The sequence below is a fragment of the Vigna unguiculata genome, chromosome 6 (assembly GCF_004118075.2).
Source record: "Vigna unguiculata cultivar IT97K-499-35 chromosome 6, ASM411807v1, whole genome shotgun sequence".
NCBI lineage: Eukaryota > Viridiplantae > Streptophyta > Magnoliopsida > Fabales > Fabaceae > Vigna > Vigna unguiculata.
In genome coordinates this window covers 13718198-13862376 of record NC_040284.1, presented here as the reverse complement: position 1 = coordinate 13862376, position 144179 = coordinate 13718198, and the positions used below count along the sequence as shown (strand labels likewise).

Here is a 144179-nt window from a genome sequence, read left to right as displayed (position 1 = left end):
GGGTGCACACTCATGACTAGATCAAAGGTTGCTTTTCCTTTCTTAATTCTAATGGTTTGGGGAAGGAAGGGTGACAAACAAAAGGTTTGGTCGTCTATAGATGATGGAGTGTTGCCTTGTATGTTGTAGTTGTCCTGTTATGCCTTAGTATTTTGTGTCTGGTGTTTGTAGCGATGAAGGAATGCAGATTCAAGGTCAACTTGACCTACTCACCCTTACAAGGATTGGTAGGGCCTACGAGACAATCTCTTGTCTCCAAGATGTGAAGATGTAGAGGGTTGTATATCAATGGATGATGAAAGTTGAGTCTTGATTTAGAAGGCTGAGAAATGATGTTGGAAGTTAAGAAGCAACACTTTAGGCCGAGGGAGCTACAAGTTTTAAGATTGTATACCACAAGTTTTAAATGAAGATTTGAGTTCAGAGATTAGTATAAAAAGATAACGGTGCGTGCTCGTGAAGCAAGGTTTGAGGAATCAACTTGGCTTTACATCGTGACAATGTCTGAGGTTTGAAGTGGAACAATGTGGAAGGTTTGAGGTTAAGGGTGGAGGCCATTAAGTGTATAGGAAAGCAGACGTGTAGTTGGAAGCTTATGGGAGGCAGAGCTTTGAAGATCAGCCAAGTATGATGATGTTATAGGAGAACGAAGTATATTTGGAATTACATAGCAGATCAATTCAGTAAGGAGTGGTTGCGTCTTCTCAGCGATAGTAGTTACCCAAGTTAAGAGTAGAAGAGATGTTCTAAGTAAAGTGACCCACAAAGGAGGAAGGTTTGACATTGGATATGAGATGGACGATTTCAAGTATCATAAGGAGAAGCACATAGTTAAGTTTGTTCTTGTAGGGAATGACAGTTAGTAATGTCACAACATAGGGAAAGAGGAAAGGAAGACAAAAGTTTTGAGTAGCTATGAGAGTGTTTGCGATGATTGGTACTAAAGTGGTCAGCACAGGTGATCTAATTTAAAAGATACATGTTACAAAGGTGGTGATTGGATTATGGGTTTTGGCTCCGCTTAGGGTCGTACACTCTTTGATGTTGTTAGTATGGTAAAGGAGTCATGGTTGTCTACAATAAGGAGTTGAGTTTGAGTTGTGGGTTTGCTACAGTAGCGGCCAAGTGAAGATTCGCTCGGGTGTGTGGTGCTTTCGTGGTGATCAAGTATTTAAATTCAAACCCGATTTGAATTGTTTTCTTTGCAAGGTTGGGACATAGTCTCAAGGGTGAATTGGTTGTTTTCTCAATCTCATTCTAATGAGCTGGAACGACCAACGAGGTGGTGTACTATGATTAAAAAGGGATAAGTCAGTGATTGGATATGAAGTATGGATCAAGCTAAATAGTGGCGGCAGAGTGTCACGTGAATCAGAGTCACCTAACAAAGGAAAATGAATAATGGACGCAAAGGATCTCAGTAGTAGAAGAGTTTATAGACGTGTTCTGAAGCAAGTACTAGAATTTTAACCTTTGGTGTGGTGAAGTTCACTTTTGCATTGGTGTCTGAAGGAGGACTTGTGCCAATAGTTCCTAATTGGATGGTTCCTACTGAGAATTTGAAGTAAATACGGAAGTGGGGGAGATGTTGGAGAAGTAGTGGCTTATACTAAGTATAACCACAAGGATGACTGCAAGTTTGGTGAATCTTAAAGGAGAGGTAGTGGGAGGATATACTGTTCAAGGTTAAACGTTGGATAAGGGAGGATAGAATTTTCGGGCCTATGGTTTTAAAGGGTGGAAACATGATGAAGGTAAGAAATTTCAAATAAGTTAGCGGTATCATCAAAGTTTAGCAGCGAGTTTTCCAAGTGTGAAGAGAGTCTTTAGAATGTTCAAGATGAGTATTGACAAAGGTTGGAGTGACTAGTAGGACATATGGTTTAAAAAGGGTGGATACAGTGTTGAGAAAATAGGATGTTAAAACTATAAAAAGGGGAGTCCAAAGGGTTTTGCAAGTTCTATAGAAGTTTTGGAGAAAGGTTTCTCAGCGATGATTGCTTCCTTGTCACGGCAGACATGAAAGGAGCATCATTTTGAGTAAACAAATAAGTGATCTTGTGTGGTGATCAGAGTAGTGCAACAAGATGATGGCAAGTAATACTTATAAAGGGTAAAAGGTGCATGACAATAACTATCTTATTTATGACCTAGTGGTTACTACGACAACCAGTTCTTTATAGATAACAAATGTGTCGTTCTTATGAGTATCAGTTAAGGATGTTCAACGACCAGTTAGAGTTGGAATTATGGAGTTGCTCAAAGAAAGTTGTGCAAGAGAAGTAATAGATGGTTTGAGTTATGATTTCATGTTAGGGTGCCGACTTGGAGGTGAGAAAGTGAGAGTAGATGTTTAGCCAGAGAAAGGAATTCAAGATCCTTGATTTGACGAGGTAAGAGTGAGAGTTGGTTGAGAAACATAAGTGTTTGGGTTGGGAAAAGAATGTGTTAGGAGATTTCATTAGTCTAGTCATTTGACTAGCACTAGTGAGTCTCTCAACAAGGTTGAGAAAAGGCAAATTAGAAAATCTTAGTTTGAGGTGTATCGTGGAGTCGCGTGGTACGAACCAGACTAGAAATTTGAAGTCAATGGAAGTTATGGTTCTGAGGTTTTGTGGAATGTTGCCTATGAGTTAGGGGATTAAAGATGAAGATAGGATGCCAAGACGATATGGTGAAGGAAGCAGTTGAAGGTTTAAATGGGAAATGGAACAACTCGGTAGTGAACTTTGTTGCCTTGGTTGAAGCCAACAAAGGAAGCAAGATGTAGGAGTCTCGTTATACATAAAAGTGGTCAAATGTGTTGATGGTGTGGTAGTAGGACAACACTCAAGAGTGATCAAGTCAGTGGAGTGATGCATAAAAGAGTGAACAAGGTGATGTGAAGTGATAACGAACATGCTTTAGTTTGAGACTTGAGGTCATATGAGATGTTGAAAAAAAAAACCTACAGGAGGTAGTGGAAAGCATATGGTAAGTGAGTCAATATATCAGATACAAGTTAGTGGGGCATGTATGGAGGAGCATTCCAATTTTAAGGCTGGAGGATTAGGAGTGCTTCGAGAGTAGTGACTAAACTAATCTACATAGTTGAACACATATCGCTTAGCACAAAGGCAAAGTTTCCAGTGACTATAGGTGTTGGAGTCGTTATATCAGTCGTGTTTGGGTGGTGGTTCTCAGAGGAGATAAGGAGAACATAGCTCCTTCATATCTCATCGATGAATTTTCGAGGACGAAAATTTTTGTTGTTGGGGAGAATGTAAAACCCTATTTTTCTGCCCTAAAAATTTAAAGGGGCCTAGCCCCATCTGTTGGGCCTAAGTACTGGCCCATTGGGTGTCCAAAACCCCTAAGGCAGCCTAAACCCCTTTCATTTCTGCCTTTCTTGCAAAACAGTAACTTACCTACTCTCTTTTCCCTTTCCCAGAGCTCTACTAGGGTTTGAAGTTCAATCAGATTCAAGTTTAGCTCGACCTCGTTTCTGCTCACATAAGTGGTTCGTCAACTCATACTCTTCTTCGCTGGTTTGGTTCTTCGTAATTACTGTTAGGGTTCCTTGTAGTAATCTCGTACCCCTTTTGTGTTAGGGTTTTCAGCTCTTAAATCTGCTTTGGAAACTTTTGTGCTCATTCGCTTAAGTGTCGAGGTCGTTTGGCTAGCATTTTTCAGGTAAGGGAAGCTAGAATCCTTTCTCTTTAATGTGCTCGTCGTTTGTCTTGCCTGTGTTTCATGATTCTTGAACTAGTATGCTACTGTGGATGCATGGGATGGTTGGTACTATCGTTTGTGTGTGAAATACAACTGATACAGGTACGAACAGTGGCGAGGAATGATAATCTCGCCCAAGCGAGCTTGTCTCGCCTAGGCGAGACTAACAGGGGTTCGCCCAAGATTTTTGTGCGAGAGGATGCTTAAGCGATGAGTCCCCGTTTTGAGCGAGATGTATTCTCGCTTGGGCGAGGAGGGCTCGCCTAAGGGAGATCTCGCAGGAAGTCATTATTCCTATTCCTCGACTTCTCGCCTAAGCGAGGGGAGTCCACCTAAGCGAGGGAAACCTCTCGCCTGAGCGAGCACCCTTAGCCTGAGCGAGACTTGGGCGACGATGCGCCTTGTTATGATTTCTTCTGTATTATTAGACGAATGTCACATGTATGGCTGGATTATTGTATTAAAGTGTGTTATGATTGTTTATGCATGAGTGATGTGGTTCATGGGTTACGAATTGAGTGACTTTGTACGCATGAGATGGTAATGATTTTGATTCATGAATTTTAACATGATGTGAGTATGATGTTTGTACGGGATGATTCATGACATTAAAAGGATGAGTTGGTTAATGGATATGGCATGATGTTGGTATGAAATACACTTATACCTTCGTGGTTTGGGAAGGATGAATGAGATGGATTCAACCTGGAATACAAATGAGGATGGATGGTAAAGTTCGGCATGAGATGTTTATATGTGCATGTTAAATATTATTTGTTTGATTATGATTGGTCCATGGTCAGTGCATAATTCCTTAAAATCTCTAGGTGAGGTTTCAGGGTCGTGCTTCAGTGGTCGGGACGTAATTTCATGGCCCTTGTTTGTGGGTGTCTATGGTGGTGCCCCATCTATATAACTTGGTAATGATTCAAGGTAAGGTCGCATCCTAACACTCTAAGGAGTCAGTTAGTCTCACTTAGAGCGGACTGACTCCTGTGATGAGAGTAGCAGGAGGTCTGTTATATTATCTCTATGTGACGTTTCCTTTAATTTCGTTTATTGAATTAAATGGGGTGTTACAATATGCATCTTATATTTACACCGTTTAGTACATCTTATATTTCCTATACTATAAGGGGAAAAATTATTATTTATTTATAGTTTTTCCCTCATATACTGGCTTTCAAACAGGTGGAGGGAAAAGGTTATGGATAGGGTTCACTTGGACTGTTGGGGGTAAATAAAAGGTAACTCCGATTTGTCCTTCGATGACAATCGACGCATTCGGAGTAGAGAGAAAAGTAATGGTAGAGTTTCCCGTTCCCTGAAATGTTACAGAATTGTTTACTGCATTGGTTTGCCATGCATTCCCAGGGAAAACAGCTACAATGTCGGCGAAGAAGGGATCGGGCATGTTTGGAGCAACCATCTATGATAATGTTATAAAATTTTGTTTTTCACACACGATAAAAAAAAAGGGAAGTGAGACAAATATCACAAAAAAATAGCATATCATAATAAAATAAAATGAATTGAAAGTTCTCCCAAATCCATAAAACTGGATTTTTATTATACTTTTATAAAGATATTGATTAATTTTGTAGTGACTAGTCAGGATAAATGAGCTCATGGCCAACAAGGTAGCTCAAGAACATCTCATCTTGAGTAATACTAACTCGTTTAAATCCCCAAGGTCATACCTCCAACTACAATAATCAAATCTTCATTTATCGTAAATTTTATTTCAATATTAACCATTTAATTATATAATTAAAAAAAAGAATATATTTAAATAAATAAAAAGGACCAGGACATAACTGGAGATATAAATAAGTAAATAAGAGTAAATATAAATAGGATCAGTGCTCAACTAGAGATGAATATAAATAAATAAATAGGAATGGGAACTAAATATAAATTAGAATGAGGTTAGGGACACCTCACTTAAGGTAAATATAGAGATAAAAATAATTATGAACAGATAAAAAAAATAATTAAAGTAAAAAGATAAAATGATAGATGTCTCATTCCCTTACCTTAGCTATGAAAGATATACTTTTGAAGATGATCTTTGTATTTTATTTTTCTTCTCTTTCTTTTCTCACGCTTGCAAAGACTCTCTGCTTCTCCTCCCTCCCCTTTTTTTTTCTTCACTGTCTCTCTTTCTTTCCCCCCTTTGAATTCACTTCATCCATATTTATACTACATTTTGTAATGATTACACTTAGTTTAAATTGCACTATCTTGTTTCTGTTTCAATGCTTCCTTGGTTTAGTTTAGTTTGTTAAAGATTGGCCCATCCATATTTTTTTTTATTTATCCAATCTGACGTTAATATTAACTTATCATGGCATTAATTGTGATTTGCCATTTTGACAGTTCATGTGCATGAACTGTGACGTGGTGGTGGAGATCCAATCTAAAAAAATTCTTTTGTTTACCTTATTATAATATATAAAGTGTCTATACATATATCATTAAGGTTTAATTTGGAGAAGATTATAAATTATTATTATTATTATTGTTATTATTATAATAATAATAATAAAGGCAAAACATATGTTTTTCTGAAACTGAAATGTAGTTATAATGTTATAAGTATTATAACTTATTTTATTATTGAAGTATATTATTTTGTAGTAATATTTTTATTATTTTAATTATAAACACTTAAATTTTGATTCCTTGAATAATTATAATTTTTATATCATATGTTCAAAATTTATTATACTAGTCACAATACCTAAAAAAAATAATGCATCATAAACTTTTAGGTATTGACACACTGAAATGATTGTATTCTTGTAATGGAATATTTAAAAATATTATTTTCTATTAGCGTAGTTCGTCTTGTGCACAATTTAAATGTTGTAGAATCGCATAGCCAACACTAGCGTTATATTTTAAATTATTTTATTTTTTTACTCATCTATATTAGTTGAACGACTATATGCCATCAAAAGTAATGTCCCATAAAACTAACCTCTGTGATTTTTTCATGGATTGCCTTGTTGACACTGAACCGACGATATATATGAATTACTGTCGCTTTGGCCTCTTGGCATCGCCTTTTGACTAACATTATTCACCCGATTTCTTGTTTTTATTTTATTTTAAATTTCATCTTAAAATATTAGCAAAAGATTAATTAATATTTCTATTATAGTTTTGTATCTTTCCTCAATATATATTTTATGTAGATACAATATCTTGCTAAAAAATTTTGTTGAACCCCAAATTAAAAAAGTAGTAAATGAATACATAAACGATTTAAAGATGCAACAAAATGAGAAAATAAACTTAATAAGTTTGTCTTCTTCATATCTTCTTCATTGTTTGTCTCAATATGATACCCATTTAGACAAATATCCTTGAAACTTAATAAGTTTCTATTAAACTTCTTGGTAGAAGTATAGTAGTTCTTCTAGAGCCTTCAAATAGATTTGTCGTACTAGAAATAATGTTAACATTGACTTCTCACATTACCAAACAATAGAAAAATTTATTACTCTTGAGAATTGTATGAGTTTTTGCGCTATCAATAAGACACATATCCTCATCATTGGTGTTAGTGTCAATATTCATTCTTCATATAAATATAAATATCAATATTAGATATTATTATGTAAGAGGAGAAAAAGAATAAAATATTTAGAGGTTTTTATTAACCAAGAAAAAAACTTATATATAAGCAACATGAAACATGAAACAAATATAAAACATTGTCTTAAAATTAAAAACATAATACGAGAAAATATATTTTTTAACACTCTTATCACCAATGAGGTAATCAATGATTCCATTTGGTTTAACAAAGAAAATAACAATTTCAAGATAAGTAGAATCCATATGGTCATAATCAGAATCACCATCTTCATAAGCAAAGTGTGTTTCTACGTTCTTTTTCTCGTTATTTTTTAAGATGTTTTGGTGTACGACAAGCACAACTCAAATGGTCTCTACCACCATAATGATAACTTATATTCTCATCTTATTTGTCATTATTTTCACATTTTTCTTTTCCTATGATAAAATGTGTCTTTCAAATTTTCTTTATGACCATGCCCATAATCACTATCACGACCATGAAAATATAAATCAAATGTTGTTGCATTCACTTCTGGAATGGAGCAAAACCAATTGGGCGAGTTTCATGACTTTTTTATAAAAAAACTCAATGTTTTGTTCAGCCACAAGAATGCATCAAATAAATTTAGAATATTTGTGAAATCCCTTTTCACAATATTGTTGTTGGAGGAGCAAATTAGTTCTTAAATGCTTTATTTATTTCTTTAATTGCATCACCAAGATCCATTGCATCTAAATATATTTCAACATTCAATATCCAATATAAGTAATTCTTTCTGGTAAGATCAAGGGTCACAAATTCAAAATTTGCAAATTTGACATGTTTAGAACTAGTACATAAAATAGTAGTAATAATAATCATCATCATAACAATAATAATCTGTTAAAAACAGATCTGTCTAATTATCTTAACCACAAAGGGATCTGAATTGATTAACAAGCTTTTATATGGTTTAAGATGAATCTTGAATAAATCTTTAGGTTTTAAAGCTCAATTAATCAATTTCGCAGTTCTGGGTTAATGGATTGTTTAAATCAATCAAGAAAGATTATGAGAGAGAAGAAAGAAGCAAGACACACAATTTATACTGGTTCGATTCAAAAAGAATCTACATCCAGTCTTCTCCTAAGTAACACACTTAGGAGGATTCCACTAAACAGAAAGGTTCCAAGAATTACAAGCACACCTATGTAATTCTAACCCCCAAAACCCAAGAACTTGATTCAACAATCAAGAACTCCCCCTAGGAGCAATGCATCCACACAATTGCACCTAGGTCCACACTTCAAACGCTGAAGCTACTGTAATCAGAAATACAAAAAACAAAACAAGAAACAAAAACACCTAAGTTGTACAGATTTGACTTGATGCTCCTTGAATCAAGCAAGATCCATCATGGTAGAATCAACCATCAATTCTTCTTGGATCTGTACTTGAGTTATCTTGCAGAATCTTCTGAAACTTTGTGTCTCTCAGATGGCTCTATCTCAGATGAAAACTGCGTGATCTTTCTAATTTTTTTCTGTCCCAAAACAGATTCCAAAACAGCTTTTATACAAAAGTTTTTGCTGTCACTAATTCAATTAGCAATTTACCTAATCGATTATCGTGAGTATGTTTTCACTTACTTTGTACAATACTCACAGCTAATCCATTAGTTAAAGAACTAATCATATGCAAAATTACACAGCAGACCTGAAATACAATTGATAAAGAGAAGCTAATTGCCTAATGCATATCCTAACTGGACCAAGCTATGTTTTATCCTAGATCAGTAGGCATCATCAAAATTGTTCTTCATTTATGGATGAAAGGCTTCCCCTTCCAACAATCTCCCCCTTTTTGATGATGTCCAAAACATGGACTGAGATAAGCCTACCTTTGTTATTATCACCTCTTGTAACATGACCAATAATTGGCTTTGTAAGATATCCTGCAGAAGTTCTTCACATCTCCTTTCATGTGTCTTGAGCATCCATTATATAAAAGTTACATTGTTTTCCTTGCATCAAGACACATCTGAAACAAAGATTAAAGAGAAGATGCAGGTACCCAATTGAACTTGGGTCCTTTCATGTTAGTGGTTTGAGGTGTTCCTTTAGGTACCCATTTGTACTCTCCTTTAGGAACCCCACAATTTTTAAAATAGCAGGAATTTGATGCATGACCAAGTTCAGAACAGTAGGAGCAAATGACAGATGTTGGTTTACTCATATCTAGAAAACTTCTGGTGCCTAATGGATTAGATTTGCCACTGTAACCTATTCCCTCTTTATTAAGCACACTCCTTTGAGATCCTAACACTGCATCAAGGTTTGATCTTCCCAAAGTGAATTTTGAGAGAGTTTTCATTAGGTAATCTATCTTTTCTAGCTGTCCTGGGCATTTTTCACATTGGGGAGAGCTTGTGTCATCTTTGGACCTAGAGTGTTTCTTAGATTTCTCTAGTTTTTCAAGACTTGTTATCAGATTTTCATTTTCCTCTTCTAGTTGCTTTACTCTACCTTGAAGCCATTTAATTTCTCCTCTACGCTTATTATTTGACTTTTGCAATTTTGTGGCTTCCTTATGCAATTCATTAAAAGCATCAAGTAATTCATAATAGTTATTTTCATCATCATTGGAGTTAAAACTACTCACATTGCTCTTAGAAGAGCTTGTTCCAGCCATAAGACAGAGGTTGGTTTCTTCCTCAATGCTTCCGTCAAATTCACTGGATGAGCTAGAGTCACTGTTGTAAGCTTTCCTTTTCTTCTTGTGCTTGTCTGCCTCACCTTTCTCTTCTAGTTTTTGCTTCAGCTTGAGGGTAGGGCATTCAGGTTTGATGTGTCCCATTTTTCCACACTCATAGCAGGTTGGAACATGTTTTTCTTGTTTCCTAGAAGATCTTTTAATTTCTGCAGAATTACTGTTAGATTTGTTCTTGTGCTTTAGAAATTTTGAGAACCCCTTTACCATTAGTCTCAAAGCTTCACTGTCAAAGTTATAATCATCATTAGAGTCATCTACAGATTCTGCTTTCTTCAGTTTTGCTGCAGATTTTACAGCACTCTTCAAGGCTATTGTGTGCCTCTTTTCTCCATCCTCTTCTTCCTTGAGTCTTCCAAGCTCTAGTTCATGTTCCCTTAGTTTCCCAAAGAGTGTGGCCATGTTCATGCTAGTGAGATCTCTGGATTCTGAAATTGCAGTGACTTTGGGCTGCCATATCCTATTTAAGCTCTTCAAAATTTTGATATTGAGTTCCTCTTTGTCAAAAGTCTTGCCAAGAGCTAGGAGGTGATTTACTATATGTGTAAATCTTTTCTGCACATCACAAATGCTTTCTCCAGACTTCATCCTGAACATCTCATACTCTTGAATGAGAGTGTTCTTCCTTGCTCTTTTTACCTCATCCGTGCCCTCATGGGTGACCTCCAAAACATCCCACATCTCTTTGGCGGATTCACACATAGATACCCTGTAAAATTCATCCAAAGTTAGTGCAGAGGATATAATATTTTTGGCTCTAACATCATAGTGTGCCCTTTTATTTTCATCAAGAGTCCACTGTGAGAACTCTTTAAGAACAGTTTTGCCTTCCACAACTTTAATGGGTTGAAAAGGTCCATTAACTACAGCATCCCAGACCCCTTTGTCCACTGATTCAAGAAAAATTTTCATTCTAATTTTCCAAAAAGGGTAGTTTTCACCAGCAAACAGAGGTGGCCTGTTGATGGATGCCCCTTCAGCAAATGTTTGAGATGTATTAGACATATCAGGATCTTTCTAATCGATTATCGTGCGATTAGCCAGCTCTGGTGCCAATTGTTAAGAACAGATATGTCTAATTATCTTAACCACAAAGGGATCTGAATTGATTAACAAGCTTTTATATGGTTTAAGATGAATCTTGAATAAATCTTTAGGTTTTAAAGCTCAATTAATCAATTTCGCAGTTCTGGGTTAATGGATTGTTTAAATCAATCAAGAAAGATTATGAGAGAGAAGAAAGAAGCAAGACACACAATTTATACTGGTTCGATTCAAAAAGAATCTACATCCAGTCTTCTCCTAAGTAACACACTTAGGAGGATTCCACTAAACAGAAAGGTTCCAAGAATTACAAGCACACCTATGTAATTCTAACCCCCAAAACCCAAGAACTTGATTCAACAATCAAGAACTCCCCCTAGGAGCAATGCATCCACACAATTGCACCTAGGTCCACACTTCAAATACTGAAGCTACTGTAATCAGAAATACAGAAAACAAAACAAGAAACAAAAACACCTAAGTTGTGCAGATTTGACTTGATGCTCCTTGAATCAAGCAAGATCCATCATGGTAGAATCAACCATCAATTCTTCTTGGATCTGTACTTGAGTTATCTTGCAGAATCTTCTGAAACTTTGTGTCTCTCAGATGGCTCTATCTCAGATGAAAACTGCGTGATCTTTCTAATTTTTTTCTGTCCCAAAACAGATTCCAAAACAGCTTTTATACAAAGGTTTTTGCTGTCACTAATTCAATTAGCAATTTACCTAATCGATTATCGTGAGTATGTTTTCACTTACTTTGTACAATACTCACAGCTAATCCATTAGTTAAAGAACTAATCATATGCAGAATTACACAGCAGACCTGAAATACAATTGATAAAGAGAAGCTAATTGCCTAATGCATATCCTAACTGGACCAAGCTATGTTTTATCCTAGATCAGTAGACATCATCAAAATTGTTCTTCATTTATGGATGAAAGGCTCCCCCTTCCAACATAATCATCATCATAATAAAAATAATAAATAATAAGACAAAGATGAAAATTGATAAAGTGAAACCATTTGTATGACAAACATAAGAATATAAGAAAAAATTATAATTGAAGAAATGATTAAGAAGAGTCTGAATTAAGACACGCAGAACATTGTTCTGAAAGAGAAAACGCTTTTCACTTTATTAGAACATCATGCTAATAACGTGTTATGAATTAAAGTTAATAATAAAGAACAAAAGAAAAGGAAAAACTTAATTTATATATATGGCTAGAATTTAATTTATTAATATTTATTGTAATTATTTTTGTAAATAATAACTATATGGAGTATTTAGCATATAAAGAATATGAAAACGAAAATGAAAAATGTAATTAAGGAAATGAAAGTATTCGAAAAGTGAGTGGGAAGTGTCTGTGTGTGTATATGAAGTTATGAAGTTCCTGAAGCCTGCAGCATTCGACTTTCCTTTTCCATTGATCGTTACGTTCAATTGTTTTCTTTTTTTTCATTTTTTTAACTCTCAATTGTTTTCATTCCTAAAAACCCTTTGGATCGTTACGTTCTTAAAATAAATAAAAAATTACATACTGAATATCTAATTATTGAGTATAATTTTTAACATAGTTATAAGTATTACATTCAACCCTGATTTGATTTTATTTCTTTTCAATTTTATGTTATTTATTAATTTTAAATAATAATATCAAATAGGTAATAAAGAAATACGTAATATTATGATGATAAATATTCATTATTTAATGATGATAAATTATGAACTTTATACGTTTGATTTCTAAATTTTACAGTAGAAGCCAAAAGTTGGTTTATAATTTTATAGAAATTGATTTCTCGAAAATCAATATCAGAATTTGGATACAGTAACTAAAAATTCAACTCTCTAGTGGTATTATAATTAGAAAAAAAAATAATTTATTTTTTATTAGCAAAAATTTGTCTCTAAAATAGACTAATAGTGTGACGAAAATTATTTTTAAATATATCTTAATTAGAAACTAAAATATTTTATTGTAATTCTTGGTCATTAAAAATTAAAAATATAATATCTAATTATATTATAAATTTTTATTAATAATAGAAATTATTTTAGATTCTATTATATTTTAATTTATAAATATTTATGAATTTAACTGATATAATTTACTAGTTATCTTATCTTCCTAAATTAGTTTATCTTTAATAAAACTTTTGTAGTTTAAACATCCATTTTGTGAATGGTTGTTAAGAAACTCCATCTATGAAAGCTAAAGCTATCCATGGTATTTAATTATATTTTATTCTATTCAGTTTGAAAGTGGAGGCAGTGGTCGTTTTTAGTTAATCTACATTCAGTAGAAGTGTTCTTTTCTTTCTTTTCATCAATTTTTGTACTCATTTTTTCTAGTATATAATAAACTGAGAACTATGTCCGTCTGTATTTATTGTTTCTTGGAAAAGAAATAATTGTAGACTTTTATAAGTTTTTCAGTAAATAAGGATTTCAAATCAAATCATGTTGAAATTTGATCACCTCAAAAACTCAAATTAAACAAAATATAATAATACATACAAAAAATTACCACAAGTTTTTATTGTGATTTTTTTTTCAAGAGATTATATATATATATATATATATATATATATATATATATATATATATATATATATATATATATATATATTATATGCGTAAACTGGTAAATATTTCGAATTGTTGATAAAAGAAAAGTAAGCCAAATTTTTTTTCAAGTACTTTTATACTATTTAAGGATAAAGATATTTTCAAGTACTTTAAAATAAGTTTGTGATGGGGTTACTGTAAACGTGTTTATTTAATTTAATTTATTTAAAACCTAAAGTTAATATTTTATGTACATACAATATATTGCTCAAAAATTTTGCTGAACCCTAAATTAACAAGTAGTAAATGAATACATAAACGATTCTAAGATGCAACAAAATGGAAAAATAAAAAATAAACCAAAGGAAAAAAAATATGGAAATTGAAAAGATATTTAAGTGTAATATTTAAAGTATGTTTTATTATGAATGAAGTAACGGTTAGTTACAATAAGGATATATGTATCAGGGACCAGATACACATAAGTCCATACTAAATGAAAGTTGAATGTGACATGCAGTAGGAAGGCTTACAAGTTTATCTGGATGAAAGTGGAGATTTGATCCTGCAACCCTAAGACAGTTACAAATATCTCTTATACCTTGTCCATTAGGAACAGCCATGGCTCTTTTGAATGCATCTGATGCTCCATTGCAACAATCAGAAGATGGATTAGCTACATTATTTATCAAATACAATCCACAATAGCTCAATAGCTTTTCATCCCCATTGCATGTTGCAGGAATTTGACCATAACTCAATCTTGTTACTGCCAAACCATACACCATAACAAACATCAAAACACCAACAACTTTTTTCTCTCTCATCTTCTCTTCAAATCTCTATGTCAATGCCACTTTTCTTTTCAATCTTATTCTGATTTCATTTACCATTTCTACCATACCATTGCTTATATATACACTTCTAGTATTTATTTCTAGAATAACTTTCAATCCCTGTGCAATCTTTTTCAATCTTTTCCATATAAAGTATTAAATATGAATATCAAAAATAACTTATGCAAAATATAATATTAAATAGAAATTATTATGACATATTTAATTCCTAAAAATACAGACACGCTTACACTAATGTTAAATGGGATTTTGATCCTATGTTTTCTACTTTTACTTCAATGTGTTTTTCTTTTGTATTTTTATTAAACGTGAGAAAACATGCATCATATTCTTTTATAATAATAAAAAGTAATTTTTTAATTTAATTATAATATTTTTTCTTTATTTCGTCAACCATGTTGCATTCAAATATTTAGAAATATTATTTTTTATTAGGGTATGTTCTAATATTTTAGAATGCCATAATCCACACTTACGTTATATATTTGTTTGGTCTCTTGACATTGACTATTTTGACTAACATTGACTTTATGATTGATGCTATTTGTTTGATTTCTTATTTTTTATTTTATTTTTAATGTTATCTTAAAATAATAATGAAATATTAATTATTATTTCTATTATATTTTTGTGTATTTCCTCATTATATTTGTATTGTATCTCTCACAATTGAGAAGTGAGAAAACGAAAATAACTTGAGAAATAAAAAATGAAAGACAAGATTTATATTAGGAAATTGCTTAATAAATTATATGAAATATAAAATTTTAATTACATTTCTTAATTTGCGATTTAAAAATTTAAACATCAAACATATTGAAACATGAAACGGTTATCTTATATTTATCCAAATTAACTTTCAAAACACATTATTAGAAGGAAACAAAAAAACAACTCCGTTAAAAGTAGTTAAAATATATATGTGAAACGCATTTTTGTGCCTACTTTTATTTTATAATTATAAAATATAACAAATTAATAATAAAAAATTGGATACTAAAGGATAATATAATTCAATAGAATAATTTATATTAATAAGAGCATGTAATGAGATGTATACACTACAAAAATAAAAAATCGGTAATCAAATAATTATCAAAAAAATTATCTTTATACATAGATATAGATTAATCATGGATAATCCAGTGGATATCTTGAACTAGACATGTCAAAGTGAGTCAACCCGGCTCACACGGGTTGACTCACCATGAGCCGGGTTGAAAATGAGTGAACCCAACCCAGCTCACTTTCTGGTGAGCCAGAAATTTTGTAACCCGGCTCAACCCACCACGGGTTGGTGGGTTAAGTGGGTTGGTTCACCAACCCACCTAATTTTTATTTTGTTTAGTATTCAAATATTTAAATAAATTTTTAAGTAACCCATGAGATGACAATCATAGTAAAATCAAGAACCAATGTTTTGATCATGCTCACCACCAATATATGAAGAATTATTTCCAAGAAAGTATCCATTATTCTAAGAAAGCAAGGCTAATATTACAAATTTTCTGTCATGCTATTCAACAAAATACAAATAAAAAAGCTATACATTTTTTTCATGCTAATTTAGAAAAAATTGTTTATAAGACGGTTACTTGAGTAATTTACTATAAAGATTATAGTTACAGATTAAACTATCAACATATATATAACTTGACAATCAAATTAATTAAACATTCAAACTATTCAAATATAATTAAGCAACATTCTAGCATTTAAAAATATGAAATTGTGAACAAATATAATAGGAATAGTAAATAATTATTAAAAAAAATTAAAAAAATTAAGAGAAAATTATAAAAAAAATGTTGGTGGGTTAAGTGGGTCAATCCATCTTCAACCTGGATCGAACCCGTTTAACCCGTGGGTTAAGTGAGTCGGGTTGAGTTCAACCCACTTTTAAAAAAGTTAAATTTTTCTCAACCCAACCCGGCTCAAACCCTTGGTGAGCCGGGTTGACTCACGGGTTGAAACCCATTTTGACATCTGTATCTTGAACTCTTGATAAACTAACAAGTAGGCCAATTTTTTTTCCATAGATTTGTGTCAAATTCTTATTTCTTATATGGTTGTTGAGAAGTTTCTTTCTTTGATTTAATGCAGTTAATTCGATATTAAATTCTCTTAAACAAATTTCTTATAATGTAGTACTTTAACCAAAATTCTTATACTATTTATAATGTTACTCACACTTGACTCATTCCAACATTTACAATGAAGTGTGTGGTTTATAACTCACAAGTTACAACGTTTATTCCTCTAAAGTAAAAATTATCAGTAAATTAATAAGAATTCTAGTTAAAGACATTATCTTGAATTATACACAAAGACTAATAAGAATTTATTCTAGAATAACTTTGAATCCTTGTGCAATCTTTTTCAATCTTTTCTATAAAAAGCATTAATAAGTTGGCAAAAATTAATTAATACAAAATATAATATTAAATAGAAATTATTATTATATATTTAATTCCTAAAAATACAGACAAACTTATAATAATGTTAATGGGATTTTGTTCCTATGTTTTATTTTTGTTTCAACGTGTTTTACTTCTTGTACTTCTATTAAACGTAAAAATATATTCTTTTATAATAATAAAAAGTAATTTTTTAATTTTACTATGAATAATTTTTATTTATTTTATAAAAAACTTTATAATTAAAAATGTAATTAAATTTAAAAAGTGATTAAATTAAAAAAATGATTAAACTTAAAATTAACTATTTAAAGAGTAAGATTAATAAAAATGATTATTTTAATTAAAAAAATATTTAAAAATAAAATTGGAAAAGAAATATGAATATCAAATATAGATTATTGTATTATTTAGAGTTGATGTGAATATCAATCATTATCGAAGCATAATCTACCAAAATTTATTATCTTGTTGTTATTATTTCAAAAAGTTATAGAACGTCTTTATAAATGGAAATTTCAAATAGTTAAATATTTTCAATACTTTAATTCAAATATCAATTCAGTTAAATATTTATTAAAATATTAAATGAGACAATACTGTTTATTTAATCAATTATTTTTTTATATTAATTTATTCAGTTATTATCAATCCTTAAACTCAAATATCATTATCCAATCATTCATTCAAATGAAATAACTATTAATTTAGTAAAATTTTAAATTCAATGTTGATTTAGTCAAACATTTTTAGAAGCTATTAATTTATTTAAATTTTAATAAAAACATTAATTAAAATATATGTAACATATAATTTGTTTTCATAGCAAACTTTTATTTAAATACGCAATAAAAATATTTTACTATTGTGCATTAATTTTCATAATTTAAAATGTATTTTTCATTGACAAAAATACTTAATACAAAATATAATATTATGTGAAAGTTATTATTATATACTTAATTCCTAAGGATACAGACACTCTCAATCTAATGTTAGATGGGATTTTGATCATCTTGTACAATGAAATTTCCTTCTTGTGATTTTTATTAAACAATATTAAGAAAAACGCATGCGCTATATATTTTTTATAGTAATAAAAAGTGATTTTTATAGTTTTACTAAAAGTAATTTTTATTTATCTTATTATAGGAAGTTTTATAATTAAAAATTAAATAAATTTAAAAAAACATTATATTGAAAGAAGTTCCAAAAAAAATAACATACTAAATGTTCAACTTTTAAACCAAATTAAAGGATAATGAACTTTGATATGAATGCTTGGTTTTTCGCTTTCAACTTCAAAAAAGAGTTCATTGTGATCCTCTGCAGATAGTTCATGAAGAGCACAAAAATTCTTCCAGCCAGCTCCTATCTTTACAGACCTACGTCTTATGATCAATTTACATTCCACTTTGCCCCTTGGTCCGTGTAGAACAACAGATGAAAGTCCACTGTTTTGAAAATAACTCGCAAATTCTTTTTTCAAATACTGGAAACATAATCTGATGTCATATTACTTATTAAGAAGGAATGTAAATAAATAATAAACCAAAAAAGGACTAACCAAGTGGTTGGCTTTACAGTAGTATCTGGATAGTTGAACTTGAAAATGAATTAACTTTGACATAAGGACGACGGATGGAAATATTGTTTAGGAAAATCGCTCAAAGTCGTGAGTTTGTCGAACGGTTAGAGACGTGGAGTTGGAAAGAAGAATTTCCGACATATTTGAACAAAACCAATTTGTCAGACTTATCTGCATAAAAAGATCTTAAATCATTCCAGCCTTCGGTAATCAGTGGAGTGTGAATATTCATGTTGTAGGTAACATTGTGAACATTACTTTCGTAATCAACAATGGTCCATTGTGAACCAATGTCCTTCCCATATCGTATTTTGAAAAATCGATCGACGTGTCCAAAAGCCTTCACAGATTAGCAAGTTCAGAATAAAGAAATAAAAATAAAGATAAGAAATAAATGTGAAGGAATAAAAAAATAAACCTGGTCCTTCAGAAACATAGTAAGAAATCCGCCAATAAGTTTTGCAAAAAGTATAGATTGTGGGGTGGTGATGGATGCCATTGCACGATAATAGATTGATGATGAAGAAAATTAGTAAGAGAAGATAATGGGTAACAGAAGAAAAAGAAGATTTGTCACTCATTAGTTGGTAATGCGTAACAGAGGTGCAAACATTGGGAATATATATAAAGAGAATAGGATAAGTCATCCCTGTTCGAAGCCTCCGTACTTACTAGACAGACTGCTTCATAATTAATGCAAACGCTTGGGAATAAAAAACTTAAAATGAAGTACGAATTAAAAAAAACGTTAAAACAAAATTTTAAAATATAAGAAAATATTAATTATAAAATGATGACTCGTAAAATAATCATTAAATTTTAAGAAGATAATAAGAATAAATAAAATTTCACCTCTTGAATAAAAACATTTACACAAAAAAAAATCAAAGCTTTAAAAAAAGAAATCTAGGTAAAGATAGAAGAAGAAGATAAAAAAAAAAAAAAGAAATCTGGGTAAAGATAGAAGAATAAGATAAAAAAACATTGAGAAAGATTAATTGTTTCCTTCGAAAACCTGAAATCTCGCTGTGACCAATGTTATTTGGTTAGAGATGTGAAAATGTTAGAGAAACACATTGAGATGAAGAATCGAAAAAAAGCAAAAATACAAAGAGATCTGCAAAGCAAAAGGCTGGCCGTTTTTTGGTCTTTAAGACTCTTGCATGTTTTGGAACTCTTCATTTCAAGCCTATAAGTTCTAAAAAATAGCATCAACGAAATCTGGGTAAAAATATAAGAAGAATATGAACTTTTTTCTTGAGAAAATTGAACAAAAAACGAAATTTGGGTAATCACATGAAATCTGGCCGCGACCAAAAGTTCTACTCAGTTCATTCATGTGAAAAAAATTCCAAAACAGAGAAAGGGTGAGAAAAATCGGATGACAGAAAAGAAGCTGAAAAAATACAACGAAATCTGGGCAAAAATAAAAGAAAAGATCAACTGCAAAGTTAAAAAGCCTGAAATTTGGCCGTGACCAAAGTTGTACCCAGATTTCATTCATCTGAAAAAAATTCCAAAACAAAGAAAGGGTGAGAAAAATCGGCAAAAAGAGAAGAAGTTGAAACCTTACAACGAAACCTGAGTAAAAATAAAAGTAAAGATCAAATGTTTCCTTCAATCACCTGAAATTTGGTCGTGACCAATATTCTACTCAGTTGATTCATGTGAAAAAAATACCAAAACAGAGAAAGGGTGAGAAAAATCAGATGACGGAGAAGAAGCTGAAAAAATACAACGAAATCTAGGTAAAAATAAAAGAAAAGATCAACTGTAAAGTTAAACAACCTAAAATCTGGTTGTGACCAATGTTCTACCCAGATTTCATTCATCTGAAAAAAACTTCCAAAACAAAGAAAGGGTGAGAAAAATTGGAAGAGAGAGAAGAAACTGAAACAATACAACGAAACCTGGGTAAAAATAAAAGAAAACATCAAATGTTTCATTCAATCACCTGAAATTTGGCCATGACCAATATTCTACTCTGTTCATTCATCTGAAAAAAATTTCAAAATAGATAAAAGGTTAGAAAAATAGGAAGACAGAGAAGAAGTTGAAACAATACAACGAAACCTAGGTAAAAAAAAGATCAATTGTTTCCTTCAAAAACCTGAAAAAAAAATGAAAGAACAAAAATAAAACAAAGTAAATAAAAAATTTGAAGATGTTAGAGAAACACATTGAGATGAAGATGAAAATTATGTGGAGGCCATGGTGTTTCAATGGCCTGAGAAAGAGAGAGAAAAATCAAAAATCTGAAAAGAAGATGAAGAGTTTGAATGGGTGAGAGTGAGAAAGAGAGAGAAAAACTGAAGAATTTGAGAAGAAGATGAAGAGTTTGAACATGTGAAAGTGAGAATGAGAGAGGAAAAGTGAGAAAGAGAGAGAAGAAGTTTAAGAGTCTCGATGAAAGAGGAAAAAGTTGGCGATGGGATACGTGGAGAAAGTGGAAAAGAGAGAGAAATGTATTTCTTTTAGCTTTTTTTTTTCGAAGTGTCAAAATTAGGAGAGTGTGACACGTTAGCTTTCTTTCTTTTTGTAGATAAATTTTTTTGAATTGAAGTGTGTCATATATATTATTTAATTGAAAAACTTGGTATTTATTAGTTCCCATTTGTATTAAGATTAGATTTTATATTTGTCTTCCACTATCTATTTTGTTTTATCAAATATTTAATATTTTGTTTAGTAGTTTAAACTATTAAACGGGATGTTACAATTGCTCTCGAGAATTGTCTAAAAAATTTAACTACCAAGATTTTGACTACCAAAAAAGTTAGTTTATAAATTAGACACTAAACATTAACTACCAAAGTTTTGACTACCAAAAGATTTAGTTTCTAAATTAGTCTCTAAATAATCAATGACCAATACCAATTATATTTTTTTTTATTCGCAATAGTGACTATTTTAGTAACCAATAATTTTTAATTTTGTTAATTTATATCTAAATCAGTTACTATGTAACTATAATTTAAGAATTTTCTTATAATGATAATAATTGAAGGAGACCGACAGGATAAATTTAAATCTTGACTAGGATAGATTTTTATAATTTTGATATTATATCAAGAGAGAAAGAAATAAAATAATGATATACTTTCGGTGTGATTTTGTTTTTCAAATAATCATAAAAATAAAAATCTCCTTTAGAATTCAGTGTGTGTACGTATGTTGATGACAAGTATTAAATTTAGTAAAAGTTAATTTTTATTTTAATTGTTTTTATAGATAAGAAATATATTTAAGTATTTAACATATAAAGAATATGAGAAGGAAAATAAAAAATTTAATTAAAGAAATGAAATCATTCCAAAAGTGAATAGGAAGTGTGGGTGTGTGTGTGTGTAAGTGATGTTATATATAGTAGCAAGAGTTGAACAAAAATAATTGATAAGAGTGAAGAAGGTGTTTGGTATTATGGTGCTTGTTATGATGACTTATGGTTTGGCAATAACAAAACTGAGCCATTTTTGGTGATTGGTTCATCAAATCCTCCAACTTCTCTTTGTTCAACTTATAAACCATATATATATATAACAAATAAATATTTATCTTATATCTTATCAATTGTTTGTATTATCTCTTAACCAGTGACAAGAATATTGTGTCTAAACATGTAAATATTTTTTATAGTTGTTGATCACTAAAAATTAAAAATGTAATATGTAATTATATTATAATTTTTTATTAATAATAGAGTTTATTTTAGATTCTTTTATATTTTCGTTTATAATTTTTTTTAATTTAATTGATATAATGACTAATTATCTTTCTAAATTTGTTTATCTTTAATGAAATTTTTGTAGTTTAATTTTACACAACCAACATCCATTTTGTAAATGGTTACTAAAAAACACCATCTATGTAATATGTAAGTTATCAATAATATTTAATTATAATTATATATATATATAAATATATATATATATATATATATATATATATATATATATATATATATATATATATATATAAAGTTGTGAAAATATAGATGTGAAGCTCATAAAGTGTGGCTACTTTTATTTTATTATTATAAAAATTAAAAAATTATTAAAATAAAAATGTTATTAAATTTATAAAAATATATTCTTAAAAGATAATTATAAAAAATTGGATACAAAAATTAAAAAAAATTATAATTAATAGAATATTTTATATTAATAAGAATATGTAATGATATATATATATATATATATATATATATATATATATATATATATATATATATAGATTAATTAAAAAGTAAACCAAGATTTGTGTTCTTATTTCTCGTACTATTTAAAGCTTAAGAGATTTTTAATTAGTTTAAAATGTATAAGTTTGTGTTTGTGTTTTATAAATTTTTCTATTTAATTTAATTTCTCTAAAATTTGTTCATATCTTATTATAATCTCTGATGCTGCAATGCAGCTATCATAAGATGGATTAGGTTTGTTATTCACCAAATACTCTCTCCAAAAATCCAATAGCTTTTGTTAATTGCATGTTACTTAGGCAATGTGTGCCATTTTTGGTGATCGGTTTATCAAATCCTCCAACCTCTCTTCGTTCAACTTATAAACCACATATATATATATATATATATATATATATATATATATATATATATATATATATATATAACAAATAAATACTTATCTTATAACTTATCAATTGTTTCTGGCCTCACCCCAATATCTCTCGGTTCTAAAACCGAGACAGAATGACAAAAATAACCGGAGTCAAAAGTCCTTATTACACTGGTGTAAAATATTGTGTTTAAACATGTAAATATTTTTTTATAATTGTTGGTCATTAAGAATTAAAAATGTAATATCTAATTATATTATAAATTTTTATTAATAATAGAGTTTATTTTAGATTTTATTATATTTTAGTTTATAAACTTTTGTGAATTTAATTGATATAATGAATAATTATCTTATGTTTCAAAATTTGTTTATCTTTAATGAAAGTTTTGTAGTTTAATTTTACACAACCAACATCCATTTTGTAAATGTTATTAAAAAACACCATCTATGTAAGTTATCAATAATATTAATATTAATATATATATATTAATTAATTAATTAAAAAAAGAATTGTGTTCTTATTTCTTATACTATTTAAAGCTAAAGAGATTTTTATTTAGTTTAAAATGTATAAGTTTGTGTATGGGTTTTATAAACTTTTCTATTTAATTTAATTTCTCTAAAATCTAAAGTTCGTATCTTATATCTATATAATCTGATGCTGCATTGCAGTTATCATAAGATGGATTAGGTTTTGCTATCCACCAAATACTCTTTACAAAAATCCAACAGCTTTTCATCTCATTGCATGGTGCAGGGATTTGAGAGTAACTTAATCTTATTACTGTCAAACCATAGACCATAATAAACATAAAAACAACACAAATTTTCTTCTCTTCAATATCTATGTCAATGCCAACTTTCTTTACAATGTTATTCTGATTTCATTTACCATTTCTACCATACCATTGTTTATATAGACACTTGCAGTATTTATTTCTAGAATAACCTTGTGCAATCTTTTTCAATCTTTTTATAAAAAAGTATTAAATATCAATATCAAATATAGATTATTGTATCATTTGGAGTTAATGTGAATATCAATCATGATCAAAGCATAATATACCAAAATTTATTATCTTGTTATTATTTCAAAAGTTATAGAAAGAATCTATAAATGAAAATTTGAAATAGTTAAATATTTTCAATACCTTAATTCAAATACCAATTTAGTTAAATATTTATTTAAATATCGGATGAACATTATAATTAGACAAATATAACGATACACATTAGACGATATTCATACATTGATAAGACAAGTCTATTCGTATACATATTAGACAAGTCTATTAATACACATTATTTAATTAGACAGTCTTACAATACACATCAGATGAACCTATTCATACATTGATTAGATTGGTCTAACAATACACATTAGACAAATGTGTCCATATATATTGATTAGATGAGTCTAGCAACACCAACACATACCACATAAGTCAAAGAAGAACGTGGAACAAAGATAGATATGGAGATACCACAATCTAGAAGATTGATGAGTCAACGAAGATTCCCACAAAGATATCAATCTTCGATAAAAACCATTGTTATATGACAAGAATTAAGTAAATTTTCTCTAAATGAATTCAAAATTCAATATTGATTATCAAAAGTGTTTACATTTGTATGTGGTGGCCTATGTATCTCAAAACAAGGCCCAAAGATGTTGGGCCCGTAATAAATGTGAAGATTCTGCAACAATCTCTCCCTGAGCAATTGTCCTCCAGAAATCAAACTCATGACCTTGACTCTGATACCAATTGTTAGGATCGAGCGCTTACCACAAGGCCAAAAGCTATAGCTAATAGTTAGGGTGTAACTCTTTTTTACTTAAAAGTATAACGGCCCAAGCATCAAGATTCGTTTGTGATCCGGCCCACTTAACCCTTGCCATGGGACAATTGATGTCACCTGCAACAAAGCGCACAAAAAATAAAACTTTACAAAAATATTTTTTAAAAGTAAAAAATTATTTTATGAGTGTGCTCCAAGCCACGATCTTCATTTTCTTTAAGTTCCAAACTTCATGGAGCAAGAAAAGCTTCAAGGAAATTTGATCTTTGAAGTTTTTAGGCCTTGACCTTGTCAAAGGTAATTTGAATTCAATGACTCTCCTTAAGTTCTTCTTGTATTGAATCTAAGAGATAGTCCTCTATCATTAACTTTTTGCCATGTTTATTTTGCTGACAAATGTTTCATATGTTGGTTTTCCAGTCATTTAATATTGTTAATTCACTCTTTTACCCATTTTGTTGTCACATTTATCTGACTAATCAATTTATTCTTTTATTTTTTTCTATACCAATTTTAATTTTAATGATTTATAATTATTTTCTAAATTTATAAGTAATTGTTCAAGTTAATTATATTCAAAACTTAATTATACACTTAAAAATATTTTTATTTATTTGCTCATATGTATTTCTTTTAATATAATATATATTTACAAAGACAACAAAACAAATAAGCTAACATTAACAATGCATAGTCATAGGTTTAATAAAACTAGGAAATTCTTTTAAAACAAATACAAAGAGTTTGCTAAAATCATTTTAAAAAGTAATAGTTAGAGAGGGTTAGGTCCTCATTAAGCTAATTTTAAAAAGTAATATAAAGGGAGGTCAAAGTTTTCAAGAATAATTTCTAACATATAATAAATAGAGAGGGCTAGACCCTAGACCCTAAATCCTAAACTAAGTTAATGTTAAAAATATATAGAGAGGGTCAGACTGTCGTTAACGGATGAAATTTTATTTTTTTAAATTGTTATATACGCTTCAAAGTGTTTAATTTAAAAAAAAAACTATAAAATGTTTGCTAAGGTAGAATATTATTTTAAAGAATTATATATAGAGAGGGTTAGACCCTTTCTAAACTAAAATTAATTCATAAAATAATTTAAAGACGGATAAAAAACTCTTGATAAGATAAAATTAATTTTTACAACATAGAATTATTTTAAAAATAAAATAGATAGAGAAGGTTATACCCTCACAAAGCCAAAAACTAATTTTAAAAAATGATATGAAGAATCGACTAAGCCCTATCTAAGAGAAAATTAATTTTTAAAATATCTAGAAAGAGGGTGAGACCCTCGCTAATGGATTGAACTTTTGTTTCTTGAAATTATTAAATTTTGTATGCAATAAGGTGGTTGCTATCTTTGTGTTGAGATAAAAAAAAAAAAAAACGACACTATTTGCTTTCAATTTTTGGCCTGTACTATTTTCTCCTTGCTAAATGAATGTATTCTTGTAGTGGAATATTTAAAAATATTATTTTCTATTAGAGTCATTTATCTTTAATCTTTTAGAATCGCATAGCTCACACTAGCATTCTATTTTAAATTATTTATTCAATTATCATCAGTTAGCCCACTCTATTTATACAAATATTTTTTTTTACTCGTCTACATAGTTGTTAGACGACGCTATATGACATCAGAAGTAACATCCCTTAAAACTAACCTGCATAATTTTCTCATGCGCCTTGCCGACACTAGAACGATAATATATATATATATATATATATATATATATATATATATATATATATATATATATATATATATATATGCATGAAATGAATTAATGTCGTTTTGATTTCTTAGACATCGAATTTTGAGTGATGTTATTCACGTGATTTCTTGTTTTTAATTCTATTTTGGTTTCTATTATATTTTTGTATATTTCCTAAATATATTTTTATTATATCTTTAACAATTGAGGAGTGAGGAAACGAAAATAACGTGAGAAATAAAAAATGGAAAAATAAAAAATAAACCAAAGGTAAAAAATATGGAAATTGAAAAAATATTGAAATGTAATATTTAAAGTATGTTTTATTATGAGTGAAGTAAATGTTAGTTACAATAAGGATATGTATCAGGGACCAGATACACATAAGTCCATACTAAATGAAAGTTGAATGTGGCATGCAGTAGGAAGGCTTACAAGTTTATTTGGATGAAAGTGGAGATTTGATCCTGCAACCCTAAGACAGTTACAAATATCTCTGATACCTTGTCCATTAGGAACAGCCATGGCTCTTTTGAATGCATCTGATGCTCCATTGCAGCAATCAGAAGATGGATTAGCTACATTATTTATCAAATACAATCCACAATAGCTCAATAGCTTTTCATCCCCATTGCATGTTGCAGGAATTTGACCATAACTCAATCTTGTTACTGCCAAACCATACACCATAACAAACATCAAAACACCAAAAACTTTTTTCTCTCCCATCTTCTCTTCAATCTCTATGTCAATGCCACTTTTCTTTTCAATCTTATTCTGATTTCATTTACCATTTCTACCGTACCATTGCTTATATATACACTTCTAGTATTTATTTCTAGAATAACTTTCGATCTTTGTACAATCTTTTTCAATCTTTTCCATAAAAAGTATTAAATATGAATATCAAAAATAACCGATGCAAAATATAATATTAAATTGAAATTATTATTACATATTTAATTCCTAAAAATACAGACACGCTTACAATAATGTTAAATGGGATTTTGATCCTATGTTTTCTATTTTTATTTCAACTAGGAGATTGGCCCGTGTGTACGTACGAGTTGTATTTTTTTTTATTTTATATATTAAGTAGTAAAATATTATGTAATGAAATATCATGAAAATTATGTTATATTGTTGTAAATGTTGTTATTAAAGTAATGAAGTAGTAAGTAGTAAATCTAAATGATGTAATAATAATGTCAGTTTTAAGTATAATAAATAAAATTGATATTAAATATAATGCAGTTAATTAATTTTATGAAATAATTATAATATTTTGTGACCCAAGTAGGGATGACAAATAAACTCGTTTCTCGTGGGTATTGCCTCGTATCCGTTTTGACGGGAATCCCGGCATTGACTGGGTATAAGTATGGATATGAGGATGTACATATTTGTCCCGTCCTCATCCTCATACCCGTCAAAATACTACATAATATAAAAAATTTATCTTTTTTACTCTATTATTATTATTATTATTATTATTATTATTATTTCATTTGAAGAACTATTTTGTTTCGCTAAAACAATTTTCGTTATTTCTAAAACATTGGTTATGTTGATATTTAAAAAGTTTTTTTAGATCTCTAAAGTATTTTTCATTTTATCATAACCTTGATTATATAGTTGTTTTCCTTCGTGTGATTTCATTCAATGGTCTCTCAAATTGTTTCTAAGACACACATTTGATAATTTTTTAATATTTTTATTTTCATAATGTAAAATATTATTTTGATATATTTTATATAATTATCTTTTATATTTTAACTAATTATCATACTTTGATTTTGTCACTATAATTGTATAAATAAATTTTATTTACTATAATATAAAATTTTAATGTAATTGTCATGAATTTTCTTTTACCACACCTGAACATATATTGAAGTTCAAAAGATACAATATTTATGTTAAAAATTTATTATTATTAGTTTAATATTTGTTCTTTGCATTATTTGGGTCAAGTAATTTATTATAACTTTTATTAGTATATAAAAAAGAGATTCATTAGAATTAAAAAATAAAATTGAAGTAAAGATACATTTAACATATATTTTAATCTGAATATTTGTTTTCGTTTTATATTTTTTTACAAATTAAATTTTATCAGCTACAATTAATTAATGTTTGCAAATTTAACAGAACACTACAAAAAATATTAATTTGACATGGGGTTATTTAAGAGAGGTTATAATAACCTCAAGAAAAAACCATGCTTACGGAGGTTTTCTACTCCCCTGATAATTACCAAGGTATTTTTGTCAAATCCATGTTAAAATATTGTTCGCCTTCTTTATTTCATCTTTTCAGACCTTTTGAAATTTCTTCCTTCCTCTGTTTCTTTGCTTTGAATGCCTAGAAAAATATTTTCATAACTAACATGCATCTTGCTTTCGATAGTGCATCTTCCTCCTCTCGATGGTGCACCTTCTTCGTTTCGGTGTGCTGTAGGTCTTCCAGAATTAGGATACAGTCCATTCTCTTCTCTTGCTCGCATAGTCCACACCCTAATATGTTTACCCTCAATCTCTCAATCTCTACTTCTTTTCTCTTCATCTCTGCTTCATCTCTCAATCTCAGTTAAAAACCTTTCATTTGCCTTCCCTTGTAGATTCCAATTTTTCTGCATTTCTCTTTTCCAATCTTCATCCTTCCATTGAAACTTCGAATTGGTAATGGTTTTCTATTCATTCTCTTTGGCTTTCGATTTTTTTTTTCACTGTCATGTTAATTTCTCACTTTCCCTCTTTCATTCAAATTTGTTCTATGTCTTGACCGTCTGTGTTCGTGTTGTTTCACAGCTACTTCACGTGTTCACAATTACAGCGCACAGGTATTTTTGTTTTTGCCTCTCATAAAAAATTAAACGGTCTTTTCTTGGAAGCTAAGACAAAGGGACTGTTTTGTTGTTTTTCTTCTGACTCTGTTCTATTTTATGCAATGCATGGATTCACTTCATAGTAAATGCATAAATCTCATAAATTAGAGAGTGGTGACAGTGACAAAGGTGATTTAGTATTCTTTTTTTTTTTTGTTATCTTGGGAACCAATTGAATTGGCTCTGTTGGCAGTGTCCTAGCATCAATCTTGGTGAACTCAAAAAAAGATTATTAGGTTGCTTCTCTTTGGTCAATACATCTGAATTTTGATGCATATATTTGTGTGAACAATCGAATTTTACTTTTTTTTAGATTTGGATTTCGGAACACGCACGCAAAAGCCAAACACGCATCAACCATCTACCAAGTTCCTATCTATGTGCAAGTACATGATACCTATGCATATATATTAACTATTTAATTGTTTGCAAAAGATTAATTAAAGAGTTTAATGTTTCTGCTATTATACACTTACATAACCAATTATAGTGAAAGTGTTAGTTCTTTAGAAGAAACGTTTGGGAAGAAGATAACAGTGACTATCAAATGGATAGAAGGTAATTGCTATTTCAGATTTAGTAAACTTCAGTTATTATGCCTTGTGATCTACACTAAAATGGACAAAAGACAAACTTTGAACTTTTTTTAAATATCAAATGCATAGTAATTGTAAAAAGTGTAAGAACTATCTATCTATGCAAACACTTTGAATAATAATTGACATGAGAGAGTCTGCCACATGCCACCAACGTGGAAAGATAGTAATTTAAAAGAAGTTCTTTCTTTTATGCTTATTTCATATTGACAAGTTTCTAATTTAGATTTGGAATCAGATTTCCAATTCTGAGGTGCTTATACAAGACTTGCTTAATGTTTATACTTATTAAGGTTGTTTTTCTCTGCTATTAAGGTTATTTCCATTGAATTCAGAGAATGGTCGTTATTCGGTACCTTGTTGAATGTTCTCCTGATCATACATAGAAGAGTTTATTTTTTACAAGGACTGAATTTGATAAAAACGCAATGAGATATGTTTAGAGTGAAAAGTCATTTCCATTTTCTTGTTCTCGTGACTAAATTAATCTCATAATTATTGATGGTGATTGACACTACTGCTTATATATATATATATATATATATATATATATATATATATATATATATATATATATATATATATATATATATAAGTATGTTACTCTGCTACTATTAAGGTTCTGACGCAAGAAAAATTATTGTGTAATGGGGGCAACAGAAGCTGAGGTGTAGAAATATAACTTCACAATATGTTGCTATTTTTTTTTTTGAAAATTTATGGTATAATCACTTGTCCAAAATGAAATGTTGGAAGTTAAATATATAATTTTTATGGTATATTTTGTGTAACCACATGTCACTGTATGTACCTTGGTGGGTTCTACACGTCATTATCCTTGCATATTGAATTATTCCTGTCAAATAGTGAAGGCTTTTGCACATGGAGAAAAAAAGGGGAATAAATATGAGAGTTGCTAGTAATTGTTGCTGTTATTTTGCCTCCCTTTTTCTGAAATAATTTCTTTCCATCCTTGAATAAAACAGAAAATAACTTAGTGATTTTAATGTCTTTCTCTCTCTGTTGCTAGCATTGTTTTGTTTACAACACTAAATTCCCTGTGTTTAGTCTGAATGTACTCCTCATGAATCAAGGGAACCTTCTGAAGATGATCAAGAGAGTGATGAGAAAGCTAATAGTAAGGTAATGGATTTAATCACTGTATATTTCTTTTCTGCTTATTTTACAAGTTTCAATTTAATCATTGTAAAGAATTATAAGAAGAATACATGGTTTATTTCACACATTTGAATGTTCACAAGAAACCAAATTTAATGCTTTGGAGATCTTGATATCAAACATGATTGATTTTTTATTGATGTTTTTAAAGAATATTTATGTTTAGGTGCTAAGACATCAAACTTAAAATGTCGGCTGCAAAAGAAGATGGGAACTGAATTTATGGAAGTTAGCTAGTGTTCAGAATCTGATTCTTGTTTAGGCTTATGTTCAACAATTAGAAACAAGTCGTGTGAAGCTCATGCAATTGGAGTTGGAGATTGAGAACGCAAAAAAGCAGGTGATCTTAACTAAAAACTCATCGTTATTGTTTATGACTTTTATTCCAATGTATCAGTGCATATTTGAAATAATAGTTGTAGATGTACTTAGCTATTAATATTATTAAGTTGCTAAATAATTAAAGTAGTATTTTACCTCAATTAGGTAAAGCTTTAGTTTATTATAAAAGGTTTTAGGTACAACTATAAATTGTAATACATTTTAATTGATTTATTAATTTTAGCATGCTAATGGAACGGTTAATTGGAAGTCGGGTGAATAAAAGTTTCATTGGAAGTTTAACTTGGGACATTGGTGTTACTTATGACTTAATTGCACTTAGTGCATATTTTTGAACGTTGGATTTCTGGCCAAATGCATTTACGTGTACATTTAATTAGAGGAAAACTAAGGATTTATGGTGAATCAATTAAGTGAGAATGAATTTGGACAAGCAATTTGAATTGGTGCATCAAATTAACGTAGTAAGAGGGGGCAGTGTAGTGACTGTAAATAATTTACTGTTCTTTTTTACAGGAGAATATTATTTTTTAATCAATATTTAAATCTTTAGTATATTAATATATATTTTGTATTGTAAAGAATGTTATTAATTATGATTATATTTTATGTTAGGTACCTGAGCAAGGGAGTGTTGCTAATGAAGAAACAAATGATTCAAAACAAGATTGAAAGTTGAAGAATTTTATTAGATTTTCATTATGTTTGACTTTATAGATATCGTAATATTTCACTAGTTTGAACATTTAAAATTTATTATTTACCTTGAACTTATTGATAGTGTCGTTTGTTTTTTTGAATGTTATATCTAGTTATAATCAAATGTCAAAATGTTAGAATTTTTGTTTTTAATACCATATGTTTTAGGAATTATATGCATTAAAAAATGTAACAAATAAAATTAAGAGAATTTGAAACATAAGTAAAAACATCAATAAATAATGAATTGCATGGCAGAGGTAGAAAACACTGAAAATGGGCTTTCAATACTATCATACAGTACAAATTACCAGGGATTCCAGAACTGTTGGTAAATAATAGGGATTCCAAAACTGCTAGTAAATACCAGGAGTTCCAAACTGCCGGCAAATACCAGGGGTTCCAAACCGCCAGTAAATACCAGGGGTTCAAAACTGCAGGTAAATACCAGAGGTTTCAAAATCGCTGGTAAATACCAGGGGTTTCAAAACCGCCAGTAAATACCAGGGGTTTCAAAACCGCCAGTAAGTACTGATTTACCAGGGGTTAGTCAAAACCGCCGGTAATTCGTTAACGACGTTGGTTTTTCTAGGGAAAAATCAAATCGCGGGTAACTCCTTTAGCGGAGGTTTTAACCTCCGGTTATGCCAAAAATAACCCCTGATAAAAATTATTTTTCTTGTAGTGGAAGTTTTGGTTCTCATGAAATTTTATTTGGTTTTCTAATTTAAAATATATACAATTATAACATAATTTCTTTATAAATATTTGATATTGGAGAAACAACCCTCCTCTTAATATTGAATATTTGATAATATTATGTTTCTTTTGTCATAATTTTTTATTATTTTACAATAATTAATTAATATTAAAACAGTAAGAAAGTTGTTATGGGTATGAGTACAAGTATATACCTGTTACCCTGAGAGGATGGGGATTAGACAAAAGTTTGATACCCATTGGGTTGGGTATGAGGATGATGATGAATTTTTTCGATGGGGATCAGTATGGGATAGTGAAACTTGTCTCTGCCCCGTCGTGTTGTCATCCCTATATTAAAATAATAAAATATTGAAAGTATTATGTAATGAAATATTATGAAAATTAAGTTATATTGCTATAAATGTTGTTATTAAAGTAATTAGTAAATCTAAGTGATGCAATAATAATTTCAGTTTTAAATATAATAAATAGAATTGATATCACAATATAATATAATTAATTGATTTTACGAAATAATTATAATAGCCTATGATCTGTGCATATATTTTTTTTATTTTAATTTTTTTAAATAATAATATAATTGTTATTATATTTATTTAACCATTAAAAATACTAATAATAATATTATATAAATTGTAAATTATAAATTATAAAAATTTTAAAAGATTAAAATTCTATTTAGCAAAATTATTTAGTATAACAACATTTTTTATAATTAAAAAAAACACATTTATAATAATAACACAATTATGAATAGTAATAATAATAATAGTAATAAAATAATGATACTAATAATAATAATAATAATATTTATGCTATAAATATTAATATTAATGCTAACACTAAGAATAATGTCAACTATAATAATCTATAATTATATATAAAGATATACATTAACAACAAAACAAATAAAAATGACAAGTAATTGAAATACGATTCTGTAATAAATTCATTTAAAATGTGTGTCTAACTATAATAATAATAATAATAATAATAATAATAATAATATCATTATAATAATATATCGTAGTGATAAAATAATAATAATACCATAACTACATATGTAAGAGATATACATTTGTTATGTCCTCTTTTGTTTATACAATTTTATCCTCTTAATTATTATTTGTTAAATTAAAATAATTATTCATAATAAAAATTATTTGTCCATTTTATCATTTTAATAATTTTAGTAACTATATTTTTAATTCAAATAATTATACAGATATAAAAATAAAATGAACAACAAAACAAAGAAAAAGTACAAGTAATTGAGATATGATCCCGTAGTAAATAAATGTAAAATGTATGTTTAACTATAATAATAATAATAATAATAATAATAATAATAATAATAATAACACTAAAATAATATCTCGTAGTTATAAAAAAAATAATACTAATAATAATAATAATAATACAACTACATATATAAAGAGATAAACAACTTTGGTCTCCTTTTTTGTTTTTTCAATTTTATCCACTTAATTATTTCACTATTTTTAGTAACTATTTTTTTAATTGAAATAATTATTCAAATGTAAAGATGCATGTCGTTGTCTGTCGCTGCATCGATGCCTCATGTTGTTGCATCATCGTAGTACTCTGCTGCGTCATAGCCGCTACCATGGCGTCTATAGCTCTTGCGATGTCCGGTGCATCGCCCTAGGAGGATTGAGCATTCCTACGATGAGGTGCCATAGTTCACTGGCACACAGAAAATCAGTTGGTTAGGCTTGATAAGACAGGATTTTAACTAAACACTCAGCGAAACACAAAGAGAGCTAAGCGGACAGTCCAAGTACATAGACCTAAGGAATGACCGCTCTGATACCATAAATGTAACGTCCCATTTAATTAATAAACGTAATTAAAAGAAACGCCACACATAAATAGTACAACAGCGCAGTCTTGGGGTCCTTAACCCAACCCTTACAAAACTACGCACACCACGATGCTAAAAGAAAAACAGTTGAAAAGTCTAACAAATATAGGTAGAGTAATAAAGCATATCGCAATACATGGGATAAAGCCCTAAAGAAAGCCCAAAGAAACTAAGATCCAGCCCATGCAGATTATGCAGCGGAACCATCATCTCCCTGTTGCCCGCGGGTGTTCCTCGCATCTACTCACATCAACAAGTTGATGATCATCGCAAGAGAGAGTACCACACAGTAGAACACACAACAATAAAAGCAGGGTAAGCTAGAGCACAAAAGACTTCATCCATACAATCAGATATATTTTCACAATCTCATATACACATATCAATCAAGCATGTTATGACTCCTTAGACAATACACTAAGACACGACTCGACTCATCCGGATACGTATAACCTGGTCGGATTCAGCGGATGCTTGCACTTGTAACACCTCTATTTTTTATTAATTATATTTAACTTTCTTGTTTAAATATATAGAGTGAAGTAGTTTTATGATTTCATAAGTAAATTGACAAAGGGTTTTATACAATGTAAAAGATGATTTGTTTTTTTTGTGCTAACTACTTATTTTGAGTTGTGTAAGTAAAATTTTGATTAAGGCTTCATTAACCATTGGATTAGGTTGAAATTTTTATAGAACATTCTTAAAACATAGTTCTCCAATATGAACGGTGAGATTTTTAATTGGAGGTGTATGCAAGGAGCAATTACTTTCACACTTTAGAGTAAAAGTAAGGTCTCCAGTTGTTGTCTAGTTCTGAGTTACCTTAGTAAATATTTTATTCCCACTTCGTTAACCATTTGATCAAGATGAAATTTTTATACAGCGTTACTAAGACATAGCAATAAAGTTGGACCGTTTGGATTTGGATTTAAAGATATGTGGTTAGAGAAATAATGTTTGCAATTTGAAATAGCGTCAGTTACGTCCTGTTTTGGGTTATTTTAGTAAAAAATTGATTCTAGTTTTATTAACCGTTGGATTGATCTCCAATTTGTTCGACCTATTATAGAAACATATTTGTTTAGTTTAACCGTTGGGATTTACAAATAGAGCTTTGTGTTAAGAGATATAAATTTTACACTTTGGAGTGAAACAAGTCTTCTAGAAAGTCAACAAGTCTTCTTGCAACTACTATGAAGTCTCCTACAATTGGAATTTAGAACAAGCTTCTCTCTATGGTCAAAATAAACTTATCCTCACTAAGGAATCTCATAAATTTACCATCAATACATCCTTATCCCTTTGTCCAAGATTTTTCCTATAAATAGGACTTCACTTTACACATCTTCTTCACAAAATCCAAAACAATAGAGAAGGAGAGGTCTAAACTCTTGTGAAAAAAAATTGAAGTTGGAGAGGGAAATCCAGAATCTTGAGGTCTTCATTTTCATCTTAGAGTATAATTAGCATCTCCAAGGTATGGGAGGGGGGGGGGGGGGTCTATCTCAAATCTCTAAGTCTTTATCTTAGCAAGTTTTCTTTAAGTATACAATCTATCTTCTTGCTTCTAAAATTTTTATACATTATCTTGAAATTTTGAGTTGAAAAATGGATTCCTTGGGTATGAAAACCTAGGGTTAGGTTCAAGAATCATCTTATTTGGAGTTTTACACAAAAAGTTATAAATAAAACAAGTTTGCTATTTTACTTATAAAATTTTATACGAAAATTATGTTTTAATTATGATTACTGTTTTGATTAATTTTCTGTAAAGTTATTGTGAAAGAATGATTTATGCTTGGTTGTTAATTTTAAATTCTTTTTAACTTGGTTGTTTTTACTATTTTGAAAATGGTGACAAATTAAAAACGCAGTTGTTTTGCTGTCAAAATTTTGTGAAAGTCTCAAGAATTATAAAGATAATGCGAAAGGATGATTGTAAATTAAAGTACAGAAATAAAGAATAAAAAGGACTGTATGGATAGTACAGAGATACACTGGGTATAAAGTCCAGAGAAAGGTCTAATAGACCTAGGAGAATCGAGGGTGGTGATATAGATACCCTGGATTGACGTATACAATTAGCCGGGTATTCGAAAATTCATAGGCCTCACACTCTATTCTCGACCGTCCTCTTGACTATACTTTAAGACCAGGAAGGTGGAATAACGTACACGTTGTATCCGTGAGAACGTTTAGCCTGCTGGCACTATGCATATTGGCGTAAGACCATTATGATTCGGAAAAGTCTAATGGCAGCGTTTGGGACCCAAAGTATATAAAGAAAGAATATGAGATGAATATACTGATGAGTTGAAACTCGGAATTATACGAATATGATTATTAAAAGATTGATAATGAGGATTTTGATATCCTAAATTTAAAATATACGAAAATGATTATTTTATTGATTAATTTGATTTTGATATTTTTGGCATGGTTGGTTATGACATTATGAAGATTTAAACTTTTGTGAAAATGTTTCATTCAATTGAAAGTTTATTCAAATGACCATACTTTGAAATGTTATGATGAAGTTTTGGAGTTAAGGGAAAGACTCACCCTTACTTTCTTTATTTTTCAGAGGAAGAAATTGGAGACCTAACATGTAACAATGAGATTGTTTAGCCTAACTTTTCTTGTAACCTTGGATTATGTTAAAGCTACAACTGATATGATGTAACTTGTTTGTGATGTATTTCAAACTAAAAGTACCTTTAGTTGGTTGTAAAAGTATAAACAAACTTCTGTTACAAACACTTATATGTATGTTAACATTTTATTCGCATAAATATCATGTATATCTAACAGATGATACATTTGAGTGATGTATTATTATATTTTTTTTGTTTGGTATTTGTTAAATGAATACAAATAAATTTTCCTTACATAAGTAAATGATACATTAGACAAGTAAAGAACATCTAGTAGCACCGAGTTTTAGTTGGGGTGTTACATTAGTGGTATCAGAGCAGTTAATTTCAAGAGGACTGGGTAGGGACTAAGTTTGCTTGTGATGTGTGTTTGTAGATTCTTTAGGAAATAAGAATGTAGAATATTGTAGTAAAACCTACTTGTTAATCTAAGTAGGAACTATATGATTTATTTATTGAAAATATGTTTTCTTATAAAATGGTAAGTAAGTATGGTATTAGGTTTGTCTGAAGAACGTAAAGTTACATAAGCAACATATATGCCGATCGGGGAGATAGAGGATTGGTGAAGGTGTTATCCAAACAAAACTTACCACATGGACAAAGAATAATACCGTATATTGTACAACAAGTATGGAGATAATTTTAAGTTAAGGTAAGTAGTTTCATGTTTTTGTTAGAAGTAGAGGTTGGTAATGAGAGCTAGGTAAATGGTATGTTAATAAGTAGAAATTTACAAATGGCTTTTCAAAGAAAAATTCAAGGTTACATCCCAAGATAGAAGTAAAAGTTCTCTTTGGATGTGGTGTTTGGAAGGGAATTAGAATTAGTGACACTTATGGAGTAGTTTTAGTTGAGAAGTAAAGTTTAAAGTTGGTGGTTTAACATAAGAAACATGATCAAGGATTAAGTTGGTTCATTTTATATTTTTGAATATGGTGATAAGATTCCCACTAGACATTAAGATAGCAAGTTATCTAAATGTGAAGGTGCACTTCAAAAGGCTAAAAGAGAATGAGAGTGATGGATTGGTTCAAGAAAACAAACAAAATGGACAATGTAACTTCAAAATCGAAGTAAAAAAAAAAAAAGGAGATCAAAGGTACAATGTGATTTTGCTTTATACTTTTTACTTTATGTTTTCCCTCTCTCCTCCACCTAGGCTCTACATCATTTTCATTCCACCACTACAATTGCGTCACATATCCATGCTTCCTTTCGCCTAATTAAACATACAAAACATATAAACATGGATTAGCATGTTGGCTTAAGTCATGTCAACTCAAGTCAAATATAGTCAAAGGTCAATAAGTTAATTAAGGTTAATTCAACTAAGTCAACTTATGAAAATTCAAAAAAAATAATGAAAAACAATGAAAGGGATGAAGTATTGGTGAACTTCCTTTCTAAGCGTGCTTAGTCTTCTTAAGCATCATCCTAGGTTGGGCTCAATCCTTTATCAGAACAAATTTATGTTAGGTAAGTAAAATTGAGAAACAACGATGTATTTGGTAAAGAAGAAAGATGTGAACTTAGCTTATGTGTAAAGTGTTGAGACTTAAACAAGATTGTTAGGAATGATAGCTTGATGGGTTAAGTTGCATGAGGTCGTTATAAGTATGTAGTGATATTGTTTTAAGAGATGAACGTTGTAGGCCATATTCATAGAAAAGTGTATTGTAGTTTATAAATGACATGTTTATATATATATATCCTATGCTTAAGAGGTGCATGAGGGTTACCTAAGATTAGTAATAGAATTCTTGAGGAAAAATAGTAGAAATTACGAGTCTAGTTTGAAAGAAGAAGAAGAAGTGGATACAAGAGTCGGTGGACCAACAAGAATTGACATGAAATATTAAGGTTATGTCAATAAAAGCCATATCAGAGACTTGATCTTTTTCTAGTTGGGAGAGAAACACAAATCATAATGGCAACAACAATATTAACTAGGACATAAAAGCTTTTCGATGTGGAGGACCACATTTTAAGAAGGATAACAATCAAAATTTTCTCTCTTACAGTTATTATGGAAAGACATGTCATCTTGCTAGAAATTGTTGGTTTGTACAACAAAATACGGACAATACGAAAAGAACAATAAAATATACACCACAAAACAATAATGGCACTAAGCAAAGAATTTGGGAAAACTTTTTGTCATGAGTGGAGCTGAAGTAGCAACATAGGATAATCTCATTCGAGGTAAGTGCATCATAGTTAATATAGTTAGACATCCATTCATTCATATCTTTAGTCGTTGTGAAAAATAAAATTCTTGACTTGGCTATCACATCCATGCCTTATATGATAGTATCTGTTCCTACTAATAAATTGGTTACTACTTCTAATTGATGTTTGGGAACTTTGATTAGAGATTTTTGGTTAGAGTAGTTAGTCGTGCACAATTATTCTATTCTAGATTTCTCTTTCAAGGTTTTTCAATTTTTAAGAACACTATTACTTTGATGTGTTGGAGGTGGTTAGACACTCATTTGTGTTTACTTTGAAAGAAGAAAATTATATATTGGAAATATGTGATTTGTAATAAATGCATTTGAGTTTGTTGGATTGGTGGAAAATTAGTTTAAGAGGTTTGAAGACTTTTAGAGATTTTTGTGATGGAAGATTTAATATTTTAGTTGAAGTATGTATGGGGTATAAACTTATGATTTTTTATTAGGGAGTAAATAGGTCGAATGAATTTTGTTTTGACATGAGGACATCGTGAATATTATTGGACCATTTTTGGAGCGTTAAGTGTTCATTGCAAGAGATTCTAAATCAAATTTGTTCAGTTATGGATAGGGAGTGTTTAAGAATTTTTTAGAAGAAAATAATGAATATTATGTAGTATGAATATAGGGTGATATATGAAATCATGATAATCGGTGTAAGATTAGATTCTCTTAAAGATTGTAAAGATTAATGTGCTTAAGTTTGAAGGACAATCAATTAGTTTTGTTTAGATGTATTGAAATTGACTCTTTGAAGTTAGATGAAAGAAAATTAGTTAATTAAACCAGAGTTGAATCAATTGAGAAAATTAGTGATTAGTTGTAAGAATTGAATGGAATGGATTTCGAGTTTAATCCTATGATATTTAGTTATTCTAAGAATTTAGGAGTCCTAGAGCACATTTTTAAGGTGATGATAAGCACTAAATGAAAGAGGATAAAAGAGAAGTATCTCCATCTATTTGAAACTAAATAAATTTCGGGGACGAAATTTCTAAAACGGTGGGAGAATTGTAACACCCTCTATTTTATATTAATTATATTTAACTTTTTTGTTTAAATATATAGAGTGAAGTAATTTTATGATTTCATAAGTAAATTGACAAAGGGTTTTATACAATGTAAAAGATGATTTTTTTTTGTGCTAACTACTTCTTATTTTGAATTGTCTAAGAAACATTGTGATTAAGGCATCATTAACCATTGGATTAGGCTGAAATATTTATAAAGCATTCTTAAAACATAGTTCTTCAATATGAACGGTGAGATTTTGAATTGGAGGTGTATGCAAGGAGCAGTTACTTCCGCACTTTAATGTAAAAGTAAGGTATCCAGCTGCTGTCCAATTTTGAGTTACCTTAGTAAATATTTTATTCCCGCTTTATTAACCGTTGGATCAAAATGAAATTTTTATACAGAGTTATTAAGACATAGTACTAAAGTTTGACCGTTTGGATTTATATTTAGAGGTCTGTGGTGATAGAAATAATTTTTGCAGTTTGAACTAGCATCAGTTACGTCCTGTTTTGGGTTATTTTAGTAAACATTTGATTCCAGTTTTATAAACCGTTGGATGGAGCTCCAATTTGTTCGACCTGTTCTAGAGACATGGGTATTTAGTTTCACCGTTTGGATTTACAAATAGAGCTGTTTGTTAAGAGATATGAATTTTACACTTTGGAGTGAAAACAAGTCTTCTAGAAAGTCAACAAGTCTTCTTGCAACTACCATGAAGTCTCCTACAATGAGAATTTCGACCAAGCTTCTCTATATGGTCAAGATAAACTTATCCTCACTAAGAAATCTCATAAATTTACCATCAATACATCCTTATCCCTTTGTCCAAGATTTTTCCTATAAATAGGACTTCATTTTACACATCTTCTTCACATAATCCAAAACAATAGAGAAGGAGAGGTCTAAACTCTTGGGAGAAAATTGAAGTAGGAGAGGGAAATCCAGAATCTTGAGGTCTTCATTTTCATCTTAGAGTATATTTAGCATCTTCAAGGTATGGGGGTCTATCTCAAATCTCTAAGTCTTCATCTTAGCATGTTTTCTTTAAGTATACAATTTTTCTTCTTGATTCTTAAAATTTTATACATTATCTTGAAATTTTGAGTTGAAAAATGGATTCCTTGGGTATGAAAACCTAGGGTTAGGTTCAAGAATCATCGTATTTGGAGTTTTACACAAAAAGTTATAAATAAAACAAGTTTGCTATTTTACTTATAAAATTTTATACGAAAATTATGTTTTAATTATGATTACTGTTTTGATTAATTTTCTGTAAAGTTATTGTGAAAGAATGATTTATGCGTGGTTGTTAATTTTAAATTCTTTTTAACTTGGTTGTTTTTACTATTTTGAAAATTGTGACAAATTAAAAACGCAGTTGTTTTGCTGCCAAAATTTTGTGAAAGTCTCAAGAATTATAAAGATAATGCGAAAGGATGATTGTAAATTAAAGTACAGAAATAAAGAATAAAAAGGACTATATGGATAGTACAGAGATACACTAGGTATAGAGTCCAGAGAAAGGTCTGATAGACCTAGGAGAATCTAGGGTGGTGATATAGATACCTTGGATTGACGTATACAATTAGCCGGGTATTCGAAAATTCATAGGCCTCACACTCTATTCTCGACCGTCCTCTTGACTATACTTTAAGACCAGGAAGGTGGAATAACGTACACGTTGTATCCGTGAGAACGTTTAGCCTGATGGCACTATCCATATTGGCGTAAGACCATTATGATTCGGAAAAGTCTAATGGCAGCGTTTGGGACCCAAAGTATATAAAGAAAGAATATGAGATGAATATACTGATGAGTTGAAACTCGGAATTATACGAATATGATTATTAAAAGATTGATAATAAGGATTTTGATATCCTAAATTTAAAATATACGAAAATGATTATTTTATTGATTAATTTGATTTTGATATTTTTGGCATGGTTAGTTATGACATTATGAAGATTTAAACTTTTGTGAAAATGTTTCATTCAATTGAAAGTTTATTCAAATGACCATACTTTGAAATGTTATGATGAAGTTTTGGAGTTAAGGGAAAGACTCACCCTTACTTTCTTTATTTTTCAGAGGAAGAAATTGGAGACCTAACATGTAACAATGAGATTGTTTAGCCTAACTTTTCTTGTAACCTTGGATTATGTTAAAACTACAACTGATATGATGTAACTTGTTTGTGATGTATTTTAAACTAAAAGTACCTTTAGTTGGTTGTAAAAGTATAAACAAACTTCTGTTACAAACACTTATATGTATGTTAACATTTTATTCGCATAAATATCATGTATATCTAACAGATGATACATTTGAGTGATGTATTATTATATTTTTTTGTTTGGTATTTGTTAAATGAATACAAATAAATTTTCCTTACATAAGTAAATGATACATTAGACAAGTAAAGAACATCTAGTAGCACCGGGTTTTAGTTGGGGTGTTACACTCCACCCATGAATTAGAATCCAAATCCATCTCATAACCATGCCACTTTCGCAACCAACCATTTCATGCTCATTTCATGCCAAGGATTTATTCAAGTTTGTCATTCATAATTCATACACCCCTCTCACACATTCATATTATACCCTACATGCCGTTATACAATAACCCCATCAATTGCATGCAAAACATAAAAGAGTAGGGAAGTAAACACCAAACCAGCACGTACCCTCGCCCAAGCTCGTCGCTCAGGCCAAGGGGTCTCGCTCAGGCGAGAAGGACTCTCGCTTAGGCGAGTTCCCCTTCGCCTAGGCGAGAGCTCGATAACACTGGCAGAAACAAACGCGCCAGCTCGCTTAGGCGAGCTCACCTTGCCTGAGCGAGGCAGTCTTTCGTTTAAAATCAAGACCACCCGCCTGGACGACAACTCGCGCAGAAGGTCTGGGCGAGCCTCCGCCAGACTCGCTTAGGCGAGTCGGACTCGCCTGGGCGAGATTACCAGTTCTCGCCCTAAACTCATCTGCAGCAGATGTATTTTCCAATCCAACCAATCATACAAAGTATTCCATGCACCAAAAATAATGATTAAACCATACAAACATCAAGCAAGCTCAAGAACAGGCTAAAAACAACTTAAACTCGAAACCCTAACTTCTCGTACCTGGAAAAAAGGGTTAACAGAAGCCTTGACAACACGACAACGAGCACTGCAGCTCTAGGAATGAACTAACGAGGTAGAGTAGGAACTGGTTCCGAGTTAGCTCGAAAAAGGTTTAGGGCAAAACCCTAGGAGAGCGTCCTGTGAGAGCAAAGGAGGAGATGACAGCTGGTTCTGTGGAAGAGTGAGAGTGAGTGTGTTAGGACAGATTAAGGTTTGGTTTTATCACTTGGGCCAGTCCTAGGCCCAATTACAAGGGGCAGCCCTTTACTTTAGGGCAGAAAAGAATAAAACAATTTTAATAGGCCTTACAATATGAACCACGCACAATTTTTTTATTTATTTCAAATCTATTTAGAATAACAATATTATTGTTATTATATTTATTTAACTATTAAAAATAATAATAATATAAATTATAAATTTTTAAATTTATAAAAGATTAAAAATCTATTTAGCAAAAGAATTTAGTATAATAACGTTTTTTATAATTAAAAAATGAACTTCTACTAATAACATCACTATGAATAATAATAATAATAATAATAATAATAATAATAATAATAATAATAATAATAATAATAATAATAATATGATACTAATAATAACAAACAAATGACAATAATAATAATTTTTATGCTATAAATATTAATGTCAATGCAAATACCAAGGCTAATGTTGACATACTAATAATCTATAATTATATATAAAGATATACATTAGCAACAAAACAATTAAGAAGGACAACTAATTCAAATATGATATCATAGGAAATAAAATTAAGATGTGTGTTTAACTATAATAATAATAATATCATTATAATAATATCCCGTAGTGATAATAATAATAATAATAATAATACCATTATAATAGTATCCCATAGTGATAATAATAATAATAATAATAATAATAATAATAATAATAATCCACTAACTAAATATATAAAGAGTTACACATTTTTATGTCCTTTTTTGTTTTTACAATTTTATCCTCTTAATTATTATTTATTAAATTTAAATAATTATTCATAATAAAAAATTATTTGTCACTTTTATCATTCTACTAATTTTAGTAACTATTTTTTTCAATTCAAGAAATACCAAAGATATAGAGATAAAATGAATAACCAAACAAATACAAAAAACAAGTAATTGAGATATGATCATGTAGTAAATAAAAGTAAAATATGTGTCTAATAATAATAATAATATCACTATAATAATATCGTGTAGTGATACAAAAATAATACTAATACTACTACTAATAATAATAATATTAATATTAATATAATTACATATATAAAGAGATAAACATCTTTGATGTCCTTTTTATTTTATCAATTTTATCCTCTTAATTATTAAATTTTAAATTTAAATAATTATGTATAATAAAAAATTATTTTTCAGTTTTATTATTTTACTAATTTTAGTATCTATTTTTTTAAATTGAAATAATTGTTCAAATGAAAAGATAAATAAACAACAAAACAAATAAAAATAAAAAGTAAACGAAACATGATTCTTACATAGTAAGTAAAAGTAAAATGTGTATCTAATAATAATAATAAAAACAATAATAATAATACTAACTATTATAATAATTATAGTTCTTATTAATAATAATAATAATAATAATAACAATAATAATAGTAATATAATAATAGAAATAATTATAATTAATAATAATGATAATAATATTTATAGTTGATAGTAATAATGATTATTAATTATAGTTAATAATAATAACTCGTGACGGATCTTGACCAATAATTTTGGAGGAGCCAAAATAATTTATAGTAAAAATTTTGAACTCATCAATAATTTATTCGGAATAAAAATCTCCCGTTATTCCATATTGAATGTAAATAACCATATTGTGTTCAAGAAATTCATCTTTCATCTTATTCCAAATTTTGTTTTGATAATCTTTGTTGTAGAAAATGAAACATTAAGAGTTAAATAAAATGAATTAGACAATCAATCAAGTAAAATATCTTTAATTTGTTTGTTTTTGTCAAAGATTGACATAATTCAATAATGGTGGACAAATACTTCAAATTTGAATGGGTATGAACATCAATAATGACATGTTGGAGTGAAATTTTAAACTAATCATATATTTATCAATATACCTTTTTTTTAAGTTTAAGACAAAAAAATAATTTATCATAACCTAATAAAAATTGAGACGAAATTACTAACAAAAATATATAATAATAATAATAATATTATTATTATTATATATTACAAATAAGAGTAATAACTTTACCACTAATAATGTTAATAATACTAATAATAATAATATATAATAGTAACATATAATAATAATAACAATTATTATTATTATAATAATATTAATATTTTGTTATAATTTACTACTTTCACTATAAATAATATTTATAATAATAATATTATTAATAATTAGAAATACTAATACTTATAAAAATATTACAAATAATAATATGATTTATAATTAATATTATAGTTGAAATCATAAATAAATGAAAAAATAAAAACAAATTGACTTTTGTAAGATTTGAACCCGGACCCTTTTGTACCAGAGTTTTAAAATGACAAAAAAATTAAATTTTTCTACATGTGTCAATAAAAGAAAATAGGCAATGTAGTAATTTTGATAATATCTTCTTTTCTTAATATGTAATAGATATAATAGATGTGTTCTCTTCTTGTATTTTTATCAAACGTGAGACAACATGCATTATATTCTTTTATAATAATAAAAAGTAATTTTTTTAATTTATTGATAATAGTTTTTCTTTATTTCATAAGTCATGTTGCATTCGAATATTTAGAAATATTATTTTTTATTAGGGTATCTTCTAATATTTTAGAATCGCATAATCCACACCAACGTTATATATTTTAAATTAATTATTTAATTATCGGGAGCTAACCTAAATTATTTATACAAATATTTTATTTTTCTACTTGTCTATATCAATTGGACAGCATTATATGCTATCAAAAATAATGTCTCTTAAAACTAATTTCTATGATTTTCTTATGATTTGATTTTTTATTTTTTATTTTATTTTAAATGTCATCTTAAAATATTAGTGAAATATTAATGATTATTTCTATTATATTTTTGTGTGTTTTCTCAATATATTTGTATTGTATCTTTCAAAATTAAGAAGTGAGAAAACGAAAATAACTTGAGAAATAAAAAATGAAAGACAAGATTTATATTTGGAGATTGCTTAATAAATGATATGAGATATAAATTTTGATTACATTTCTTAATTTGCGTATTAAAAATTTAAACATCAAACAAATTGAAACATGAAATGGTTATCTTATATTTATCCAAATTAACTTTCAAAAGAAAAAAACAACTCCGTTAAAAGTGACTACTTAATCTCTTTTTTTCTAGGAAGTATTAAAAATAAAAAATTGGATACAAAATTTAAAGGATAATATAATTCAATAGAATAATTTATATTAATAAGAGCATGTAATGAGATGTACACACTACAAAATTAAAAACTGGTAATCAAATAATTATCAAAAAAAGTTATCTTTATACATAGATATAGATTAATCATGCATAATCCGGTGGATATCTTGAGCTCTTGATAAACTAACAAGTAGGCCAAAAAAAGTTATTCACACTTTACTCATTCCAACATTTACAATGAAGTGTGTGGTTTATAACTCACAAGTTACTACGTTTATTCATCTAAAGTAAAAATTATCAGTAAATTAATAAGAATTCTGGTTAAAGACATTATCTTGAATTATACACAAAGACTAATAAGAATTTACACACTTGTAGTATTTATTTCTAAAATAACTTTGAATTCTTGTGCAATCTTTTTTAATCTTTTCTATAAAAAGTATTAAATAAGTTGGCAAAATATAATATGAAACAGAAATTATTATTATATATTTAAATCCTAAAAATACAGACAGACTTATAATAATGTTAATGGGATTTTGTTCCTATCTTGTTATTTTTGTTTCAACGTGTTTTACTTTTTGTACTTCTACTAAACGTCAAAACACATGTGTTATATTCTTTTATAATAATAAAAAGTATTTTTTTAATTTTACTATGAATAATTTTTATTTATTTTATAAAAAACTTTATAATTAAAAATGTAATTAAATTTAAAAAGTGATTAAATTAAAAAAAATTGTTAAACTTAAAATTAACTATTTAAAGAGTAAGATTAATAAAAATGATTGTTTTAATTAAAAAAATATTTAAAAATAAAACTGGAAAAGAAATATGAATATCAAATATAGGTTATTGTATTATTTGGAGTTAATGTGAATATCAATCATGATCAAAGCATAATGTACCAAAATTTATTATCTTGTTATTATTTCAAAAAGTAATAGAATGTCTTTGTAAATGGAAATATTAAATATCAAATATCATTACCCAATCATTCATTCAAATATTAAATGAAATAACTATTAATTTAGTACATTTTAAAATTCAACGTTGATTTAGTCAAACATTTCTAGAAGCTATTAATTTATTTAAATTTTAATAAAAAATATTAATTAAAATATATGTAACATATAATTTGTTTTCATAGAAAACTTTTATTTAAATACGCAATAAAAATATTTTACTATTGTGCATTAATTTTCATAATTTAAAATGTATTTTTCATTTACAAAAATACTTAATACAAAATATAATATTATACGAAAGTTATTATATACTTAATTCCAGAGGATACAGACACGCTCAATCTAAAGATAAATGGGATTTTGATCATCTTGTACAATGAAATTTCCTTCTTGTGATTTTTATTAAACAATATTAAGAAAAACACATGTGCTATATATTTTTTATAATAATAAAAAGTGATTTTTATAGTTTTACTAAAAATAATTTTTATCTTATTATAGGAAGTTTTATAATTAAAAATTAAATAAATTTAAAAAACATTAAATTGAAAGAACCGTTAAATTTAACAAAACAATTATTTAAAGCGTAAAATTAATAAAAATATTTATTTTAATTAAAAAATATTTATTTAAAGAATGAATTTCGAAAATAAGTAGGGATAGTATAGATTATTGTATTATTTGGAGTTAATGTTTTAATTCTTTATTTATTGGCATTTTTATTATTATCTTCTTTTAAATAATTAATGTTTTATTCAATAATTTAAAAAGATAAGTATTTTATCTTTTATTGGTATTTTGATTAACATCTATTTAGATTTTTAAGAATTTATAGATGAATTTAGAAAAGAAAAGTAATTTATTTTATTGGTATTTTGATTATTATATTTTTTAAATAATTCAGGTTTAATTTAATAATTAGGAAAGATAAGTATTTGGTTTAAAATTTGGCAGATAAGTAAAATTCATGGAAGATTAAAGAATAAATCAACAAAATCAGTTATCAACAAACTTTGTTACTTTAATTGCAAAATTAGAGATTAAAATTTTTAATATAAGGTTTAGACTTGTTTCTAAAAAACTAGGGCTTGTTAAAAAGTGGTGTGAATGCTAAAGTAAGAATTAGAGGTATATCGTTTAGCATTTTCATATTGATTCAATACATGAAATCAAACCCTAGTGAAGTTTTTACCATATCAAGACCATCCATGCAAATCCATCTGCAACGGACCCCTCCCCTGCATTGTCGCCTAGCGCTGCCTAAGCATTGACAGACAAAATTCGTCTCCAGACTGCCTGGCGGTGTTCCCCTGCTACCAGGCGCTACGCGCCCAATGACCCCTCTGTTTGTGGCTTATCGCCTGGCAGAAGCATACCCGCTGCCAGACGCCACACCAGTAAAACGAGTTTTGCTAGTTTAGGCTTAACGAAATGGAATCTAACATATCAAGTGATAATGTTAATTTTTACCATTATCTAAGTTACATTTAATTAGAAAAATCAAATCTTCCATGACTTTTAACCTACTTAATCCTCAATTTTATCTTACTTTTATAAATAAATACATTTTGAGTTACATTGATCTAAATATACCACTAATCCCCATTTTTGTGTCTATTTATAGATTGAAAGCTTTGTTCCAAAAATCCAAACAAATGAGTGACCCGGAATAGCAAGGAGAAGATAAAAAATGTCATAAAAAGGAAGCAATAGGAAGTTTTAGGTGGTTCAGGGCCAGCACCAGGTGCCAGGACAATTCCAGGCAGTCAGCGCCTAGTGGACAACGCCAGCACCAGGCGACACCATGCTTCCAGTGGCTCACTGCCTGGCTGGACACTGCCAGACGCCACTTTCTTTCATATGGCAAGTTGACCCGGTTTCTTCTATTTTCGCGAGGGGAAACAAATATGAGAAGTTTTAGAGCTCGAGTAACACGTTTTGGAGGGCTTGGAGGTCCGCTAGGGCTAGGGGGAACTATCTCTTCTTCCTCTTTGTATCTCTTCCCTCTTCCAATTCCATTTTGTAAGCTTGGGCTCTTTATGACAATGGAGAGCTAAACCCATTTTATTGGGGTTAGATGTAGCCACTGAACTTTCAAGTATTTGTGGATGATTTGAATATATAAATGCTTATTCGATTAATTGCTAGTATCTTTGTTCCTTTACTTAATGTTTGCTTTGTTTTAACCATCTATTGCATGATATTTAGGTCATTAGGTATTGGAAAATATCTCTTGAAACCTAGAATTGGAACAAGATACCTAATGGAACTTGTATCTAGGAAAGGAGTTTGATCCATTAGTTGTCTTAAATCCTAGTTCATAAAGCGAGTTTGCTTATTTAGTGTCAAGGAATTGACCCTTAATAAGGAAACCTAGGCTCACACTAACACAAAAAAGACCTTTAACGTCACCTCTTTAACTTCTGCTCAAAAGAACACCAACGTAAAAAATGACCGGTGGCATTTTTGTAAATAACTGGACAATTTTAACGTTTGCCCATCAACGCCCCGATGTCAAGTAACGTCGGCCCATCAGCGGCCCGACGTCAACTTCAGAAGCACGTCGGCCCATCAGCGCCCCGATGTCAAATTACGTCGACCCTAGAGATCCTCGACGTTAAATTACGTCGCCCCAGCACAGCACAGACATCAATTTGCTTCCTAAAACCAGCGCGAACCCCTCTCCTCCCCTCTGTTACGTTGCGCGTTCTTCTCCTTTGTGTCGGTGACAGCGAGAGCCACCATTGCAGGTGAATTTCTTCGTTTTCCACCACTGAAAGTTGTTGGGTTTTGATTTGTGGATTGATTTAGGAGTTTTTAACCGAATATTTTTCGTTTTCGTCCCCATTTTGCGGTGTTATTCTTCGTCTTCGTGGTGTGTGGAACGAAATATTGGCCTCACACATTCTCCCCTCCGTGCCGGCAACGATGCCATTGCAGGTACGTTTTTTCATTTTCCACCACTGAAAGTTTTTGGATTTTGCTTTTTGGATAAGAACAATCATTTGAGCTGCAATTAAAGATGAATGGATAAAGGTAATTATATATATCTTTCACATATTATAAATCATATCAAAGTTTAAAGAATGATATTCATACATAATGAAATTGTATTACTTTTTCAGCGATTCAAGAATCCATCACCTTTACCAGATGACATTATCCACACACTAAGACAGGAATGGGCAGCATATCTATTGGAGAGATGGAGTTGATACCACATGAATTAGAACTCCTTTCAAAAACTTTATTGTACAAGAATTTCATGTTGAAACTTTTAGTTTGCTGTTATTTATATTAGTTTAGAATATATGTTGAAACTTAAGTTCTATTATATATAACTGTAACTCCATAATTGTGCTGAAAGTATTATGAAACTGTTCTGGGAATTTTCTGATTTTTAGGTGTATAGATGTTGTAAAAACAGTTAAATTTAAAAAAAAAAAAACTAGAGCAGTTTAACGTCTGGTGTGCCTTGACAGACGTTATTTAACGTCTGACCGTACCAGGGCCGATGTTATTTAACGTTTGACGGGCTCTGACAAACGTTAAATTGCTCAGGTTTTTGGATCCTTTTAGCGTGAAAATTGACGTTTGTTGTTACTGGCCCCGACATTGGATAACATCGAACTCTTAATGGACAACCGTCAAGTGACGTCTGCTATTTTTCCAACGTTATTTTGACGTCACTCGGTACGACATCGGTGTTTGGGCAGACGTCAAAGGTCAAAAATATCGGACGTTAAAAGACCTTTTTGTGTTAGTGTCATTCAACTAGGGGATTAGGGTTTGAGTAGACTTGCGGGTTGACATTAGTAATTTAATGGAGAAGAGTTTTAGTGTTTTATATGCATGATAGTGAAGTCGGTGAAATCTAACCCCAACAATTTCAATCCATTGCATTTATAGTCTTTTCCATTTTCTAGAGTTTCAAATATCCAAGTTCACATTTTACTTGTTTATGCAATATTTACTTTCTTGCACACAAAAACCCAAATTATGGATTCATTATTTATTCTAAATTAGTTATTAATTGCACGATTATTTAGTATACACAAGTCTCTTGGGAAACGATATTCTGGTCTTACCGGTTACTATTTGCACGACGTGGTACTTGCTAGAGTCTTAACATCAAGCACCACACTTACACATCCAGAATGCCAATTACATATTGCACAGCTAAACATACCACAAATTGTATTATCACAGCTTCTACTCATCAATCAACATAGTCATTCATGCATTCAACTTTGGAAATATAACTCACTTAAGATTAGTCCAACCTATACATGGAATACGTTATCATAGAATTCAACAGTCCAATTATGCGTAAAATCATACCAACACCACAGTATTCATGATACATTTCCATCCTAATGCACCACATCCCAATTCAAGATTGAACACACCACATGATAGCAAATTCATACATGCAATTGTAGTAATCCCTAACCAGCCACCTTCTAATCTTCTAAATCATGCAAGAAATTCACTAATATTAACAGTGTCCATTCTACTATTTTCCGTTCCATGATCCAAAAATCAATTCTAATTTAACATTAGTCTATATTCATAATTCATCTATTTGTCATACCATCAATGATATTTTCATGCACCAAGGTAGTTCATCGCCTAGCGGCACACTCATACCGTCGAGCGACACATCAAAATTCTGGAATTTCCAAAATTTCCCTTACCTGCTTGGAACCTGAAACCTCTCAGAAACCGATTCAATCATAAGATTCTCACTCGATCATATATCCAACATGTACATAGATTCAATAAATTTTCCAAAATCACCAACAAGATTAAATTTAACTTCTGCATGTCATAATTAACATTCATTTTTCAAGTCCATGTTCAACCCTCATCTATTTATTTCCCAATTCCTCAATTCAACATAAAAAACAAGCATCATTAGTCAATTATGCCAGAAAAATATACATGCAAGGTTTCATAAACAACAGAACATCCAAACATGGTATCTAGAGCTTAAGGTATTTTATTTCCGTCGCCGCTGTCGCAACCTCCACCTCTGTCACTGCCACTGGAGTTGTCGCCGGAGTCATAGTGTTAGTTATGACCGGTGACCATACGGTTCTGATCGTCCCTCACGCGCCATTCGAAGTCGTGCCTCTTCCAGTTCCTCCATGGCGTCTTTTGCTTCCTCTTCCAGTTCTGAAATCTCTGATGTTTCATTCGACATATCTGCTATGTTCAACAAATTTCTCAAATGGTATAAGGATCAACAATCTTCTAGTTCCACTGCATCTGTTGCTCACACAAGTACATCTTTTATTGGTTTGACTCAATCTTCTTCTCCTGGTCCTTGGGTTTTTGATTCAGGAGCCACTGATCATATTACTGGTAACAAATCTTTGTTCTCTTCTTTATCATATACTAATCCTTTACCTTTTGTTACACTAGCTGATGGTTCTAGAGTCTCATCTCATGTTGATGGCACTGTTAAACTTTTCCCTTTTGTAACCATTGATAATGTTCTTTATGTCCTAAGGTTTCCTTTTAACCTGTTGTCCATTAGTCGTCTAACTCGTTCTCTTGATTGTATTGTTTCTTTTACCAACAATTTTGTGTGTTTATAGGACTAGAGTTTGAAACATGTGATTGACACAGGATATGAGTCTCATGGTCTTTATCATCTTCGTCCCTCTGCACACGTTGGTGTAGTTATGGAGTCTCCATCTCTTATTCATGCTTAGTTAGGTCATCCAAGCCTTGCCAAGTTACAACAGTTTGTCCCTGCCTGGTCCAAGTTGTCTCGTTTGGATTGTGACTCGTGTCAATTAGGCAAGCATTGTCGTACTTCCTTTCCTCGTAGTGTCACACGTGATGCTTCATCCCCTCTTGCCTTGGTTCACTCTGACATTTGGGGTCCTAGCTGCGTTAAGTCTACTTTAGGTTTTTAATACTTTATTACTTTCATTAATGATTATTCCATATGTACTTGGTTATTTTTAATAAAACATCGTTCGGAACTATTTCATATCTTTCAATCTTTTTTTAAAGAAATTAAAACTCGGTTCGGTGTTTCTATTAGAGTTTTGCACAGTGATAATGGTCGTGAATATCTTTCTCATTCTTTTAAAAAATTTATGGCTTCTCACGGTATTCTGCATCAAATTTATTGTGCTTATACCCCTCAACAAAATGGTGTAGTTGAACGTAAAAATAAACATCTTATTGAAACCACTCACACTCTTTTAATTCATGGAGAGGTTCCTGAACCTTTCTGGGGTGATGTCATTCTTACTACATGCTATCTCATTAGTCGTATGTCTTCTTCGGTTTTAAAGAATAACATACCTCATTCCATTTTATTCCCCCATGAACCTCTTCATCCCTTACCTCTAAGAGTTTTGAGGTCTACATGTTTTGTTCATAATTTTAGTTCTGGTCTTGACAAGCTTTTTCCTAGATCACATAAGTGTGTTTTCTTAGGGTTTACAAGATCGCAAAAAGGATACAAATGTTTTTCTCCTTTTCTTAACCATTATTTTGTGTCTGCAAATGTCATCTTTGCTGAGTTCTCCCTTTATTTTAATAGTCAATCTTTACCTCTAACTCCATCCAATCCTAACAACTCTCCTAGTACCTTTAATGTTTCTATTGTTTGTGACCCTCTTACTGTGTCTTCTTCACCCTTGATTCCTACTCCACAGTCAGCTTCTCCTCCACCATCTCTTCAGGTTTATAGTCGCTGAAACCGATCATAACCACCACCATGTGACTCCCATCAAGTGCCGACTACTCTGTCTCCTTTGGCTCTGACACTTGAGTTTGACCTTCCCATTGCCCTCCGAAAAGGTATACGTTCTACCTGTAATCCCTCTCCCCATTATATTGTTTTGAGTTATCATTGATTGTCATTACCTTTTTATACATGTTTTTCCTCTCTTTCTTCTGTGACCATTCCAAAAACTGTCTGTGATGCTTTAGCCTATCCTAGTTGGCATCAGGCCATGACAGATGAACTAAGTGCTCTACATAATAGTGGAACTTGGGAACTGGCCCCGTTACCGTCTGGGAAATCTGTTGTTGGTTGTAGGTGGGAGTTTACTATCAAAGTTGGACTAGGTGGTACTATTGATCGCCTCAAAGCTCGTCTTGTGCCCAAAGGTTATACTCAAATTTTTGGGTTGGATTATTGAGATACCTTTTCCCCCATGAAAAAGATGGCTTATGTTCGTTTATTTATCGCCATGACTGCTCTTCAACAATGGCCTCTTTATGAACTGGATGTTAAAAATGCTTTAGTGATTTTCAAGAAGAAATCTATATGGAGCAACTTCCTGAGTTTGTTGCTTAGGGGGAGTCTTCTAGGTTGGTATGTCGTCTTCGCAAATCCCTATATGGCCTAAAACAATCTTCTAGGGCCTGGTTTGGAAAGTTTTGTAATGTTGTTCAGCAATTTGGTATGACTCGGAGTGAAGCAGATCATTCTGTCTTTTATCAACACTCGAGTGTTGGATTTGTTTACTTGATAGTATATGTTGATGACATCGTTCTTACAGAGAGTAACAACCATGGCATCTCTTAGTTGAAACAACATCTCTGTCACTATTTTTCGACCAAAGATCTTGGCAAACTCAGATATTTCTTGGGTATTGGGGTGGCACAGTTCAATAATGGTATTGTTATATCTCAAAGAAAGTATGCCATGGATATTCTAGAGGAAACTAGGTTGATGAGTTCAAAGTCTGTTGATACACCCATGGATCCCAATACTAAACTTCTACCAAATCAGGGGGAGCTTATATCCGATCCTACACAGTATAGAAGATTGGTTGGGAAATTGAATTATCTTATCGTTACTCATCCTGATATTTCCTTTGCAGTCAGTGTGGTAAGCCAATTTCTTAATTCCCCATGTGAAGATCATTGGAATGCACTCATTTGTATCTTCAAGTATATTAAAAGATTCCTTGGAAAATGATTGTTATATGGTTCTAATAACCATACAAGAGTTGTTTGCTATTCAGATGCTGATTGGGCAAGATCTCCTTCTAATAGAAGATCTACATCTGGGTATTGTGTCTCCATTGATGGTAACTTGATCTCATGGAAAAGTAAGAAACAGAGTGTTGTAGCAAGATCTAGTGCAGAAGCAGAATATAGAGTTATGGCCTCAGCTGCCTGTGAACTTGTTTGGCTCAAGCAATTACTTAGAGAGTTATAATTTGGAGATGTTACTCAAATGACACTTGTGTGTGACAATCAGGCTGCTCTTCATATTAGCTATAATCCTGTCTTTCATGAGAGGACTAAACACATTGAGATTGATTGTCATTTCATTCAGGAAAAGATCTTGTCTGGAGACATCAAGACTGAGTTTGTTAACTCAAGTGATCAGTTAGCAGATATTTTTACTAAGTCTTTACGGGGGCCTAGAATTGATTATATTTGTAACAAGCATGGCACATACGATTTGTATGCTCTAGCTTGAGGGGGAGTGTTATATATTGTTTAAATATTGTTAGATATTATTAAGATATTGTAATATATTGTTAATCACAATATCAAACAATATATTCTATTTACTCTATTTATTTTCAGTTACTCTTTTAATTATACCTCTCTTTAACATAAATAGATTACCCTATGTGTGGTTTATACATAAGGGAGATAAATCTCAAACCCTATTTTCTTTATTCTCAACATGGTATCAGAGCCAAGTTAGAGCCTATCCTAACGAACTTTCTTGGACATTATGTTCCACCCGATATCGGGCTACTAACGGACCATCCACTAATTTCTTGTCCCATGCACAAGATGAATATACCTCGATGTGAGGGGGTGTGTTGGAAGTCCCATATCAACTAGAGATAAGGCCAATTCATAATATATAAGTGGTGCAATCCTCACCTTACAAGCCGGTTTGTGGGGTTGAGTTAGGCTTTAAAACCCACTTCTAACATCAGGAAAACACCACAAAACACGCAAAAACACCTAATTCTAGTTCACGTGGCTTGCCGGTCCTTCCTCGCTGCCAGGCGGTTCATCACTCAACCCAGAAACATGCACAAAATAGGTTGCACCGCCTGGAGGGCCTTCATAACCGCCAAGCGATTTCTAGGCAAAAACCCAAAATTTTCGAAAAACTGTGCAAATTGATAGAGGATTCAAACATTCAGACCAATTATCAACCAGTACAAATTTAAACGAAAATAAAACACATAAGGACAACTCCCCTTGCTTGGTTTCCTTACTCGAATGCAATCCCAATGATTCCTTCTTGTCTCCAAGGCTTTCAATCCTTGTCTCCACTATACTTCCTTCCAGCACTCAACTATTCTTCCAATTCATAGTTTCTCTGTCTCCCTCACTCTATTTTCTAATGGTTCACTATGACTCTCTGCTTTCTCACTCACTTTATTCTTTGTCATAAATTTAGCCCAAAATAAAAAAAAATAATGAAAACGAAATTAATTAAAAAATTAAGGTTTAATGGCTCATTACTTGTGATTACTACACCTTAACTGCTACATTTCCACCACTTGGCAAAATTATTCACTTGGAAAAAGTATTAAAACATAAAGAGAGCCTACTCACTCTAACCAAGATTTGAACCCACATCCTTCCAACCCATCAAGCACATGCACACCAACAAACTATCATATGATTCATGTCAATTGACACATACATACAAGCTTAAACCATGTTATCACATTCACAATAAATTGGCAAAATAACACATAATTACAACATCATGTTAATGGCACACAGAAGACTCGAACCCAAGTCCCCTTAACACCACCAAGTGCTCTCAATCACTTAAGCTAGTCTTATTCCTTGCCTAGGACTTGTCAATAAATTCTCTTAGGGTAGTTCCAACCCACAATTATTTGTAATTTATTTATTATTCTTTATTCCAATTTTCCAGATCTTACAAAGACTAACAAGATATCTAACCTATGTCAGATAGCCTACCAACACGATATAACATCTAATCATTACATCTAACACATCAATTATAGATTTAAAACAATTGAAACACGATCTTCAAGTGAATCTTCATCAAACACGTGTGATCTTCATGCACTTGGTTTTATCAAATCTTTGCTTCAAGCTTGCTTGTGCCAAGAGAATCTCTATTGCTTTACGATCTTAATGATACGCTTAGGTCTATAATTGAGATCTTTGTTGTCAAGTTAGGTTTTCCTGTGTTAGATATAGCTCTAAGAAGCATCTTTGAGAGCAAGGTTTGTTTAACCAAGATAAGGGAAGGTAATTTAATTTCCTGTGATTTAAATTGTGTTTTGACTAGTTAGTACATTTCTAAATTGATTTTGGTTGTTGAATCTCATTTGAAGTATATTGATTTGGTGTGTGTGTGTGTGTGTGTGTGTGTGTAAAGTGTTTAAATGGGGTATTTATGATATGTGTAGAATTGGTTTTTGAGATGCAAAGATTTTACTGATTTATTGAAATGGTTTATTTCATTGATTATGAGTTGTATAAACTGGAAATTGGTATGTTAGGTGTTAAATGAAGCATGAAATGGCAATTGTGAGTGTTTGGTGTTGTCTAAAGTGCAAATTTACCGGTTTGCGTTATCCACACACAATGGGCGAACTCCTTTCTAGTTAAGCGGCTACCAAATTTGGGTTTGGCAAAGAGTTAGGGGAGGTTTGCTCTCAACGAGCAGACTCTCGCTGCTCGAAAGCCAAACTCAAGTTTGGCAAAGAGTCAAGGAAAACAACCTCATTGGCAAAGTCTACACTCGTTAGACGAATAAATGTGCACTTTTGTCCTAGTGCTCAACTCATTGGGTGAGATGTTTACTCACTAAGCAGGTGTCTTCCCCAAGGAACACCCTGAGCGAGTGATTAGTCTCATTGAGCCATATTGCTTAATTCTATGGGTGAATTTTGGTTTGGATTGTGAGGAACATGATGGGGAATTATGCTTTATATAAAAGTTATAGGGTTATGACTATGAAAGTGAATTAATGGAATGGAAAGGTGTAAATTTTGAATTTGATTATTGTGTAAGGTTTATGCTTCTAAGGAAGAAGTGTAAATCCCTTATTAATTAGCATTATGCAATGACTAGGGATACCTGTTGGTCAAAATTATTATATACTCTCTACTAGACTTATAAACTCATATAAAGAATTAATTGTAGTATTGGTGGTGAGAGTTGAAGAAAGTTCTTATGGCGAGATCTGGGGTGGGAACCCTTTTCTAGTGAAGCCATAAGTTAACTTACCTTGGTCATGCAAGGGTTGAGACTGTGCAGTTTGGTATAGTCGGTCTTAGTATTTTGATTCACTATTTCATAGTAGATGTGAGGCTTCTAATATCCAAGTCAATCCATAAATCCAAATATTGAGTCTAAAATATTGGTTTTTCTATAGAGAAATTGTTGTGTTTGTTTTAAGTAGTAATGGCTTTAATATTATAGATGTTATAATACATGTATGTTTGAAATTATAATTACCTTTTCCTTTTTCTCTTGTTGGTGTGTTTGTTTGTGTTCTCTTTTGAAATGATCACTATAATGACTTGAGCATAAGTGCCTACAAGTGAGAGTGAGCATAAATCCTAAGATGGATTGTAACTTAAACACTATGGATTGTAACTACACCTTATATCTTTGTTTATATATATTTTTACTTCATTTTGGTTAGGTTTGCTTGACGCTCTAAATTGTTGGAAGTCTATCAATAGGTGGACTCTATTTTTGGGTTGGTTTATTAACTCCTAGTAATTTTGTTTCTTTTCTAATAAATATAGTAACACTTAATTGTTTTCTTTATTTGTTTTTAACATATGCAAATAGTTATTTTAATTTTCAAAAATTTCGTTTATGACCATTTTTAATCGGATAAATTTATAATTTTAATCTTTAAAAAATCTAAATTTGTATTGTGTTACAGAAATTTGAGATAATGAAAACAATTTAAAATGATTTCAAAACTTAAGTACACATTAAATTAAATTATATATATATATATATATATATATATATTTATTTATTTATTTATTATGAGATATAATATAATTATTAACATTAAAAAAATATAATAGAACAATGTAATTTTATTCTCTCAAATTATTAGACATCGGAAATCATTACGTAGTTTAGGAAGGAAAGAGTAAAAGTAAAATAATTAAAATGAATTGAAATAAAAAATGAATTTAAGTTGGACTGCATGTAATTTTATACTATTTTTTAAATATAAATTATTGTGAGTATAATTTATGAGATAATTATAAAAAAAATACTTTTATTGTATATAATATTTATAATTAAAAGGTATTTTATGTTTTTGTACATAGTTCATTATTTTTAATCAAATTTTCAAATTATATTTGAAATTTATAAAACTCAGATATTTTTTTATGTATTTAGATATTTTATTATAATATTTTAATAAATAATCAATATATTCTAAAATCAAATTAAATTAGAAAATAAATGTGTAATTTAATCTTGTTAATAAATTCAAGTTTGTCCTTATCTATATATTATAATATAATCTTATTTATAGTCAATTTGTAATTTCCAATACGCTTTTCACATTGAGACATCAAATATGAAGATGAAAGAAGACCTAACATGATACGCCCAAATTTTGACTAAAATATATTCTTATGACTATAATATCATATCAAAAAAGAAAGAAATAAAATAATTCATTAAATTAAGATGTGTCATTTATATATATAAAAAATATCGTATGTAATAACAAAATACTCTAACAACATAATATAAAACAAAATATAATAATTTATGTAAGACCCTAGAAAATGGCGTTTTTAAAGTGATAGTGGTTTAAAAATAGTGAGACTCGACTATTTTAATATTAAAAGATTTTAGTAAAAATAGAATTGTTATAAACGAGTTTCATTATTTTAAAACACACAACCTCTCTAGAAACCACTTTTCTAGAGTTCTCTGACTTCTCTCTAGAGGTTTTGTCTCTCTGGTCGTTTGATTGAAGAATAGAGACCGTAGGATTGATCCTCTCGGCGAGCTCTTCAACTTGGACCCATCAGTTTCTCCGTTCGCGTAAGTTGAGTTTCCACTCTCTTTTTAGTCTTTTTCTGTTTTCCGTTGCATGCAAGCCCTCTTCCACTTGCATGCGACATTTTAATCATCAGTATGAGTCTCTGCTGATTAGTGATCATAACGGTATGTTCTGATAATTCTTGTGATGTTTCTATGTGTAGATAGAGCATATTGTGGAGTTAGAGGTGTTGATGTTCTTAAGGCGTTGACATTTATAAAGTTGTCTAAACAGGATAACAAGTAAAGGAAGCTATCCTTTTGCTCAAATTCAGTAGAAATCTTCTATGAGAACTTAGATTTGCATGATCCTATGTTTGATTGATGTTTGGATTAATTATTGTATGGAAATTGGGTTTCTGGTATGAATTGTGTGGCTCTGCATGTGAAAACAGATTGGAATTCTGTTGATTTCGCCCAGGCGAGCAGCTCTCGCTTGAGCGAAAATACTAGAAATTCACCCCTACAACTGCGCGAGGTCTCGTCTAGGCGAGCTGGATTCGCCTGAGCGAGAGACACTCTTGTCTAAGCGAAACAGCTTAGCCTAAGCGAGAATTCGCTTAGTTTCAGAGTTACCCACTATTTGAGTCTCGCCCAGGCGAGAGTGACCCGCTTAAGCGATAATGACCTCGCCCAAGCGAGAGCTTCTAGCTTGGGCGAGTTCCTATGCAAAATTGTTGACTATTCCTCTGTTTTAATTATTGGAAGCTATAATAAATTATTTAATGTGATGTTTATTCATATTATGCTTGGATTATTGTGACTGGTAGTACATGTGGTAGAAATTGTATAAAATCAGATCATCAGAAGGTGTGGTTGCACTAGAATTTCGAGGGGAATTCTGGAGAATAAGTTAGTGTATGTGTAAGAACATGAGGACTCCTAATTTGGTTGGTATCCTGAAACTCCAATAATCATTCACGCTCAGGTAGAGCATAATGGATTATGTCGTAAGGAGTAGCAGGAGGTCCTAGTCTTTGGACTTGATCAAGTCTTAGACGCGAAGGGGACTTACCTTGTGAGCGGTCGGGTGATAACTCCTTGTGTCCAACTCTGCAGAGTTTGGGAACCGTCACAAGTGCACACCACCAAGAGATCCAATGTCGCTTACATAATCCGGATATCGAGTCTAGAGTAATATATCTGCATTGTGTTTGTGGTGGTCTATGTGATTGTGGTGAAAATGAGAAAGATTGCATGATTTATGTTTATAATTGAACTGTATGATTCCTTTAATCAAATTAGCTTACCCTTGCTTTTTGTGTTCCTGTCTTGTGTTGCATGTTTCCTTTTGCGATGATCACCTATTCGGTGGGAGCAGATGTGGTTGCAGTGTCAAAGGCACTTCTGGAGGATGAAGAGCCATCGTTTTTCTTGTTGAGGAGGAGGTTTCCAATGGGAGCTTTAGCAGTGGTCAGTTTAAGTAGAGTTTATTAGTTTAGTTTAAGTGTATAAGTGATATATTTTATAGTCATATCTTTTGTAAGATTGTATTAATATATTGTGTACACTGAATTATCTGTTTTAGAACTATGATGAAACTCCTTATTTTTATTAGCTTTAAGCTGCTGAAATTGGGATATTACAACTTATGGCAAGTATTATATTTTACTTATATAAAATAAATTATATTTTAAATTTATAAAACAAATATTTTAAAATTTTCTTACAATTCAGTGTTATGACAAGTATTAAATTTAGTAAAAGTTAATTTGTATTTTAATTATTTTTAAAATAATAAATATATTTAATATTTAGCATAATATGAAAAGGAAAATAAAAATTTAATTAAGGAAATGAAATATATTTTAAGATTAAATGATATTAAGAGAGAAAGTTTAATTCACATCTAATTCAATTTCACAAAACTAGCTAAGTGAAGTAGATCTGATTCACTTGTATGCTATAATTTTCTTTAATTTGTAGTTCAATTTGAATCTCTAACACATCATTTATGTAGAAGAAAAAGAAATCCTGCACATATTCAAGACATGAAATAATAATAATAATAATAATAATAATAATTATTATTATTATAATTATTATTAATATATTAATACAATACGATACAAGAAAAAGTAAAAAAAAAAATAGAATGAAGAGAAATAAAAATTAATTTAGGATCAACTCATAAATACAATTTTACACTATTGTTTAAATATGAAATTTTGAGATGATTATTAAGATGAAACTTTTATTGTTTATACGTAGAATATTAATTATATCAAGTTTCAAATTATATTACATTGTGAGTTAATGTCAAAGACGTGTGTTAATGTCAAAGACGTTGAATGTGCATTACAAGAAAATGTCACGTTAGTAACAAATTTTAATGATAAAAAATTATTATCTACTATAATGAAAAAATTAGATACTAATTTAAAAAATAAAAAATTATTGGTTACTAAAATAATAATAATTATAAATAAAAAAATCTAATTGGTGTGAGGATATAGAAAATTATGTTTTAAGAGTGGTTGTGTTTTAAATTAGTGAGATTCTATTATTTTAATAATAAAAAGCTTACGTATAAATAAAAATTTCAAAAATGGATCTCATTACTTAGAAAACATTCTATCTCTCTAAAACACCTTTCTAAGAACTCTCTCCCTTCTCTCTAAAGTTTATCATCCTGCGTTCATCTTTTTAAAGATTGGAGATCGCTAAAATGATCCTTGTGGCAAGCTCTCCATTTCTGTCTGACCAGTTTCTCCAATTGAGTAAGTTCATTTTCTGCTCATTTCAGTCAATTGTCCTTGTGTATTCATGTGAGAAATTCTAGCTTGCACGTGACTTCTAAGTCTTTCATGTGAGTTCTTGTTTATTAGTAGTTCTAATGATGTGCCCTGATCATGTTTGTATTGTTCATAGGTTGAGTTGTGCATTCTAATAGCTAGAAGGGAGATTTAATACTCCTTGAGTTGTTTGAGTCATCTTTTAGGTAAGGGAAGCTAAGGATTTCTAGAATAAGTGAGTTTGATGTTGCGTGTTTGCGGTTAGCTTAATTTGATGATTTAAATGATCTGTGTGGTAAATTATTGGTGTGTTATTGTGGTATGTCGTATTGGTACTTGATCATTTGAAATCAATTGGTATTGATAATGGTGTTGAAATTTAGTTTGGTTTGTTGTTAGCATCTAGAAGGACTATTGGATTGCACATACTAGACTTGGCTGACAAAATTATGCAGAATCAGGTACTACGAAATTATGTAGACTTGTTAGTCGAGAGTGAGCTCGCTGAGCGAATCCTAAGTTAGGGAGTTTCTGACTTAGTAGTCGTTGAGTGAGTATTTGCTCGCTGAGCGAATCCAAAATCAGATGCTCACTGACTTAGGAGTTGTTGGTCAAGCATATGCTCGCTGAGAACTTACTGACTTTTTAGTTGTTGGTTGAGAACACACTCGCGTTGAGCGAATTTGGGAGGAATTTTCCTTTGTGAGTTTTAGAGACTCACTCGCTAGGCGAGCCATCTAGTCGTTGGGTGAGTGTACTTTTGTGCCCTTTTGGCCTTGCGAATGGATGGTCTCACTAAGCTAGTGCATTAGAGTCTAGTAGTAATCCTTATATGCAAATTCTAGTGTGTTATAGCAAGTATGGATGATTGTTTAATGTAACGATTAGTGTGATTAATTGATATTATTATATGATTAGGAACATGAAAATGATGAGGTTGTCAGCATTTCATGGAGAAATTCTATGATGATGATCTTTTAGTGTATGCATTGACATAAGGATTTAATATGGAGGTATCCTTTCTTTAAATAACTACTCACTTAAGTAAGTAGAGTAGGTTATGTGGTGTGTAAGACCCAGGAAAAATAAATAAATATTTATTTAATAAATGCGAGGGCGGGAATCTTTAAGTTAATTAATGTGAAAAGAGAAGATAAGGAATAGTACTAGTTCAAGTGATTAAGAGTACTTGATTATATGAAAAGACTTGGGTTTAAGTCTTTTGTATGACATTGTGGTGTAAATTAATTATTTAATTTGTTTTGCGTGGGGATAAGATCTCGTGACTTAATGTATAAGCACATGTGTGCATAAAATGTCACAAAACATGAATTTGTTGGTTTGTTGTGCTTTGGCTTTGTATTTGTGAGGGTGTGGGTTTGAATCTTGGTGAACACAAAATAGTTCTTTTGCGCTCAGATTATTTAGGGGCTGCCATTTCTTGTTTTAGTGATATTATATGCAATTACGTTATATATATTGATGCATATTAGAGTTTTTCTTCCGTATACGACACACTTATAATTATTATATTGTTATTATTATTTTTATTTTTATTATTATCATTATTTTATTTTAAGGATAATTTTATTATCATTATTATTGTTTTATTATTATTGATTTATTTTATTATTATTTTTTATCTTATTAGTATTACTATTTTATTATTAATTTTCATTTTATTTTATTATTATTTTCATTATTGTTATTTTTATTTTTTTAGGTTCGTTTTATAATTATTCTTATTATTATAATTATAATTATTTTTATTTTTATTATTAGTTTGAGTATTATTATTCTTATTATTATTAATAATTTCATTTTATTTTATTTTATAATTATTTTAATTAATTTTTGTATTATAATTTAATTTAAGTTTACTATTATTGTTATTATTATAATTGTTTTGTTTTATTGATGATTTTTTTATCATTGTTATTTTATTATTATTGTTTTATTTTATCATTATTATTATTTTATTTTAGTAATATTACTATTTTATTATTATTATTTCATTTTATTTTCTTATTATTTTTGTTATTATTTTTTTTTTATATTTAAAATTTCGTTTTATTATTATTATTATCATTATAATAATAATAATTATTTATATTATTATTTTATTATTACTATTTTTTATTATTTTTATTTATTTATTATTATTTATATTATTTTTTCATTTCATTTAATTTAATTTTATTTATTTTATTATTATTTTATTATTATTCTTTTATTTTATTAATATTACTATTTTATTATTATTTTTATTTTTTATAGGTTCGTTTTATGATTATTATTATTTTAATTATTATTATTTATATTTATATTATTATTATTATTATTCTTATTATTATTATTAATTTAATTTAATTTTATTTTATAATTATTTTTATTAATATTATTATTTTATTTAATTTTACTATTATTGTATTAATTTTGTTATTGTTTTGTTTTGTTTATGATTTTATTATTATTGGTTTTTTATTGTTATTGCTTTATTTTATTAGTATTATTTGATTATTATTTTTTTAGTAATATTATTATTTTAGTATTATTGTTTTATTTTATTTTATTATTATTTTTATTTTTAAAATTTATCATTATTATTATTATTATTATTATTATATAAATTATTATTAATATTATTTATATTATTATTATTATTACTATTTTTATTTTTATGATTTTTATTTTAATTATTATTACTATTACTATTATTTTCCTTTTATTTTATTTTATAATTATCTTTATTAATAGTAATATTAATGTTAATATTTTATTTTATTTATATTATTTTAGTATTATTTTATTATTATTGTTATGATTATCATTGTTTTATTTTATTTATGATGTTATTATCATTATTATTTATTATTTATAATTATTATTACTTTAGTTTATTATTATTATTATTATTATTATTATTATTATTATTATTATTATAAATGTTATTATTTTATTATTATTATTTTATCTTATTGGTATTATTGTTTTATTATTATTGTTCCATTTTATTTTATTATTATTTTCATTATTTTTATTTTTATTTTTATTTTTATTGTTTCATTTTATTCTTATTATTATTATTGTTGTTGTTGTTGTTGTTTATTATTATTATTATTATTATTATTACTATTTTATTGTCGTGCGATATTTTGGGGCAATGATTATATGTTCTTCCTGGTTTGTATATTGTTTGGTTGGGCAGGACTATGTGTTGGGTATAACACTTTGTTTTGATGGTTTTATATGGATTTATTGTAATTCTCCAGGACGTATAAAAGCAAGAATATGGTTGTGTTTGATGTATGACCATGTGATATTGTGTAGTTGAGTTCAACTTAATGATATGAAAGTGTATTTACTTGTCATGGATGCATGTTTTGTGTGAACTTAGTGTCTTGTGTAAATAGGTTCATTGGAACCTATTCTAGAGTGCCAAATGCAAGCAAATTACTCGCTACTAGTGTGGCGTCTAGCGGAACGGTGTAAACCGCCAAGAGATAGGCCACAAAGTGAACTCTAGAGTAAAACATGAGAGTTGACGCTTGGCGACGGAAGTGGTCCCGCTAGGCGGTGTGTTGTAGAATTGGGTTTGGACCAAAATCCAGTGGGTTGGCGCCCAGCGGCGCCAAGTGTTTTGCCAGGTGGTCTAGAACGTGAGTTAACCTAGCGATGTCAATGTTGTGGTAGGCAGTTTTGGATGCAGTGATGGATTACACGAGGGATTCTACACAACTTTGGATGGAGGTCTTGATGCGATGCTTTGCTAGGGGCCTAGTTACGAGTGCAACTTGTATTGGGGTAACACGTGGCCACTCGAGGTTGTAGCCTGATGGTTTTGGAAGTCCAGTGGAGTGTGCGAGATCGTGGCTCGTATGGATGGGTTCTGGAAGATTGCTCTCCTTGGTGTTATCTGACGAGTTTGGTACTCTTGGAATACATGTGATTTAAATATTAATCTAATTAAATAATTATCTATTAATTATTTAAATACATGTTTGTTCCTCACAGTCCACAATCCATGTGCATCAAAAAATGAGTTCAACACTAGTTGAAAAACACTCCTAACACATGAAGTAAAATAACAATAATGAAGAATGAATTGTCTCATTTATTATGTTGTGTTGTATATCATCATTATCACTACTAAAGAGGTAGAAACTCCTATGTAGAAAGGTACAAGATAATTAAAAGTTAGTCGAAAGCACTCAAAATCTTCTTATTAACTAATAAACTAAACATGTATAAGAACATACACTGTAGTACACTAGTTTATAAATAAAAATATGGCTAGAAAAATTTAACTAAGTAAAGTTATTGATAAGCAACACACTGTGCCAAACAGTTTAAGCAACAAGAATCTAAATGTTATTATCCTATATAGAAGTTTAGTAAACAAGATTTTACAAAGTTCACCTAGGATTGCAACTACGTTTTGTTGGAATTACAACCAACAATCAACATTCAAAAAATCAGTTCAATGTATAAATATTACTATTAGAAACTGACTTCAATGTCAAATATAAAGGTTTTCCTTTGGTGTCGACCTTCTTCCCCTTAATCATCTCCTCATTACAAAGAAAGTAAAATCTAACATCGATATATTTTGTTCGACCATACTGTGCACATGATCCATGGCCAAACATTTAACACTTAACACTATTGTAGAAAATTATGTCTTTCCTTAAGTAAATACCATATCACTCATTATACCCGTCAACAATATACTCTCCCTTTCCACCTTCACCAAGGCTATATGCGCCCACTTCTGTTGGCAACAAAACCACTCTTAGTGGAGAGTAACTTTCGAATTAACCTAAGATTAGGAGTGTCAAAAATATCCGTACGCATAGGTATCACCGGATAAAATCCACGACAAATAAGAAATGAATATTATAAATAGATACATGCATGTTAACGGGACGGGTACAAGTATCATAGTATCCATATCCGTGAATATTTGTTCATGTTATACTCTAATTTAAATTAAAAATAAATTAAAAAAAATGATTAAAATACCAACACATTGATTTTGAATGAGTTAGTTTTCATCAATTGGTTTTAAAAAATTATTTATTTCTTTGTAAATTGTCATTCAACATTATTTAAATAGATTGTTTGAACTTTATTTAAAATTTGTGAATGTTATGTATTATATTTTATTTGAATTTATGGTTAAAATATGTTGTTGAATATTTTTTTTTTGTAAATATATGCAGGTACCCACATAATGGATACTCGTACAAATATGAGGACGGGTACGAGGCAAGTATTTATCCAATAGGTAGGGTACATGGGAGTTACTACCCGTACCCTATTCGTTCCATTGACACTCCTACCTAAGATCAACCAATAGTGAAAGAAAGAAGAAATGCAAAAGATTCCATATTCATCTGCAGTTGGTAGCTTGATGTATGTCATGGTGTGTACAAGGTCAGACATTGCTCATGTTGTTGGTGGTGTGAGTCGTTTCCTTGCTAATCCTAGAAAAGAGCATTGGCAAACTATGAAATGGATACTTATGTATCTCAAAGGTACTTCTAGAGTTTGTTTATGCTTTGGAAGTGGTAAACCTTTGTTGAATGGTTACACAGATGCAGACATGGTTGGTGATGTGGATTCTAGAAAATCTACATTCTGACTATATGATGACTTTTGCAGGGGAGTAGTGTCATGGCAATCCACACTACAAAAATGTGTTGCTCTATCTTATACAGAGGAAGAATATATTGTTGTTATAGAAGCTACTAAGGAGCTCTTGTGGATGTAGAAATTCCTACAAGAGCTAAGATTATCACAAGAAAAATATGTTTTATATTGTGATAGTCAAAGTGCAATCTATCTCAACAAGAGCTCAACTTTTCTTCAAGGTCAAAGCATATTGAAGTCTGATATCATTGGGTAGAGATGCATTAGAGATGAAACAATTATCATTGGAAAAAAGCCATACTAATGAGAATGGGTCATATATTATGACAAAGATCTTACCTGTCGAAAAATATGCTATATGCAAGAAAAAAACTAGTTTGGTTGATTATGGCTCAATTAATTGGTGAGGGGGAGATTTGTCAGGTGGGTCACCAATTTATTAGGCCCACACTGATTTAATGAAGAAAAATAAAAGGAGGTATTTTTTATGGTCCATTATGCAATTTAAATATGTAACTCTTGCATCAAGTTTCTGATGAAAAAAAAACAGAGTGAGAAATAGAGAGACAAAAGTTATGAGTGTCTCTGGTGAGAAAAGAAGAAGTCATCAGAGAGGGTGAAGAGGAAGAAAAGAGCAATGTTGTGTACCCATTAATTTTTATTAGTGGAAGAAATTTTAGTAGACTAGGTCCCGTGGGTTTTCCCTCCATATTGAGGTTTTTCCACGTTAAAAGTTTTGGTGTTTGTTGGTTCCTCCCTTATCTATTTTATGCATTTTATTATTTTGCATATTATTTATTTAGGGAAGATTTTATCTGGGTTTTGCTTTCGTGCTTGGTTATTTGTTATTTTTTAGATCTGCCCAACAACACTGTGATAAGTGTTGGTAATTGCATGTAGCATTACTAGTTGCATTTCTTGTAGGGTTTTGCAAGAGTGTGTATCCAGGGTGTAGGAAGTACATAGGCGTGGATCTTCTATTGTTCTAACTCTTGATGTTATAGTGGAATTTCTAGTGTGGATAGCTAGAAACTTGGAGTCTGTTGTGCTCTTTTTTCTTTATCTTTTACATTTTGCTAAGTATAAAGGTTAAACAATATGCATTCTTAAACTCATCTTATCATTTGATTAAGGATTTCATTTAAAACTAGTTTTAAAGTGAAAAGAACAACAAAAGATTTGCAAAACCAATTCATCCCTCTTGGTTGTGAAATATTGGTGGATCAAATCTAATAAACAAAATGACTATTAGTGGAGAGTAACTTTCAAATTAACCTAAGATCAACCAACAATGAAAGCATAACCAGTAATGGGTTATATAATGTTCATGTTTATCCCAAAGTCTAAGATTGAGAAACCTACTACTATTAATCACGCTTGAAGATAATTCTAGTGTCTCGCTCTAGGTATTTCAGGATCCTTTTCACTACACATGTCAATCCTCATTTCTAAACTTACTCATATATCTGCTAACCAAACTATTGTGCAAGGTTTGATCTAAACCTTTAACTTCCTACTACACTCATACAAGGAACATGAGTCATCTATTCCTTATCCTAAATAGTCTAATAAGTATTGAGCTCAGAAAGACATATAGATGATATCAAAGGCATGCTCACAATTTTATCATGTTCCATTCCAAAAACATATCAACACTTTTTAGATGTACTTCCATTGACATACTTCTTGATATCCACCCTAAAATCATCTCTATTGTGCTTATATCTTTCTTCTCAAATTCATCATCAAGTAGTGTCTCCAATTAGTTAAGCTTATCCCCGTCTTATGATGCTATCAACATGCCATCTACATACATCAATAAATAAACGAATTCATTGTTCTCTACCTTCTTATGATAGGCACATGGATGATAAGGACTTCTTGTTATATCAGATGATCAAAACTATACTGATAAGATGATACAACTATGCCAAGAATAAGATGACACAACCTTGTCAAGAATAACATGACTTGTAATATAGTCTATTACGTGTAAAATCACCAAATCATTTTTATAATAACAAATACTCTAACTTATACATTCTTTGAATATTTAACGCATGTTCATGGAGTTGAAGTTAGTTCTATCAAGTTTGCATTTGTATTGATCATACATTTCAACATATCGATCAAACAACTCAAGTTTTATACTGCCAAGACGACTTAAATTTTGAACTTATGAGATGATTCATCTGTAGTTCTTATTAGACCATTATGAGACCTCATTTGATGCATTTTATTGTCAACACAGGATAGTTAATGCTTTGACCTTTGGATTGAAAATCAAATCAGAACCTTCCTTTTTTTAACATCTACCACAAATTACGTGTTAATTGAATGAAAAACAATATTATTAAATATTTAAAGTATCTATAATTATATTTAGAAAAGTTAATTTTATTTTATAAAATTATTTAAATGAATAAATTACAAAAATATATATTAATAAAAAAAATAATAAAAATACAATATAATTACTTCTTCAACTTTTTTGTAAACAATATAAAAATTTGGGGTACTAATGATTGTTGTAAGCGTAATTTTAAAAGCCATACATTATTAATGTATTATGGTAAATTAAGAAGAAAAAAAAATAAGATAATCGAAGGCATAATGGTAATCTTCTTCAAATCAGTTGAGATGATCGCACATGAAAAAATATACAAAAATAAGAGAATCTCCTTATTTCTTCTTTTTCCTCTCTCTCAAATTTTTATAAGTGAACACGTAATCCTTCTTCCAATCATGTCTCTCTAATCTCTATCAAGAGTAAATAAACACAACATTAGAGTTATTCAATAGGATTGATCCTACCATTTTTTATCTTGAAAAAAATAAAGAATATGAATAAAAATCTAAAGGAATTCATAGGAGAAGAAAAGAAATTTAGTAATCTTTATAACTTTAACATTTTGTTATTAAAATATTTTAGTATTATTTCTTAGGTTTAATCACTCGAAATGTTCACAATTTTAAAAAAAAAATCTCAATTTGATCCTCAATTTGTAATTCTTTCCAATTGGGTCTATGTTTGAAAATTTGTTCAAATTTAGTCCTTTCTGTTAGGACATTATTAACGACGTTAACTATGTACTACGTGTCAGCTCGTGATTTTTTATTTTATTTTTTTATTAAAAAGCAACTAACACGTGTCAATTAGGGTTTTGCCTCATGTCAACTTGTAGTTTTTTTTATTTTTTTTACTTTTTTTGAATTAAAACAAAACTTTCACGTGTCAATTATTTATGTAAACAATATCGATTTGATCCATGTCTTTGTTATTTTGTCTTAATTTAGTCCTAATTTAGTCCTAATTTTTTTGTAAACTAGAATAATTTCATCCTTTTCAAATTGAGACTAAATTTAACTTGTGTATAAATATTATAATGATTTTTTATTGTAATAGATATTTTTAACCAAATTAAGTTTATTTAAATTTAAAATTTTTATTGAATTTTATTTAAAAAATTTGTTTTAATAATTTCTAAACAACTTTATAAATTCATATGTAAAATTTTAAAATAGTTTTATAACAATTACAAAATTTAAATGTAAAATTTAAATATTTGTAATTGTTATAAAATTGTTGGAAATTGTACTCTGAATTTATAAAATTGTCTAAAAATTATTAAAACAAAATTTTAAATAATGTTCAATGCAAAATTTAAATTTAAATAAATTTAATTTAATTAAAAATATCTATTATAATAAAAATATAAAAATATAATTATAATATTTATATAAAAGTTAAACTTGGTCTCAATTTGGAAATGATGAAATTATTCTAGTTTAAAAAGAAATTAGGACTAAATTGAAACAAAATAACAAATACAATGACCAAATTTAGATTTTTCACATAAACAACAATTGACCAGTGGTAGAACCATAATTTGACTCACACGTGACAGTTTTTTTTTTTTTTTTAAATGTTACAATACCTTTTTGGTCCTAATTTTATGTCAAATTAGTCATAATTTTGTGTTCAAATAGGTCCTAATTTTCGTCAATTTTGTTCAATTTGGTCTTTTATGCTAACACCATTTAAATCATTGATGATAATGAACAATGACTATCATGTGTCACTTTGTGGTTTTTCTTTATTTTTTTAATATATTTTTTTATTTTTTAAACTTTTTTAAATGTTCACTTGTCAACCCAATAACATGTCACGTGTCAAAGTCAATGTTTTATATTCAATTTAGTCCATATATTTGTTATTTCTGTTCAATTTAGTCCCAATTTTATTTAATATTGAGCAATTTTGTCCCTCTCGAAATTACGACAAAATTTAATTTTTATATAAAAGTTATAATGATGTGAATTTTAATATATTTAATAAAATTATTTAATAAAAAATGTGAATTTTAATTAAAAATTAAATTTGGTCTTAATTTGGATAGCGACAAAATTGGTTCATGTTGAAACAAATTGAGATTAAATTAAACAAAAATAACAAATATATGGACCAAATTGAATACAAAACATTTACTCTAACACGTGGCGCGTTGTCAGGTTGACACATGGACATTGAAAAAAAAAACTACGAAGTGGCACGTCGTTGTCACTGTTCATGACTTTTAATGATTTAAATGGTGTTAGAAAAAAATGACCAAATTGAACAAAATTGATGAAAATTGAGACATGTTGATAACAAAAACGAAATTAGGACTCTATTTTAATCTAAAAAAAATTTAAAAATTAGAAAAACCACAAGCTGACATGTGGTAAAACCCTTATTTGACACATGTCAGTTGATTTTTTAAGAAAAGAAGTAAAAAAAATTAAAAACTTAAAAAAAAATCATAAGCTGACACGTGATACAAAAATTAACGCCGTCAATGATATCCTACCAGAAAAGACCAAATTGAAATAAATTTTCAAAAATAGAACATGATTGAGATAATTTATAATTTGAGGACCCAATTAAGCTTTTTAACAAAAACAAACGTGTGATTAAACCTATTCTCTAGAAGTTGACCATGCTCTTGGACCATTTTGTAAATTTTACAATTAATCCATATATATTACCTCTTCTATATTGAAATATCTATTTTGCTTATTTTATTTTGAAATATTGTTGAAAAAATTGAAAAAAAATATAAATATTGAAAATTTAAATTTAAATATAAAAAATTAAAGAGCAAAATAGAACTAAAAAATTACAAAAAGGTAATTTTTATAAATACAATAAATTAAAAAAGTTAAATAAAATTCTTTAAAATAAATAAATATATATATATATATATATATATATATATATATATATATATATATATAATATACTAGCATAAACACATAAGCTTTTTTTAAACATGCATGATATTATATTAATAAGTGATGATATTGTAATGTTATTAAGTTAAAAATAAAATAAAATATATAAAATAAAGTGAAATATATCAAAAAAGATGATAAAATAATTGTTGATAAATAAAGAAAAAGAGAAAAAACAGATATTAACAATTTTATAAAAAGCTTATAAAAATAAGGAACAATTTTCAAAAATGTAACAAATAATTAAATTTTTTAAAGGATAAAATTGAAATTTTAAAATGCGAACACAAAATAGAATATCTCTTTTTTTATATATTGTTATATATATATATATATATATATATATATATATATATTTTATTTATTTAAAAAATTAGAAAATATGTTATTTTACTTTTTATTAAGTAACTTAACTAATAAGACAAAATAAATTCAATTGAAATGTCTGAAATGGGAAAAATATCCCCACCAACGGTTTATTTTGCTTTGTTTTCCGGTGAAATTGAAGAGCGCTCTCTCGGAGAAACTCAAGAAAACCACCATTTCCATCTCCGTCGCCGCCATGGAAGGAGGTGGAGGAACATTGTCGGAGATTCACCAATCCGCGAAGAAACTTCTACTTAGATCTCGCGACGGTCTTGAACGTCTCGAACGCCTCGAGTACTCAGCCACCGCAGGCACCGGCGCCGACACGGAGCTTTCGTTCGCTGTGAAGAAGGACATCACTCAGATCCAATCCCTCTGCGTGGAGATGGAGCGCCTCTGGCGATCCGTAACCGCAAAACCTCAACGCGATCTCTGGAAAAGGTGAACGATTTCGATTCCTATCTCAGTTGAATCAATTCTTTTCATGATGATTGTGCATTTTTGATGAAATTGCTTCGATGATTTGTGTATTGTTTCGCGCGGTGGTTATTGTAGTTCGGAATTGCATATTTGATTGTGGAAGAATGCTGACAATTTCATATCTGTTTCTGATGATATTGCTACTGTGATTTTTGCGCATATTATTGGAGTTCAGAATTGCGCCTCTTGAATTGTGGAAGAATTATGCCAATTTTTTGTTTGGAATTAATCGAAAGAGTAACTAAAATTCAATGCGAAATGTTGTTATTTGGGATGAAATGGAAAAGTGATAGGGATTAGGTGGTTGGTGATTCGAAATGTAGGAGTGATGTTGTGATGGTTCTGTGTGTTTGATTTCTGTTTGTTATTGCAATTTGTTATATATGTTGATGTAAATGTAAATTCTCGAATCTGCACTCAAAGCTAGATGTTGCAAACGTCGTTGACCGATAAAAAGATCGAAGTACCAACTGCTTAGGTCACCCGAGACAGGCCTACGGGACATTACGAAATAAAAAGCTCCGAGGCAGTTGGTCAAGACCAGAAAGCTACAGGTACACCTGGAGCAACAGAGCACTCACGCGGGGTTGGAACAAGGGCAGCTCATCACGGAAGTTCTCAGCTTAATATTCATAGAGCTCCTCCCCCATAGATCTTAGCTTAGGAAAAAAAAAAGTTGAATAGTTGTAATTCGAAAAAAATGAAGGTGGGGCTGGGCAGTAGGACCGAGATCTCATAGAGGAGGCATTTTTCTCACGGGCTCCCATGGATTTAGGTGTTTTTTTTTTTCGTATGCAAGACTAGATAAATGGGAAAAGAAAGGTGGAGATTGACCTGCTTTGTGTCAGATGTGGAATGAAGCCTGAATCTACGATCATGTTTTAAAGGGCTGCCCCATCAATGCATGCTTTTATTAATTCTGTATCGGCTGTCTCAGAATCTAGTTAAAAGTTTCATTTATTCGTGATTTACAAGGATGAGTACAGTTTTCGGAAGAGAAATAATTAGTCTGTAAATTTATTCAGACATATGCTACTAATTAGGACTTGTCAATCTGCTGATGTTAGAGATAACAAGAACTTGAGTGAAGTATCTGCAATGTTTCTTAGCTTTTACCTCAATTTCTCCATTCTGTTCCAACAGTGCTCAATGGGCAATAACATCTACATAAATTTGTTTTTATCATTGCTGCAATTTCTAAGCACCGCACTCCTTTCCTCAAAGTAAATGAGACAGACATGATATATAATATTTGCTTGTTTTGACCTCTCCCTATCCGTGATAATTAAACTATCTCCTACTTTAAACCACTCTATTTTTACATACCCTATAATTGTTGAAATCTCAATATTTTGGACTATAACTTATTTCACAGTTATTATCCTTGACCTTTGCCAGAGTGATGCTCTTTGGTTCTGGTTAAGATCTATAGTAGCTTCAGAATTTTGGAGTCCCTAACAAAACATTAATGGCAGGTTCTCTTTTTGTCTCAGTTATCTGGGCTAGTTATTTTGTGCAAAATGATTACACACATAACTAAATGCTAATTGTCATATCATAATACAAAAACCAAATAATCTGTCTTCTGCTTATATTTATGTTATAATGGGTTCTGCTGCTGGAATTGCAGTATTCTAGTTGAGCATTTTTATTAAAGTTATTATGTTTCTTATTCAGAAAAGTGGAACAAATAGCTGAGGAGGCTGAATCACTAAGAGCAAGTTTAGATAAATATAACTTACGGCATCAGAAACGGATGAGAGAAGCTAATGAGAGAGCAGAACTGTTGGAACGAGCTGTATGTTGTTTCCATCATGCTCTAGTTTAATGACTTATTTTTATCTTCATTATTTGGTGATAACAACTTCATTTGAAATTGCTAGAATGGGGATTCTGCTCATGTTCTGAGAATTTTTGATGAGGAGGCACAAGCAGTACATTCAGTTCGCGCTTCTGCCCGGGAACTAGAAAATGCAAACGCAATTGGGGAAGCCATCCTTTCTTCAATACATGGTCAAAGAGAACGCTTGAAGGTAATTTCATTTCATTTCTTCTGTGACAACATTTATATTCCACAATTTAGGTTTAGCTTGAATAATGTCTTTGTGATTATTGGTGAAAAATTAGATATTATGTTTGTTTTTAGGCTTTAATTGTAGTTTCTCTACCAAACAAATTTAGATTGTAATTGCGTAAATTGCTGCAGTCCAGCAGCAGCGGTCATTAGTTATGTTAGTTTTAATTACGTAAAATATCTGCTTCCTGTCTCTATTTATTGTTCTTTACGTGGTGTTTCTGTTTCCAATGTTCACCTCTTAAAAATGTCCACCAAGTCATTAGTTACGTTAAATATAATTATGCTTTTTGTCTCTTTGTCGTTAATGCTACTTTATGTGATTCAGATGTTAAACATAGCACTTCCTTGTCCCCTTTTACCTTTAAATTTGAACCATTATTTCTACCTCTCTGGAAGAATCCATTTTGTGTTCTTGTGATTTTTTTTTTAGTTTTTGTGCTTCACTCATTGAAAATTGGAGTCAAGTTAGTTTGTTTGATGCTTTTTATTGTTCCTCTATTCGCTTGTTGAAAAAACTATAGCTTTTATTCTTTTCATGTTGTTTTCTATATTAACCTTCATCAACATCCAGTTTTCTTATAGTTATAATTTTTTAGACTAATTAGTGGAGCATTATTAATCCATTATGATATACCTTTTCATTCGGAGATATATCTGTGACGCAGAGTGCACATAGAAAAGCATTGGACATTCTGAATACAGTTGGGATATCTAACTCTGTTTTGAGGCTAATTGAGAGACGAAACCGTGTCGACCAATGGATCAAATATGCAGGAATGCTATTGACTCTCATTTTCCTGTTCGCATTTGTTTTCTGGAGACATTGATCATCATTCTCAGTCAGATGTTGAAAATCTGAAACTTCACGAAGTATATTTGGCAGAAATAAGCGAAACTTCAACAGCTTGTGCGTCATGTGGCTGTATAATTCATGTAACTGCTTACACCATACTCATTTCACAAAATATATTTTAGCCTACTCTAGATCTGCACTATTTGTTTCCATTTTCCATCTTAGATTTCAATTCCCAAGAGATGCTTGATAAAACAGATTTTGAATTTACATGGTCAGAAAAAACAATTGTATACTATATACTATGTGCTTTAGTCCCTCAATATTTTTTCTTTTGTTGAGAAAATAGTATATGGTTACTTCAAAGTTGAGAACAATAATTGACATAACGATAATCATCGGTACTTTTCAGATAAATGAACATGGAACTTTCCTCTTTCTTTATCATACAGTTGTATCATGAATTTGTAATTCAACTTCAACAATTGCATTACGTATCGGAAATAGTGAATTTTGTTGCCTAGTTAACGTCCCCAAAATCATTGAGAGCTTGTCCAATTAATTATCCACCGAAAAACAGAATAAGACGACGGAGATGTTTTTGCGTTCCTTTTACTTTTAATCAACACTACTTAAATTTTTGTCAATTAAAAATGTTTTTATACATGAGCAAGTTAACTTGTCTTCAGTGCTAAAAAGTTTAAATTCTAGTTTTAATTTTTAGGAATGGTACTTTTCCTTGTTCATTCCATTTCTTCACGCATGATAGCCAGAACGTGTAGCTGGAAATTGATGGAAGACCTTCTACCCTTTTTAAGTTTTCATATTTCTATATAAAAGGTTTATTATTTTCAAATCAGTAATAATTTGACGCTTAAGATAGTAATTGATTGGCAAAAGGACTGCAACAATTTAAGAAATGTCATGCCGAAAAAGGTTCAAACTCATTCCAATCAAACAACCAAATTGGAGTTGCTTGTATATATTAATCAGTTTATAATATAAATTTATAAGCATGTTTTAAAACAGCAAAATAAATAAGAATAATGATAAAAAACCATTATTGATTAATACGTAGCAATCTGTCAAAATATTTTTTTCATTAGATTGTCATAAAAACAGTAGTTAATAACTTTCAATAAACAAATCAACATAATGAAAATTTTAATAAAATCATTTGATTGTAAATACAATTATATTTAACTTTAAAAACAACAATCGCGTAAATAAATAAATAAATACATTATGTTAAAATATTTGATATAACAGAAAATATCACCCCCCACAAATATTATGAAATTAAAAAATAAATACATAGCCGAAGGGCAAACCCATAAACACATTTCTTAAATATACATAAGATTAAGGATTGAATTTGGCAGATGAATAGAGGTATAAAATGATACCCGTAATTTAGGTCATGATGCCTTAAGACGTACATATCGGTGTCTAGAAACTCCAGTAGAATCCTGAGTTAAGATTTCGTGCAAATCATCGGGATCGGGAGGGACATCGTAGACTTGGAGACCTATCTCCTTAGAATGCCCAAATTTTGACAACCAATCAGCCACTCGGTTTCCTTCACGATAACAATGAGAGATTCGAACCGTCCAATTTCCCTCCATCAACTCAAGTATGGACTCAACAAGAGGAGTAAAAGCATCACTTTTCTCCGCCCGTTTTTGCACAACACAGTCCACTGCTGTAGAAGAATCAGACTCAATCCACAGCTTCGAAATCTTTTTCTCCTTACCAAGCTTCAGGGCAGTCAGGATACCCCACAGTTCAGATTCCACACAAAAGCCACTACACATTGGATCTGATGATCTGACACAAATTTAAGAGACACATCAAAATCAAACTTACACTACAAACCCAAAAACAATTTTTAAATTAACTTCATTTAAGAGTTACCCGAAACAGAATGTTCCAAGATTTAACGTGAACCCAAAACACCAAGAACCTTTGTGATCACGGAAAACTCCTGCACAGCTAGTTTGATGTTTACGACCCCTATAAGACCCATCTACATTAGCTTTAATCCATCCCACATCAGGAAAGGACCACCCAACCATGATCTTTTCATAGCAAGTCCCTGTTAATTGTCCAAAATTGTACAGCTTGAATTACAAATTCAACCATGGTAAGCAATATCACAAGAAATTGTGAAAAAAATATTACAAATTTAACCATGATGAGCAATATCGTAAGAAATAGCGGAAAAAATGTGGAGACTTCAAAATTCACAATATTAATGCCTTCAACAGCACAAAAAAATTATTTATAACTTTATACCCTTCGAATAACTATACTTTGGTAGATGTGCTGACTGGATTGAACAAGCTGAACCTGTTTCAGTGTTCCTTCTTGCGGGATACCTAGGCTTTTCTGCACCTGTGTATATGCTAGCTCTAGAAGGAAAATCATTGTGATTTATAAGCCCTGTACAGAATCCTTCAAGAGTCATGTTGGCTTTCTTTGTTGGATTTTCAATAGCCTCTGTTTGGAATTTTTTTGTATTAGTCTGTTTCATAGCACAATCTGAGACTAGTGGTATGCAATAACGCCCATGACAAGAAAGAATGCAAGCTAGGGAATCCACTGCGGCTTGTAGAACAGGAGGAAGAACATCCGTGGAATATGTGACCTGATAAGAAACAAACACATCAGGCAGATTAAAAAAAGGAAAAGGCATTTACAAGATCTAAATCTCTAAGTAAAGAAATGCTGTGATACTTTGTATATAATTGTTGCCGTTAATAGCTCTCTCAGGTAGTTCATGTGAAAAGCATCGAATGCTGTTGACTCAAAATTAAGCCATCCATCTATGATTACTGTGATTATATTATCAGTACAATGCTTTGCGTGATCAACATCAATCTCTTTGGAAAGCAAAAATAATGGAAGTAGTCCGACAACAGTACAGTTCCCTATGCGCAAGTCCCAGTCGATGCTAGTAATCTCATCATATACAACAAAAGAGCAATCAAGACTTTTCTGTGATGATAACCTATAATCCAAAGTATGACTATTCAAGCAAACACTATCGATACTTTTAGTGTTAAGAAGAATCTTCTTTCCACTTCCGTAAGGAAAAACCAATTTGCCAACCATCGGGTACATCCCTGCTACCAAAACAGCTTGAAGTATACCAGGATCATAGGCATTAGAGCAATAATTTCTACTCCTATTAATAAGCCCATTCCTATATAGTTCTGCAGCTAAATTCTTCCGCATCACATCTAACTTGCTCATAGCACTTTCAGAAACAAAGTACTGAGAACAAAACCGTGATTCTAGACCCATTTTCTTTGCATTAACCCAGCATTGAAATGCTGCTATTATAGTAAACTGATCACCACAACCCCCATACAACGAAGCAAGCTCAGATCTAGCAGCTACAGCTCTCTTCTTTTCATCAGGTAAAATAGGAAGCACAAATAGATCTTTACACTTAGATGCACATGCAAGTATTAAAGCTGGATCGAGGCAATTCATTAATATGGAAAAAATAAGCATCCTGCTCGTATATGGATGAACAGGAAGATAGCCAAACTTCTGCCCTAGCTCTGTCAGGTGTTCATCAACTGTCAATGCCCCCATCTCCTGAAGAACTCTAGCAGCACTTCGTATAGACTCAAAACCTGGAGGATCTAATGTCTGACTCAAAAATTCTTCTATTTTACAGCTTGGATCAAACAACTTAACCTGTGTGAAGAAAAAAAAACAAAAAATGAGGGGGATTTTGTAATCGTGTTACTATGTCCTAATTCATTCACACACACACACACACACACACACACATATATATATATATATATATATTTTCTATTGCATGTAATATGAAGCTGTAAATCCAATTGAGGAAAAGACATCATAAAAAATGTAAGAAGCACAAAAAAGATGTAGGCAAAGCAAGAAAGTAAAAAACTTAACCATCTTGGTTCTTATTAAAGAGATTATTGAACAAATCCTTCCTGAACAGCACTAATAGAAACCATCCACAACCCATCGAGAGAACAGAAAAAAATTGTACTCAAAATGTTTGGGTGACAGGTAAGGAGAAGGAGAATAATATTTGGGCATTCAATAATAGATTGTCACTGAAAGATACTCAAGGAGAAATGTTCCCTCTTAGTTCTCAAATACCATAATTTTGCCACCGAAAAACTGAATTCTGTCTTAGGTTGATTAGAAATTGCTAGTAACAATTCTAGTAGGAATCAGAGTAATTAATAAAATATAAATGGCCAGAGTTATGATAAACTGCTTATTCTACCAGAAGTATAATAAATAATAACTAAATATAACTCCTTCAGCTAAAATAAATCAGCTGATTGGAATCACCTATAACACAGAACCATGGAGAATTCTCTGACATAACATACAAAGCTTTTATTTTCTTATTTTATATCTCAGTATTTTCGTGAGATTATAAAAAAACTGTATCCTCATGGAATATAAGAATCACAAACTTTTGGCTTATCAATTGAGGAAGATGAAAACCTGCAAACACAGCTCCTCAATAGGCATTCTCTTAATTTCAGGATCCTGAAAATCTAACAAAGAATCTGCTTGAACTTTTGAATATAGATGATAACAAGCTCCAGGATGACAGCGACTAGCACATCCCTCTCTTTTCTTAGCACTAGCTTTTGAAATCCAAGATGATTGGAGAGTAAACAAATCTTTGCAAGGATCATAACTTTTTTCTTTGACAAACCCAGTATCGATAACATAAACTAAATCATCCAGAGGGACAGCAGTTTCAGCAATATTTGTAGAGAGAACAATTTTGCGACAACCATGGGGTGCAGGCATAAAAGCCTCATTTATCTCAGAGGCCAGAACCATTGAATGCAGAGATACCACCTTAAACTTTGATCTTTTATTGAAAAATGAGGATGAAAGTAATCTTTCACGTGTTCTAACTATCTCATCCCAGCCTGGAAGGAAAACAATGATGCTTCCATCTTTTGAATCAATACATATTTTTCTTAAAAGTTGTTCTATCAGAACAACATCAACATCTTTAAGGTTGGCTGTTGCAAGATATCTATCTAGTAAATTTTTCTCTTCTTTGACAGAAAAATCCTTATTCATGTACTTCTTCAGCAATTCAACAGCTACTGGCTGGTTTTCTTTCTCAGCTATCTCTAAAGCAGTTGTTCCATCTTTGGCCTTTAAATGGCAGTTAGCCCCTAATGATAAGAGCATGCACATATCATCCACTTTACCTTTTCCAGCAAACACCATTAATGCATTGAGGCCAGTTAATGAATGCTGATAATCAAAAACCTTTGGCTTAGCTTTACGATACACAAGCTCTAATAGTGAGCACCAGTCATCATTAGACCAAGCCAAATGTATTGCTTCATCTAGAGACAGCTTTTCTACTTGACTAAGCTCATGGTTATCTCCACCTGATTTTACAATAGAAAGTACATCCTCCAAGTAGTAATTTTTTACCTAAGAAAAAAGCAAGAGGATGTTATAGTCAAATGTGATAACTTAGGAGTTATTTAACAAAAGAATACTGTACACACACCGGATACGTGAGCCTTGGAACATAGATAATTGGGCAGACACCAAAATATTGAGAAAATCTTGTAGCATCAAAACTACCACTCATCAGTATCTGTAATACGAAGCAGATGGAACATAAATGCTACAAAGATTGATAAAAACTAAAAAAAGATATGCGTAGCAAAAGAAACAGAATACATATACATATATATGAACATACCAGACGTAGGTGGGGATTTGAAGGCAGGATCTCTCTGCATACAAGTTAAAAAAAAAAAACGTCAAAAGCCATTGTAAATTTATACACAGCATATCAAGGTTGCTATAACAATATATTGAGACTGTGGGACATAGGTAACAGGATAATTATCCAGTATCCAGAATCTGGACCATCACAGGGCCAACTAACTCATCCTGTAAAACCACAGTATGAGGCTGTTTTCTCAAGGAAAGCCACCAGGCCAGTTCACACTCTTACTAAAGCGCAAATTCTGACAGATGATTAAAAAATATAGGAAACATAAAAACAGAAGAAGATCCAAACGATAATCAATATTTGTGTATTCTTGAGTATTCACCTTCCAAATATAATGAACTTAAAAAAGTAAAAGGATTATTTTATGGAACATTTTAAGTGGACTACTTTTAATGAACCTGAAAACATACTGAGAATACGTTATAGTCCTATTGATGATGGACAAGGTGAAATTTTTCCTGATCAAGAGAGACATAGGAAGCTAGTGGGAAAATTCACAATTAAAAGACCAAACATTTCTTTTGCAATCAGAGTTCTTCATGAATTCATCCAATGTCTTCATATTAACCATTAGAACGTTGTTCCAGGGAAAGGATTGTTGTATGAGTACAAAGGAGAGTGCCACAACAGTGCTCAACTCAACTATTACACATTATTAAATACACTATTACCCTTATACAACGTTTGAATATGTTCATCAACCTAGAGCACACACCCTTATGCAAATCATAATCCAAACTAATTAGACAATCAAGTTGTTAATTTTTTTTTAGATGACTACCCGCTAGATGGTGTCTTTTCTAATAATGATTATCAAAAGGGGGTTAAATACCTTAAATGAATTAGATTCGCTTTTTACTTTTTGGATTTTAGATGAATGGAATAGATCCATCTTTGTATGAGTCAACATACGTTCATATTATTATATTCGATTAACCTTTTTATAGACAACTTTAAATATATAAATCTTGATTGTCAATTTAAATAATTCATAATAATGTTGAATATTTATGTCATGACGTCCTACATTTTTGGAGATTATGTGTGTGTCCCATGCTTCAGATCAGTATGAAGAAGCAGATGTGTTCATATGCAGACATAAAGACGTGTCAATAGCATTACTATCTACAGCAAATATCATTCTTGGATGAAGGAACAGCCAGACGACTGTAATTTGAAGATTAATATGACATTGATAGTTATTTGTACTCAGTTTTAACAAAATGATTAGTTAAAGAAAAGTCGAATAAGCAAGTCCTACAAACATTGATTTTATTTAGGGAGACAAGGGAACTTGACATTATTTTATAAAAAAGTTGATTTTATTAGATTAAAGGATACAAAGTGAAAATGCTAAGAATAACTTGTGATGAACAAAACAATGAAAGGCAACAAGATCACAGAAACTAAAATTAATAGAATTTTGCAATAAATCAGAAATTAAGCACAAAGTGAAAATTTAAACAAAATTAGTAAGGAAAGGAGATTTTCAATGAAATGCAGTAGAAGAAAGTATCAGCATCCGTGAACAGCATAAAATTTAATTGATTGCCAGCTAGGATCTCCACATAATATGAACAGCTACAGCCTAATATGCTGCAGGAATTATACTTTGATATTTAATGGAAAAATACTACAAAGTTATATGATAATAAGGCCCTTTCACCTGAGGATTGCCAACATGAGGTCTGAGTAGCTGTCCCTTTCGTCAATCTCATCCTGTACAGCAAATGAAGGTCAAATAACATACCAATTTAATGCTAAAAAAGAAGACTCGGCATATGCTCAATTTATGCATGACTAATGAAGACAGGATAAATGAAGACAATTGAACTTCACATCACAAGTTTTTTAGGTTCCTATTACTTTAAAGGCCTAACTATGTTTATAATTATTTTGGGTTTAGCATAGAACAGAAGCATAAACTTTAACTATCCTTTGAAGATTAAGCACCGTTTTGGAGCTCTAACAAATAATAATAAAGGTAAAATCGATAAATTACCATAATTATGTGAGTAATACTAGAAACGTCACCCTTCACATGCTGTCTCTCCGAAAAATGGGAACCTGTAGAAGCCAAAGCCTTCAATAGAACTCCAGGAGTACACAGCACAATTGATGAGTGCCTTCCACCTTCACTTTCAAACTGTACCTGGACAGTAGTTTAAAATATGAGAATCAGTACTAAGAAAGAAGGTAATAAGTTCTAACATTGGGTACTGGATTTCTCAACAAAAAGCCTCTTGGAACACAGTCTGTAAAAGAAATTATTATTGGCACCCCAAAAAGAAATAAAGGAAAAGGGACAACAGGTTACTACTGGGCTTATGTTAAATTACATTTGATTTTAAAAGTACTGAATATATGGTTTCAAAACAAGGTTAAATCAAACAAGAGTTCCCTATACTTGATACTTTTCTTTATTCTCTCAACATAAAAAGAAACGGCATTTTGGTACCTACACAAAAAAACAATGATGAATTACCCAAAGCCAACAATATAAATTTCAGGGTCTATAATATTATCACAAACAATCATTTGAATCATACCATGAAGTTTTGACCCCAAATTTGCTGATGTTGAACCTTTTGGTTGCAAGTCTCAAAATTGGAAGTGTTAGGTTGTAAATGTTTTGTTTTCGATGTTTCTCCATGTGTAATTATGTTGTATTGTTGAGCAATTAAATGCATTTTCCAAGGATAATCCCATCCTCAAAGGATATAAATGTTACTCTTCAAATATCAAAAGGTGCTATGTATGTGTCCATTGATGTTGCCATTTTTTCTTGCAGTTATCCCCTCAAGAAAATCAACCTCATTCTCCGACAAATGGTCCAACTAAAGTTGTTTCATCTATTCTAGTTACATATAGACATTGAGCACAAGGAATTGATCCCCGAGTATTTTAATTGTTACATGGCATGACCTTCAAACACTTTTACTACAAAGCCTAACAATGATAATTCATTTCATAATAGCATTTCTTCTACTTGAAACTATCATCATTATACAACTTTATTATGGTATACCTTCATATTTCCCCTTTGTTTCTCTATACTCCAAAAGGTTTTCACAAAGCAAATCATCATCCTAGATGGCAACAAGCCATGATCGTTGAAATGAAAGCTCTAGAGCATAATGATACATACATTAGAGATTATTCTTCTTCCTTCTGGCAAGAAAGCAATTGGTTGCAGATGAGTTTATGCCATTAAAGTTCGGTCCAAAGATGAAGTTCATTGTTTAAAAGCCATATTGGTGGCTAAGGAATACACTCAAATACCTTGATTATGGCAATTCCTTATCCCATATGGCCAAAACCACTACTTCTATCTATTCCTTGTGATGGCTGACATTAGCCACTGGAACTTGCATCAGGTAGACATAAATAGTATCTTTCTTCACAGCAAGCTACACAAGGAGATTTGCATAGAGCAAACTTTTAAGTTTGTTCCTCAATTCAATAATGCTCATACGGGTGAATTTTTCCCAAACACTTAAATTAACTGCATTTAGAAATACCTGTTCTATTCAAAATTCATTCCAAAATGTAGAATATTTTTTTCCTAAAGGTTAGATTAGAAAGCAAACTTTTTTCAAAACAAGGAATCAAGTTTAACCTGTAAATCACAGTTACAGTCTATGACAACCATAAAACAATCAGGTATGTGTAGAGAAAGGTTATACTTCTTTAATTTATAAATGACAAACTCTCAATACACATACACTTCATCGAAAAGATTCAATAAAAAATTACAATGTGTGCGCATCATATGAGCTCAAAAACACTGGCCCAATAATTACAATGTCCAACAAAAACTCAAATCCAAAACAGAACAGTAAACCCTTTACTAGTACTAAAAAGATAAAATAAATAGAAGTACCTTGTATCCAACATTGTTTCCAATAACCTCTCCTCTCTCACTGGAGATTCTCTTAGAAACTAGAGAGACAAACACAGGACATATTATAATGTATAAATAAAACAGGGAAACAGGAAAATTATGGGTGCAGCAAAATTTACACACCTGAAATTGCTGACAAAGATTGCAGCTGAGTGGAAACTATTTTGCAGACCTCACCCTTACCCCACATGTGATCCAATATATATTGGGGGACCTGAATCATATTTCATTATAAGTTAAGTGGTTCATTTCAAAAAGAAAAATATTTTACACAGCATACAAAGTTTATTGAAATATCATTTATACTCTCTCTCTCTTTTAAATATATATATATATATATATATATATATATATGTGTGTGTGTGTGTGTATATATATATATATATGTATGTATATACATATACATTAATAATACAATCTTGAATTGATATCATTTATCCTCTCTCTCTCTCTTTTAAATATATATATATATATATATATATATATATATATATACACACACACACATACACACACAGACATACATTTCAGTTTATTTTAGCGATTGAGTTAATCCCTCTTTTTGAGAGATTAACATCAGGACGTAGGTCTTTCGATCCGAACCGGTATAGATATCCTATGCCATTTTTCTCTTTCCCTACTCTCTTTAATTATCTGCTGATTATATTATAGGAAAGATTTTCAAATGAACGTTAAATTTTGGAAAAAATTTTAAAGTATTAATTTTTATTAATCAAACCAATTGACCCCCTCAAACATTCCATTGCACGATTCAATCATTATGATCCTTGAGTTTGACAACATTACTTTAAAATAGCAAATCCTTAGTACAACACAAAAATTGTGACACTTAACAGTTTGAAAGAAAGGAAAACATCAAGGACAAGCATTATTTTTCTTTCTTACATTTCAAGCTCATCCAATCAATAAAAAACATTTTTCTTTTGTCTTTTCATCTTGGGCTCCAGCCACTGTTCAGATTTTTTTCCTTTATTTAAAAGAGCATGTTATAATATATATATATATATATATATATATATATATATATATACACAAACACATATGAGAAACTCAAGTTCATATCATAAGGTAACTGAAGTGCACCAATCAAAAATATAAAATAAAAAATGAAAACCAAAAGCATTATATATAGAATCATTCACAAACTTCTATAAATGTAGCTGTATACATTCAGAGCATAATAAGGACAAGGCAAATACCTGAGTAGTCTTTCCACAACCAGTCTCACCACATATGATAACTACCTGCTTTAAAAAATGTTAAAAAAGATAGAAAGACCAAAAACATGCAAGCATGAGACTTGTGTTGTGATATGCTGACAAGAAGTTGCATGTTCAAAAATATTATTACATCAAAGCATTAAATTAACCTGGTGAGATTCTACAGCTGATGTAATGATGTCCTTGAAGAATGTGATTGGAAGCTTAGATCTCTTTTCGTTGATCTACGTGAAGATAAAGTAGATTACTCATTCATTATGATGGCATGTAAAGCCTACATAGGATGGCAAATAATATGATTGAAAACAAATGCAAAGACAGGAAAAAAAAATTAACCAGTTTCAATTTAAAGGAATCCTTCGTTCCTTTAGAAGGAATCTCCAATCTCTTAGTAATTTCAACTTTGCTCATACAAGGCCTCCTGAAAACATCATCTTCCTTTTCTTCTGTTCTATCGGTAGTATCACCATATGCTTCAATCATGGCTCGCCAGAGTTCCTCATCACCAGGAGGATATTGCTTAAGTAAATTTGCTAATACACGCTTTGACTGTCCAGAAAATGTGAAACAAGGAAGATTCTCTAACTTAGCAGTGGTGTGAATATTCTTTTCAGTTTCGTGCACAGATGCTTTCTGCCTCATCCCACTCCTACACATGCATTAGTAAAAATCTAATTTCTTACATGATTAAAAAGGAAATTTCACATGCAGTTTTATGAGTGCAGTTAGAAATTACCCCGAATTTTCCTGGGATAGTTGATGCACTGCAACACATTTTTCAGAAGACAAGTTGGCTTCAAAATTGTTTACTGCAGACAAAGTTAATATTCTGTGAATGCATAACAAGTACAATCGGCATAACAAGTACAATAGGCCTAAAAGCCACATTTGCACAAAAAGTGGGGTGGGTGATCATGCAGTGGGGCCAAAAGAAAGAGAGAGGAAATGGGTATATAAAGGGGGTACCCAATAGAAGGGGGTAATTATTCTGGGATTTTAGGTGGTAATTTTGAGTAGAGGATGGCTTTTCTCATCATCTAGATGTTTTTACTATCTTACTTATTACCGCCATATACTAAGGAAGATTTCGTCTATCCATAGACATTTAGTGTTTCCTTGTTTGATTTCTCTAATTGCCTTATATAGAGGAATTTTATTCTGATAATTGATATACATATCAGTACCAGGTTAGCTATTTCTCTTGTTTGATACCTTGGAATCCTATCATCAGCTATATAATTATCCTCTAAATATTTCACAAGTGAACAAGCGAGAAAGATTCAAATTTAACAGTAAACAAAAATGCATGCTTAATTCACCAAGCATGTTCAGAAAAAGACCACTGAAACATACTAACTGCTTTTCTAAGAAAACAAATGTTGCCCATACAATATTTTTATGTGAAACCTTCACCTTTTGATGCTGAAAATTTTTCTGATGTTTGGTAAATCTGAATCCTTGTTGATTCATCAATAATGGGATTTTGTTGTCCTGATGCCACTGTCTCCTTTCTATTCTGCATATACACCGGCCTAACCACATTAATCAAAATGAAGTGGACATAGATGAAATAGGTCTAAACACAAATACTCAGAGTCTGAGCACCAAATGTCCCAGTACCGGAGTTGACTGTTCAGGAAATGTGATGTGAGGATGACAACCCGACACCCTGGTGGTAGCAACCTCCTTTTTGGTTTTGTGAACAGATGTTTTCTTTCTAATTCCATACCAATACAAAATGCCGATTTAATATCAAGAAAATAATATGTAAAACTAAAAGAAAACAAATGAAATGCAACAGTTCAAATCCAGGCATGACACTATAATTCTTACAGATTTAAAATAGTAATGTACTAGTGCTGCATGGAGAACTCACCCAGAAATGTTACAACTAAGCCCCATTTTTCGGGAGAAATGCCTCACAAGATCACGATCACTAGTGGACAATTCATCTTCAAAATTGTAGACTGCAGTAAAACATAGCATCTGTTAAAGATTTTCAGTCTCAAAGAGGTTTCAAAAGCTAGCCAAAGAAATACAAAAAGTTCCAACCACCCAAAATAATTACATACCAAATCCATACAAAATACCACATTAACAGGAAATGTTTAGTTAAAGACTGATGAACCAGAAAGTCTGTTTTTCTTAAAAATAAAAATGAAGCACATGTCATATCCCTTCATAAAATAATAACAATAGCACCGAAAAATATAAACAAACAAACATGGGCATGGTAAATGAATCAAACCTTCATCTTCTGAAGCTAAAAAATCTTTCAATATCTTGGAAATCCGAACCCTTTTAGGAACAATAACAATGAAATTCTGATGTTGAGCTGACTCTGGCTCTGGCTCCACTTCCTTTTCAGATTGTTTAAGCTTGTCAATCTGAATCAAAAACAGGGCAGAAGTATTTTCTCACACAATCTATCAAGTAAAAGTGATAATTGAAGTCTTAAAACTGAAGAGCTGTTTCCCAATACCTGATCTGATTCATCTGAACAAGTCACATAAGGAAGATTCTCTACCAAGGTAGTACTGTCAACTTCCTCTCCGGTCTTACGAACACATACTCTCCGTTTAATCCCATTCCTACACAAAAATGAGAAGAAAAATTTTGAAACCAAATAAAACACCTTTATTTGAAACTAATTTCATTCATACATGAATCAGAGAAAGTAATAGAAATTAATTCTATGATGCACAACTTCATTTAGCACTCACCGAGAAAGAGTATATATAAAACCTCTTTCCCTGCAAAAGTTATACACTAAATCATCTTCTTGACCAGTCAATTTATTTTCAAAAGTGTACACTGCAAAACAAAAAAGTCCCAATCATTTTAAATGTCCATGAGTCCTATAAAGTAGACAAAAAAACATTTTATCCAAATCAACAACATAGAGCATTAGACAAACACACTTCACAAAGGAAGTTTGACAACAAAAAACTAAATGATCAGCCTCACTTCATTTCAATCCAAAAAACTGAATGATGACTAAATTCACCAAACCAAGCTCTAGATGGTTACTTGAGTCAGATAGACAAACATAATTTACAAACTAGACCATACTCCCCCTACTAGGATAGTGAAATGGCTAACAATGAACAGCAGCGATAGTAAGTTAGAATCAAACTGTGCTAATCTTTGCCAAAGGTGAAAAAGTATAACTGTAGTCAAGACCAAAAATCTCAATACATCCCTTGGCCACAAACCAAGTTTTAAATAGATCAACTTCTCCTATAAGCCCAACTTTAACAGCATAGATCCACTAACAACCAACAATCTTCTTCCCACAGGGAAGGGCAACAATACCTACTAAATATTTATCCACTTATACTTGTCCAAAATTCCTTGCAACCAAACACCTTGTTTATATAACTAGTACCAAAGTTTTATTGTTATGGATTTGAGCTTCAAGCCACATCATCATAGAAAAATCTTCAATGCCCCTTAACCGAAACCCCATATATGAAGGTTTGTCCAACTTCTTCCAAAACAAAAGGAGAAAATCCCATAGCAACATCCCTTAGTAATGCATGTAATATTGTTAGAATCATATGAAATTCGTTAAGTACATCTAACGACTTAAGATTAAAACAGAGAAAAATATGTTTACAGGACTTAAAGGACCCTTCTCATGTTCTGCTATTTATATTGATTAAGAGTTGATACAATACAGAGATGGAAGGTCAAGAGACTATCCTGATTGCTAGCTACAAAACTAGGAACAATGATTAGAGAAAACCTAACACACAACTCCCTACTTTAGGCCTACTAACTACACTAATATAAGTAGACCTAATAATTATTCCAACATAATGAAAGTTGAAACTAATGAAGGTTGAGTTAGGCTTAAATTTCACTTCTTAACATGGTATCAGAGTCATGAATTAGAGCCTATCCTAATGAATTTGATGTTTTTGGAATCTATTGTTCCACTCGTTATTAGACCACTATCAGACCACCCATTAATATTCCATCCCACGCATGAGATGTATATGCCTCAGCATGAGAGAGGTGTGTTGGAAATCTCACATCAACTAGAGATAAGGCTAATTCGCAATATATAAGTGGATACAAAACATCACCTTACAAGTAAGTTTTGTAAGGTTGTGTTAAGTTTAAAGTCCGCTTTTTAACATAAATCATTGACTAAGTATTTCTATTTCAATTTTACGAGGAAAAAATTTGTATACTACATATGCAAACAAACAAACCGCACTACCTCAGAAAGAAGAGAATTGCATTTTAAATAGCAGATTCTAGAACTTCAAGAGGCGTTTACCTTGTTCAAAATCACAATGGTCTAAAAATTCTTATTTTAAAGCTTTGTCCTCAATTGTTCTTTTTGCTCTTCACTTTTAGGGCATATTTCACTTCTTAGAGGTCATTTGTTTCATAGTTTAGGTTTACATTCCCAAGATCACTGAGATGGCCATTACAACATTCCTAGTTCCTAGGCTTGTTGTGTTCTGGAAAAAAATTCCAATCTAAATTTATTCCCAAGCATATGTGTATGTTTTCAATGATGTTTATACCACTTCACTCCCACTGATGAGAGAGACAACTATAATTTCTTCCCATGACAATGATTGAAGCCTTACCGAAATTTGTAGTGAGTTCTTAAAGTGGGTGGGTAGTGGGAGGGAGACAGTATGAGCAAAATGAAAATTATATTTGTTGGGACATTTGTGTTCTATAGTTACATAATCCTAGGAATAAGTTCTAAATGATAACAAACAAGAACATATTTTTTTTCAAAAGATCATTAACAGTTATCTTATTTTGTAACCCAATTATCATTTCATTTCCCACTCCCTCTAAGTCTTATCATCTGAATCTCAAAAATCATAGACATATTAAATTCAAACAAATCATCAATGTAAATTTAACCAGAAACAATTTTTCAGCTCATTAATGTAAACCTACTCAAAGAAAACAGTTTTGAAAAAAAAAATCAGCTAACTACAAAACTACCTCTCCAGAAGAAAAGCACAAATCACATAATCAGATTTGCTTTATGAGACAGAAAACCGACACAAAAACAATTCAAGGGGATTCGACATTATTCTCACCTTCATCATTTGAAGCTGCAAATTTTTCTAATGTTTGGGAAATCCAGATTTTATTCAATTCACCAAACTCTGCATTCTCACCACACAAGCTTGGGTCCTCTCTGTTCTTCCTTTTCCTGGACAGGACGGCCTGAATCTAAACAAGACGGATGCAGAGCCTCAGGGACAATAAAAAAACTATATATAAATACAACAAAAATATAATAAAGAAAGGAAATCCAAAAAAGCCATGTCCCAATACATGATTTGAGGCTTCGTTATTCACTTTGAAAGCAATTACTTTCTGCTCACCTGCAGTCCTACCCAAACAAAGACTCAAAGTAAGAAATAGCAAAAACGTAAAACAGAACAAAATGCATTAAATCCAGACCTGATAGTATAAATAATTCATACATAACAAGAAACGAAATTTCATGAGCTGCATTTAGTACTCACCCACAGAATCTTACACCTAACTCCATGAGGTGGCATAACTGATCCACTGCCTTGCGCTCTTCACCAGACAAGTTACCATGAAATGTGTAAACTGCATAGAAAAGCTGACTGTAAATGACAACATACAACATAAAATATAATATATATATATATATATATATATATATACACATTATATTATAAATATAAATATAATCCATATATGCAAAATAGACAAATCATTGTACAAACACTGCTCTCAGATAAAATACATACAGTGTAACCAATCTTATAACCATTGAAAAGGATAGTACTACAAACTCACCACACAACTAACAAAAATAATGTAATACATGCGGACACGTACATTCCATATAAACACAGACACATAAGTCAAACACACGCACAAAACTACCAATAGTAAAGCAATGCCCGTGTGTGTTCACACAAAATATATAAACGCAAGCAATAAAGTCATCCTTGAGAATAATGGTACAACACACACAGAAAAATGCAAGCTATTTAAGGTCCTCCAAAAGAATATAGGACAACATCCTTAAAACTAAGATTGATACTAACTAAATTTCTAATAAACGTGAGTCAAGTGATGGAGTAAAGACGAGATTGAAAGAAATTAAATAAAATAAAAACATAGTTGACCTTCATCGTTGGAGGCTATAAATTCTTTCAGAATTTTCAAATACTTTTCCCATAGAACTTCGGAGTGTTCGTCGATGAAGGATTCGGTAATGGCAATTTGGCAAGACGGCTCGGCCTCGGCCTCATCTGTGTTTGTCATATCAAAAACCCTAATGCACACAAAAAGAAGAGGGTGCGTGAAGCAGAGACAATAGCAGAAAGAATGATCACACTCAATGCACGCACACTATTCAGCAGAGGAAGTAAGAGCCAGCTTAGAGAACTACCAAACAACACAAAAACAAACAAAAAAATATAAGTCACTAATTGTATGTGAGAAAAGGAAATGTAAGACCGACCTCAACCTGCCGCGGTGGTAGTTGCGGCTGCGTCTCCCGGAGGCAGTGGCAGTGGCGGCAACCTGAACTGGCGGCGGTGGTGAGGTAAGTAGTTACTGCACGGTAGCGGCAATGCGCCGGTGAAGTGGAAGGAGGCGTGCGTGGCCGCGTAACGAGGGTGGTGGTCTGCGTCAAGCAACAGGGAATATTATTTTCTAGGGTTGGGTTTACATCAGCGTGTCAGCGGTTACACTTGCCAGAGAAGCAGCAAGCCCAGAGTCCATGGAATAAATATGATAAATCCGAAGGAAGTCTTCTATAATTTGTTTTGTTAGTTTTTAGAGGGAGACTTTGGAGAGTAAATGAATTAAAATAATGTGATTTAGACTAATAGAATACTAATAATAATAATAATAACAAATTTGAATAAAGAAATATATTTTCACACTAATTTAATTGGATTAATACAAAAAATCTTTGTAAGATTAGAAGGGTCCTAGATATACTTTTTTAAAACATAAATATTTTTTGCTGAGGAAGTGTTAGTTAAGAAAATAGATTATATAATAAGATTGAACAGTACATAAAATAATTATGATATTTTTATTCTTTTATAAATTTAATTTTATATATAAAACCAGTTATATATATAGTAAAAATAGTTATTGAAGAGTTGAATAATCAATTTACAACATTAACTTAAATAATTAATTTAAATTATAAATTAGTTTTTAATTTTCTTGTCAAATAATTTTGTTATTATTAAATAATTTAAAATGTTATTAACTTTAAATTTCAAAAGTTCATTCTACAAAAATAAACAATATTTTTCAAAAAATACTATATTACTCATAAAATAAAAAATAATTATAACATAAACACACACAGATACAATTTTTAATTATTGAATTTATTTAAAGAGTTAAATTATTTATTATAAATAAATGTTGAATTATTTATAATTATTATTATGTAATGTTTTTTCATATAAATTATTTATTTATTTTGATAATCAAATTTATAATCAAAATTTACTCCCAAAAAATATTTAATGATAATTTGAATTAATATATACGTATAAGTATATTTATATATAATTTTTTAATGATTTTTTATTATTCATTTATTGTAATTACTATTATTTTAATTAAAAATATAGTATATAAGTTTAATTGATTTTATAAAATTTGTTTTTGTTATATGTACATTGTTTGAACAAAAGTAAACAAAATATAACTGAACTTCTATCTTCTTAATCCTTTTTTGTTTTTCTCTTTCATGATGCAACATAAAAAACTTAATTTCTTTTTTTCTCTTTCAAATGTATTTTTCTTTCTACAATCTGTTATTTCTCTAACCTTTTGGGCGCCTCCACAGCGCCTCCTCCCTCTGCCATACTCCGTTGTTACTGCAACGCCGTGTCCAGCCACCATTGCGGAGTCACCAGCCACCACTGCGAATGGCTGCCGTCCAGGTTGGTCCTCCGTTTCCTTTCCTCACATATAATCAGTGACTTGATTTTTGTTCTTTTGGGGTTGATATTTAATTTTGGTGCTCTGAACCAATGTTGATGCCAATGGATAGAATTGTTATAATAACACATTTAAAGCACCACTGAAGGAAAAATTGCAACAAAAATCACATCCAGCATTTCACAATCTTGCTTTCACAACTGGTTCTCTAAATCTCCAATTCAGCAACTTGTTGTATATTTCTAACTGAATCCCAAATTTGGAGAAGTGGGCTGAACTATTTTTCAGTTACAATGAATGAAAATGACTTTGGTCAAAAGGTTCAAGCTTTTAGCAGTTTTTGAACCTTCATGACTTTGCCTATATTCCACCTCATCTTTCCCGCCTTCGGCTATTTATAAGCTGGTGTGCTCTCCACTATTGATTCTGCCACCCTTTTGTATTTGTGCTGTTGTTATTATCTGTTTTGTTGCCATGCTTTAGATTGATGATAATGGTTTTTGTGTAGTGTCTCTCTTGGTGATTGCTGAATGGACACTAGGAAACTACTACCCCTTTTGATAGCTTGTAAGAATTCGAAGTCATTGAAGCAAGGCAAGCTCATTCATCAAAAAGTTGTAACATTGGGATTGCAAAATGATATATATTTATGCAAGAACTTGATTAACCTATATCTTTCTTGCCATTTGTATGATCATGCAAGATGTGTTCTTAATACCATGAAAAATCCATGTGAGATATCCTTGTGGAATGGCCTGATGGCTGGTTACACTAAGAATTACATGTATGTGGAAGCCCTAGATCTTTTTGAGAAACTGTTACATTACCCTTACCTGAAACCTGATAGTTATACTTACCCTAGTGTTATTAAGGCTTGTGGGGGGTTGTGTAGGTTACTGTTAGGAAAAATGATTCATACATGCCTGGTAAAAACTGGTTTAATGATGGACGTGGTTGTTGGAAGCTCTCTTGTGGGTATGTATGCAAAATGCAACGCATTTGAGAAAGCCATATGGCTGTTTAATGAAATGCCTGGAAAGGATGTAGCATGCTGGAATACAGTAATTTCTTGTTATTACCAAAGTGGAAACTTTAAAGAGGCTCTACGGTATTTTAGCCTGATGAGGAAATTTGGATTTGAACCTGATTCAGTTACATTCACAACTGCTATTTCCTCATGTGCCAGACTTTTGGATTTGAACAGGGGAATGGAAATTCACAAGGAGTTGATAAATAGTGGGTCTCTGCTGGACAGTTTCATTGGCTCTTCTCTTGTTGACATGTATGGAAGATGTGGACACTTAGAAAAGGCTTTAGAGGTTTTTGAGCAGATGCCTAAAAAGACTGTTGTTGCCTGGAATTCCTTGATTAGTGGATATGGTTTGAGAGGTGACAGCATATCATGCATTCGCCTTTTAAAGAGGATGTACAACGAAGGAGTCAAGCCAACTTTGACTACTTTATGTAGTTTAATAATGGTTTGTTCACGATCTGCTCGACTACTAGAGGGAAAGTTTGTACATGGATATATAATACGAAACAGAATACAACCTGATATTTTTATTAGTAGTTCACTCATGGATCTATACTTCAAATGTGGAAGGGTCGGGTTAGCCGAAAACATCTTTGAATCAATACCAAAGTCCAAGGCAGTTTATTGGAATGTCATGATCTCTGGATATGTGACTGAAGGGAAACTTTTTGAAGCTCTTGCCTTGTTTAGTGAAATGAGAAAATCTTATGTTGAGCCAGATGCTATTACTTGTACCAGTGTTTTAGCAGCTTGTTCTCAACTAGCAGCACTAGACAAAGGTAAAGAGATTCATAATCTGATCATGGAGAAAAAATTGGATAACAATGAAGTGGTTATGGGAGCTCTCCTTGATATGTATGCAAAGTGTGGCGCAGTTGACGAAGCATTCAGTCTTTTCAAATGTTTGCCAAAAAGAGATCTTGTGCTCTGGACTTCAATGATTACTGCTTATGGGTCCCATGGTCAGGCGTATGAAGCTTTGGAGCTTTTTACTGAAATGCTGCAATCCAATGTAAAACCTGATAGGGTTTCTTTTCTTGCTATATTATCTGCTTGTGGCCATGCTGGGTTGGTTGATGAGGGATGCCATTACTTCAATCAAATGATGAATGTTTATGGCATTAAACCTGGAGTTGAACATTATTCATGCTTGATTGATCTTCTTGGACGTGCTGGAAGATTGCATGAAGCATACGAGATTCTACATAGAAACCCTCAAATCAGGGATGATGTTGGGTTGCTAAGCACTTTATTTTCTGCATGCCGTTTGCACAAAAATATTGATCTAGGAGTTGAAATTGCTAGAATTCTTATCGATAAGGATCCTGATGATTCATCAACCTACATTCTCTTATCAAATATGTATGCTTCTACACATAAATGGGATGAGGTACGGAAGGTGAGATCAAAGATGAAGGAGCTTGGGTTAAAGAAGAATCCAGGGTGTAGTTGGATTGAGATTAACCAAAAGATCCTGCCTTTTTTTGTCGAAGACAATTCACACGTGCATCTAGAATTGGTTAATAAATGGCTTTCATATCTCACTGCTCACATGGATGATGAGTCTAAGCCATTTATATATCATTTTGATGTTGAAAATGTCTTTATTCAAATGATCATCTAATTTTGTCTATTCAAAGTGTATGCGCACAAAGACTGAGAGCTTCTCTCTTTTAAAGGTCAAATAACTAACAAAGTCAAGCTTTAAAGCTGATGATAGATTTGCTAGTTAGCACAATAGCATTGTATTCTTACTGTTTACTTTATCTATACCATTTTGTTTATAGTTGTAATAAATCTCTCCTGTAACTATCATGTGTCAACCTTTCCAATTCCAACCTTTTTTTCCTGCCATCTGATGGTTGTTTCCTAATGTCATGTAAATTAATGATGGATAATAATTTAAATGGGTGCCTTGCTTTTAATTTTCCCTCACTTTGTTCTCTTAGACATTGTTCTAGTTAAGTTTTGCAGTTGCTATAAATGGTGTACCAGAAAAAAAAGCACAGGATTTGCGAAGGCCATTTCAAAGACGGAGCATGTTGTACTGAATGTACCTAACAACTTCAAGTATGTTAAAAGAGAAAGTTCTCGTATTCTGAGTTTCTATTGTTAGAAATTTGTTTGCTAATAGGAGAGAAATAGAAAAAAGAGTATTGTATGAGTATGAGTAGTAACATTTTATTGTCTGAATATGAGTCATATCTTTAAAGTGTTTCTAAGGCACTGTAGAGTCAGCTTTCTGATTTTACAGTTGGTAAATTTCATTCACTTCCTTTCATTACTTTGGCCTGTTGAAGTGTAGAGTATGAAAGTTTGGCGTGCTTGAATCTTGAAATTTCATGTCATGCAGCAGTTGCTAACTAATTTGCTGAAGCACATTTTCTCCAACTCAACTGATTTGCAAAGTTGGAATTTTCTTTTGATTGAATAGGTAAATTATAATGTTATGGAATGTGTACACAAAATCAGAAAAAGAAAGTAACTTGGATTATATTTCTGTAAAAGTTATGGTATTTTAATGATTGATTGTTATTGTAAATTATAATCAAAATGATTTTTTAAATGCATTTATTAAAAGTGATTGAACCTAAAAGCATATCAACTTTTATGAAAGAAAAAAATGCATGTCCGAAGTTAAAAGAGAGTTTTGTTGAAAAATAATCATAAATTATGCAAACAACATTTTAGAGTTTTTATTATTGAATTTCAGTTTATATGTCTCAGACGTATAAATGATTTTATAAACAGTTTTTTTTTCATGCAACAGAAAAAAAAAACTTTCCCAATTTTAAATGCTGTAGATGAAAGGATGGCAACACCTGCAAATATTAATGAGTACATGCTTTCATTGAAATGAATTGCCTTTCTCTCTTGGTCAAGCATTTTACAAAATTAATCCACTCAATATAAATGCATATAAGCATAATAATACATTACTGAACTAATGTTTTTTCTTTATTATTTATTGACTGAACTAAGATTCTTAACATCACTAAAACTCCAATGGCAACTTCAATGACCTAAACCAGCAAATTTTGCTTGCCAAAGGGAACTAAACACAAAAGAACAATATAACTTGTAAATCATACACAATGCACAAATGAAACTAATAAACTCATGTTAGGGGCGTTTGAGGAATTTTATAATTATTTTATTCAATTTGAAATGTTGATAACTAGTTAGTTAAATTTAAACTTACGATGACTAATATTCTGTAACATATTAAATAAGGGCTAACCAATTTTTTTTACATAATATAGCAATTAAATATTATATATATAGTTATGATATCGTGACAACCGGTTTAAATTTTGAACGATACTTTTTATTCGTTAATATGTTTGTTGACTCAATTAAGTATAATATGTTATATAAAATAAAATTGTCATAGTTATATGCAATAGTTGTTAAAAAGATAAATAATTCTATAAAATTTATCATACACTTTAAAATAAACAATATCAATATAATATTATGGGTTAAGTATATTTTTAGTTTCTTAATCTTGACATAAAATTGAAATTCGTCATTATTCAAAATTTTGATGTATTTTAGTCTCTAAACTTTAATAATACATAAATATGATCCTTTTAATCCAATTATATCAAATTCTTTTGACGTATCAAATGCATTTTTCAACTAACATTAGAATGAGAACATGTCAAGTGGTGTAAACTCAAATGTTAACATGAAATATATTTGAAAACCTTAAACCAATTTAGTCCCCATCTTTAGAAATATGTGGAGTTAGTCTTTTAAACCAAATTTGTGTAAGTTTATTTGACATTTCAAATACGTTTATTAGCTAACATTAAAGAGAAAATATGTCAAACGATGTAAACAAACTAAAACACTACAGTGAAATTTGTCTGAAACATCAAATAAACTTAATAAAATTTGGTTAAAATGGCTAAATCTATACATTTACAAAGTTGAGAGACAAAATTGATTCAAGATTTTTAAGAGGGACTACTTCCATTTTTTACTCAAAATTAAAGAAAAAAAACATATTTAACCCTTAAAAATATCATAATAAAATATTAAAATTACAATATAAAAATACTATATAACAAATAAATTATAAGAATTTCATGATCGATAAATTTTGGAATATTAGCATAACAAAAAATGTTAAAGTTAATAATGATACTTAACACAATCTTATTTATTGCAAATGATTTATAAGAACTCAACTCAATTGATCATATTTTAATAAAATGATATTAAAATTTAATTAGTGGTTGAAAAAATAAAATAATATATATAACTATCTTATTTATATTAGCTAATAAGATTACCTAATTAAATTATATAGATGAAGAAAATATAATTATTTTCATTTAATTTTTTACTACTTTTTTATTTTAATTGGGAGTTTAAAATTATTTCACGGGTTGTTCTAAAATGGTGCCTTGAAGGATTAAATGAGAAAAGTGTAAAATTATTTTGGTTAAATTATACTTTTAGTCCCCATTTTCGTAGCAAAATTTGAATTTGGTCCCTCAATTATTTTTTATCTCAATCTGGTCCCTATTTTGGGAAATTTGACCTAATCAAGTCCTTTCCGTTAGTGGTGGAGTAACGGTGTTAAATGGGGTGCCATGTGTCAGCTTCTGGATTTTTTGAATTTTTTTTGAATTTTTATTTTATTTTTTTTGAATTTTTTTAAATTTTTTTAAAAATTTTAAATTTTGCCACGTGTCAAGCAGACATCGTGCCACGTGGCAGTGACAGTGCCACGTGTCACTATTTGGGAGTTGTCATTTTCTCATCCTCAATTTGGTCCTTGTATTTTATTTTTTGTCTCAATTTAATCTCAATTTTTGTAAAAATTGTGCAATTTTGTCCCTCTCCAAATTGAAACCAAATTTAATTTCTATATAAATATACACAAATATTTCTATCAAAATTGATATTTCAAGTAAATATTTTTAACAAGATTAAGTTTATTTTAATTTATATTTTACGTTAAACTTTATTTAAAATTGTTTTAAAGTTGTTAATAGAAGATAATGTTAATAAAAAAATCCCTAAATTATATTGATATTTTATTACATTATACTTTAATATTGTTTTTTATTTGAATTTATATTTTAAATAATTGCATATTTTTAAAATGTGTAAAATTCAATAATTTCTATACAAATATTTTAGTTAGTATAAAAATAACAATTATATAATTTAAGAAAAATTAACTAGTTTATGTAACAATAAAAAACAAATAAATTTAAAATTTGAAAACAATTTTAAGTAAAATTTAATGTGAAACAAATTTAAAGAAACTTGGTTTTATTGAAAATATATAATAAAAATATCAATTTGAATAAAAAAAATCAAATTTAATAAAAATATTTGTATAACATTTTATAATTTTTGTTTCAATTTGGAGGGGACGAAATTGCATAATTTTTACAAAAATTGGGACTAAATTGAGACAAAAGATAAAATACAGGGACCAAATTGAGAATGAGAAAATGACACCTCCCAAATAGTGACACGTGGCACTGTCACTGTCACTGTCACTGCCACGTAGCACTATGTCAGCTTGACACGTGACAAAAATTTAATTTTTTTAAAAATTTTTAAAAAATTAATAAAAAATAAAAAAAAATTCAAAAAAAAAAATAAAAAAAAATAAAAAAAATTCAAAAAATCCAGAAGCTGACACGTGGCACCCATTTAACACCGTTACTTCACCACTAACGGAAAGGACTTGATTGAGTCAAATTTCCCAAAATAGGGACCAGATTGAGATAAAAATTAATTGAGGGACCAAATTCAAATTTTGTTACGAAAATGGGAACTAAAAGTATAATTTAATCAATTATTTTTTATTTTGATTCGTAATTGACATACAATCATATTGACATATTGGAACAAGACTATTAGTCAAGAACTAGAAAAATGTTTGCTCGATCATTTTCAAGTAAGGATGTCATAGTAAGCCAATCTGGCTCATATCGATTGTCTTACTATAAGTTGAGCTAAAAAATGATCAGTCCAACTCGATTTACTTGAAATTTTGCAATTCGATATGACCCACCACAAGTTGGTGGGTTAGTTGACTCACTTCCTAATTTTTTTTTTGAATTTATTTTATTTATATATTACATTACAATAGGGTGAAATAACTTAATTTATTTTTTATAATAGTAAATCAAAGTATTCACATAATTCTCAAAATATTATTATAAAGATAACAGTTAAAAATTAAAGTGTCAACATATAGAAGATAAACAAATTAATTGAACATTTAAACTATTGAAATATTATTAAACAACATTCTAACATTTAAAAATATAAAATTGTGAATTCATCTTCAACCAACTTGAATCCATTTAATCTTTGAATTAAGTGAGTCAGATTCAGTTCAACTCACTTATAAAAAAGCTGATTTTTTTCAACTAAACCCAACTCAAACCATGTTAAGTTGGGTTAACTTACCGATTTAAACCGATTTTGACCTTTGAACCTTATGTTTCGAACTTAGAAGGTAGCATTGATAGTTATTCGTCATAATGAAAGTATTGTAGTCTTTGGAATATAAAACTCATGTTATCACTTTGTTCTTGAAAAATTGAAAAAGAAAATGCATTAAAATTATTCTTGCATTCTTAGCTATCGGATGTATCAAAACTACTCTCAAAAAAGATTGAAAATTTTTCCTTCTCACAGCCAAAACCTTTTTGAGAACTAAAAGAAAACTTAGTCGTATTTAAAAATATATTTAAATCAATAATAAAAAATTCTACAATATTTTATATGATAAAACATATTTAAAACTTTAGCGAGATATAATAAAATTTGTGAATAAGATAAGGACACACTAAACTTTAATCATATAAAATATTTTGTCTATTGAATAACATCGTTTTATTGTGTCTGTATTTGTTTGGTATGGACCCGGTTACAATATCATATATATTATTTTCAAAAGCAATAATTCTTTATATTCTTTATATTAAATTATCTTAAACTAGCATAAACATGCTCCATCACATATGTGTATATGTATTTTTTAAACATACATTATATTATATTAATAGATAATAATATTATAATATTATTAAATTAAGAATAAAGTGAAATATATAAAATAAAACTATATTTATTAAAATAAAGTAAAATATATAAAAAAATGAGAGAATAACCATTGATAAATAGAAAAAAAGAGGAAAAACAGAGATAAACAATTTTGTAAAAAATTTGTAAAAATATCGGACAATTTTTAAAAAATTAACAAATAATTAAATTTTTTAAAGGATAAAGTTAAAATTTTAAAATAGGAACACAAAACACTATATATATATATATATATATATATATATATATATATATATATATATAAACGTAAACACAGACGCGATAGTGCGTGTATGCATTTTTTAAAAATGCGTTATATTGTTATATTATATTAATAAGTGATGATATTGTAATTAAGTTAAAAATAAAGTGAAATATATAAAATAAAACTATATTTATTAAAGTGAAATGTATAAGAAAAGATAAGAGAATAAATGTTGATAATTAAGGAAAAAAGAGAAAATAGATATAAATAATTTTATAAAAGGATTGTAAAAATAACAGACAATTTTAAAAAATTTAACAAATAATTAAATTTTTTAAAAGATAAAATTAGAAGGAAGAAAAGGGTAAAATCACGTTTTTATTATATAGACCAAAAATTCTGATTATAATATTCCATTGTGTTTTATTAAAAAAAATAAAAATTCAAATTAGGGGTAGACAAAATATCCAATTTTATGATCCAATCCACTTTTTTTCTGATCAAATCCATTTTATTAAAAATCCAATTCATTTAAAATCCATTTTATTGGATCTGAATTTCAATCTGATCTACATTTTATATATTTTATGGATTGGTATCCATAGATTTTCAAAATGGATAATCCAAAATATCTAATCCAAATTTTCAATTTATATTTTTGGTTATGCTAAGTTAAAGGTCAAGACGAACTAGCCCAAATTTAGTCGTATTTGACTAAGTTGGCGTGACCCTATACGAAATTTGGCCAAATTCCTGAATTCAATCAAGTCGGTTCCGATCGAAATTTGGCCCAACTAGTCTTGGACAAAATTTGGAAGTATTCGGTCGAGTTCACCCTGACCCAAATTTGACTACATTGGGTTGAGTCGACCCAAATAAAATTTAACCGTATTCGGCTAAGACAACCCTAACAAAAAATTGTCCATATTTAGGACCGACGAATTTAGTTGAATCAACTTTGACCGAAATCAAGCTCTACCCCAATGAGGCCATATTTGGCCAACTGGGCTTTAGCCAAAATTTAATCATATCAGATAAAATCGGTCTTGGTCAAAATTCGACCAAATCTAGTCAAGTCAATCTCAAATGAAATTTTGCCAACTCAACCCCAGTCAAAATTTGGCCGAATTGGCCAAGTCGAACTCGACCAAAATTTGATCGAGCTCGACAAAAATTCAGCCGGGCTTGACAAAAATTCGATCGGCCTGAACCGAAAGTCAGTCGAGTCCGTCCCATGCTGAAATTTAACCTTGTTGGTCGCGACAAAAGATTGTCAAATTCTATAGTATTGACCTTATGGACACGAGTTTTAAAAAATTTAGTTTAGATTTATTTTGTAAAAAATAAATTTTGGATTTTGAACTTGATCCACATATTTAGATCTTGATTTAAACTTGATTCAAATATTTGAATCTAAATTTAAAAAAAATCCAATATACTTTTTTTTTAGAAAAAGGATTTGGATCGAAAATCTAATCCAATTATTTAGATCCAAAATGGATATGGATTGGATCATTAAAAATCCAATCAATGATGACCCCTAATTTAAAGTAAAGTAAGTTGAGTGTTTCAAGATGTAAGAAATTTGTGCAAGTGAAAACTTTCTAAAATGGGAATTTGCGTTTTAATTCATTTCCATTAACGCAATTATTCAAATGAACTAACAATCATGTATGCTGTCTTTTTCATAAATAAAACCACAATCATACATTTTATTTTCTTCTAAATGAAATAAAACTCAATTCAACAATAAAAACAAAAAAGCAACAGTGATAATAAAAATGGTAAAAATATTTTTGAATTATAATAACAAGAATTATACTAAAAGAGTAAAACAACAAAAAGTACCTTCTAAATGCTTAACTTTAAATATTGATGAATTAAATGAAGATGAATGTTCCCCCTTAGATAAAAACTATATTAGTAAAATAGAAAAAAACATCCATTGAATAAACTTTTCATACCAATTTCCTACCTCACTTATGTTGATTATCAATTTAAACCATTAATTGAATATATATAGATCTCATGAAACTTCCTTAGTATTAAACTAAATGTTTCAAAAACATTATCAAATTAGTTAAAAGAAAGTTTTTTTCCCTCAGGTTTTTGACCAATAGCCTTACCAATTCCCACAAAACTCTTTGGATCTCAGCAGAATTGCAGCTATTAATTACATAAGTGTTCCTATTTCATATGATCATCTTAAATCCCCAATCAATTACTTGAATAAAAAACAAAACCCCAAGAACTTTAAAAAAATTGTAGAAATTTGAAAGAATTGAAAGATGATATATATGAACACCCTGCAAATGCAATGTTGCAGAAATAAAGGACATTGGAGAAGGAAGCAGAGCAGGCAATGAAAGGAAGAAGATAAATGAAACAAGAATTTATTTTGAGAAGTCAGATGGTGCATGTTTGGTATGAATGTCTGTGTCTGTTTGTCTGTCTGGTCTACTAGATGTGATAGTGAAGGTATTTACAGAATTGCAATGTTAAAAAAAAGAGATGGAATAGAAATAGTTTGCGTTGGTTGGTTCACCTAAGTTCGGCTCCACCATTGCAGTAATGGACGCCATTGGTGCGTAGTAGATTAGGGGGATACTTTACATTGAGGCGCTTTAAGCCCCATATCCGAATAGTACGGTCATCACTCGCCGAGGCTAACATGTGAGGGTTTGCTGGGTTCCAGCTCACACAGTTAACAGCTCCAGAATGACCAGGCAATGCCTCTACTAGATCCCCCGAGTTTCTGTGCCATATGTAAACCTACAACCACACACTAACCATTACTATTAAACTCAATTTCTAATACCTCAGAAAACTCATGTCGATTTTAAATTAATACCTGAGAATCCTCACTACCACTAGCAATGAAAGATTGCTTAAGACCACCAAAGCAAGATCTGACGATAAACCGGGTGCGTTTATGACTTCTGTACTTGCCAACAAGTTTAGGATCACCTTCTATATTCCAGAGGTGAATTTCTTGGTTCAAAAGATTAGCCAACAAGAATCTGCTATCCTTTGACAAAGAGAAGGAAGTTATCGTCTGCTCTTCTTCAATAAATCTCTCTTCTTTAGTTTCTTTGTTGAAGAACAGTATTGCATTGTCTTTGCAAATACTCAAAAAGTGTTCCCCATCACCCGTTATTTCCAAGTCAGAAATCTTAAGGGTTCTCTGTCCTTTCCAAGACTCCACTTCTTTCCCGTCTAAATCCCACATGCAAATGCTCTTGTCACTGAGGCCAGAGAGTATATATTTCCCACTTGGAAACCATGCACAGGAGACGAGACCAGGACCATTTTTTTCATAAACTTGCAGGCACTTACCAGTAGATACATCCCACCGCCTAACAGCCTCCTCCACACCACATGTTAGGAGCTCTTGGTCATTAGGACTCCATGAAACAGAAGAAACAGATTTCAGGTGACCAGATAATTTATGCTTCATAGACACTCCACCATTCATGTCAACCTATTAAAACAAAAGGCAAAAAGTAAAAATATGAAACCTAATGCACAGCTTTTAGTACATTTTGACTGTGTGTGCTTGCATTGACCAATGTTTACAGAAGCATGGTACATAACATCCAAGGAGCACCTGAAGACAATTCCTATCAATGGCAGTTCACATAGTCAAGTAATGGAAGAGACTTTTTAATAGAGTACGTCAGAACATTTACTTAACTTTGAATAGTGTTAGGCCATATACTTAGGACAAAGGAGTGCAAAGTTTCACATTGGTACACCACTGTAATAATTATTTTAGCTATTTTAATAAAATTATCAATTTCAGATGGTTGGGTAGTCGTCAGCTGTGAAACCACTATAGCAGGATAAATGTTATTTGAAACATTTTAATATAAACTAATAATTTATACCACACATAATGATACAAAGATAAATAATTTCGTACAAAATAAGTCAAATTACTCAATCAGCAAAAATCTTGGAGCAGCAATAAGAGCATGTAATGAAGTAAAAAAAAAACAAGGATGATGATAGAAAAATTAATATAAAAAAAGACCATAAAAAATTAGTAGAACACAGACTAAGATGTTTACAAGATAGAACAGAACACTTTATGTCAAGTAGTCATGAAGGTAACTTTTTGTGGAATTGTAAACTTCAATCCTGTTACGTTTACGAAGCATAAATGCATTAGAAAATGACGGATAGAAAACAATGTTACCCACAAACCTTAACCTATGTTGTTTTAGGGGTAAATATAGGCTTTTGATGCCTGCATCAGGGTAGTGGTGCTATAGTGTGTGAAATTGATGAGAGCATGAGGGAGAAGATATTTAAGGAAGAGTAACTACTAGAGCCATAGCTAAAGCAAAGAGAAGGAAGAAAGTGTTCAAAAAGATTCTAGAAGAATGCCTAGAAGCATAACTAAGCAACTGGAGGAGAAGCTTATCAAGACCAACATGTTTATTAAAAGGGAAGAGAATCTTTTTGCTAGAAATAAACTGTGTATTCTTGTTTATGCATTTGTTTTGTCCTAAGCCTCTTGTTTAGTCCTAGGGATATTTAGAAGATTGTTTGGACTTTAGTTTATCTTTAAGTTTGTTTGATTCATAGTATACTGTATAGAAGCAAAAGCATACAGATAGACTCTCTTGCAGAAATGAGAGTGGTCATCAGAGAAGTTTACAGGGCTTGTCGTTTAGCTTGTCATAGAAAGTGCATTTTATGCCTAAACAACTTCATAAAATTAGCTTTGAAGATGAGTTTTACATTTTTTTATATACTATAATTTGGTCTTATCTCTAATCAATATGAAATTTATAACACATTCCCTCATGCAGAACACTAAAACACCTCGAGTATGAGAATAGATATTTGTGGATGGTTACCCATTAGCAAGTGGTACAATAGGCCCAACAAACTTTACTAAGATAAACTTTGATAGTATGATATCCTAGTGAAGTAGAAACATTTGGTTATAATTTATGTAACGTGTTATAATTACAAATATACAGAACAAATCCTATATTCAAGGATATTGTTATAATCACATAAATAAGAAGTTGATTCTATATAATAAGAAATATCTAGATTATGTATTATGAACATTAATTTATTCTCATATCATATCTTTATTATTAGAGAATATAAAAACTTTTCTATTTATTTTATTTATTCCTGTTTCTCAATAAAAATAAAGCACTTGTGTGGTCTCATAAATGTTTCTCTCTTTCCTAAAGTTTAAACATGGTCTCTAGAGCTTTCTTTTAAAACTGCATTGGCCTCGAAGACCTGTCTTCGGCAAACATTTCTTGAAAAATCATTTTCACTGTTTCAGTGCCCCCTCCTTAGTTTCTTTTTTTTAGCTTTCCAGAAAAAAATGTCTTTCATTGCCACGTCAACCAACATAACAAATTCTCCGATCATCTCTAGCCATATTGTTATTATTGAGAAGATGGATGGGGTCTGACTATTTCACTTAGGCTTCCAAAATCGGGTTATGGTTGGACTACCTAGCATCAGGAATGATTAAAGAATGATGCTCAATTGTGTACTGTTGCTAAATCCACTATTCAGACCTCATTCAAGCCTATTTTTCGTTACCATGGAACACGGGCATTATTATATTGGAGTCTTGACACTTCTTGCTCCACATTTTTTAGGACGCATGTTTATCTTGGGCAGCTTCATGCTACCTTATATGTTTTAATGAGCCCCTTCCACTACCTACGGATGTGAAGGAAGAACTTCAAAACCGCAATACACTCTTTATGACATTGATATGGCTTACCACAAGAGTATGTTGCTACCTATGATCAGATTGGGGGATCGCCAGTAAATCCTACTCCTACTATGACCACCAGATCATCTGTGCTCTTTCGTATTTCTCAGAAAATAAACAGGAGACATATTTTGTTGGCAGGTGAAAACACTACCTTTGCATCACAATAATAATTGTTAAGATATCTTTAATATCTTATTTTCTGTTTCTATTGTTATTATTCTTCATATGTATTTTGGGCTTTAGCCCATATGTTCTTTATTATAAATACAACCCCTATGTCCAAGGGCCTGGTTTGGAAAATTTAGCAACGTTGTTCAACAATTTGGTATGACTCGGTGTGAGACAATCATTCAGTTTTTTATCATCACTCAAGTGCCGGATATGTCTACTTGATAGTGTATGTTGATGATATTGTTCTTACTGACAATGATAACCATGGCATCTCTCAATGAAACAACATCTTTGTGATCATTTTCAGACCAAAGATCTTGGAAAACTCAGATATTTCTTGAGTACTGAGGTGGCACAGTTTGACAAAGATGGTATTGTTATTTCTCAATGAAAGTATGCATTCGATATTTTGGAAGAAACTGGATTGATGAATTCAAAGTCTGTTGACACACCTATGGATCCCAATACTAAACTTCTACCAAATCAGGGGAAGCCTATGTCAGATCCCGAACAATATAGAAGATTAGGTGGGAAATTGAATTCTTTTATAGTTACTTGTCCTGACATTTCCTTTGCAGTCAGTGTGGTAAGCCAATTTCTTAATTCTTCGTGCGAAGATCATTGGAATGCAGTCATTCGTATATTGAAGTATATTAAAGGATCTCTTGGTAAAGGGTTGTTATATGGTTCTAATAACCATACAAGAGTTGTTTGTTATTCAGATGCTGATTCGGCAGGATCTCCTTTTGATAGAAGGTCTACATCCGGATATTGTGTCTCTATTGGAGGTAACTTAATCTCTTGGAAAAGCAAGAAACAAAGTGTTGTAGCAAGGTCTAGTGCAGAAGCAGAATATAGAGCCATGGCTTCAGCCACTTGTGAGCTTGTTTGGCTTAAGCAGTTGCTCAAAGAGTTACAGTTTGAAGACGTTAATCAAATGACACTTATATGTGACAATCAAGCTGCTCTTCATATCAGTTCTAATCCTATCTTTCATGAGAGGACTAAACACATTGAGATTGATTATTCGAGAAAAAATTATGTCTGGAGACATCAAGACTGAGTTTGTTAACTCAAGTGATCTGTTAGCAAATATTTTCACTAAATCTTTACGGAGACCGAGAATTAGTTATATTTGTAACAAGCTTGGAACATATGATTTGTATGTACCAGCTTAAGGGGGAGTGTTAAGATATCTTTAATATCTTATTTTTTGTTTCTATTGTTATTATTCTTCATATGTATTTTGGGCTTAGCCCATATGTTCTTTATTATAAATAAAACGCCTATGTGTATTTTCTACACAAGGGAAATTAATCTCAATCCCTATTTTCCCTATATTCAATAATAATTATGGACACTCTAGCATAAGTAATTCTAAAAATTGTTCAAAATGTGACCATTGTCACTGCAATGTCTATCAAATTTCTTTGAGTTTGTTTTTCCTTGAACTCTTGGTTGTGAGACAATGTACCTTGAGCTGAATTGTTGGAAACGTTGCATGTGGGAGTTTGAAATGATCATCACATTTTAGCTTGAGTACTTTATTTCACATTTCTAGTAGTAATTCTAAATACATTATTTAGATTAGTCTTGTCTTTGAAAGTGTTTTTCACATTGTCATATTCTAAGTTTTGTCACATTTACTCTCTTTGGTTTAGCCATTTCTTGATTTGGGTGCTTTTTAGTATGTCTTCAAATTTTCTTGGTTTTCTCGGAGTTTTCCTTTCCTTGACCTCCTGAGTGGAGCTTAGATCCTTACATCTTTCACTTTAATATTAAATTCTTGATAGGCTGATTGGAGGTTTTTTGAAGCCGAACAAGAACTTAAGAGAGAGTGAATACACTTTTGACAGTGAAACACGAGTGGGAGTGGTGAGGTTTGTGTTCGCTTTTGTCTTCATGGCTCCCACCGTAGGTATGACTTCAGATTTGGTGAAATATGCTAATGAAGTGGTGGGAAGAATCATTGAGTGGAATGGCATCAATCTAAACTTAGAAAGGCGCACAAGCATGAATAGAACAATTGTGTTGAAACTCTTTTATGTGTTTTTGAGGTTGGTCTTTGACCCTAGAGGACAATTTCCAAGCACCTTGATAATAAGATATTGGCCTCTTCTAATGCTAAAATTCAAGGTTGAATCTTCTCCATCCCAAAGGCAATGATGGAAGTATGGCTAGGACCGTCACAAGGATTTCGAAACAGTTGATGGAAGCATACTTAGGACCTTCACAAGAATCTCATATTAGCATAATTTTGTAATCTCTGTGTTTGGACTTTATTGGACCTTTAGTCGTGTTGGGCTTTTTGTGTTTAGGCCCATAATATATAAGCCTTTGTGAGACACGTTTGTAGATAAATTTGAGTAAATAAAAATGAGTTTTTCTCTCAAGTCTCGAGGTTCTTCTTCGAACCATTGAACCTTATCTTTGGATTTCTTAATTCAAAGTGACAGATCTTCCTCACTTATCGTGAAATCTCTTCCAAGTGACATGGCTTCCTCCTTCTTTCTTAGATTCGACGCCACCCATCTTCCTCTTCGTTCTACTTTCGTTTTAGGGTTTTCACCCTCTTTCTGTCTAAGACGCGATTTCCAAACCCAAATCCAAAACGAGACGTTCACTAAATTACCATATTGTGACTCATCCTAACACCACCTTTCGAGTGAGTGCCATAATATGAGAACCTAGGAGAGACTAGAACATGGTCTCTTTTTATTATTCTCAAGTCGTTCGACCTTATCCAAAAAACTTGGACATAATGATCACCATTTATACATAATAAATCTATGTTTTGGTTGTTTCCTTTTTTATGGAAATCAATTTGGTCTACCTTCTTTGCACTATTGCTTTCACTACACCTAGACTACACTCAATCTAACAACCATAAGTCACATCTTCGAGATGGTTTACTAACTTTAAACACATCATAGTGTAAGGACAATTATCTTCACTATTGGAAAAGTAAAGAAACAAGTTCGATAGAATTGGACATTATTGAACATAGGATCATGTTGAAGGATGCAGATATCCTTCCTAGTCGTAAGATAAAGGGCATCTCATCATATTCTATTCGTGACCAGAGTATATAATATTACAATTGATATGTTCAGTGAGGGTCAGATGATAAAACTAGAACAGAAGAGTATGATTAGCCATCAGATATTACCTCCCAAATGATTGCAGATCGATCATTTGATGCTGAAGCTAAATATTTCCCATTATGCGAAAATTGCACATACCAAACTTCATCATCATGTGCTTCTAATATCTGCAATATTTGCAGGAAAAGAAAATAACATCAGAACATAAATGTCTTGTATCCTTAAAAGTAAATGGAGGATGATCAAAAGTTTGTGCTTACTATTCATTCAAAAGACATTGCAATAAATAAAAATATTGAATCAGTACGAGACAAGAGAAAGAAAAACAGACCACATAAGCCAGAAAACACGGATAGTAAAAACACTAAATGCAACCTTTAACATGAGTCTATGTTGACTTCATTAACTGATAAAACTGATATGTCTAATCCAATACAGTTTCAGATAACAATTAAAAAAAACTTGGTATAGAATCATCGAAACATACATTATCACCATGAAAATCTGCTATTACCATCTGGTGGATTCCACAAGGATCAACCAACACTAATGATACCTTGTAATGACAAAACCAAAAGCCCTAAGACAAATTCTAAGTGTTTTGTTTAACTTAATTATAATAGATCAAACACCCAAACGTTATACCAATCTCAATAAAGAACATAAGATAACTCAAAAACAAAGCTAGATTGTAATTTCAGCATCCCAAATTACAAAGCTTTAATTTCAAATTACATGTAAACCATTTTAAGTTTATATTGTCTCTTAAATGAAAAAGAATGTGAAGTGGCTACTTAATATTTAGGTGAGCCTAAAAGGGACTTGGCTATTATGAGTGCATAAATCCTACATCAAGTAGTATGGGATGCTCAATGGTGTATTTGAGTGTTTGGTTCTCCCCCTTAACAGCTAGTTTTTATGGGCGGGTTTCATAAGTGTTTGGATACTTATAACTTAATTTAGAGTTAGTTGTCAAGCGCTCAATATGGGAGATTTTAGCCAATGGAGGGTTTGTAGGGTTCTGACAACATGAAGTAGCTGAGTGAACTGTCGCTGAATGATGCATCATAAAGTCAGCTGTCTAGACGTCAATTGTCAATAGCTGTATCTAGTTAAATTTTATATATGTACAAGCTAGTATTCCTGAAGCTATCTATATATTTTGAAAACTTCAATGACATTGGTATATTATTGAAAAGTAATGATAAATAATCTATAACTTTGGATTAGAACTACAGTAAGATTTGGCATGAATAAAACTTGGGAATTGAGCATTACCCAAACTGTTAACGCCATCTCCATTGCAAGATTCATTACAGCAGGTCTTAATTTACTGTTTTGTGGGTTCTACCCATACCACCATTTTAAAACCTCCTTGCAACTTTTACTCCAATGGAAAAGTTTTATAAGATCGACACTTTAATAATGAAAGAGATCCTTTTAACACAAAAATATTTCTTTAATCGTACGATATAGACTCTTATATTAGACTAAATTTTAAATTTTATTTCATGTTAGCACACTCCAACGGGAAGGTCTTATAAGACTCACGTCACCATTACAGTGAAGATGTCCTAATTGTTTCTATTTTACTTTCAAATAACTATTGGCATATGATAATCAATGAGAGAATAACAGCATAACTAGGTATGCATTAAAGATAGGAGAAATAGACATAGATCCACCCTGTAAAATGTAGGCACATGTCTGCAGGAAAATGAGAGAAAATGAATACTTCCTGTGATCAATGAGGATTGTGAAGAGAAACTACTCAATAAAAATCCTAATCGTAATCCTATTTTTAACCTTGCTTAAGTTGCATACGGATGACATCTCCTAAACTTCGTTTTTGTTGGGAGATTAAAATTATTTACCAACCTACACCAATTTTGCAATGCTCCAAGGTTAGTCCTTTTTCATCAAGTCCTTCTTAATCGTTCATTCATAGCATGGTTCCTAATAACGATGACTCAAGTTGGCTCAATGCTATCCTGAAAAGTACTTGTTGTGTCATAACCCACATCCTACTTTTCTTAGCTATCACAAGTAGTCTTCTTTCCACTTTTCTTTATATCTTCTATTACTATTCCTAAAAGTGTGACATAAGCACTTGATCATCTCGCATGACCGCAAACCTTGATTTTTGAAATGCAAACTCTTAAGCATTATAATACATAGGAGTTAGACCCTCTTCCATATGGGAAGAAGACAATTGTCTGTCATTGGGTCTATGTCATTAAAGATGGACCCAATGGTAAGGTGATCACTTTAGCTCAATTACTGTCCGAAGGATACACTTAGATTTATGGCCTCAATTAGAGAGGTGCTTTCTCTCTAGTGGTAGAAATGACTATCGTTCGCCTTTTCCTTGCCATAGTGTAGCTATTTGTCACTGGCTTCTACGTTATTTGAATACTAAAAATGCTTTTTTTCTTGATGATCTAGAGGAGGAAGTCTACATGGAGCAACATTCTCAGTTTTCTACACAAGGGGAGTCTAGGTTGGTTTGTAAATTTTACCATACTCTATGGTCTCTAACAATCTCCACATGTTTGGCTTGGAATATTTAGCCACATTATTCAAACCTTTGGACTAAAACACACTAAATCAGATCCTTGGGTTTTTACGGTCATACCTGCCTTGGCATGTGTACTTAATATTACATGTTGATGGTATAGTCATTACAAGGAATTGTGCTATGCTACTAGAATCTCTCAACAAATAGAACACATGCAATAAAAATAAGGATCTTGAAAGTCTCAAATGTTTTTTCGACACTGAAGTAGGCCAATCAAAAGAAGATATTGTAGACCAATGGAAAGTCCTATGGACCTAAATAAGAAATTAATGGCAAAATACAACACAACTTTCTTTGATCCAAAAAGAAATAGAAAGATTGGCTGAAAAACTTATTTATCTCGGTATTACTAGACCATATATGTATTTTGTAATTGCTATTGAGTCAGTTCATGTAGACTCCCTGTATTGATCATTGGAATGTTGCTATTTGTCTCCTAAGACAAGGCTTCACAACATGGTCTATGATATGAAGATAAAAGAAATTCTCAAACTCCAAGTATTGCGATGCTGACTAGGCATGTTCACCTATGGAGAGACGTTCCATTGATGAGCCCCTAACCCCTACCAAAGATGGAAAAAGGCGTTTAAGGAAAATATGTACGATTAGGATGGAGCTTCCTTCACCTTTCTTCTATTAGTTTGTTTAAGTTTTTTTGTCTTAAATAAATTCTAGACTCATGTTGTTTCTTGTGTTTTGTAGGGTTGCTAGTAGCACCTCCCCTTTTTAGGTTGCTACCTTCCAGAAGAATGAAGGGCTTAGGAGGAGCCTAGCCCACATGAGTGTTCTCACCACACCCTTAGTTTTGCAAAGAAGACCCCTTAGAGGTGGAAGTGAGCATCTTAGAAGTGGAGAAAAGTGCATATTAGAGTGGGGGCCACCAGGCACACTTGGATGAGATAGAATGCACTTTTTTTGATGATTTTGTAATGATTAGAGCATATTCTCCCTCTCCCTCATTAGACTTGTAGAAATATACTCTTTGATTTTTGTTAGATAGTTTTCATGCTTTGTATTATTGCTAGGAGATCCTTCTCTTAGCCTATTTAAGAGCCTCACCACTTGTAAAGTGGTGAACATTTAATTGTAAAGTTATCATACTTCAACCATTCTAGAGTGAGTTGAGAGAGTGCTTGAGTGTTCTTGAGCTCCCTAAGTCTTATCTTGAACCAAGGTTCAAGTGGCTGTACTACCACTCATCTTTGGGTTGGTCCATCCCTCAAAGTGGTATGCTTCCTTCCCCATTCTTCCATCCCCTTTCTTTTACATCTTTGAATCTCACAATTCTAATTCTTATGTTTTTATGTTCATCTATGCTTCCACAATTTATGTTGTCTTTGTTATCTTGTGTTCTTTGTTTTGCTAACTTGAATCCATCATCTCTTCTTTCTCTTTGAGTCTCTTGAAGTGAACCTTCACATCTAGAAAACCTTGTTATCTTAATGTCGAGTGAGGATCTTCTTGAGACTTCTTAAGCAACTCAAACACAAACAACACCTTGTCCTCCTAAAATCAACGAAAGTAACTCTTATTGTGTTATCACTATAGGAAAAATTGTAATTGCACAATCAAATAATAAAACTAAGTACAGGACAATGACATCTCTAACTTGTGAGCTTGTGTAGGTAAAATTCCTCCAAGAATTAGAATTGTGGGATTCAACAAATGAAGATGTGATAATCAAGTAACTCTTCACATTGTTTCTAATATTGTGCTTTATGAGAGGACAATGACATCTCTCACTTGTTTGAATAGGTTCAAGGTAGGCAAGTAATGAGCCTAAGGTAGACATTTTAAGATTTCTAAAATATATCTTTCTCCCTTTATTTAACTCAAGTATTATAATTCTAGACATTAGAATAACAAAAATAGCATAAACTTCGCAAACCTAAGTCTAAAGTTGAAATTAAAAACGAGATCAAATAGTGATGCCCCTTATGAATACAATCTAAGTGAATCCCAAGATCTACATTAATTGTAAAATATTGTTTGATGTGCCTTTGCAACTAAAGCCCCATGCCCCATCACCACCAATGATATGCACAAAAAAAAAATTAACCTTAAAATTAGCTAAGGCTCTCAAAGCATTTTGAATTCAAGTCACCTTTGAAAGTATTACCAAGGTCAAAACACACGGCCTCAAAGTTGATCAATGGTGCCATCCTCAAACCCACCTAAGGGGCAACAATGTTGATCCCCTTTTAAGTATTTTTATGGAAGTACAAACATTAGAGCTATGATCATATCTTCCAAACTTACATCCATATAATTTTCATATCCTTTATATGCATTCATTACAGGACCATGTCTTCCTAGGCAAATCCTCTATCTTAATGGCATTACATGACCTTAGCCTTCTATATCCCAAAAGAATCACCTAGCATTGATCCCATTGCAAGTATTTTATGATAGTACAAAATATTAGAGCAATGAACATATCTTCTAAATTTACATCCACATCATTCTTCCAATACTTATAAAAAATTACACCGACTCCATTTCTCAATTATATATCTTACCGGTGTACCAAACCTTTGATCAAACATTCTAGAAGTTCAAAGACAACCACTGGTTGGATCCAAGGTGCCCATCACTGTATAAGCTCTTCATTCCATATACAATTGGTAGAGGTAAGTCTTAGAAAGTGGATTTTAAAACTCAACTCTAAAAAAACAATTAGTAAGGTGAAGTTTGCACTTTTTTGTATACTCATATTTAGTTATATCTCTAGTTTATGTGAAATCTCCAGTGCACTCCCTCAACTCAAGGACCGAATATCTCATGTGTAAAACTAAATGTTCATGAATGGTCTAATAATGACACAATAGGTCCAAAAGACTTTGCTCAGATAGACTTTGATACCAATTATGGGATTCTTAAAAAGGATACATTGAGAAGATTCAACATGAATGGGTCATGAGAAAATCTATGTTAGAAATCAATACACCACCTTCAACCTAAAACCTTAACACATTAAATTTGTGAAGCTATCCTTCTTATATATTGTTTCTCCTATCCATTTCTACCCAATGCGAGTCTCTAACAATTTCTCCATCGAGTGCGAGTCCCTTTAACATTGGTAAACTCCCTCTCCTCAAGCACTCCATTGTCCTCAACCTATTGTGACCATTACTTGTACCACCATTTACCACGGTTCTAATACCATCTTAGAAAGTGAATTTACTTAACCTTACAAAATTAGCTTGCAAAATGAGATTTTGCACTCATTTATATACTATAATTTGGTCAAATCTCTATCTGGTGTAGATCCCAACAAGGATAGTCAACTTCCCTCTTAACAAAAGACATTGGGGCTATTTTTGAAATTTTAATTTTCAAAATTAAAATGTGTAGATGTAATAATAGTAAACATGATAAATACTTGGATTTAGAACATGATTGAATTCTTACTAAGAAAACTTGTATTTGACTTTTCTAGGCATTTCTAATATGTATTGTTTAAGATACCAAAGACTTTTTATTGCTAATTTTGAATGTTATTGACTAAGTAATTTCTATAGAAGAATTTATATGTACAGTATACACTATATAAACTATTAAAAAAATAAAAAATAACAGTGATCTCACTATATGCTATAACTTTTTGGAGTCTACCACTAAGCATCACAATATGCAATAAGAACATGGCAACACATAAATGCAAGCAAACTTCCACAAACAGTCCAAACGGACAGAAGTGGCACAAATGCACCTACAATTGGACAAGAACATAATTGTACACAAGAAATCTACATAACAATAAGAAAATTAAAAAATTCTTTAAAATATATTTTAAATTGTCTTATTTATTTATTAGATGTGAGAAATGTTGTAAAACAAAAGTTGAATGACGCGGTTGCAAAAATGTTAGTTGTTATGTGCCTTGTATGTAGAGAAAATAATTATACTTAAGGTAACGTTGAAAAAAAATTGGGTACACCAAATAGGGAGACTCTAAGCGGTCTAAACACCATAGCCCATCTATAAGGGTCTAATCCCAATAGACTGAGTTTTGATGGTAATAAATACTAAGTTTGAATTATTTGTATAAACATGAATTTATTATCTAAACATTCTAATGTGTTTTGTTCAGCGAAAAGACAACTAGACCTAATATTCTTTACATGTACATATGATTAAATCTTGCTTAAACCTAGTCTTACATAAGCGAGCTGTAAATACAAATGTTTTTCTAAGATAAATTATATCATAGTTGTTTCGAATATACAAAGTTATACCTTCAATGTTAAAAATTCAGGAAAGATGTCATTACAAACAGTCAAGAAATAAATATCTTAATATCTTGCGGAAACAACATATTGCACGATACACAATTCAATTATATATAACAATCTGTTTCCTTATCAATTCAAGTCAAAAGTGCAAATGAGGAATCATATCAAGTCTTTCCATATCAAGCTTCTAATCAAACATGTATCAAGGAATGCATAGAAGATTTCATGCTACTTACAAAGATCAACCAAAGATAAAACATAAGCAAAGAGTTGCTACAATGGTCATCCGCAAAAGCCTATACAAAGGATTCAATATGAAGAAGAACAACAGCAACAACATACAATTCTCTCTATCTTCTAGTTCTCATTTAGTGTTAAGTGTTCTTTGTGGGTGTGCAAACCATTGTAATTCTTCGCAACATGAAGTAAACCAAGTACGCTGCAATTGTTCTCTCTTTGAGAGTTGTTATTATTCTTTCTTTTTGGTGAGGTCTTAATCATGGTGGGGTTGGGGAGAAGGGGGAAGTAAATGCTATCTAACCAGGAGTAGTTTATGTACTTGGGAGAACTTGGAATTATTTGTGCATGAGCTACAACCAGAAGTGGTTGGGTACTCATAATTGATCATTTTGATTTCCGAACCTCGTACGAAATTTGCTAATATAAAATTACTAGTGTTGCTTGTACATTAGACAATCTAGTCTAGTTCTTTGCAAGAAAAGTCTAAGGCTCTATTCAATCGCCCTTCTAGTATGGCTCTATTCAATCGCCCTTCTAGTATGGCTCTATTCAATCGCCCTTCTAGTATGGCTCTATTCAATCGCCCTTCTAGTATAGCTCTATTCAATCGCTCTAGAAAGCGATAAGTTCTTGCAAGGGAATCCCTATCATACATTGTTATTGTTAGAGGCTATTTGTTCAACGTAAGTGATATTGAAAAATAAAAGTTGAATGAAGTGGTTGAAGGAAGGTTAAAGGCTATGTGTCTAATATGTGGAGGAAATGGTTATACTTAAGGATAATTCTAGAAAATAGATGTGTACACCAAATGGGGGAACCCCATTTTTTATCATCATATTATGTGTGAATTTTGTTTGTATCATTACTTAATTTACTTTACTAATATAAATTAAGTTCTATTTAATTTTATTTCCATTATTATTTAATAATTATATCATATATCATGCTTTATTTAGGTTATTATATATTACCCATTAGATATATTCTTTATTTATTAATATTGTTTAATTAATTATATCACATGTTACGTTCATATGCAATATTTATTGATAAAAATATATTAAGATTTACACAAAAAACAAGATGCCATTGGGCTCAAATTGAAGTCCAATAAATTTAGACAAACTAAGAGACTGAAATAACCTAAAACTCTAAGACCCAACCTGTCAACTACAAGTCAGCACAAACCTAAAATAAATGGAAGAGTAGGATGTGGAAACATTAAGACAGAGGTCAAAAGGCCTCATCCAACAACAGCTTGGCGAAGGTCATAGAGTCTTGTTTGACAATGGCAAGGTTGCAATCTTAGGAAGCCTTGTTCAATAATTGAGAAGGTTGGTCTCACAAAGCCTTCTCCGACAAATAACAAAGGTTGCAATCTCATAGAACCTTGTCCAATCCAAATAAGGTTCAATACTTCACATGTTCTATTTCATTCATCATTTTCCTCCTTGAATTTAGAATTGGCATTTATAAACACATTTAGGTTAAACCCATGTACAAAATTTACAACTCAAATCAATTAACGAGGCATCTATCTCATTTTTTCAAGAGAGAAATACAATTCAATCGGTAGCTGGGGAAATATCTTACGAAATATATCCTATTCTTAGATATTTATGTTATTCCTTTTTGTTATATCACTTCTTCATTATAAACAAGAATGTTCATGTCTCTATACAATACACAATCTATTATATTCCTTCTCAATTTCTCACTTCTTAATATTGTACTAGAGCAGTACCATCATCCACCGACACCTATTTTGTCACTAACCCTTACAATAATATCCAAAACCTAACTAGAAAAGAACCCAAATTCATGCTTTCTCTATGTGCCAACTACTCATATGAGAACTTTTTTCAGAAACTATATATGTTTTCCAATAACTTTATCTTTTCTTTGCCATCAACGTCAACAACCCAAATTCACAACTCATTACTACTGTCACAATTCACAACCACCGACTTCCCGATAGCTTTCTCAAGCCAACCAACGACAACTTTTTGACAATCCTTTTCTAACGAGCTTTTCTTAAGGGCACCATTACTATTTACCTCCAACATTTTTCCAAAGAGTATTGTTTCCTGACATTAGTCCAACGAGTATTCTTTACCATCAAAGTTTTCTCCACAAATACAGTTTACCTCCAACATTCTTTCAACAAGTATTTTTCACCATCAATGTGTTCTCGATAAGTATAGCTTACAATTGACATTTGGTATGCGACAACCACTTTCTCCATCAAATGTTGTGTCCTCTAACCAGTTTTAACATGTTCAACTCATCATGATATGTATATTCCAACTTGAGTGAGAGTGTTAAAGAAAGGATTCAAAAAAAGGATGGAGCATATTGAATCACTTTGACAAGAGAGAAAATCATATCCAGAAAATACATACTAACTTTGTCAGCTTCAACAACCAATTGCGTGACAAGTTTACAATGTCTCTCAAGGATCTAGAGTTGATGACATTTGTAACAAGCTTGTCTCATATGACACATGCTTCAACTTATGGGCGGGTGTTAGAGATATGATTTAATTATATTATGTACGGTGATAAATATACCCCATTATTAGATATTGATCTTTTTCCTTATTATTGTATCTCTTCTTCAATACAAATAACAATACTCATGTACATATATAGCACAACATTTCAATATATTCCTTCTTAATTTCTCTCTTCGCAATATGGCACTAATATAGTACCATCCTTCGTGACCTACTTTGTCACTATTGTAATAAATCCTTACGACAGTAACAACTGGTATCATACTCAATATCATTCAAATATCATGAGTTATATACTTATATTTATTTCTCTGGCTAGGAAACGAATATATTTATATTGTTAAAATCACATGAAATCGGTGTTATCAAATTTCGGCCATGGTAGAAAGCGATAGCGATTTTCCGACTTGCCACCGCAACAAGGCAGTGGCAAAACGGATTTCCCATGGCAGCCGTTTTTTACATAGCGGTGGTGGAAGAAGTGGGGGTGAAGAATAAAGATGACAACTGCATGGAGAAAAGTAACAACAAAGTGGGAGAAGGGAGGGGCAACAACGGCACAGAAACCCTAATTGCACCAACCTTTTTTGTTTTCTATGTTTAAAACACAGTTAAGAATTGGGACAGGCCCAATAAAAGTTTAAAACCCACCCTACTCTAATACACACAACTTTCGAACACTTTTTCTTTTATTCTTTTCCAGCTGCAACTTACTACCACCAATAGTCACCATTGCCGCAACCACTAGCCAATCGTCGCCGTTGTCATTGACCAAGCCTGTATTTTATTTTCAATTTCTTTTTCGTAATTTTTCTTCTTCTGCACTTTCACTATAACTATTTTTCGAAAAAAGAACCTATTTTCCCTATAATATTATTACTTTTGCATTAGAATTACATGATAAGATTATAATTCTTTTGAAAGTAATGTTTCCGTCATAACCCGTTATGGTTTTCGTTATAAGTTGCAGGGTAAAAGTAACTAAAAAAAATAGGTGACTCCCTCTCTTCCACAAGAGAGAAAAAGCGGCAGTCTAAGATTAAGAAAAAAAAAAGCGGAACAGTTAAAGATTAAAAAATAATAGCTGCCTCTGTTTACATTAAAAAACTACTACCTCTCTTTTATAAATAAGAGAACTACCACGACTCAAACACAAACTACTGCTTCTATACAATAAAACTACCATTCCCTCTATTCTCTCTGTTTTTTTTTCACTCACACAGTGTACCCAAACGACCATTCCACCCACAATTTCTCCCTTTGTTTCTTTCACACAACCACACGCCATTTTGTTTATCCAAATGGTTCACAACATCCAAACTGCAGTCCACTCTGCATTCTTACTTATTAAAATGACTTAAAAATCTTCTATACCCATAGCTCCAAAAAATGCCCCAAGAAATTAGAGTGATAGAGCATAGAAGCATTGTAATTCTATTGGTGGGGATACTAGAAAGCTGCAATACAAATACTGCCAGAAGGTAGTAACAGAGGGAGTTTATCAATTGAAGTAGTGTTATTGATATCGGATAACAAAAAATATCAGAGACTAAAAAAATCCGTTATAAAGTTATAACGGAAATCATAAGAGGTTATGGCGAAAACATTACTTTCAAAAGAAATATAATCCTACCACATGCAATTCTAATGCAAAAGTAATAATATTATAGTGACAATAGTTTTTTTTTTTGTTTGAAAAATAGTTATAGTGAAACTGCAGAAGAAGAAAAAAAAACTGAATAAATAAACTGGTGACGGTTGATAGTGGCGACAGAGACAAGTGAGCAGTGGCGACAGCAGAGGCTATTGGTGGTAGTAAGTCACAGTTGGAAAAGTATAAAAGAAAAAGTGTTTTAAAGTTGTGTATTAGAGTAGGGTGGGTTTTAAATCTTTACTGGGCTTGGCCTAATTTTTAACTGTGTTCAAAACACAGAAAACAAATAAAGTTGGTGCAATTAGGGTTTTTGATCCATTCCCACCACCCTCCCTTCTCCCACTTTACTATTACTTTTCTCCATGCAACTGTCATCTTTCTTCTCCACCCCGCTTCTTCTGCCACTACAATTCCACCACTGCCAGCTGCTATGCAAAAAAAGGCTGCCATGGACCGCCACGAGAAACTCGTTTTGCCACCGCCTTGTTGTGGTGACAGGTCGGGAAACCGCCACCACTTTCCGCCATGTTGCCGCCATGGCCGAAATTTGATAACACTAAAGCATCACTTGGCTAGTACTCAAAAGGATGTTAGTGCTTGCAAGAACTGATGAAGTGAAGAAAGAAATGTGGGAAATTGTTATGACCGATGGTTGAACTGATGAGAAGAAGGACAATAAGAAACTTCCTGGAGAACAGCCCAAAGGGAGTTGTGCTTTTGAAGTCCATAGATGCATCTGCAACATTTAAAACAGCTGAAAAGGTTTTTGAGATGATAGATAGCATTGTTGAAGAGATGGGAAAAGAAAATGTCATTCAAGTTGTCACTGATAATGCAACAAACTATGAAGTTGTTGGTCACTTGTTGATGACAAAGAGAAAAAAAGGCTATTTTGGACATCGTGTGCCGCACATATTGTGTCGACTTAATGTTGGCAGATTATGTAAAGAAGATCCCCATTCATGGGAGACAATTCCAAAAGGTAAAAAAATACTACCTTTATCCATTCAAGATCTTCTCTAATTTCTCTATTACAACATTTCACAAAAGGAATGGATATGGTAAGGCCGGGTGTTACCATGTTTCGCAGCATCATACCTAATGTTAGGATGCCTACATGAGAATAAAGGAGCTTTGATTAGAATGTTTACTAGCAATGAGTGGAAGTCTAGCAAGTTTGTTAAAACCACTAATGGTAAAATTGTTGAAAGGTGGGACAGGCAACTCCATAGGCCCTTGCATACTACAGGATATTTTCTTAAGCCTTAAATGCATTATCATTCCATATTTAAAGCAAATTTGGAAGTGAAACGAGGTTTGATGGAATGTATAACTAGGATGGTGGAGGATGAGGATGAACAAACTCTCATTGATGTTCAAATTGATGATTTTAGAAAACGAGCAAAATGTTTTGGTTGTCCTTTGGCTACTAGGTCAATTAATTTAAAGACTTCAATAGATTGGTGGGAGTCTTATGGTGATGAGTATCTTGAACTCCAAAATTTTGCCATTCATGTATTAAGCTTGATATGTAGCTCCTTCAGATGTGAGCGTAATTGGAGTTCCTTTGAGATAGTAAGTTAATGTTAGAATATATCTCTATAATAAATTACTAGTAGTGCTTACTTATCATAATTGTCTTTGTTTAGGTCCATACAAAGAGAAGAAATAGGCTAAAGCAAAGCACAATTTAGCCAAGAAACAAACAAGAAAACCAGCCCGAGTTAACATTGATGATTGTTCATCTGATGAAGAGTGGATTATGGAAGATGAGCATGAGCATAATGAAGTATTGGATTTGGATGAAAACTTGATTCCAGGAAGATGAAACTTTACATAGTCAAGACTTATATAAAAGTTTACTTATGAATTTTGAGTGACAATAAAATTTGTAGGATCTTACGATCTGAGTTACGATTTGTGTTACGATCTGAGTTACGATTTGTGTTACGATCTTCCAATTTATGATTTATTATTACCTTTTCGATCTTGAGTAGTATCTCAATTTTGACTACCATGATACTATGTACGTAGACAAAAGACTACACTTCCATAGAAAGATGGAGAAAATTGCATTAGAAATAGCAAACTCTAAAACTTCTAGAGGTGTTTCCCTAGTTGACAAATCACAAAAGTCAGAAAATATTGAGATGGGTATACAGCATTCCCGACTCCTCTGTTTGCTTTGTGTAAAATAAAAATAAAAGTAAACCAATCTAAAATTTATTCCCAGGTGCATGTGCATTTTTCAATTCCACCACCTCATTCCCACTAAAGGGGAAAATAGGTAAGTCATTCCAAGAGAATGAATGATGCCTTACAAAATGGGTAATGAGTTCTTAAAATGCGGAGTGGGATAGTAGGCAAAAAGAAAAAATAGTTTTATTGGCAAGTTTTTGTTATATAATTACATAATCTTAGGAATAAGTTTAAATGATACAATATAGCAGTCAAGAACGTATTATCTTCAAAAGTTCATTCACAAATATCTTAATCGTAGGAATGAAAAACATCATTCTCTAAACCAAATGCAATGTTAGATTTCTTTTTTCTAGAAACATGAGGTACAAAGGAAAAATTATAGGCAAAGCCATTAAGAAGAATGTAGGAGTTCTGGTTTGTCAACAATGCAATATTATGGCATCATTCGATTAAAGTAGCTGCCCCACCTTATAGGGAAAAAGCTTGGTGTTGCTAAAACAAATCTCCATCTTTTAATTGGAGCTGACAAATAACTAGTGCTGGACTGAAGCTGCAAACAAATCTAGTTCGAAGTGGTATGTCAATCCTAATGGCAATAGTAAGGATGGAACTTCCCCAATTACAAAAGGATATGTAAGCACCAAGTTTAAACCTGGGTATCCAGTGTATGAGCAGATCATCAATGTGTTTAGGCTCAATGAAGTGTTGCCTTAGCTTTGAGTAGTGGGTTCAAGTTGATGAACAAGGGCCCATTGGGAAGAACATTTTCATAATTAATTTTGACTTATGGTACGACATAAGCACCTGTGTAATAGCTTATGATATGTCCACAAGCTGCTTTCAGACTATTTCCCAGATAAGTAATTAAAACAGCTTACAGCTTATAAGGAAACAGTTTAATCACATTTTCCACTTCATGTATAAAAACAACAAATACACAAGTACTTGCATGGTCCAAAATTAAGTTATTGACCCAAACAGACCCCAACTTACAGTAAGAATGAGTGAATGAGTGTGCGATCAGGGCACACAAAATGTATTGGAATTATTTTATTGAGGGAAAAGTGCCTACAGTTACAGATGTGTAAGTCAACATACACAAGATGGAAAGGAAGGATGGAGATGTCAAGGTTAGGCTGAGAGCTGAAACAACCGATGCAGATGACTAGAAGAGCACTCAAAGAAGTAGAAGGACAAAAGGGTAATAAGAGTGAGCAATATAAGACGTAAAACAAGATACAGCAGACAAGAATATTGTGGAAATAGAGTAAAATCTATAAGCAAACCAGGGTAAGCAGAACCCAAAATGAATGGTTTCAAGTAATCCAATGTCAATAAGAGAAGCAGAAAACTTAGAAAAACAGTAAGCTTTAGCACCCAAAAACCCAACTTATACAGAAGCTTCACGTTTAAAGTACATCTTATGCTATAAAATACAAAATAGCTTCATATCTTTAGTGTTATAAGATCAGCACTTTTGACAATTGCTGTGAAAAAATGTTGTTATTTGGTGGTCCCTCAACAAAATTTCTCATAAATATTGTTTCATCATCTCAGCAAAAGAGAAAAATGATCCACATTAAGTATATGATAATCATAGTCATTTGCCAGATGCAAAACTAAATATTCACAAAATTTAGTAAAACAAAAGTTTATATGATAGAGCAATTATTGAATGCAAGGAGACAAACTAGCAAATAGTGGCTTCATCACCTAATCCCATTTGAAAGAAAAAAGCAAAAATAAAATAAAGAACAAGTAAAGAGAATGATGTTGCCACCAATGACTATCAAGTAACCCATAAAGATTTTGCATAAAATGACCGTGAGGTTGAAACTATAAAGTTAAATATAAAGGTTCCCATGTAAACCTCAGCCTATATAAATATCGCTTTCTAACCTGTAATGTCCTAGAAGGTATCTGAGTTTTTCCACAGTGATGATCTGAGTACAATGACATCTCTCTATCCAATGAGTTGTGAAAAAGGCAAGCCTCTCGTTGCAAGATAAGAGCTTGTTCAACTAGATGTTCCAATCTCTTTTCAGGTATCAGTACAGTTGGGGGAAGCAGATTTTGCAGTTCCTCCAGCAGTTTTGACCGAGTTCTCACCTGTACAATATCTCGCTTTGAAGAACCAACTTGGCCACATGGAGAAAGCATGCAGGAAGAAAGTTGACGAATTCTATTACTATCAGAGCTAAGAGGTGTAATCTCAGTCCTCAATGTCTTCAATGCATCCATGACCTTTTCCCCATCAAGAAGTTCAAAAAACTTCTGCTCCAATATCAAAAACGAAGCTGCCCGGAGAACATTTTCATCTGCTAGACCAATTTTATTCAATGTGACTATGCTCTCATCCCAATGGCCATCAAGTATTTGCTGCATAAACAGATTCACAACAGACGAGTGCAAAGGTATGCCAGACTCCTCCTCTAGACGTGCCCCGCTCTTCTTGTAACCAAGCGAATACAATGCCTTTGTGATTATCCTAACAAATTCTTCTCTTTTTATAACCCCTCTTGAACCAACAACTTCGCCGTCCCCTTCAGATGACAGGGGCCGCGCCATCAAGTCGCTTGAAGAGCCTCCAACAGGCTCCACTGAAGACGAACCGTTTGAGAGACCACCTAATCCTTTTGAGGATACTTTCATTCGTTTCAAAGCTGGTTCTTCATCCTCCACACCTCCCATGAAAAGCACACCTCAGCCCATATATAACAATTTTCCACCAGAGAGCCAAAAAACCAGCACTGCAATACTATAACACAAAATGCCTCTGGAAGAATCGCATGGCACAATTTCCTGCACACAAAAAACACATCAACAATCACCAAACACCACAAAACTCGTCACAAGAACCACAAATCGAACCGGCACAAGCAAATTCCTTAAATTAAATTCACGTCCAAACACAATCCACAACAAACATGACACCACAAGCAGTATTCCCCTAAACGCAGCACTTCCCCCAGATTCCAATCCCTAAGCACGAGAACTACGCTAGCACACACCGAAAAAACTATAGAACTCGGAAATTACGAAACCAAAACCTACTTTCTCAATAAACACACAAGAATCAGAAAACGAAGAGAACGACAACAAGACGCAACAATCGGCGACAAAAATCGCAGATCCATGAACTGAAAAAACGTAAGAACGCGGCGGCGATGATCCACCGACTTACCGGAGAAGCAAGAGCAGCGATCTGAAGTTCGCCGGCGCCGATGAGCGATCGCCGGTGGAGCACCGCTGATTCCTCCTTCCGCGTGTTTCCGCTTTCTGCGCTACGCACCGTTTCTTCCCTTTTTCTTTCTCTCTTTTTCTCTCTGCAGTTACCGCAGCAGAAGAAGGAGATTGTGGTGTGTGGATGTGTTTATATAGAGAAATGTTTCATGGATTATTCCACTGAATTTCTCCTTTTTTTCTTTTCTATTTTCTCTTTTTCTTTCTTTGCAATTCTCTAATCTATAACCTTCTTCTGCTGTTCCTCTCTCCGTAATACCCTTTGCTATTGTATTCTCTGTGGTTTGGTTTTTTCAATTATTTGGGCTTTTGGTTTGGTATATACCTAGCTTCCATCCTACTTAGATCAACTATTGCATTTTTCTTTTCCTTTCTACCAATCAAAATTCCATTCTCTTTTGATGCATTGTATGAATACATAATTAAATTCCAACCAACAAATATAAATTGAATAGTCACATATAAATGTCATACATGAAAATAGTACATTCATGAAAGCATACAATTTGGAAAAAGAAAAGGCATGGTATGGATAATTAATGTGCATTCATGTATGTATACTGTAAGATTATAAATACCCATTGTGGTACACCCCCAAATTATTTAGCTCAATTGACTATTGGCTAAGTATTAAATAATATTCACATTTTTTTAAGAAGAATACTCACATATTTAATATAAGTTAGGTAACATGTGAGTTGATTTAGTAGGAACCTAATAAAATTGGGGGTTGTTTGTTTTGCAAATAATTTGTTTATGTTTATTTTTTCTTTTGAATACTATGAGTATGTTTAAACATTTTTTTTCTAAATATTGGTAGGAAAAAATATGAGAAGAAGCAATGAAATGGCTTCTTTACTAATTCTAAAAGAGATCATTTGTAATATAACTTCTCAAAAGACTTTAATTTATGCAAAAGCTAATTTCAATTTACATAAAAATTTATTTTACTTTTCTTTCTTTTACAGTTCTTATGGATAATTTTTGTGAATGCAAGTCCTATGTTTTTTTAGTTCTAGCTTTATTAAGTTATTTTTTGTTTAATTTTTACAACAACTAAAATTTTCATCTTTAACCTTTATTGTCTATGCTAACATATGAATTATGAAGCTGTATTGTTTGGTAAATTCGTATAAGCTAATCAATGTTAGTTATGAGTATTTATTTACTTTCAAATATGTGTTAGGAAACAAAACAAAATTAGTTAAACAATATCCTATGTTAATTGAAGCTAAAACTTCCCTTTTAAGTGTATAAATTTATCTTCAAAGACAAATGAGCCATAATGATTTAAGAGGAGAAGTTGAAATGGCTACAAGCCCATCAGTAGGTTTAGAACATCAAGGTAAGGTTTCATGTTAATTAATGGATATGGAGATTCGATGCACCACAAATATTGAAGAAAATACTAGGTGTTGGTCTGCATCATTCGAATTTGAGTACCAACCTTTCTACCTACCTAACCAATATAATCATATTTTTGGTAGACTTAGAAAGTCCAATAAATTAAGATCCGAATATGAGATTTATATAATATATTAATCATCCTAAAATAAATATATGATATTATATGTGATAGAAATATAATCCATTGATATTAACATAACCCATTAATAATATATATATATATATATATATATATATATATATATTAATATACAATGTTCTTAGGTATAAAAGGACTATAAATATATGTCATCACATAAGTATAGTCATATAATAATTGTTTTTATTCATATATACTCACTCAAAAATCTCTTATTAATTTGAGCATTTGAGAGTCTTTGTAGGTGGACTTCACCCATGATGTGATTTGGAACTCAGTCACATGTTAACAACCTGGTCATTTCATCTCGGAGACTGCTTGACCAAACTTGGTAAGAACTTTTGGCACCTACCGTGGGCCTAAGTAGAAATACTTCCCACACCCACAAGTGTATGATGTTGATACATAACCAGACCCAAGCATCAAACTCTTGCGTACTTGACATGGATCCACAACTCATCAACGCAATCAAAAGCAACATCCTCAACAAAAAATGAGGAAAATCTCTAGCACATGGTTGTTGGAATGCAATAGATGAAGCAACAGTTCGACAAAGATATGGAGACCCACCTGAAGATGTTTGGCACCCAACACCAACAAGAGCTGCAAGCTTTGAATCAAAAGCTGGACAATATGGACAAAGAATGTTTTATCCCTCAGTCTAGACTAGGGTCCCATCCCTTCATTCGGTATGAGTGGTTGACACGAAAACAACTCGTACCATTCAATCTTGGAGAGAGGAGGATACAAATCACAATAACCAACTTTCCCTCGCATATGGAAGGAGAGAACATAAACTCCTTAGTCACACAAGAAATCTCCCTCACCCAAATGATGTGATAAATTTTATGAAAGTTAACATTCGCCACAAAGTAGGAGAGAGGCTAGTCGAGAGCGAGATCGGAAGGAGATCAGTCATGAGTAGTGCGACTCATGTACAAAAGATGATCATGAGTCTTGTGCACCACCTTGGGTAGATGGCAGGGGCACTCGACAAGAGTCAGAGAAAAAGATAGCACCAACACACAAGGACTCTAATGTATGTAATCAACACATTCCCTTTCGTGTTATTTTGCGTGCCAAGCTCAATGAAAACATGCATGGCTCAGTTCAAGGTATGCATCCCTTTACCTCGGAAATAGAAAGGATTCATATTCTGAAACAAGTTATCATCAATATTGATAAATACGACAGAACCTTAGACCTGAAGGCACATGTAAGTCCTATGTCACATAGGTCAACATTATCTCTAGAGACATCCAAGTACATTGTTGGTTTTTCCCTACCACACTTAAGGAACAAGTCTTGGAATGGTAACGCACTACAACCTTATTCCATTGATTCATTCAGCATGTTATGTGCCATGTTCATAGCCCGATTTATAGATTGAAAGTTGGTGGTGGCCTCGTATATCTTCCTTAAGCACGTCATTCAAAGGGATCATGAACTCTTACGATAGTTTATGGAACGATTTACAAGCATAACTAATGAGTTTCTAGACCTCCACCCATTGGTTATCATGCATGTTATTATATATGCACTACGATTAGGGCCATTCCTGTATTTTCTCATCAATAATCCGTCGGAGAACATGGACAAGCTTTGAATACAAGTTACTCATCATATGTCTATAAAGGATAATTAGAGCAAAATAGTTAATACATCCAAACCAAGGGTTCCTCGGATAACCAAGCTTTCAAAGTTCAATGACTTGGCAAATTTGATACCTACATGATAATCAACACAAGTTGGGAGACTATACTATAGGAAGCCTACAATTTGGAGCTCATTCGTCTTCCATAGCCCTTCTCGAATCCTCGATTAGAGACCTCAGCAAAAGATGGAGCTATCACCAAAACCAAGGTCACTCAACCGAGGAATGCACCAAAGTTAAGGATTTGATAGAAGAACTTATCCAATCCAAAGCGCTTACTCATTTTGTATATAATATGCAAAAGGGATGAGATTGGGGACGTGGACGACGAGGAAATTGAGGATGAGGAAGCTTAAGAGAATTACAAGGACGACAACAATAAGAAAATCCACCTCCTCCATAGGAACAAAGCAGGAAGCAAGATGGACCTCAACAAAATTCTACAAACAAACGAAGCAATATCAATATGATTGTAGGAGGGTTTCATGGATATACATGTTTTAGCAGAGGATATACATCTAATTTTCTAACGCATTTTCTAATAATATGTGTGTGTGTGAGGGAGAGAGAGATGCTTAGTAAAGTTTGGGTTGTGGCCAAAATCTAATGTGATGTTGAACTTTTATGCATATGAATATCCATAGTATATTTTGACAACATAGTTCAAGTTCTACTCAACCTCCACACAGTAGATTATAATCTTATGCTCTAGCTCTACTTAGCCTCACATTTCTCATCCACTTCATTTCATTATAAAAACGATTCCAACATTTTCCAAAGATTTTCTTTTCTCTTGTCTATTAGTTTTATATACTTGTCTAGCAAAGGTATCGTCTAATGAATATCTCATCTAATAGATTCACCTCACTAGAAGACCTAACACCCATGAGTTCTCTAGATTTTACTAAAACGTTTTCGCTCAGCAATAATACTATTCATTCAATAGTTCAAACTTTTAGGAGCCCTTACCACTATAACTCGTCCAACGAATTCATTTTTCTTAGTGAATGTAACATCTAGTGCTTTCCCTAAAAATAAATAGAATGTTATTTTAGTCAATGGGTAGTGACTTATCTGATAAGTACCTTCTCTACTCAACTTGTAAAATTAATAAGTACATTAGTTTGGTATTATTGGCTTTTCTTAATAAGTACACAATTCAAGACTTTTGTTATCTAGCTTAGAAATCTCATTTCCCAATTATTAAACCGCATTGTACATATAGATTAAATAATTTGCAATGCTTATTTATGTGCAGCAAAAATGTCATATCAAAACTTCTTGTTCAAAAGGAGAAACAATTATCCATACACGACCATATGATCCCATTAGTGAAGTTTGTTTTAATACATTCAAAGATGTTTTGCAAATTTTTGTCCCGATAAATATAAATAAGTGAAGTTTAATGTTGTTTCCTCTAACAAGATGCATTTTATGAAACTTGTCAAATGCAACTTCAATGAGAAAAGTGTATTGTTGAAACATCTTATTAAAGAAAACATTTTCATGAAACTTTTCTTCAAATTTGTTTTGTTGAGGTTGTTGTTATGCTTTATAGAGTTATTTTAACAATTATAATGTTGGAAATATTTAATATAATTTAAAAAATAAATAATTAAAATAAAATATTTTTGTTACTAATGTTTTATGCAATACTAATTTTAGAGGTAAATGATATTTATGGATAAAAGGTTTTTTATATTTATTTTATTGATTACATGTTATTTTATTTTAAAACTAGATTTATTACAATTTCATAAGGTTCATAGATACTTTGTTGCACTCGATGATCTAACGGGTTGTTATATATTGGGAGGGCAGCGCAAATAATGTTGTATTGCCATGTACAGTGGGGGGTATTTCTATCTAAGGACAACGCTATGCGTGTCTCAACTCAGGCTATTTTTACTCCTTACTTCATTTGTAACTTTGTTTTATATTGTTATTATTATTATTATTATTATTTGTTGTTTGACTTTATGAATATTTTGTTATCCATATCTCTGTCTTATTCTTATTATTATATAATTTTTATTATGTATTTTGATTAATATTTTCCTAACATATTAGAGAGAAACACCTATGTTATTTTAGTTTATTCATCATTATTCTTGTTATTGCAAAAGTCAAAGATGATGTTATGTATAGGTAAAATTTTCTTTTTCTGATAATAACAAAAAATAATATTTGACTCATTGAAATATGAATATACTTTTCTTTCTTGTGATATATAGAGCTGCTAATTAATATGTTATGATGTTTTTGATAAAGATATTTGATGGATATATTTTAAGTGCTTTATATTATTTATAAAATGGTTTGTTATACTAAACTATTATTGATTTATGGAAAACACTTGAACTAAACTATGCATTTGCAAAAAAAAGAAAAGATTTATCTAAACTATGCATCTTCGCAAAAAAAAAAGGTTTATCTTGATATTAATGTAAAAAAAAATTTCAAATGACTGACAATAACTATATGTTTTATCATATTCATGAATGTGCAAATATTGTTTATGACATGAAATTAGAATGGATTGTTTTATTTGACATCATACTTATTACCTTATTTCAATATTACTTCCTTCGTAGTCTAATTGTGCTTAATGTTTAAAACATAAATCAGGAAAAAAATTATGTTTTGATTATGAGTCTTTGTGTTGAGAAAAATATCGTTTTTATTTTTAAAGTTTGTTTAAAATTTTCAGTCTAATTACAAGACTGAAGTTAATATTATTATTATAAGTGTTGCATATGATTTCTAATCTAAAAGGTATAATGTCATTAACCCTAAGTTAACGAGTTAAATCATGTTTTTAACTCAAATAATTTGTTTATAGATTATGAACCAATGTTCATATGTATGCTAATAAAGAATTATTTTGTTTATACCAAAAATAAAAGAAAAAAGTTTGTTTATTACTAAGTGGTTTTTCGGTACCATAGAGTTGTTATTTCTAGACATTGTGTTTTTGTTGGTAAATGATATATTTGTGATGATTTCTTTGATTTAAGTGTTATACATTTATCTTATAATAAAATATTTAGTAGTTCTTCTTTAATTATTACAAACGTTGAAAGTTGTAATATATGACATTATTATTACAATTGATGAGAAGTTTGGCTAAAGACCATTCAAATTATAAAATTTTGAGGTATAAAATTAATTAAAAATGGAAGTGATGAATATATGTCTTTATAAATGAGTGATTTTTTGATACTCATGGTTATTCACTAAGTCACATCTTCATATAATGTTAATCTAATGGTGTAGCGAAATGAAAAATAAAATGCTTTTGTTTGATATGGTAAATGTTATGCTTCAAGTTATAGTTTACCTAAAATTATATGTAGTGAAACTTTATATTCTACTTGCCATAATTTTGAACATAATTCCTTATAAAGGTTGTGATAAAACTTTTTATGAGTTATGAAAGAAAAGATAACCACATTTAAAATATTTTAAAGTGTGTGGGTGTCTTGCAAATGTTAATATATTAATGCAAATTGGATTATGATTATCAACTACTGTCATGTTTACTTTAGGGTGAGGTGCAGTATCATGAAAATCTGGTAAGAAAAATATGTTTCATGATATACCATGGAAGCAAATATTTTTATTGTAAATATTATTGTTGCTGAGGCAGATTTTTATTATCTACATGATTTACCATATTTAAATAAGCTTACTTCCTATTGTTGCTAATATGCCATTTTTATTATCTATTGTTGATAGAAAGGACCATCCATCTTTAGAAGATTTGTTAAAAGCTTGCGTGTTAGAAGATTATAATAATTAGGATCGATGCCTACCTTTAATTGAGTTCACCTATAACAACTTTATCCACTCTAGCATAAGTATGGCACCCCATGAGGCATTACATGAGAGAAAATGTAGGACACTTTGTGTTAGTTTGAGAGTAGAGAAAAATTTAATCTTAGGTCCTCACATGATTCAATAAACAACAAAGAAAATAAAAAAGATTAGGGAAAAATTAAGAACAAATCAAAGCAGATAGAAAAGTTATGGTGACAAGGGAAGACAACATCTTGAATTTCGAGAAGGTGATAGTTACACTGACAATTGGAATTGGTAAAGTGATGAAATCAAAGAAACTCACTCCTTGGTTCATTGGTTCTTATCAAATTCTTAGAAAACTAGGCCATGTTGATTATTAAATTTCTTTACCCTTTTTTTTTCAACCTTTACAATGTCTTTCATATGTCTCAATTAAGAAAATATATTTCTGATCCATTTCATGTAGTAAGGCCCGATACAATACAATTAAAGGATACCATTACATTTGACGCAATGTTTATATGATTATGGGCAAGAAGGTCAAGGAATTGAGAGATAGACAAATTCTACAAGAGAAAATATTTTGGTAGATTTTGGTGTTCTATCTTAGCTTTTGGACAAACTAGACGTGCTACTACATATTGTGCCACTTCCTTCTTCATCTAGGGCCACCAAAATATTTCTTAAGGTCTTGATACATTTTTATTGTGCCCGGATGTATGCTTAATTTGCTCTTATGTGATTCTTCTAAAATCATCTTTTTAACCTCCCCATTATTAGGCACACAGATTATTTGATTAAATCTCGAAATTCCTCCCCTATTTATGCCAAAGTTTTTTCCATTCTTGTTTCCTATCAACTTTTTTTTTCTTTTGAATGAATTCATCACTTACTTGTGCCTCATGAATTTGATTTTGTAAGTTACTATTGATATGACTGGAGTTTAATTGCATTTTATCATGGCTTAGTGTGATTGATAAATTCATGTCTCTAAATTTTTCAAACCGCCTTTTCTGAATCATTAGTGAGGGGACATGTAAAGATTTTCTGCTTAAAGCATCGACCATTGCATTTTCCTTTCTTGATGGTAACACTACGCCAAAATTAGGAATAGATAGCGCTATTTAGATAACGCTTATTTAATTAAACGCTATGTATTAAAACACATGCTAAAAGACAACGTTTTATTAAACAAATGCTATAAAAAGCGTTATACATAGACAACGCTTGATTAGAAAAAACGCTATCTATGTTTGTTTTATACTTTTAAAAATAATAATATTTTAATATAAACTGATAGAAAGCGTTTACAAAGTTAAGCGCTATTTATGTTACGTTAATATATAGCTTTTAAGCAAAAAAGCGCTATTTATTTTAGCATCTAAATGATACGGTTTCATTTATATGTTTAAAACTAAATAAATTATTTTAAATAGATGAAATAGATAGCGTTTTATAATCAATGGAAAGCGTTTATGCAAAAGAGCGTCATCTATGTATCATAAAAAAATTCTCTCGCGCCATCCAATCTTTCCCATTGTGTTTTCTTTTCATCTAACCCTCACGCGAAAACAGAAAAGCCTCGTCTCCCACCAGTAGAAGCGGCTATCGTCTGCAGCCACAGTAGAAGCAGGCGCGTCTCCAACCAGAGCAACAACGTTCGCATCCTCCAAGCACAACAACATTGATATTTAGAGTGGGCACTATTGATTAAGGGTTTGGGAAATTCGTTCTTCTTCTCCATCAATTTTCCAGCAACGAACCAGTTCTCTTAGCAACCATTGCACGGTCCTTCATTGAGTACCAAATTCTCTTCCTTTCTCCTCGATTTTTTGTATCTTTGTTCATTCTTTGTATTGTTTTTATCTATCTTTGCCATCAATGTGAATATATATGCACTAATCATCGATTCTGTAAACCCTTCATGTAAATGATCTACTGTTCTTATTATACCTTGACCGGAGATGTAAATACTAAACTCCAAATACTATTTTTAAATGTACGGGGGTTGTGGTTGTGCGTGAGTGAGCGACAGAGAAGAAATTAAATGGAAGTCACGAGGGAATTGATTTCTGATAAAAATTAATATTGAATTCACCTACCCCTACAAACTCTGCATTTCAATTTTAACCATTTGCTGGAAACCGTTTGCAATTCTACCAACTTGATTCATTTACATTCAAAAGATTGGCAACCATGGCAGGAGCATTACTATATCACAGTCTGCAAAAAATTGTTTGTAATTTAGGGCTTATTGGAAATGGTTGAGGTAACATTGTTTCTATTGTTTCTTATGTATACTTTTTGTATATATATTTTTTTACTTATGTATGCTTCATTTTTATTATTAACAAGGGTTATACAAACCTACCGAGCTCAAAGAGGGTCTATGGTTTCAAAGTCTAAGTTAAGCAATATCAAATGGACACCAATTAAGGTAGATTACAATTGTGCATTTGAAGATCAAATGATGTTGTTTTATTTGAAGGTTAATACCAATTGTATTGATGTTTTCTAGTGTCCAAAACAATCCAACGGCCATGATTGTGGGTATTACATTTGTCGATATATGAAGGAAATTGTCACATATTGTGAAGGAGGGACAATTCCAATAGATGTAAGTTATCTTAATTATATGTATTATTCATTTGTAGTAGGATTTTGATTGACTAATTTTGTTTTATTTTTCTTTGTTGTAGTATTTTCCTAGTTGCAGATGTCAACAATATTCTGACAATCAAATCATTGAAGTCAGGGAAGATTGGTGTTTTTATCTCATTAGTAAATGTTTATAGGTTAGTTGTATAATTCCTTATATAACAAAATAGGGAAGGTTAGGAATAATGTTTTGTCTAAAGTGTTTTGGCCCCACAGTCTAGCAAAAATGGAACATGATGGATGAGTACTACAAATATTAGTTTTTTTTGCTAATTTCTTTCATGTAATATTATACTTTTTTAAAAATATATAAACATCATTAAGTTTTTTTGTGTAACTATGTAAGAATTTCAATGCCCTTTCATTTCAGTTTTGCTTGATTTCATTCGAAGTCTTTATACATGCATGTGAGTCGAAGAATAGAATGAATAAAAAATTAAATAAATTATAATAAACAATAATCAAACCAATACACATCGCTTGTTTTAAAAAATGTTATCTATTGATGAATTGAAAAAGTGTTATCCATTAATGAAAAATAGACAATGTTTATTTGAACAAGCGCTATCTACTAATGAATTGAAAAAGCGCTACCTATTGATGAAAAACTACTCTCATAGACAGCGCTTATTCAGTCAAGTGTTGTCTATGAGAGCTTTTATAGACAGCGCTTATTCAGTCAAGTGTTGTGTATGAGAGCTTTGATAGACAACGCTTATTCAGTCAAGTGTTGTCTATGAGAGCTTTTATAGACAGCGCTTATTCAGTCAAGTGTTGTGTATGAGAGCTTTGATAGACAACGCTTATTCAGTCAAGTGTTGTCTATGAGAGCTTTGATAGACAACATTTTCTAAAGAAAGTGCTATCTATTAAAAAATATATAGATACCGCTTGTTTAGATAAGCGCTATCTATCAAGTGTCATTAGACAGCGCTTGTAAAAAAGCGCTGTCTATTAATAGATACCGCTCCAATAGATAGCGCCTAAAAAGCGCTATCTATTAAGAAAAAAAAAACGCTGTCTATTGCCAACTTTGGCGTAGTGTAATGTAATTAAAAATCATAATCTTTCAAAAATTCCATTTATCTCATTTGTCTCATATTTAACTCATTTTAATCAAGCAAGTATTTAAGACTCCTATGATGACTAAAACTTCGAATTTACCACCATAGACACAATGTCTCCATATTTTAAGTACAAAAAATGGAAACTAGTTCTAGATCATGGGTTGAGTAATTTTTATCATATGTTCTTAGTTGCCTAGAAGCATATGCCACTACCCTTATATCTTGTAGAAGAACACATCCTAATCCCATTTTGGAAGCATCACAAAATATCACAAAGGGTCTAGTACGATCAGGTAATGCTAAAATAGGAGAAATGGTAAATCTTTTCTTAAGTTCTTGAAAATTATTCTCACTTTTTTCTATCCATGTAAGACCTAGGAAAAATTATTATTATTACAAGAATGGTAATTGGTGTGAGGAGTATTATTTAAATTAATAAATAAATAATTCAATAAAAGTTATGTGTAACACAATTGGTTACAGCCTTGTCATGCGTTGGTGGGCAAGGATTTGATTCCTGATGTGTGCATTGGTGTGTTTATATTTAAATATTGTTGTTATATATCTGTTTTGGAGGTGTTGAGTGTGTTGTGGTGTAATTTGTATTTTTATAAGTTATTCATAATATAATTGTCATCCTTATAATTTTATTTTCTCGAATGCATTAAAGGTGTGGATGCTATTGTATGTTGTTATGCATGTGGGTAATGAAAAAGATCTAGTAGTTGATATATAAGACATATTTGGTAATTGATATGGTTTGGAGTGTTAGGTTAGAACTAGGAGGTGACAAGAGCAAAACAGGAAAAATATTGGTTTTCTTTATGGTAGTTTTTGTGGCGCGCCTAGGAAGGTGAAATGTTTAGGCAAATTCATTGTATCTAGACAAACACATGAATTAAGTTACTGATTAATTGGAAATTAAGAGGAATCATATAGGTAGGAAAGTAAAATTGAGTTGGGAGAGAACAAAGGTTGGATCAAAATTGTGCAGTCGATTTTTTATTTAGTTTTAAATATTGTCTGTTAAGGGAAAACAAAAGGATTTTCTTTTAAGTTAAAAATTGGGGTTATGAGGGGAGGTTGAGTTGGGAGAGAAAAAGGTTGGATCAAAAATTTTGCAGTCCAAAATATATTTTTTTTAGTTTTTAACATTGCCTTGAAAACAGAAGGATTTTCTTTTAAGTTAAAAATTGGGGTCGTGATGGGAGGTGAGTCAATGTGAGTTAGTGAGAGAGAAAGAGCAGAGTTTGGTTAAGACATGAAGAGCAAAAAAGCTTAGAACAAAGGCAGTGGTCTTGTTGCAGGAATTCCAAGTAAGGGGTGCTAACCAATTTTCTTGATATTAATTTATGGATTTATGGGATGGTGAATTGTAAAATTGGGGTTAAGTTTTGGCGTAAAGGGTGTTCAACCATTTTCTTGATATTACGTGATTGTGTGTAGATAAATGGTTGTAAATTGATTTATAAAATGGAGGAATTATGAAATGCATCTTTAGGTTACATTTTTAGTGTACAGGGTGCTAAGCCTTGTTCTTATGTTTGTTTCTTGTGGTCATGTATGGGGATTGTTGGGTGTTTGCAATATGCAATTGTAAAGGAGGCAAATTTTTCATGTTCTTCTTATGGATGGAAAATTCGTTGTTGATGGTAGGGTTAAGATGTTGATTTAATTACTTTAATTTTTGGTTTGGATGAATCAATGGAGGAAATTAGGGATTTTGATCTTCAAACTGTTACCATGTGAATTTAATTGAGGTTAGAGCAATGATTGTAAATGGAACTCATTTTC

At 31.1% G+C, this 144179-nt stretch overlaps 4 protein-coding genes and 1 long non-coding RNA gene across 6 annotated transcripts; 3 read left to right on the top strand and 2 right to left on the bottom strand.

Moving 5' to 3' along the window:
* The first annotated feature begins 75499 nt into the window (after positions 1-75499).
* Positions 75500-79062, top strand: LOC114186852 (membrin-11-like). The gene is made up of 4 exons (XM_028074896.1): positions 75500-75855; positions 77572-77692; positions 77778-77927; positions 78637-79062. Exons 1-4 carry the CDS (start codon positions 75611-75613, stop codon positions 78796-78798), a joined length of 678 nt encoding a protein of 225 aa, XP_027930697.1. The 5' UTR covers positions 75500-75610; the 3' UTR covers positions 78799-79062.
* Positions 79063-80043: 981 nt separating this feature from the next.
* On the bottom strand, positions 80044-96465 carry LOC114187748 (DExH-box ATP-dependent RNA helicase DExH6-like). Of its 2 annotated transcripts, none has more exons than XM_028076101.1 (26): positions 96182-96463; positions 95844-95992; positions 95205-95295; positions 95011-95068; positions 94770-94905; positions 92415-92505; positions 92174-92282; positions 91940-92078; positions 91568-91658; positions 91312-91408; positions 91105-91207; positions 90428-90500; positions 90028-90340; positions 89841-89915; positions 89671-89715; positions 88574-88664; positions 88430-88488; positions 86549-86698; positions 86213-86265; positions 84511-84544; positions 84313-84402; positions 83271-84233; positions 81501-82472; positions 81060-81411; positions 80679-80859; positions 80044-80591 (listed from the first exon to the last, which is right to left on the bottom strand). In XM_028076101.1, the coding sequence occupies exons 2-26, from the start codon at positions 95980-95982 to the stop codon at positions 80183-80185; spliced, it is 4914 nt and encodes a 1637-aa protein (XP_027931902.1). In that variant the 5' UTR covers positions 95983-95992; positions 96182-96463; the 3' UTR covers positions 80044-80182. The 2 variants fall into 2 exon arrangements, 1 of the variants encoding a protein (XP_027931902.1); XR_003605337.1 differs by having other exon boundaries at positions 80306-80591; positions 81077-81411; positions 96182-96465.
* A 1028-nt stretch (positions 96466-97493) lies between these two features.
* On the top strand, positions 97494-100475 carry LOC114187166 (pentatricopeptide repeat-containing protein At5g27110-like). Its single transcript, XM_028075321.1, has 2 exons — positions 97494-97634; positions 98141-100475. Exon 2 carries the CDS (start codon positions 98163-98165, stop codon positions 100287-100289), a length of 2127 nt encoding a protein of 708 aa, XP_027931122.1. The 5' UTR covers positions 97494-97634; positions 98141-98162; the 3' UTR covers positions 100290-100475.
* A 7849-nt stretch (positions 100476-108324) lies between these two features.
* Positions 108325-131936, bottom strand: LOC114187664 (WD repeat-containing protein 26 homolog). The gene is made up of 5 exons (XM_028075972.1): positions 131601-131936; positions 130316-131218; positions 115058-115159; positions 108808-109437; positions 108325-108728 (listed from the first exon to the last, which is right to left on the bottom strand). Exons 2-5 carry the CDS (start codon positions 131105-131107, stop codon positions 108498-108500), a joined length of 1755 nt encoding a protein of 584 aa, XP_027931773.1. The 5' UTR covers positions 131108-131218; positions 131601-131936; the 3' UTR covers positions 108325-108497.
* Positions 131937-141008: 9072 nt separating this feature from the next.
* LOC114187011 lies at positions 141009-141493 on the top strand. Its single transcript, XR_003605182.1, has 3 exons — positions 141009-141097; positions 141179-141277; positions 141360-141493. It is a non-coding gene; the product is annotated as an uncharacterized LOC114187011 (long non-coding RNA).
* The last annotated feature ends 2686 nt before the right edge of the window (positions 141494-144179 follow it).

Coding starts and splice junctions, on each gene's coding strand:
- LOC114186852 (XM_028074896.1), top strand. CDS start 75,611: ATGGAAGGAGGTGGAGGAACATTGTCGGAGATTCACCAATCCGCGAAG. Junction 75,856..77,571: donor CAACGCGATCTCTGGAAAAG/GTGAACGATTTC, acceptor TTTCTTATTCAG/AAAAGTGGAACAAATAGCTG. Junction 77,928..78,636: donor GTCAAAGAGAACGCTTGAAG/GTAATTTCATTT, acceptor TCTGTGACGCAG/AGTGCACATAGAAAAGCATT.
- LOC114187748 (XM_028076101.1), bottom strand. CDS start 95,982: ATGACAAACACAGATGAGGCCGAGGCCGAGCCGTCTTGCCAAATTGCC. Junction 84,545..86,212: donor CTCATGTTGGCAATCCTCAG/GTGAAAGGGCCT, acceptor ACTTGTATGCAG/AGAGATCCTGCCTTCAAATC. Junction 80,592..80,678: donor CTTGGAACATTCTGTTTCGG/GTAACTCTTAAA, acceptor AATTTGTGTCAG/ATCATCAGATCCAATGTGTA.
- LOC114187166 (XM_028075321.1), top strand. CDS start 98,163: ATGGACACTAGGAAACTACTACCCCTTTTGATAGCTTGTAAGAATTCG.
- LOC114187664 (XM_028075972.1), bottom strand. CDS start 131,107: ATGGGAGGTGTGGAGGATGAAGAACCAGCTTTGAAACGAATGAAAGTA. Junction 115,160..130,315: donor TACCTTCTAGGACATTACAG/GTTAGAAAGCGA, acceptor CAAATATTGCAG/ATATTAGAAGCACATGATGA. Junction 108,729..108,807: donor GTGGTAGTGAGGATTCTCAG/GTATTAATTTAA, acceptor GTGTGGTTGTAG/GTTTACATATGGCACAGAAA.